The sequence below is a fragment of the Ochotona princeps genome, chromosome 16, assembly GCF_030435755.1.
Source record: "Ochotona princeps isolate mOchPri1 chromosome 16, mOchPri1.hap1, whole genome shotgun sequence".
Lineage (NCBI taxonomy): Eukaryota > Metazoa > Chordata > Mammalia > Lagomorpha > Ochotonidae > Ochotona > Ochotona princeps.
The window spans coordinates 31,015,382-31,138,416 of NC_080847.1; the positions used below are offsets into that span (position 1 = coordinate 31,015,382).

The 123,035-nt window shown below is 44.2% G+C and overlaps 2 protein-coding genes, 1 long non-coding RNA gene and 1 pseudogene across 8 annotated transcripts; all 4 read left to right on the forward strand.

Moving 5' to 3' along the window:
* Nucleotides 1-5,818: 5,818 nt before the first annotated feature.
* On the forward strand, nucleotides 5,819-27,823 carry C16H16orf87 (chromosome 16 C16orf87 homolog). 3 transcript variants are annotated; one of them, XR_009246814.1, is made up of 5 exons: nucleotides 5,838-6,074; nucleotides 15,717-15,813; nucleotides 20,937-21,119; nucleotides 26,523-26,741; nucleotides 27,801-27,823. XR_009246814.1 is itself a non-coding variant. In XM_058674533.1 (4 exons), exons 1-4 carry the CDS (start codon nucleotides 6,009-6,011, stop codon nucleotides 25,398-25,400), a joined length of 399 nt encoding a protein of 132 aa, XP_058530516.1. In that variant the 5' UTR covers nucleotides 5,819-6,008; the 3' UTR covers nucleotides 25,401-25,910. The 3 variants fall into 3 exon arrangements, 2 of the variants coding, with proteins under 2 accessions (XP_058530516.1, XP_058530515.1); XM_058674533.1 differs by lacking the exons at nucleotides 26,523-26,741; nucleotides 27,801-27,823 and adding an exon at nucleotides 25,348-25,910 and having other exon boundaries at nucleotides 5,819-6,074; XM_058674532.1 differs by lacking the exon at nucleotides 27,801-27,823 and having other exon boundaries at nucleotides 26,523-27,549.
* LOC118757730 (U2 spliceosomal RNA) lies at nucleotides 23,501-23,626 on the forward strand (annotated as a pseudogene).
* A 10,637-nt stretch (nucleotides 27,824-38,460) lies between the features above and the next one.
* Nucleotides 38,461-56,796, forward strand: LOC131482188 (uncharacterized). The gene is made up of 4 exons (XR_009246795.1): nucleotides 38,461-38,609; nucleotides 51,145-51,265; nucleotides 55,299-55,400; nucleotides 56,334-56,796. It is a non-coding gene; the product is annotated as an uncharacterized LOC131482188 (long non-coding RNA).
* Nucleotides 56,797-57,105: 309 nt separating this feature from the next.
* Nucleotides 57,106-113,126, forward strand: MYLK3 (myosin light chain kinase 3). Of its 4 annotated transcripts, none has more exons than XM_058674111.1 (13): nucleotides 57,106-57,490; nucleotides 82,184-82,274; nucleotides 83,451-83,880; nucleotides 88,570-89,027; nucleotides 90,728-90,833; nucleotides 91,390-91,483; nucleotides 91,956-92,065; nucleotides 93,476-93,617; nucleotides 105,004-105,074; nucleotides 108,264-108,392; nucleotides 109,540-109,692; nucleotides 111,515-111,647; nucleotides 112,480-113,126. In XM_058674111.1, the coding sequence occupies exons 1-13, from the start codon at nucleotides 57,473-57,475 to the stop codon at nucleotides 112,537-112,539; spliced, it is 1,995 nt and encodes a 664-aa protein (XP_058530094.1). In that variant the 5' UTR covers nucleotides 57,106-57,472; the 3' UTR covers nucleotides 112,540-113,126. The 4 variants fall into 4 exon arrangements, with proteins under 4 accessions (XP_058530094.1, XP_058530093.1, XP_058530092.1 ...); XM_058674110.1 differs by lacking the exon at nucleotides 57,106-57,490 and adding an exon at nucleotides 61,937-62,080; XM_058674109.1 differs by lacking the exon at nucleotides 57,106-57,490 and adding an exon at nucleotides 72,879-73,557.
* The last annotated feature ends 9,909 nt before the right edge of the window (nucleotides 113,127-123,035 follow it).

Sequence of the window (123,035 nt, forward strand, 5' to 3'; positions counted from 1 at the left end):
AGAGCAGAGCTCCAATTTGCTTTACTCCCCAAATTCCTGTGAGTCAGGACTGAATCCGGATACACAAAGCAGCCAGGACCTCAGTCCATGACTCCTGTGTGGCGGCAGGTTCCACGTATTTGAGTTGACACTTACTGCCTTCGTGTGCATAGCAGGGGTAAAATGATAACTCTTTGGATATTGATTTACATTTTCTTAATGGCTTTAATTACTGATTTTCATGTACAAATTGTCCAATTGCAAAATAATGGAAGCAGTGTAATTGTTCATGTATAAAGAACGATTGCCTAAATAGGGGACATTCATGCAATGGAGCAATGCTGTTGTTAAAAAAAAAGAAAAATGAGGATGATGTCTGATAGCCAATATGGGAATAGTTCTGAGGATATACTGATAAGTGGAAAAAGCAAATCACAAAAATATCTAGAGTAAGATATATTTTTCTGTAAGAAAAAAGCATATTTAGGACAAAGCAGAGGTATTTCAAAACATTTGCAGGAAATGGAATTAAAAGTTAAGTTTCTTTTTGTGCAAAAATCTTAAAAATCTATTAATAGTTTGGGGTCCGGCGGCATGGCCTAGCGGCTAAGGTCCTCCTCTTGAACGTCCCGGGATCCCAGATGGGCACCGGTTCTAATCCCGGCAGCTCCACTTCCCATCCAGCTCCCTGCTTGTGGCCTGGGAAAGCAGTCGAGGATGGCCCAATGCATTGGGACCCTGCACCCGCATGGGAGACCCAGAATAGGTTCCAGGTTCCTGGCTTCGGATCAGCGCAGCACCGGCCATTGCGGCTCACTTGGGGAGTGAATCATCGGATGGAAGATCTTCCTGTCTGTCTCTCCTCCTCTCTGTATATCTGACTGTAATAAAATAAATAAATCTTTAAAAAAATCTATTAATAGTTCTTTGATTTTAACTTTGATTTGAAAGACAGAGAGAAAGGCAGAGGTTTTTACATCTGCTGGTTTACTTCCCAAATTCTGCAATACGTGAGGCCAGGCCAAAACCAGGAGCCAGGAACTCCTCCATCCGGGTCTCCCACATGGAAGGCTGTTCACTCTATCTGCTGCTTCTCAGGCTCACTAGCAGGGAGCTGGATCAGACATGGTGCAGTTGGGACATGAACCAGCAGGATGAAGCCTCAGTACCTGCTGGGTTAGCAATTCTGAAACTGTAGGTGTCCGAAAATTGTACAAATATGAAAAATAGGTTTTTCAATAATAAGAACTGGGTTTCTAGCAAATAGGGAAGGGAGTGTTAATAAACTTTTAGAATGTATTGGAATCTGAGATAATCAATATGTTAGGGAACTTTAAGAAAGTTCATGGAGTAGTAGTTAAATACTGGGTTAGGAAGCTCATGTGCTCTATAGAAGTGCCAGGTGAAGGTCCTGGTTTTGCTGTCACTTTGAGCTTTCCTGTTAATGCATACCTTGGGAGGTAACAAGGGATGCCCCATGTAGTTGGTTCATGTGGGAAACCTGGATTGGATTTCTGGCTCTGTACTTTGGCCTGGATCAGACATGGGATCTCAGTGCCTCCAAGGCAAGTCTTTAGCCACTGAGCCATCACGCCAGATCCTCATTACATTCCTGTTACAAAAATGCTTACAGAAAGTGGAATTAAAAGGTAATATATATTTTTCAAACTTTTAAAAGTATCTTTGAATTTGTGATTTAATACGCATGCATGTATTTCCTAGTTCTGTCCACTGAGAGGGACCAGAAGTGATAACACTTCAATATTAATGAAGAACCTTGGGCCTGGTGCCATGGCTCGGGGCCTAAATCCGTGCCTTGCATGCACTGGATCCCATATGGGTGCTGGTTCATGTACTGGATGCTCCACTGCCATCCAGCTCCTTGCTTGTGGGAAAGCAGTGGATGACGACCCAAAACCTTGAGGTCCTGTACCCGCATGGGAGACCTGGAAGAACCTCCTGGCTCCTGGATCGTGAACCAGTGGATAGAAGATCTTTCTCTCTGTCTCTCCTCTCTGTAAATCTACCTTGCCTATACAAATAAAAAAAAAAACTTTAAAAAATAAACGTGCCATCCAAGTTTTTTTTTAATCTAATTTCAATGAACTTATTTCATCTTACTTGAAAAGGTATGGAGACAACACTCTTCCATCTTCTGTTTCACTCCCAAAAGCCTGTAACAGCCAGGACTGGACCAGAATGAAGTCCAGAAGTCCTAAACTCAGTCTGGGTCTTTCATGTGGATGGCACGAGCACAAGTACTCGCTGCCCTCAGACTGCATATTAGGAGGCAGATGTAATTGAAAGTGGAGTCAGGATTAGACCCTAGACTAGTAAAAAATTTTGACCAGTGTAGACATTTGATACAATTATTATCAGCTCACAAATTTCCCTTCTAACTCTTTATATAATTTATTTGAAAGGCAGAGCTTCAGAGAGAGATACATAGCTTCCATTTACTGGCTCCCCAAATGGCCCCAACATCCAGGGCAGGCTGAACTCAAGAGACAGGAACTCCATCTGGGTTTCTCACATGGGTAGCAGGGTTCAAGTATGTGAGCCGTTATATACTGCCTTCCCAGACACATTTGAAAGAAATGGCATTGGGACGCCAGCATTGCAAGCAGCAGTTTAACATGCTATATTACAATACTGGCCTGTACTCTGCCAGTTTAAGTTATTTTTGTCTTTATTCCCGTAAACTAAGCATGCTGATTTTTTTTAAACTGTAAGATAGTTTCGGTTTTTAAATAACTATATACATGGAATTAATCTTGTTTTACTAAAGTATTCCCCTGAGAGTTCTCCATTGTTTTGTAGATATTAATAATTCCTTCCTTTTCAGAAGTGGTTAGTAATACCACAACTTCTGTTTTTTTCCCCCTCAGATTTAGCCTAGTATAAATAAAACTATTGGGACTGTCACAGCCACGCAGTAGGTTAAGCCTGCTGGCATGCGATTTCAGCACGGATTTGAATCCTGGCTGTGCCACTTCTAATCCAGCTCCCTGCTAATGTGCCTGAGAGCAAAGGAATATGGCTAAGTCCTTGGGCCCCTGCATCCTTGTGGGAGACTCAGAAGAAGCTCCACCTTGGACCAGACTAGCCCCAGCAGCCTTGTGGCCATTTGGAGAGTGAGCCAATGGATGGAAGATCTTTCCCTCTCTCTCCTCTTTCTGTAAATCTACTTTTCAAAGGAAAAAAAAATAAGTGAAGGTATCCTTTTAAAAACCTATTAGGACTATTTTACTGTTTTGAAAAGTTATTATAAAGGTGAGGGGATTACAGACCCATATGGGGCACAGATTGGGATGGAGAGGGCCAGGGGAGGGTGAAGGTGAATGAAATGTTTCTGCCTTCCCTCCTGTGTCCACAGAGGGGTGGTGTGTGTTGGGGGGGTATGCAACTCCTTGCTGTTAGACTACATGGATGCCACAGGATGCAGGTGGCCAGGGGAAGCAGGATGCGATGCTGCCTCCAGGCCTCTGATGGGCATAGAATGTCCTGGGGGTGAGACTGACAGAGAGGGGAGCATGACTTCCAGCTTGTGGCCCTAAGTTAGCTGCCTACTTGTCCTCATTCTGACCTGTGATTCCTCATCACTGCTTGGAGACTTTCCATTCAGTGGCCATGGCTGTGTCTGCCACACCATCTTGATTGCTCTGAGAAGTTGTTGGATTCATTGTACACGAGACGGCAAATTCCACCTGGCCTCACACAGGCTCTTTGTGGTTCTCCTGTTGGTGGCCATGTCTACCTCAGAATGGCCACAGACTTGGGTGCTTGCTGTAGCACTTGGCCTTGAGTGTTTTGTAACTTGCTTTCCTTTCCAGTTTGAAGAGGTACTTGAGGTTTTCTGTTGGTATGGAGGAGCGGCCTGTCTTTGTCTTTCATGTACATCTGTGTATGTTCTTCATCCTTGGCTGGAAGTCGGCGACAGAAGTGACCCAATCCTGCAACATGTGCTCTGAGTTCAGACCCTGCATCTATGCGATGTTCTGTGGGAGAGGGGATCCTGTGGGTCTAAGAAACTCATGATATTTAGAAAGCCCACTCCTGGCCAGGCCATCTACACAGCTCCCCAACCCCAGCTCTAGTACGTATTGGTGGGTGCATTGGCCTGGTCAGGAAGGCCTTCCAGAATCCCTACCAGGTCAGCCCCTGGCTCTCTTGTGCACTGGTGGGTGTGGTGGTCTGACATGGCCTGCCCCAGCTTAGGAATATTATTGTATAGGTCTTTTTTTTTTTTATTGGAAAGGCAGATATAAATAGAGGAGGCGAGACAGACAGGAAGATCTTCCATCCGATGGTTCACTCCCCAAGTGAGCCCCAACGGCTGGAACTGAGCCAGTCTGAAGCCAGGAGCCAGGAGCTCTCTCCGGGTCTCCCACGCGGGTGCAGGGTCCCAAAACTTTGCACCATCCTTGACTGCTTTCCCAGGCCACAGGCAGGGAGCTGGATGGGAAGTGGGACTGCCGGGATTAGAACCAGTGCCCATATGGGATCCTGGTGCTTGTAAGGTGAGGACTTTAACTGCTACTATCGTGCTGGGCCCTATCATACAAGTCTTCGAAAAAAAATTTTATTTATTTATTTTTATTGTAAATTGAGATTTTACACACACACACACACACACAGAGAGAAGGATAAAAGATCATCCTTCTGCTGGTTCACTCCCCAAATAGCTGCAATGGCTGGAGTTGAGCTGATCTGAAGCCTGGAGCCAGGAATCACTTCCAGGTCTCTCAAGTGGGTACAGGGTCCCAAGATTTTGGGTCATCTTCTGCTACTTTCCCAGGCCACAAGCAGGGAGCTGGATGGGAAGCGGAGCAGGCAGAACAACAAGTGCCCATGAACCGGTGCCCATCTGGGATTCTAGCAGTTGTAAGGTGAGAATTGAGCCACTAGGCCACTGTGCCAGGCCTGCCTCTTAGTATTCTTTCCTTGTGTAACTCCCTTCCTTTCTGGATGGGCTGGACTTAGCAACATACTCCTGATGGAATACAGCAGAAGTGAGGAGATCTGGTTATAAAAGACTGGCTGCTGGGTGTATTTCAGATCTCTCACCTTTGAGTATCTCAGATCAACAATTGTGAGTGCCGGAGTGGCTGGGCCAGAGTTGAAACCAGATGCCGTAACTCCATCCCACATGGATGGCAGGAATCCAAGTCCCTGAGGAGTCATCTGCTGCCCAACGGTGCACAGCAGCAGGAAGCCGGATCCGAAGCAGAGGCAGGAGTTTATAATGAGAAACTTATTTACCCATATTACCCATATCATCAACAACCCCACTCTGCTGTATTCAAATGTGTCAGGCTGCCCCCACTACTACAGATTTGCAGCAGAACTGGCTATTTTGAGTTTATATCCCTCAGTGGCGAGTCCACGGCTTGGCATAGAGGAGACTCATTAAACATCTATTATATTCTGTGACTAGCCTTGGTAACATTTGTCGAAGCTTATTAAAGGCAAACAAGCACCTATGTTCAAACCCTTTACCCACGTCCTCCCCCTTCGACTCTGGCGTTCTCAGAGGCCAGGGAAGGGAGGTGCCCAGCACTAAGGCTCATCCCTACCAGTGTGTCAAGCTGCATTCTCAGTACTGTCCAGTCCCGCTCAAGCCACGCCCCCCCACATCCCGCCAGACCGAGAGAAGGCGTGGCCATCGCCTCGCCGGGCAGTCCAGGCCGTCTCGTCTCCAGAGGATCCGGGGAGCCCCAGGACGGGCGGGCAGTGGGGGTGCCAGCCGCCGCGGGGAGCGCGCATCGTGAGCGTGAGGAGCTCCAGGCCCGCAGCCCGCCGCCGGCCACCGCCGCGCCCCGCCCCTCGGCACGCAGGCCTTGCGCGAGTGCGCGCACGCGTGCGCGATCCCGCCGGAGCCCGAGTCCGGCCGGCGGTGACGGGGAAGGAGACGGGGCGGGCAGAGGCCGGGCCGCTGAGGGACGAGGGGAGGAGCCCGAGCCGCCGCCACCGCCACCGCCGCCGCCGCCGCCGCCGCCACCTCCGCTGCCGTCCAGGGGGAGAGGAGCATGTCTGCAACTCGAGCCAAGAAAGTGAAGATGGCCACCAAATCATGCCCCGAGTGCGACCAACAGGTGGGCACCGAGGCCGGGCGCGCGAGCCGGCGGAGCGAGTCGCGCGGGCGGGCGGGCGGGCAGGGCGGCCGTTGCTTGGCGGCCGTTGGCTGAGGAGAAGCGGTCTCGGCGGGGTCCCGGCGGCCGAGCGGGTGGGCAGGCCCTGGGGAGGGAGCCCGAGAGCAGCCGGGGCGGGGGCTGAGCCGAGGGTGCGGGAAGCCCTCGGGGCCCCTCAGCCCGCTCGGTGCCCACGGGCGGCCGTGAGTGACGGGTGAGTCCCTGGGTTTTGTGGCTGGGGCCGCCGGAGGGGGCGTGGGTTTGTGATGAGTGCGCGCCGGGACCCTCTGGGAGTCTCCTCTCCGCCTGCGGGTGACAGCGGTGGGAACCGGGGGGTTGGGGGGACGGCGGCCCAAGAAGCCCCTTGCACCCAGCCAAAGTGCCCAGTGTGCCCGGCTCGGTGTGTCCAGGCCCCTGGCTCCGCAGCCCCCTTCCTGCCACCCGAGGTTGCTTTGTTCCCGTTTCAGTTGTGCACTGCGGCTCCCCAAAACTCCCCACCGCGACTGGGCGGACGCTTGAACGTGACGAAAAAAAACAAAAACGGGGGGCCCCAATGGAATGATTTTTAAGTTTCGACCAATATTGAGATCCCCTCCCCCAAATGAATTATATTTTTGGTGTTGTGTAACCGTGCAGGCTTCTCTTAACATTCCTTTTGGTGGAACATTGCTGAATAATATCCCAGTTAAATCCCTTCGTTTTGGGGCGCTCTTTACTCCCCCACCCCTCGCGGTATCCACTGTTGCAGATTTGATGTGTCAGCCTTTTAGGTGTTTAAAAAATATTATACGATAATGTATGTATGAATATATGTGGGATCCTGGCTTTTAAGTGACTTCTTTTTACACTGAATGTGTGGTATAGTTGTAATTTGAAAAACCTTATTTGAGTATTTCCTACGTTTAAGCATGCCTCGTTCTTTAGAATAATAGACATTCTTCTAAGCCTTATGGTTTGATGAGTTAAAAGTGTCTCAATTAAAACCATTCGTAAGGCCTGCATCTCATGCCAACATGCAGATCTGGGAGTGTTTTTCCTTTTCCACTGAGTGAATTTTTTCAAAATGACTTGCTCTTTCTTTTTTTCCTCCTTCCCTCCCTCTTCTTTCTCTCTCTTTTCCTCTCCCTCCTCCCCCTCCCCCTCATCTATTCTCTATTTCTTTGAAATCTAGAGTAATTTGAAATGGCTGGAGACTCATTAATACGCTGATTTTAAGGTGCTCCTTAAGGAGCAGTCTTGCAGATCAAGTCTTGTGACAAGGCATGTTAACATGTTTTATTCAATATCAATTATGTGCAGTGGTAAAATGATCAGAGAAAGGTTTATCAGAACAGCTTATTGAACTCTGATAGTATTCAGTACAAAAACAACCATGTTTCCCAAAATAATTGCTTTCGTCTTCCATGAAACCACATTGGTTAAACTCTGTTGGACATTTTTGCATCAAAAAAAATGCTACTTTCATTTCCATTTTCTACGAACTTTTTGAAACATCCTCTTCCACATCTCTTTGCAGACAAAGGTTATTTGAGTGTTTAAACATATCCATTTATTCTATATTGTACAGAAGTGTTAGGTTTACATGGAATGCAATACGCATTCCACTTTCTGTAGAGCACACGCCAAATCCTGTCCTTGTCTTACTGGGCATGAAGTAACCTTTAGGGGAAAATAGCCTGTTTTTAATATCCTGGTTAAAGATGATAAACTGTAGGAGTCCCTAAGACTGTTGAACAAAACACGCTTGGTTATTTGGAGAGGTCACGTTGGTTTTTGTTATACACAGACATTTACATACATTTTTGGATTCTTTTGTATGAAATTAGCTGTATCTTGATGTGCTCTGGTACCATACCAAAATATCATAGATTGAGTGGCGTGAACAACAAACGTTTTCTTCCTTTCAGGAGCTTGAAGATGAGGGTGCCAGCCTGCTTGTGCCCTGGGCTTGAAGATGGCCATCCCTGTCTCCGTGTAGTGGAGAGGGCAGCCAAATTAGAAAAGTCAAACCATGAAGTCAGGAATCCCATCGTGATGGCCCCGTGCCATGACCTTATTTAAACCTAAGTATCTTGTAAAGGCCCCATCTCCATTGCCATCACAGTAGGCCTCAGTATGTAAATTTGGGGGATGCAGTGTAGTGCATATCACACTAGTAGATAATTTGCTTTGTCCCTTATTCTAAATATTTAAGAGAATGTACAATTAAAACTTGGTAATTCTTCAGAGACAATTTTCTTTAGTAAAAATAAATATTGAAAATAATAGGTTACTTTTACCTTTCTTTTTTTTTTTTAAAGATTTATTTTTGTTGCAAAGTCAGTTATACAGAGAAGAGGAGAGACAGAGAGGAAGATGTTCTGTCCGATGATTCACTCCCCAAGTGACCCCTACAGCCGGAGCTGGGACAATCTGAAGCCAGGAGCCAGGAACTTCTCCAGGTCTCCCCCACAGGTGCAGGGTCCCAAGGCTTTGGGCCTTCCTCGACTGCTTTCCCAGGCCACAAGCAGGGAGCTGGATAGGAAGTAGGGCTGCCGGGATTAGAACTGGCGCCCATATGGAATCCCGGCGCGTTCGGGGCGAGGACTTTAGCTGCTAGGCTACTGCGTCTGGCCCTTAGCTTTCTAATTATATAAAGGTACAAGCTTCTTAAAGTTATATGCCAAAAAAAAAATTATAACCTAGAAAACCATTTTCTAAACAATGTATTAGAATGTGGCAATGGTTTGAGGTTTCTTGACAAACAGCAAATGGATTTAGGTAGCGTTTGTGAATATAAATGTAAAATGTAAAGTTTGAGATTTTCTTAGCTGACTGGATTTACCTGTCCTGTGTTTCTATGTTATGTGTGCAGTTTAGCCAGGTCTGGAAATAGCAGCAGATAACAAGCTTGACATAACAAGGGGACATGTGGGAAGATGACTGATTTGTAGCATTGTTTTGCATGCCTCTGTTGAAAATATCCTTCTTGGAGTAGCGCTGTGGTGCAGTGCGTTAAGCCACTGCCCGGAATGCTACCTAGCCAAGCATGCGGTGTGAGCTCTGTGTCTAATCCTAGCTCCTCCACTTCTGTCGGCTTTCCTGCTGCTGGGCCTGTAAGGCATTGGGAAATGGCCCGTTTGGGGCTGTTGCGTCCACATGGGAGGCATTGATGAAGTTTTAGTCTCCTGGCTTTTGCTGGACCCACTTGTGGTCATTTGGGGAGTAAACCAGTAAATAGAAGATACCCATGTCTCTTTCCCTCTGTTAATTTCCTTTCAAGTAAAACAAATCTTAAATATTGTACAGCATCTAAATCACAGTGTTTTTCATTTTCAAGGGATTTCACATCTATTGGCCTATCAAAATTTTGTGTATAATAGCTTTCAGGATTGTTGCCAGTTTCTTTAATGTATGTATTTGCTTTCCTTTTTTATTATTTTTTTTAAGATTTATTTTTATTGGAAAGTCAGATATATGGAGAGGAGGAGAGTCAGAGAGGAAGATCTCCCATCTACTAGTTCACTCCCCAAGTGGCCACAACGGCCAGAGCTGAGCCAATCTGAAGCCAGGAGTCCGAAGAGTCTTCTAGGTCTCCCATGCGGGTGCAGGGTCGTGAGATTTTGGGCCGTCCTCAACTGCTTTCCCAGGCCACCAGCAGGGAGCTGGATGGGAAGCCAGACCACGAGGACAGGAACTGGTGCCCATTTGAGATCCCAGCACGTGCAAGGTGAGGACTTTAGCCACTAGGCTACTACACCGGGCACTCCTGTTGTATTTTTAAAAAATATGGCAGATTTTCATTTGTAAGAATTTTTATGTTACATGGCAAACATGTATGCTACAGGCAACTGATCCTCTTAGTAGTAAGGGATATTTAGTAATCCTATCTTGTGCCTTGTATCTTTTTTTTTTAAAGATTTATTTTATTTTTATTACAAAGTCAGATATACTGAGAGGAGGAGAGATAGAGAGGAAGTGGAGCTGCTGGGATTAGAACCAGCGGCCATATGGGATCAAGGCGAGGCTTAGCCACTAGGCCATGCTGCCAAGCCCCGTGCCTTCTATCTTTAGGGAATATATTCCAAGACCACTAGTAGATACCTGTCTTTGATAGCAATGATCACTATATATACTACTTGTGTGTGTGTGTGTGTGTGTGTGTGTATTTGAAAGGCAGAGTTGAACACTGAGAGAGAGAGAGAGAGGGAGAGAGAGAGAGAGAGATGTTCCAGTGGTTGGGTCACTGCAACAATACAACTGAGCCATCTGCTGCTTCCCAGGGATGCAGATTAGCAGGAAGCTGGATTGGAAGCAGAGTAGCCAGGATTCCAGTCAGGCACCTGGTATAGATGCTAGAGTGCATTCCTCCCAGATAGTGAACATGATTGCTGTAACTATGCCTGCCTGCTCCCTAGTATTATTGTTGTTGTTGTTGTTGTTTTACTTCAGTTTTTTGGAAAGTAGAGCTCGAGAGAAAAGGATCTCCCTCTGCTGGTTCACTCCCCAAATGTTCCCTGGAGCTCTGGGTGGCTGAGCCACTTTTGCTGCATCCTAGGATGTGAATTAGTAGGAAACTGGAATCAGCAACGGAACTGGAACTCACACTCTGGGACTGCCATGGGATGCAGGGATCCACCAAGTGTCCACTCCCATGTTATATTTTTTCCTATTCATACACATGGTGTTGCTAAAGTTTGATTTTAAAATTAGGTGTAGTAAATCCCTGAGTCCATGAAACTGTATAATGAAAACTGAAAAAAACTTAAAAAGATATTAACAATAAAAATACATAAAAATAAAAAATAGATATTAACAGTAATGAAACAGACCAATATAGTAAAGTTTCATGAAGATAGTCTCTTTCAGAATATTTTACTTACCCTTGTTGACGGTGGGTAAACTAAAACCTTGGAAGGTGAAACCACAGATAAGGAGTAGCTATTGTAAATGAGTTCTCTGTAATGTGATCATTTTGGAGTTTTTAAAAAATCCTGGGCTGAGCTTTCAATGAAGCAGTTGAAATGTTCTTATTGCACGTCCTAGTGCCTGGCTCAGGTTCCGGCCTCCGGATTCCTGCTTCGTGCACATCCTGGACGGTGACAGTGGTGGCCCAGGTCATTGGGTTCCTGCTACCCAGGCAAGGGTCCTGGGTTGAGTTCTTGTCCTTTGGCTTCAGTCCCTCGTCTTCAGTCCCTCGACCACTGCAGGCGTGTTGGAAGTAGATCAGTGAATGGGGGCTTTATCTGTCTCTTGCTTGGTATCTCTCCCTGTTTCTTATTTGTAAAGATACAAATAATGGGCTGCATTTTAGCATTGCCAGTTAGGCTGTTGCCTGGCAACAACAGCATCCCGTTTGGGTGCCCTGGCTGCTCCACTGCTGATCAGGTTTCCTGCCAAGGCACCTGGAAATCCACAGAAGATGGCCTAAATCCTTGGGCTGCTGCACCTATGTGGGAGTCCCAGCTGGAGTGCCTGGCTTCTGGCTTTGGTCTGGTCCAACCATGGCTGTTGTGGCCATTTGCAAAGTGAACCAGAGAATGGAAAATCTCTCTTCTCTTTGTAACTCTGCCTGTCAAATAAATAAATCTTTAAAAATAAAAGATACAGATAAAAGCCAGTGAAACATGTATGACCAGGTTTGGAATGTTTTTGTGGCAGCTTTTTCATTTGTACCATCTTCTGCTGCTTCCCTTGGCACATTAAGTAGTGAGCTGGATCAGAAATAGAGCAGTGACTCTGTGGCTAAATCCTCCCCTTGCATGTTCCAGGCTCGCAAACGGGCTCTGGTTCTTGTCCCAGCTGCTCCGCTTCCCATCCGGCTTCCTGATTGTGGCCTGGGCGTGCAGTCGAGAACAGCCCGTGTAGGAGACCTGAAAAAAGCTTCTGGCTCCTGACTTTGGATCAGTTCAGCTCTGCCTGTCGCAACCACTTGGGGAGTAAACCAATGGACGAAAGATATTTCTATCCTTCTCTCTTTCAGTCTGCCTTTCTAATAAAAATAGTCTTAAAAAGAAAGAAGAAAAGAAATAGAGCAATCAGGACTAACGCCCATATGCCATGCTGGCACAGCAAGTGGTGCATTTACCCACTGTGCCACAGTGCTGACTCCACAGCTTTTGTCCCTTACTTGTGAAACAACCACCACCCAACTACACTTAACAAAAACAATTTATCTATTTACTTATTTGAAAGAATTACAGAGAGGAACAGACATCTCCATGCACTAGTTCACTCCCCAAATGGCTTTAACAGCCAGGGCTGGACTAGCCTGAACCAAGAGCCAGAAACTTCTGGTTCTCCCACGTGTCAGGGGCCCAGACACTTGAGTCATCTTCCAGTACTTTCCCAGGCACGTTAGGACTTGAAGCATATTCGACCTGCAACTACAGTTTTCCAGGAATGAATTGATATAGATAAACCATTAGTAAACTCAGTATTTTTTCCCATTTTAAAATCCTGAAAGTGAAGGGTCAGCATTTCCATTACTGTTATCTTTGATATTATCAGTTGAAATTTAAAGGAAGTTTAGGGTATTTGTTAAAAATGTGAAGTTTCTTGTTTAAAATGTGTACTATGAAATAGGTAGTATACAAAATTAGCCTGCAGTGCTAATGACCAATTCTAATCTAGCCTATTTTCTAAGCTAAGGAGCTGGAGCTAAGGTTTACTTTGTTGGCTGGGGGCGGGAGCAGGGATGGTGGGGGATGGGACTTTCCATTTTAAATTACCTCAGGCATGTCATAAAACACTGCCATTAAAGGATGGAAATCAAACTATGAATTAGTGTTTGTGACTCCCAAAGCCAAATGTGCATTTCTCACATAACTGCCCTATTCTGTGTTGATAGGGATTTCTTGTGTAAAAGAGATCTGAATTCAATTTTATTGATCTCTAGTAGCTGGGAAAAAATGCTTGCTGATTAGCAAAGAACTAGTGAATGAGAGAACATACTTCTGTGGTTTTTTTTTTTGGGGGGGGTAGCATTAATTTTAAAACAATTTACTGTGGATGTCGTTAATGAGCTGTGTAAAGGAAATGAGTCAGTACCTTTGAACTTGAGACATATGAAGATGTGAAATTTCAAAAAATGACATATCTATTTTTGGCTGTTTTTTTCCGCTGCTAGAAAAAATGTACATTTTTCGTCATGTGTTAAAAGGATTTCACTCATCAGTCTTAATAGAGGATGTTGTTACACATACCTGGAGTTTGATTATTGTTTTAAGATTCACTGTTAACGTTCTTTAAGTATAATTTAGTCATTCTTTGTTCAGTATCTTAGGCAAGGAAAAAATCATGCCAAAATTTCAGTTTAACTTAATTAAATAAATATATTATAGATTATGAAACATTCTGTACGTACGTGGATGGAAAGATTTTATAACAGCACTTTTAACACATCGGAAAAGCTAGCAGATAGAATTCATCTTACAAAGGGAAATATAATTTTCTGATTATTAGTATTCTGAAAATGCATTTTGTTGATTAATTCCTGATTTTTGGTGAATGTGTCTTGATTCAAAGAATTATTATTCATCTTATTAGTGAAACAGTTGTTAGAAAAATATACACGATGTTTTCCAGTGATTTTTTTCTTTCAATAGCGTTTGACTAAGAAATATGTATAGGGTTAAGTACAGAAGGAAACCATAAATGCTTTGTAGATTTGGAAACAAGTATGAAGGACGTTTGTCCACAGGCCTCCCTGGAGTTGAGTTTAGCGTCCTTATATAAGCACTGCATTTTCTCTTGTTTATACTTTTGCCGCTCGAAGTGGTTGCTGTAAACTGTTGTTTTTTGTTGGTGGTCATTGGCATTTTTCCTTCTCATCCGAGAACCTTACGCTATTTTTAGTTCTTCCCGCTCTGTTTGCAGCAGATCTTCTGGCCTGAGCCTTGTTTTTCCTAATTTGGAAGCATATGGCAGATCTATGCTTTCTTCATTTCTGCTCTCACTAGAGCCATTGGGCGCTTACAGTCTTATGCTGGGATTACTTTCTGAATTCTTAGTAGCCACTCTTCCATTTCATTATCAACTGCTATGAAAATAACATTTTAGAAGATGCTACCTATAACCCTTGCTGCACTTCTGCTCTGATTCTGATGATGTTCTGGTTCTTTATTGGTTGTTAGACACCTGGAGCCCTGGCAGTGAGGAAGCTCCTGGTAGGAATTCCCAGCAATCAGGAAGTCACCAGTGATGTGAAAGCCCCTAGTCTAGTCAGTGACAGTCTGTGTGAGATGTGTGCCTCCAGATTGGGACCTGTGTTGCTGCCAAAGTCGGCTCTCCTGCTGTGTGCTCACCCACTGCTCTCTTGCTGTGTGTTTTAAAACTCGAACTCTGCTCATTCCTTTCTGTGTTCTGCTGGTGAGTGCCTTTTTCACTCGCAGGTCTGTCTTCAGTCTAGCTTCCTGTGACGTTGGTCATTCACATCTGTACATATTTATCATGCCTTTCTGTTATGACATTGATACAGTGTGGTATTTCTGGTATTGTTAAGCTCTTAGGATAAGGTGAATATGAACATTAAATGATATCCATCTCAGATAATTGAAGTAAAGAGGTATTTTTTTCCACTTTTATAGGAAGTTATTTTTTTAAAGCTGAGGTGATTTACAGGTACACAGGGCCTATGGTAGAGGTGTAGAGGATTGTGAGGGGAAGTATATAAGAGGGGGAAATGTTTCTACCTTCCATTCTGTGTTCATGAGAGACCATACCTCCATGTTACCAATCTGATGGTCTTGGGAAGGCGAGTGGTTTCATGACTCCGCCTCAGAGCCAGGTGAGAGGAAGTATGGCTTCTTTGCAACCTGTGCGCTAAGGCCATACCACATATCCTTGTGTTCTGGTCCCAGAAGTTGGAGATCCTAACATGTCTGAGGCTGTTCTGACATGAGAGGGTGTGCTGCTTGCTGACAGCAAAAGCCTTTGTGGGCCTCCCCCAACAGCGGGTGCTGTGGCCTGGCCCAGTGCGTACTGGTAATGGTGTAGTCTGATCGGGGAGGCCTGTGGTGCTGGTTGTATTGGTGCTCCGTCTGGTTTACTCCCACTGCAGTTCTTGCATGTAGGAAGATCTCTAGCTCCCCCTGCCCAGCCCAGGCCCACCCCAGCCCTTTGCATGCCGACAGGTGCAGCAACCTGGCTCAGAAAGGAATAAGAGTTTTTACAACATTTATTGGAAAGAGCAGCTGAGTCATAGATGCATACAGAAAGAGAGAGGGACGGAGAGTTTGAATGAGTTCTGTCTGATTCATGCCCCTAAATGGTCACAACAGCCAGATTTGGGCCAGACTGAAATTAGGAGCCAGGAACACTTTTGGGGTGACTCATTTGGGTGGCAAGGGCCGACATTTTTGGGCCATTTTCTCTTGCCTTCCCAAGCAAATTAGCAAAGAAGCTGGATTGGGAATGCAGTAGCTAGGACTCAAACTGGCATTTCACTATGGGATGCTGTTGTGTTTAGTTGTGGCTTCACCGACTTCCACAACGCTAGCAACTAGGAGGTAATGTCATTTAAAAAGTTGTGATTCCTACTTTAAATAGTTTCAGAGATGTTACATAAACACAGAAGTGTAATAGTAAAAAGATAGTAATATAATTTTTGTATTTTTTTTTTTACAGGTTCCTGTTGCATGTAAATCATGTCCCTGTGGTTACATATTTATCAGCAGAAAACTTTTAAATGCTAAACATTCAGAGAAATCCCCACCTTCTACAGGTAATGGTCAAAGTTTAACACATTTTAAGCTTTTTGATGTAGACATTCAAACTAACTTTTTTACCATTTACATTTTTGGTTGATGTTAAAAATTAAAATGTACTGAGTGTCTTTTGTTTTTATTAACTATTGTGAATTAGCTTATTAATTGGTTTTGTGTTTATTCCATTTAAATGTTAAGTACTTCAGAATAATGGTTAAGTTTCTAAAGAGTGGTGAATCATTGAAGGTCTTGTACAAGACTTGATGTAATTTACAAATATTTCTTAACAATAGCTTCAGTAATAATTGACATGTTGCAAGATGTGTTTAAAGTATAGAGTTTGATAGAGTTTTGGTATTTGTACACACCAATCACCGCAACCAGTTTTATGGACATTTATCACTCCCTAAACTTTTCTAATTCCCTTCATGATTCCTTCTCGCTATCCTCATCCCATGAGCCACTGATCTTTCTGTCACTCTTCATATAAATAGAATCATATAGTGTATATACTTCTCTGCTTTCTTACTGGACATAGTTAATTAAGATGGCTCCTTGCTTTTGTGTGAATCAGTGAGTCCAGTCCGTTTTATTGCTTAGTGGTGTTTTTTGAGTATGTATGTCCTGTTTGTTTATCCATTTTACCTGTTGATCAACATTTTTATAAAAGATCTATTTATTTGAAAGTGAGAGTTACAAAGAGAGAGTGAGAGGCTGGGCAGAGACCTTTCATCTACTGGTTCACTCCCCAAATGACCACAATGGCCAGGGTTTAGCTGTGCCAAAAGCAGGAACTTCATTGAAGTCTCCCCTGTGGATAGCAGCGACCTAACCCCCCCGACTTGTCCTCTGTTGCTCTGCTCAGGCCGTTAGCAGGGAGCTGGATTGCAAGTGGAACAGTCAGTCATGGGATGCCTGTGTTGCAGGAGGCAACGCCAAATCCATTGATGGGCATTTGAGTTTCTTCTTTCACACTGCTAGCAAAACTTGCAAATCTTCATGTATTTTTTTGTTTGTGTGTGTGTATAAACTGATGCCAATGGAAAAAGATAACTTGGTTTAATATGAATATAATTTTAAATGTACTGGTTATTTTTTATAATTTTTTAAGAATCTTTAAAAAATGATTTTGCTTGAATTTGTTGATTTCCTATTAATGTGGACAAATTGAATCTATTTAATAGGTACATTTATTCTAAGAAAAAGTTATGGAGCATGCAGCAGTCGTGGCATGACAATGCATTGATCTAGGAACAGGCTGGCCAAGGCCTCCTGGGTCCCAGGCAGGCTGTGCTTGCTGCATGCCTCAGTGCTAGAGCAGATGCCCAAGGCTGGGGTCCTGGGTGCCCCACACCAGTGGTGTGCCACTACACCAATCTGCAAGCAGCGTGTCAGGCCACGCTTTATCAGCTTTAGGCAGATTTCACCTGTGGCACACCACTGTGCCTTGCCAGGCACTAGAGGCTGGGGTCTTGTGGGGTGGGGGCCCACTAAGGGCCTTTGGTATTGCCAAGAAACCAGGCTCATCTCACACTCACTGGTACTAAAATATCTAAAACTTTTCTCAGCCTCAGAACTTTTCTATTTGGTATTTCCGTCTGTCAAGAATATTAGTCCCCATGATCTTATCATTTCTCATTCCTCCTGTCAATTCAGGCTCACCTGTTCACAGAAGCCATTTCTAATGATAAAAAACAGTCTCTTACTCACAGGCTCAGTAAGGCAGAACTGTTTTAATTCCTGCAAGGCATCTGACATCAGGCAGGACTTTCTGTTTACCTGTCATTCCTTACTTGAGCTGCACCCTTGTAGTATGGAGGCGTTGCAGGAGACAGCTGAACCTGCTACACCATAAGGTTATCTCTGTAAGTTTTCCTTTTTTCTTTTTGTAAAGTTTATTTGAAAGATGAGGAAATCACAGACACACATTCAGGGTCAGAGTGGGCGGAGGGGGAAAGGTGGAAGAGAGAGGTTTCTGCATTCAGCTTGTGTCCTTGTGGAGAGAGAGTGTGCCCCTTCTTGTTGCCTGCGTTCTTATGAGCCTGGGGAGGAGAGTGGTTACATGATGCCACCCTCCAGTGGCAGGTGAGGGGGGAGTACATTCTGGGGAAGAGGTTATATCATTGACAGGTAAGCAGACCAATATATAGGGAGGGAGAGGAAAGGTATGGCTTCCAGTTCGTGAGTGTAAGCTTGCTACCTGCCTGTCCCTTTTCAGCTTCTCATCAGAGATTTCAGACTTCTGTTCTTGAGTTGCTGAAAGATACAGATTCATCTCATCTTCTGTAGCTACTTCCTACTGATCAGGGGCTTAGACCCTGCACGTCCCAGGTTCAGAAATCTCTCCTTGTCTCGTCCAGTGGATCCATCTCAAAAGCCATAGAAAGTGAGGCTGGTGCAAGTGGCTGTGCCCCTTGCATCATCATCCTCACCACTCCCAGAAATCGCCAGCCTTTTTCTATCCTTTGAAGCAGCATCCAAGGGCCTTTCCTGGTTCTCAGGATTTGGCCAGCCTATCATTTGTGTGTGCCTGGACCTGCTCTCCCCCCTACACAGGAGTCAACATAGGAGGTGGCACAACATGTACCATGATTTCTGATGCCAAGACACACACCCTGGTCTTTGCTGGTAGCTGAATTGGAAATGGAGGAGCCTGGACTCGAACCAGGGACTCTGATTTGGGATTTGTGTGTCCCAACAGGAGATTTCACTGCTGTGCTACATGCTCGCTATTCTGATTTCTTAATCTGAACCAATAGCTTCCAGTTACTGAAATTGGTAATTTTTGGATCATTAATAAGTACCTTTTCCTCGTTTCCAACACTAAATTTACTTTTCTTTTTCAGTTATCCCCTTTCCCATGATTCTTCTCATTTCAGTGAGATTTGGGGTATTAAACTAACACATGTGCTCAGTCTGTTTTTATTCATTTGCCAACCGTACCTAATTGTTCTGATTTCTGAAATGATACAGCCATGATTTTTATAGAACTTATAATTCCCATAGTGGAAACATATTTGGCCTATAAGTAAATACCAAATCTAGTAGTACTAGATTACAGGAAGTAATTTGGATTAAGAGTGACCCATAGGGCCCGGCGGCGCGGCCTAGCAGTTAAAGTCCTCGCCTTGAACGTCCCGGGATCCCATATGGGCACCGGTTCTAATCCCGGCAGCTCCACTTCCCATCCAGCTCCCTGCTTGTGGCCTGGGAAGGCAGTTGAGGACGGCCCAATGCATTGGGACCCTGCACCCGCATGGGAGACCTGGAAGAGGTTCCTGGTTCCTGGTTCCTGGCTTCGGATCGGCGCGCACCGGCCCGTTGCGGCTCACTTGGGGAGTGAAACATTGGACGGAAGATCTTCCTCTCTGTCTCTCCTCCTCTCTGTATATCTGACTTTGTAATAAAATAAATAAATCTTAAAAAAAAAGTGACCTATAAACTGATAGCTAAAGGAAAAAGACCATCAAAGGAAGAACCTTGGGAGAAGAACCGTTGGCAGAAGGATAGCAGATGGAGGGACTTATTTTATTAAGGAGCATCGTGTCTGGAATAGAGAGAACAAGGTAGAGAGCCATGTGGGAAAAAAAAAGCGTTGGAGTGAGGAGCAAACGTCAGATCTTAATGGGGATTTGTACTCTTTGCTAAGAAATTTTACTGTGGCCAGCTGCTCTCTGCAGATGCCAGCATCCCGTGTTGCAGTGCTGGTTTGACTGCTGGCAGGGGCTCTGTGCCCCTGGCACGTGTGTGGGAGACCAGGATGAAAAACTCGGCTCGTGGCTTGGACTGTTCTCAGCCCTGAATGGAGAGTGAACCAGCGGAAGGAAAATCAGTCTTTCTTGTTCCCTCTGTCTCTGTCACTCTGCTTTTCAAATAAACTAGTAGAAAACCAATGAGGAAAAAGCAAATGAAAGGCCTTCTGAAGAGAAACTACACAGTTTGCCTTAAATTGTCCAATGTTTATTTGAAAGGCTGAGAAAGAGACTGAGAGATGCTTCTGTTTACTGATTCACTCCCCCTAACTACCCCAAATAGCCGCGGCTGGACTAGGCTGAAGCCAGGAGCCAGAGGCTCAGTCCTGCTGCCTGTTAACCACAGCCCGGGTGGCAGCAGTGGATGACTTAAGTGTGGAGTCCCTGCCACGCACGCTGGAGATCTAGGCTGAGTCAGAATCCCTGTCAAAGACTACAAATGGATTAAATCACAATATTGGTTAAGTTCTTGTATTACTATTCCATTTATAGAATGACATGCTGTTATGTCACAGATTAGCTCATCTGGAGCTGGAGCGAAAACTCACTTCCCTAAGTGTTTTATTATTTTTAGTGGAAGTTGTTTAATATTATTGTAACCTTAATATATATGGCTAACGGGCCCGGCGGTGTGGCCGAGCAGCTAAAGTCCTCGCCCCAAACGCGCCGGGATCCCATATGGGTGCCGGTTCTAATCCCGGCAGCTCCACTTCCCATCCAGCTCCCTGCTTGTGGCCTGGGAAAGCAGTTGAGGATGGCCCAATGCATTGGGACCCTGCACCCTCATGGGAGACCCGGAAGAGGTTCCAGGTTCCCAGCTTCGGATCGGCGCGCATCGGCCGTTGCGGCTCACTTTGGGAGTGAATCATAGAATGGATGGAAGATCTTCCTCTCTGTCTCTCCTCCTCTGTGTATATCTGGCTGTAATAAAATGAATAAATCTTTAAAAATATATATATATATGGCTAAGCTCATTTTGCTTCTGAGTATTTGAAGTATTTCAGTTTGTAATACAGATAGGAAAAAAAGAATGAACAAAAATTTTTTTCCTAATTCTACATGATTTTTGGTTGGAAACAGAGAGGAGGAAAAAGGCAGAAAGATGTTTGTGGATTATTGGGATTTACAAGGCCTAAATTTAAAACTCCCAAATAAAGAAACTTATTTTTTCCTCTAAGATTCCTCCTGCCTGACATGGTATGTAGATCTGAATTCTATTGAAATTCTTCTTTTGCAGTATGGGCGTGGGGGACATTTGTGTTTATGGTCCTAGTTTTGTAAAGTATGTCAGGCACTACAGTGATGTTTAGAAAGTGACAAGAAGTGTATGAGTGGACAAACAGTTCTTGCTTAGCCCTAAAATATATCACTTTTGTTCATCCACACAGAAAACAAGCATGAGGCCAAGAGGAGGCGAACAGAGAGAGTTAGGAGAGAGAAGATAAATTCTACAGTAAATAAAGATTTAGAAAACAGAAAGAGGTCTCGAAGTAACAGCCATTCAGATCATATCAGACGAGGAAGAGGAAGACCAAAAAGTGCATCTGCCAAAAAACATGAGGAAGAAAGAGGTATGAATAAATCCAAGTATGAATAAATTCAAGCAGCTTTTTCCCCCAAGGATTAAATTGACCTGAAATCATAATTAGGTAGTATGGAGTCATTGAGCTCCACACAATTCATATTTCAGTTTGGAAGTGTGTCCTCTGTGGTAGATGCTTATTAAAAAAAAAAAAAAAACCACCAGGAATGTAATTCTTGTTTGAAACCTAAAAGCTTAAATTAGGTAAATTAATAAGTTATATGTGACATCCTCAATTGGAAAGCCTCCTAAAATGATTGTATTTTTTTTTAAAGATATGTCTGAATCCTATTATGACATTTTAAACTTACACAGGAGTTTTAGAAATATGTTATTTAAAATGTTTTTCTTACAACTTTTTATTTTGTTTTGTGTTTTGAGAGGCACAGAAAGGCAGAGGCTTCCCATTGACTGGCTCACTCCTGGGATAACCGAAGTAGCCCATGGGGGAGCATGGCACTGAATCCAGGTCTTCCATGTCTGCAACAGGGACCCGAGTACTCGAGCCATCACCTCCTTCCATCCAGGGTGCACAAAAGCAGCAGCCTGGAATTGGGAGAGGAGCTGGGACTCCACGCGGGCACTCTGCTGAGGGCTGTCACAGTTCCCTGTAGTGTCCTGACTGCTAGGCTATTGCCTGTCCCAGGAGGAATTTTTAAGTTGATCAAAGGGAGATTTGTGTGCTCCCTGTTTTGAGACATTTTTTACATAGCTAAGTGAAGTTTATTGAGCTGAATTGTATTTGTTTCTACTTAAAAGCTCTTCTGATTGTTAGCGTGTCTTACCAATAACTTTGTTTTAGACATTAACTAAAACTCAGCTCTTTTTCATTTATGCATCTTAAAAACTTACTGTGGAAATTTCATATATGTAACAGTAGTAATGAACTTCTCTATGCCTATGAATGTCTTTTTAATATTTTAACCTCACTTCTCTGTGCCCATATCATTTAAATATTTAACTTTCAAGACAAAATGATTTTATCTTTTATGAAATGCTTTTATATTTTGTTACATTGTAAGTTATGCTTTATTTTCTGAGGTATTTAGTTTTAGTATTCATGTGCCTTCTGTGTAAATGTAAATGTCTGCTGTTTTAGACACTGAGAATTTTTACCTATTTACCAATTCTCTGTGTTTTTATGTGCTTTTAAATGAGTGAAGTTACTACTGTTAGGCAAAATAACACTGGTTTACCTTTACTTGGCTTTTATCAAACTTGAAAGTATCTTATATTGTGTTCATAAAGGAATAAGGTTTATATTTGACTGTATTTCTCTGAAGGCTACTATACTTAGGTGCTGTTTAAATCCTTGGGTGATGTTACTTTTGTTTCCCCTGTTTATTATACTTTTTTTTTTTTAGAGATTTTGAGGTTTTTGAGTTATTTGCTGAATTTGAATATTTTGCTTTAACAATTGGATGAGCAGAAAATCAATATTAAAGACTATTTTAGAAGCATAGCTGTTTTTTTTTTTAAGTTAATAGAAGAAGAGAAATACTGCTTGGCCTGAAATCAGAACATTCTATTCAGTTGAAGTTGAGGTAATATAACCAGAAGAATAGAGAAGGAATACTTCTAGTGGTAAGAGATGGGAAAACAGATAATGATAGTTTTTCAGTTTTAGGGGAAAGAAGTTTATATGCTTGTGCTGGAATATTATCTATACAGTCTTGAACAACTTCACTGGAAAAAATAAGTGTTTGTTTGACTCTAAGTATTTTTCTGGTGTGTTTAGTTTACTATAGAAGGATTTTTAGAAATTGTTTCTACAGTAAGATGTACTTTTGATTTGCTTTTGATAGAGATATTAGGAAGTTGCTCAATGCCAATTTTGTAGTATAAACTAGATTTTTTAAACGTACACCAGGTTTTCAGCAGACTTTTCCTGTGAAGAGCCACATGTTAGATATTTTAGCTTTGTGGTTGTGAGATCTGTCACAGCTACTCAGCTCTGTCGCTGTAGCTGGATAGTAGCCAGAAGTATTGTATACTGAAACGGCATGATTGTGTTCCGTTTCAGCTCTATAAAAACTGGTGATGGGCTGTCATTTGCTAATTCTTAATATGGTAGGCCATTCTTCTCCAAATACAGTATGGATAGAAATATTAAACCTTTGAAATATGTATATTCAATTTGTATATACTTCCTAGTCTTAAGTAGTTACTAGTTTAATTTTGAGTGATTATCTGCTGTTAGGACACTTGAATAAGTTTTAGCTTCTTTAACACAAGAATTAAGGAAAACCTAACAGTGTGTGTACAAAATAATCATTTTAAGCCTTTTAATAATTGTTTTGTGTTTTGGAAAAGATCTGGAAGTATGGAAATCTCCCTTTTTCCAAATTTATTTTTTGAATTGCGTAAGAGATCGCTTCTCGGCCTTTTGGCTAAGATCAAGTGTAGTATCATGGTATCTGTTCTTATTAGTTGAATTGGATAAGAGGAAAATTATCTTTGATTTAAAGAACATCAGGAATTGGCAGAGAAACCTACTAGATCAGGAAGACTAGATAAAAATTTAACATGATAAATACTGAGTTCTTCAGTTAGACTTTATATCTTTCAGGCAAGAAGAATCTGGAAATATCTTCTCTGGGGAATCTGAAGAGCCCAAGAGAAAAGAACTGACATAAAATAGTGATTTTAGAGAAATGGCTTAGTCAGGTCATGCTGATCTGGTGACTGTAGTCATGCTCCACATATGTGTACATGCCTCTAAACAGCTTTTTTCGTCATCCTAAATATGCGCATGCACCAAGAATTACTAATAAATCCAGAAGAAAGCACTTAATGTGAAAAGCTGAAACCAACTCAACAGGAGAGGAAAGACAGAAACTTGAAAAAACAAAATTTTTGCTGAGAGAATGAAATGATGAAAAGTATCAATATCTTTAGCAAAAGAAGATACTATAGTCATGAAAAAAGAATAAAATGATACTTAAAAGAAAATTGTAGAGAACAAAAAGGACCTGAAAAATGAACTTTAATGAACTGGGCATTTAACCTAGTAGTTGAGAGACCTGTTTCCTATTTCTAAGTATTTGGGTTCCATTCTGGAGTAGCCTGCTGATGAGGACGCCGGGAGGCAGCAGTGTGGCCTTAGTGGTAGAATTCCTGCCGCCCTTTGGGGGACCTACATTGTGTTCCCTGGCCATTGCAGGCATGTCGGGGATGAAGTAGCAGATGGGAACTCTGTCAGGTATAGACAACTTAAAGATAAAATTGAAAAAAGGTTCCAACAAGTATAATAGTAGGAAATGAGATGAAAAAAAAAAAAAAAGAAAGAACAGAAAATATCAGAAATTTAGAAAACCAGTGTAAGGTCTAACATCTGTAAATATTTGAGATTTGCAAAAAAGAGCCTGAAAGATGGAGAAGGAAATGAAATAATCTAACAAATTTTCCCAAACCTAACGAATATAGTTTCCATAGTAAAAGGCTACACGAAATTCCTAGCTCTATGGATGGTTAAAAATAGAAATACCAAAGCATATAAAGGAAATTATTTGGTTTTTAGTTGAAAAATAATTCAAAGAAATTCAAGAAATAATTCAAACTAATACTGAAACATCCAGTGAATACTGCTCATCAAGGAACATACTACTGGTAACCAACATCAGTGCTTTTCAAAAATACTGGATGAAAGAGATACCATTTGGATTAAGTTGAATAGAGAAAATGAAGTTGTAGTAATAGAACAGGTAGTTAACTGGTGAGGGAATAGAGGGTTAACTGGAAAAGGATGAATTTCTGGAGTGATGAAAATTTTCGTGATGGTGTGGGTTACATGGGAATATATATACATATGTCAAAACTTATCCAATTCAAATTTCTGTGCATTTCACTGTACATAATTTTTTTTATTAAATAAAGCAAACATTTATTAAATTGTGATAAAAACATTCCATCAAATTACAAAACCTGAGTAAGAAAAACAAACGGCACATGCTTAACTGTAGTTGACATTCAAATAAAATTTGCATAATTTTAGCAATGTACATAATTTTAGCAATGATTTGGAAAATAAGTATTAAAAAGATATTAGTTTTTCTCAACAGTGGCGCCAATAGTCATAAGGCAATTTAATGCCTTTATGATTTTAAGGGAAACCTACATATTTTTACTCAGCCAAATTATGAATTAATGAGAGACTAAACATTTTTTGTGACATTCAGGGTATCAGAAAATTTGCTTTTCACACTCCCTTTTGCCAGGAAGCTTTTGCATGTTACATGGCACCAAAATGAAGCAGTATCCTGGACTCTAGGACCAGAGGATCCAGCTTGAGAGAGAGATTGTCCAGGGATGCTGAAGAAGCCTCCTAAGATGATAACTGGGCAGTAGGCTTAGCAAACAGCCGTTCCAGATTGGAGCAAGTCAGAAGACTTGGAGAAATTTCTTCAAGAAGATGAAATTTATAAAATACCTAGTATGCATAAACATCCCAAAGGAAGACTTACAGAATTGGAACAGTTTGAATTAGAAATGAAAACCAAGCAAATAAAGAAAATCACTTCAGGGGGAATAATGTGCAGGACAAGTGAGGTCACTCATGTAATAGTCATAAACATGGAAAATTGATGTTGCTGAAATTGTGGTTTAAACTTTCAGAGGATGAAAGAATGAGCAGTATCTGTTTTGGAGCAAGAGCTGTCAAACAGTAAAATCCTAATTTTCCATGATGGGAAGTGAGTAAGTCATGCCTAAAGCCAAAAGTGACATTCTATAGAACTGATTTGGAGATAGATTTGTTTTTGTGAAAACAAAAGGAACAACTAAAAAAAAAAAGCGTTTGTAGAGTGGGAACCAGAGGGAAGGAGCAGAATCATAGTAGAGGCTAAAGAAAGAGTACCTACCAGCATGTTAATTGTGATTTTAGCTGGTTCACAGACATATACTAGGTGCTTCTATGTTCCTTTTTCCTGATTTTTCAAGTTTTTTTTAGACTGAATTTGGGTTATATTTATAATGTGGAGGAAGAAAAAGTAAAAATGAATGTCAGTCATATTCGTGTAGTAAAGTTTAGGTAGTGTTGATACAGTCATAAAATTATCACTGTTGTTCAGAAGCGAGCATCTCTTAGGTTGAAAAACTCATTTTGATTAAGACTGAGAAGTCGCATACTAGGGAAGAGAAATGCTTAAAATTCTTTTGGGAATTACATAGCTACTAGACTTTATAGGGTTGTATATAAACTCCATTTAATTTTCATCTCACTGCCTCTTGTGTACTTTTAAAAACATTCTTAACAGCATAGTACTCTGTAATTAAATATTTTTACAATGTACGTGTAATATTTTCATTCAAGGAAACACTTGAAAGCTCAGTTTTTGAAAAGAAATACTACATCTAATGCTTTATGTTAAACTTTCCATTTTTCTTTTAACAGAGAAACAGGAAAAAGAAATTGACATCTATGCTAACCTCTCTGATGAGAAGGCTTTCGTGTTTTCAGTCGCCTTGGCAGAAATAAATAGGAAAATTATCAATCAAAGACTTATTCTCTGATACTTGTCTGCGAAATCTGTTGAAAGTTTCTTCAGGATTACATCAGCAAATTCTCAAACACTTACGGACTCTCAGGAGCATTCTGACTGCATCTATAAGGGTTACTGATTCTTTTTTCCCTCTGTCATTTACACTTTGGGAGCAAAGCTGTAGGCTTGGACTGTTTGGGGATTTCCTTGTTTACCAAGGAGCACTGTCAGTGTTTTGTGTTTGGAATATAGTAAGTGTAGTTTGTTTATATATGTGTGTGTGCTATATGCCATACACACAGACACACACACAAAGAAGCGTAGGGTGGTTTGTGGAAGTATGAGACCTAGGGAAGCAAATGTTGAATAGTTTTCAGGTTTGCCACCAGAGATGCAATATTTTAAATACTGTCAGAAATGGTGACTTTAAATATATATATATTTCAGATTTCCAGCACTAATGGATGCCATATATACAGTTCATTTACTTTTACATTATATCGGCAATTGATATTTTATTGAATGGGAAATTAAGAATATAAACTGTAAATTTTGTCTTAACTTGATTTTTTTCTGACTTTTATTTTTGTGACTTATGGTGAGTTATATTTGAGGTTGTGCTTTCTGGAACATTTGGAAGTTTGGGTGCTATATGAAGAAAAAACATTTAAGAATATATAATATTTCGGATATAAAAACCTGTTTTCTTGAATGTAATTTATTTATTGGTTAAAACAACTTTTGTGCTCTCAAGATGGTGCCTGTTAACCTAAACATAAAATATATTTATTATGTGCAAAATGTTTCTTAGCTAGCCACTTTTAAGCGGTAATGTTTTACCTGAAGGGATGTTCATTTATACATCCTGATAATTATTTAAATTGTTACTTAATCTCACTCTGAAAAAAAAAATAAACCTTAATATTGAAACTAAGTAGATTAAGTAGTGTGGTGTAACCTTTTTGTTCTAATGAAGTTAGTGAAATATATTTGAATTCTTAATTTTTCTGGTGTTAAATCGTAACTGTTCATAGTTGACTTATACTAAATGCTTATGTATTTGATATACCAGCTTAATGATTAACATTCAAGTTTGCTAATAACCTCCTTTATTTTAATTTTTAGTTCCCCCCATCTTTCTCCCCCCCCCCCTTTTTTTTTTTTAACATTTATTTGTTTTAAAGGCAGAGTGATAGTGAGAGGATCTTCCATGAGGAGTTCCAGCCAGGCCTCCTGCACAGGTGGCAGGGCTCACATGCTTGAAGCTCCACCTGCTGCTTCCCGCATGGACTAGCAGGGACCTAGATGAGAAGTGGTGCAGCCGCCATTTGAACCGGCCCTGTGTGAGATGCGGCATCCCAAATGGCTTAACCTTCTGTATACGCACACCACACACTGAGGTACTCCTTTCTTAATACATATGAGGACGTCTTTAAAAAGTTTATGGAGAAATGGAAGTAAAAGATAACTTTATGTTGTCCCAGTGGTTTGAACCTCGTGTGTAGTGTTTCATACGCATTTCCTCTGAACTTTCTGAACACCTGCCGTATTTGTGGGGCACAGTATGATACTTCAGTGCATGTATGTAAAGTGTAATGGTCCGATTAGAGTAGTCAACATCTCCCTCAGCCCAGTCAGCTTTTGTTTGTATTGAGAACTGTCCTGTCCAGCAGGACAGTCAACGGGGTCGCAGCCACCTAGGAGAGAATGAAGGGACAAGAGACACAAAGAATGGACAGCAAGACAGTAGGTCTGATCAAGCTGTCAGTTTATTGATTTCAACTGAGGGTTTTTATATTCTTCAGTAACTAAGGCTCAGGGAAAGAGAAGCTGGGACGCAAGCCATGGTCTCAAGACCGATTGTTCTTGAGCAGCCACCATATCAACAATAGTAACCAACATATCGACAATAGCATAGGTAATCAGTAACAAGATGTTGGTAAGTACAGCATCAATCACATTCTGAAACAGTTGCTAGGAACAATTGAAGCTAAGCGTGTGATTAGTTTCATAACTTCTTTCCCAAGCATCTAGCCAACCGGGGGTTTCCACTGTCCCATAAGTCTATATTCAAAATGGCTTCAGTGTGGCTATAGTGCACGGCTCCTGACATCTCCCCCTTTTTTCTATATATCAATGAAAGCGGCGAAAAGAGAAAGGTTTGTGAAGCAAGATAAGCGCTGCCTGTCTTAGGTTCATTCTGAGGGACCCTCAGCTCTTACCCGTCTCTGGGCAGCCCTGCCAGTCATCCAGGGCTCCCTGTCTTAGGTTGATGGGGTATCAGAAAGGTGCCCGTCATTGGCTAAACACTTATCTGGCAAAGGCTGTGCCCCATTATATTAGACAAGCCTCTTTGAAGACTGGAGCCGCATGGCATGATGTGGGGGGTTATCACTTGGAGAGTCCCGTCAGATCTTATCCGTCTCTGATCACCTATTAACACATCATGCTCAGCCAAACTTGAGCGCTAGGATTTTCCACAGCCAGTGCCATCACGGCTTGTCCAATGACAACTTGCTCCCAGGCTTGCTGTTTGTGTATGCAATACAGGAAGAGCATGGCAACTACTAGTGCAGCAACCATCGAGGTTTCTAAGGCCATAATCCTGCTCCATTCCTTGAACATGCAAGCTGCCAATTTAATGCCATTTAGAATAACTTCTCCTGACATGGGTAGAACTCGGGTCTCATTTACTTTAATTATACTGGTGGCTAACTGGTGAAATTTAGGAAGGCACTAGACCATTGTCCCTGGAGGTATTGATTGATTTTTATCACTCTGGCCAAAACATTGTGGACTTTTACTGGAGTGACACATATATGATGGTATATTGGGGAGTAGCTGACTGGTGAAATTCAAAAAGACATATTTAACAATGTACAAGTATTGTTGAAAATACAAACATTCAAGAATCTCATAACACTAACATTGTTACATGTACACAAGACAGTTTTACCAGGAACCGGGGACCCTAACTGCCCATTATCCCATCTAGCTCCTACATTTCCAAACACAGAAATGGACCCCAGCTGCTTTTAGGGAAAAGGGACGCCGTCATCTGTTCTTAACTACTTCCTGCTGAGAGGGGGGCGCCGTTGGGTAACAGCAGCTGTAGGGGATCCATCTAGTGGTTCCTGATAGAAGGCAGAAGTCATTAGGTGTTCTATGTACATTCTGGCACTTGAAAGGTTTCTCTTTCTTGAAGTCTAAATAACAAGACATAACATAGTTAACTTTCCCAGCTTAGCAGGTTGTGAGTTCGGTTAGCAATTTGAATACTTGAGCTTCAGAACTTAGATGTAAAAGAATTGTTAGCTTTCAATCTTTGTCAGAGTAAACTTTAATTTAAGACTGTGGACTAGATTTACACCTGTCTAAATTAACTCCTTGAAGTCTCAAATTTTGGAACATATTCAATAAGCTCAATGGAATACATGAAACTTCTTTTAGCTGCATAAAATTGCTAACCTAGATCAATCAGAAGGCACAGTAACAATGCAAGGATTAGCATACAGCATCAGGATATAAGACCATCACAGAACAGGTAAATGCAAGCTGACTTCTTAGAGCAAAAGAGTTAAATATTCAGACATAATAAAAAACTGAGATGATAAATCTTTATACTAAAATACAGCAAGGTGTACTATTAATTTTACTATGACTGAATATACAGTCCTGCATGGGAAGCCAGTGTACACAGTGACTCTAGTGGATTTAACAAATTAGCACTCTTATATGTGACGTCAGTTATCACCTGAGGCTCCAGACACGCAATGTTTAGGCTGTGGAAGCCTCTTGAATCAACAACAACCCCATCAGACCTGGCAACACACAAAGTGGAAGTTCTCTCCTCCATTGAGAGAAGAGCACAACCATCCTCGGTGGTTGCTTCTTTGCACTGGGGCGTGGACCACTGAGTTCCTTCACGGAGGGACACTCTTAGCAGCAGCGTCCTGGCTTTCCACACCTGATATGCTTGCTCTCTTGCTGGCTCTCCTGTCAGATCAGAATGCCTTTTGGGCTGATTCTGAGGCCACTGAGTGCTGCTTAAAATTGACAGTCTATGAGTCTGCTGTAAGAGCTGTTTCCCATGTTGGAGCATTTTAACATTCTCTGACATCTGAGTTATCATTAAACACTTGCATACATATACTCATATATTTTCCATCTAGCTTATGAGGATTTGGGCTCCCATGGCCAATCTTGAAACTGTACGCTAGCAGTAAGTCCATTTAAAATCGTGTAGAACTATTAAGCTGAACAGATCTTGTAGGTCCTAAGAAAACAGTAACAGACATGACTCTCTAAGAGCTTAATTATGCATCTATACATAATTTTTAAAAAGGATTTAGCTTGGCAATTTTCATTCATAAACATGTACATGCATATCAGATAACACACATAAAACAAAACAGCTTTTGTAACAGCTACTTGAGAATTCTGTTAAGTATGTTCAAGTTACCAATTATTTAGAATTACATTTTGCTCTTAGTAATCTGAATAAACCATACCTATAGTTTACAATTAAACTTTAGCTTTAATGGATGCAATAGGCTTGCTAGAATCCTAGAAAACAAAGTATCTATGTTTAGCTCTGATACCACCTGTAGGATTTTACACACTCTTGTACTTTTTAGACTTAGCTGTCCTGGCTCCCCACTGGCAAGGTTTCCCAATGTCTTTTCTGCAATTGCCTCTCACCCCCAATTTAATTTTTTTTTTAGATTTAATTAATTATTTGTCTCACAATTAACTTCATTAGCAGAAAGATACAACCTTTGAAACACATTCTTCTGAGTTTGAGACTGTCAGGGGCCTATTTAGAAATTCCAGAACCAGAAGAGTTAAACCTATTAAATATGCCAAGAGTTCTTAAAGTATCTGATCAAAGATTCCTCATTATAATATCCATTCATTTAGTCAGACTGATTCAAACAACACATCAAAAAAAAATTTTTTTTTATCACTTATAAATGATCACCCAAACATTTTAAAGCAAGTACATACCAGAAAATACCCTTAAACACAGTTCTTTTAAATCATGAGAATTTAACAAAGACAATATACAGAACACAAGGGATTATCTAACTGAAAGGCAAAATGTATATTTCCTTAGTCAGTCACCAAAAGGGAGATATAACCTTAAACATGGGAATTAGTGCATAAAATCATCTCTTAACTGTTTAAGAACTGTAACAAACTCAAAGGTTGGAACAAGAATAGAGCTTACTGAAGCTGGATAGACAATTGACAAAGCTACCCATTAAACAGAGACTACCTAAAGTTCAATGTTTCAATTTTTTTTTTCAATGCTTCAATTTCTTAACAGCTTTCAAAATTGGAGATATTTTTATTTTTAGGTATTTACTAGCATTGCTATGTATACACACTTCAAAAACTTTTTTTGAATACAGATATCAATTCTAACATCAGCATGTATTAGGTATTAATGTTAAAGATTTACACAATGTTATAATAGTATCTTTAAAATTATAGCCAATTATATGTAAAGCTTACAAGATTCATTCCTCAACTTTTCTTAAGACAGTTTCTTAATAAAAGGATACCAACTTTTAAATACAATGGCTTTAAGCAATTTTCAATCATTTCTCCTAATTCATGGAAACACATTTTAGCACAAATCCTCCTCAAAACTGGGAAAGAGAAGTTTTTTCAGTCTTCTTCTAGCTGATTTGGAAATTTTTCCCTTTTAAAATGAAGGCAGATAAGAATCACCACAACAGGGACAAAGTCAAATCCCAAATTCTTCAAAGGGCAGACTCCAAGCACATCCCTTCCTTGTTTTATGGCTGATAGGCCTGGAGCTTCCCCTAAGCTTCTGTTTTACTGAAGTCAAGAGAGCTGAAAAAACTTAAATTTAGCTGTTGTCTTGAGAGACTACCTTGGAATTTACTGAAGTTAGTTAACAGGTTTGGTTATCAATAAAATGAAAATTACTTAAAAGAAGATGTTAAAACACTGTTTTTCACAAAGAATCAGACTTCAACTCCATTGTTTTAAAGGCAAACATTCAGAAAATATACACATTATGACCCATTTTACTATACATCTTTAAAGAATCCATTGTTCTCCTGCAAGGCAAAATTTCACATTTCCTTATAAGTAAGAACACAAGTAATTTACAATCTGGATCAATTTCATGAGTAGGAAACATTTTGACCAATGAACATAAATGCTCTTCTATTTTAACAGCATATATGATGCAATAAATTTAGCATAATTTTGTAATATTGTGAGATTATAATCCAAATTATTTTAAATGACAAGTACATTATTTAAATTTTGTCTCAATCTTTGAGAGTTCCAGGGATCCTACTGGAACCCCCAAAGTCATGAGATTTGGTTTAAAACTCTGAAGAATTTAGAGGTCTAAATGAGTTAAACAAAAGTACCTTTAGCATTTAACTGAACATGTTGAATACTGTATGTTAGACTTAATCAATGCCAGGACAACACTATAAGCTGAAGACCAAATAGCAAGAAAATTACACACGAATTTTTTTTCAGTGGAGGTGGGGAGTCCGGTCTGGCCAGGTCCTGTTAAATTTGTTAGACCTCTCTAAAATTATTTACCAGGAGAGAGAAAAAGGGTTAGTCATGGTCCGTCCCATCTCGTCTGTCAGTCACACACGCACCCAATTCAGAACAAGAACAACAACTTAACAATTCAAGACAAAGACACAACTGGAGAAAGAATATTAAAACAAAATTTAGTTTTGTCCGGACAAAAATAATAGAACACCAAGAATATTGACAAAACAAACATAAGCACAAACACCAAACATGTCAAAACAGAGACATATAACTCTCAAACCTGTTGCAACTTCCAGACTCTTCTTCAAAATACTTTAACCTGGAGATATTTTATAAAACAAGCACACATAGGTTCATCTCATGCTTTAAGTTAATTTAACAGTGGATTTGGATCACTCTTTATCAGATTACTTTTGTTACATCAAGTTACAGAACATATTTTTCTTTTCTTTTTCTTTTTCTTTTCTTTTCCTTTTCTTTCTTTCTTCTTTCTTTTTTTTTTTTTTTTTTTTAATAAACCTTAAATGGCTTATCTTACCCTGCCTCTCTCAGCTAAGGGGTTGGGTAAAGAAGTGGGAGATGCATGCCTGAAAAGGACTCAATAAGGGCAAAGGTAAAAGGTGTCTGAGTGCCATAATCTTTCACTGCTTGCTTAATATTTTTTAGAACTTTAAACTGCAGTGGTTGATGTTCGTGGCGTGGTGTCCACCACCTCGTGCAGGGATGTGAATAACAGGGCAGCATATTACACTCTTCTTGGGGAGATCTGAAGCCTCACTCTTACGGGGTTCTATTACAGGCTCCTCTTCTAGTAATGAGGCAGGGGCTGAAGGAGCTGCTGCTTCTGAAGCATAAGGTAGAGGTGGGTGAGAGGCGTCGTGAATGACTATTAATCTGAGAGCATATAGTTTCTGGGGCAGATTGCTCAGGGGCTTGGCACTGGACTCTGCCTCAATATCTATAATGACAGAAGATGGTCGAGAACCTGGGGAAGGTGAGGGGATAGGTGTGGACAGCCGAGAGTGACTCTTTTTAAGAGATTGTTCTCCCTCAAAAGCCAGATCCTGTAAATCTGGATGCTGAGACTTAATCTTTAAAATATCATAAATCAAAATCCAATAATTAAAAGCCGTAACAGGAATTTTCTCAGGTCCAAAAACTTCATAATAATCTTTAAAACAATCACCTACTCTACACCAAGTTTTCTCATCAATAGAACCGTCCTGGGGATGCCAGGAACAAATCAGACCAACAAAATCCAAAAAGGTTTTGAGGTCTTTCTTTTTCACCCTAATTCCTCGTGTCTTGAATGAATCTATAAGACCTTGCAAGAATAGGTCATGTTATGAGAATGCTTGTCCCATCTTACCTTGGCTCCGTAAGATTTGCGCCGTGAATATTTCCCACGAGCTCGACTTCCGGCGGGTCAACCGTGAAACTGCTCAACCGGTGTTCCTTTCGACACCACGAGAGGCCTCTCCATGAATGATGGCACGGCGTTCTCTCTGTCGGTGGTCTGCACACATCCACGTTGGGCGCCAATTTGTCCTGTCCAGCAGGACAGTCAACGGGGTCGCAGCCACCTAGGAGAGAATGAAGGGACAAGAGACACAAAGAATGGACAGCAAGACAGTAGGTCTGATCAAGCTGTCAGTTTATTGATTTCAACTGAGGGTTTTTATATTCTTCAGTAACTAAGGCTCAGGGAAAGAGAAGCTGGGACGCAAGCCATGGTCTCAAGACCGATTGTTCTTGAGCAGCCACCATATCAACAATAGTAACCAACATATCGACAATAGCATAGGTAATCAGTAACAAGATGTTGGTAAGTACAGCATCAATCACATTCTGAAACAGTTGCTAGGAACAATTGAAGCTAAGCGTGTGATTAGTTTCATAACTTCTTTCCCAAGCATCTAGCCAACCGGGGGTTTCCACTGTCCCATAAGTCTATATTCAAAATGGCTTCAGTGTGGCTATAGTGCACGGCTCCTGACAGAGAACATTCAAAGTCTTCACTAACTGTTTTGAAATGCTCAGTTACCTGTCGGCTTCAACCTGTATATCACTTTCCTAAAGAAAAAAAAATGTTTTTTCCTCCTTCATTTAAGTATGGCATAGCCAGCAGAGGGAGCCTAAGAGTACTCCAGAAAGGACAAAGAATTCTCTGAAGAATGTATTTTCTCTTAACCCTCATATGTACCTGCAGGTACTACTGCAATTATCTTGTAATAATCTTTTGAAGAAAACTTTTGATTTTGAACCAGAAACTTTTAAATTGATTAATTCCTAAAAATTGCTTGTAAATATGCATATGCCAATGGAAAGCCAAAAACGGCTTGTGAAGTAGACTTATACAAGAGTCTATCCATTAGGGCCCGGTGCAATAGCCTAGTGGCTAAAGTCCTTGCCATGCAACTGCCAGGATCCCATATGGGCGCCGGTTTGTGTCCTGGCTGCTCCACTTTCCATTCACCTCCCTGCTTGTGGCCTGGGAGAGCAAGAGAGGACGGCCCAAAGTCTTTGGACCCTGCATCCATGTGGGAGACCTAGAAGAAACTCCTGACTCCTGACTTTAGATAGGCTCAGCTCTGGCCATTTTGGCCACTTGGGGATTGAACCAGCAGATGGAAGATCTTTCTCTCTTTCTCTCCTTTTCTCTGTAAATCTGACATTTCTTCTTTTTTTTTTAAAGATTTATTTATTTTTATTACAAAGTCAGATATACAGAGAGGAGGAGAGACAGAGAGGAAGATCTTCCGTCCGATGCTTCACTCCCCAAGTGAGCGCAACGGCCGGTGCTGCGCCGATCCGAAGCTGGGAACCTGGAAGACCATTAGAGGAAAGTTATGTTAAAATACGCATTGGATACTGTGAAAAGGGACATGACTAGGCTGACACTTGCCGTGTAGAAAAGTCATTATTTTACTTTAGATGCTCATAATGTTAAATTGTTGCTTTATTGAACAATTTCTCGGGCCAGTGTTGTGGGCATGCTAAGCCTTACCAGCATCCCATGTGGTGCTGACTCCAAACCCAGGTGCCCTACTGCCAGTCCAGCTCCCTGCCGAAGTGCCTAGGAAAGGAGTGGAAGCACCCATGGGAGAGACCTTGAGAAGATCTGCCTTTGGTCTGGTTATCGTAGCCCTGGAGGGAGTGAACCAGTGCACAGAATTCTGTCTTTCAAATGAATTAAAAAAAAAACCTTACAAGAAATTATTCAGTAATGGCAAGTTAGATTTCTCCTGTTTATAAAAAAAATAATTCATCTACATGGTTGCTGCAAATATTGGATTCTCTGACAGGTGTATTTGTAAACTGTCACGCTATAAAGCTAAAAAATTAATTAGTGTAAGCACATGGTAATAGACTCATAAAATATTTCTTTGTTGATAGTGTTGAAGAAACCTCATTTGCTGGCACATATCCTATGAGTGTAATTTTAGTTATTCAATTACTTAATCTAAAATTTGTTTTCCTCTCTGTAGTAATGTGATCATAAGAAGTTTTCTGAAACTCAAATGATTAGATTTGCCCTCCTGAAAATGTTCTGTACTCTTAAATGCTATCAAGATTTTAAAAAGTAATTTGGAAATCGTTAGGCTAAATGATACAGATTTGTCTGTTTACCCTCACACTGCTGCTCAATAGTATTACAGAATGTTTCTAAGAACACTTTGATGCTTGAGAGTTGATTTTATTCATTTGTTAAATTTTTAAAAATTACCTTCCTGAAATGATTTATTTTGAAAGAGTTAGAAGGAGGGACTAACAGAGAGGGGTGTTCCATCCACTGGTTACTCTGCAGATGACCATAGCCATCAGGTCCGTGCCAGGCTGCAGCCAGGAGCCAGGAGCTTCACCTGGGTCTCTGACGCAGATGGCAGACGCCTGAGTACCTGAGCTGTCTTCCACTGCTTTCCCAGGCCATTAGCATGGAGCTGGATGGCAGGTGGAGCAGCCAGGGCTCAAACTGGCGCCTATATGGGAAGACAGCATTGCAGACGGCCGCATCATTTTCTATACTACAGTTCTGGCTCCCTTATTTGTTAGTTTTAAACAGAACATTTCTTAACATTTTATGAGCATAGACACTCATATTTGAGTGTTAATGAAAAGGAAATGCCACAAAAGTTACTTCTTTTGTAGTATTTGGTGAAAATCATCGATTTGAGAAAGTTTATGTTATAAAATTTTTTAAAAATTAGCCTGAGAAATGGGAGAGCTTTCTGTCTCAAAATTAATTTTAAAGAATTTAGCCGAAATGGAGTTTAAATTTCAGAAGTACTTAAAGTAACAGTTATTGTGGCATAACTCTCATTGCTTCGTAAAAGTGTTTTTCTTGAGATAAAAAATTCCAGTAATTGCACGTAATTCTTTAATTCTGACTGAAAAATAATTTGGCAGTATACTTATTTAATGAAAACTGTTTTAATTTATTATTTTTTAAAATAATGATTGCATGGTTGATCAGGGTGGGAGGGGTCAAGATTTAGGGAAGAGTGGGTGAATTCATTGCTCCCAAATTTGCCGTTCCTTCTTGCTGTTCCTGGGGGAAGGGGAGAGACAAACGGGAATACCACTCACGACTTTCCACACTTCCCAGTACCCAGGGAAGAGGAACCGCCACCTCATATCAACCCAGGGTCTCAATGTGTACATATTCTGAGGGTTCTGTCCAAGTGGGTAGTTCTGAATTGGCAGTATATTTAATTTTGGTGTAACTTTATAGTGTGTGTGTGTATTTAAATTTGGAGAAATTAAATTTTTACATTTTTAAAATATTTTCATACATGAAAGAGCAACAGAGCAACTCAGCCTACTTTTCACTCCTACAAATTCTGTTGTGTTGTAATTTTGCTTTTAATTCAGAATATTCTCCAATTTTCTTTGGTGCTACTTTTTAAAATATTTGTGGACCCAGCGTAATGATTCAGTGGCTAAATCCTTGTCTTGTATGTGCCGGGATCCCATATGGGTGCCAGTTCATATTCCAGCTGCTCCACTTCCCATCCAGCTCCCTGCTTGTGGGCTGGGAACGCAGTCGAGGATGGCCCAGAGCCTTGAGACCCTGCATCTGTGTTGGAGACCCGGAAGAGGCTTCGAGCTCCTGGCTTCAGACCAGCTCAGCTTAAGCCATTGTGGCCATTTAGGAGTGAACTAGCGGAAAGAGACCTTTTTCTCTGCCTCTTCTCTGTAAATCTGCCTTTCCAATAAAAGTATAAAAATCTTTTTTAAAAATCGTTTCTTTCCATTGGTTCACTCCCCAAATGGAAACAGCTGGGGTTGGGCCATGCCAAAGCCAGGAGCCTGGAATTCTATCCACATCTCCTAAATGGATGGCAGGAGCCCAGACTTTGGAGCCATTTGCTGCTGCTTTCCAGGCATATTAGTGGAGAGCTGGGTCAGAAGCAAAGCAACTAGGAATTGAACCACAGTCTGATGTAAGAATTGCAACTCCTATGCCATAATGCCAGCTTCCCAGTACTGCTATAATTTCCAAATATTTCCATGTTTTTCTAATTATCTTTCTATTGCTGAGTTTTTGGGAAAATCTCATTATGTTCAGAGAACATACGTATGATTTCAGTCCTGTAAAAATTATTAGAGTTTGTTAGGGTCGAAGCTAGGTAGTCCACCTTGCTGATTGTTCAGTGTATACTGCTGTTTTAGAGCTGATCTGATGGGTACTTCTGTTCATTTTCTTTTATTTGAGGATGTGTTTTACCTTAATTCATGAAAGAGATCTTTGTTAATAAAGTTCTGTGTTGACAGCTCTGTGTTTCAGGACATATAAAAATCCCCCTCTCTTCTAGCTTCCCTGATTTCTGATAAGACATAATACAGTCATTCAAATAATTTTTCCCTATATGAAGCATTTTTCTCTGTTTTTCCTTCAGTTTTAAAAAAATTGATTATGATATGCCTGGAGTTTGTTGAACTTCTCAAGTTTGTCATGACTGGAGTTTGTTGAAATTCTCAAGTTCATGTCTTTCTCTGCAAATGTTAAAAGTTTTTAACTGCTCAAGTATTAAAAAAAAACTTGTAATACATTTATGATTTACCACAGTACAGTTTTGTAGGTATAGGGGTTCCCCCCCTTCCTCCCTCTCTGTTCACCCCACTCCCAGCCCCACTGTTATTTCCTGAATGATTACAGTAGTATAGTCCCATAGTAACCGTTGCAGGATTAGCTTTCAGCTATTTAAACGTATCATGACTTGGTAGTTATTGGTAGAAGTAGAAAATCTAGTATCATGGTGTACGGATATATTTACATTTCAAAATAGGAGTCCCACTTTTATTTGGGGGAAGAGATGCATGCTGTAATGTAACTTTACTTCCCAGTGTACTTGTCTCCATTGTAGCATTCATCTGTGAGAGTGTGTATATGCACTTGATTACTTACATGTGTTTATTTTGTAAGTTGCCTAAAGGCTGTTTATGGCAGAGACAACATATGATCCTTGTGTCTTGGTGACTGGCTTATTTTTTCTGCTCTGCTTTCCTGTCCATCTGAGAATTTAGTGCTGCACATGTAAGACTTAATGTCCTGTTTCACAGATCCCATATGATTTATTAATTTATTTTACTTTAATTACTTGAACCCATGTGGATTATTTCTTAGAGTAAACAGAATATTTTCGAATATGTGTCTGCACTGTGGAATGGCTAAGATCAAGATAAAGAGCATACAAAAGTGTTACAGATATACTTCATCAACTTTGGTAGATGGAACACTTGAAATCTGCTTTCTTAAGTTTTACAACTATGCAAAACATTATTTTTTGAAGATTTATTTATTTATTGGAAAACCAGAGTTAGAGGAAGAGACAGGTCTTGCACCTGCTGGTTCAGTCTCCAGATGGCTGCAGCATCCGGGGTTGGGTCAGGCTGAAGCCCAGGTCTGGAGCTGTTCTGAATCTGTCGTGGGTCAGGAACCCAGTCATTCGGGCCGTCTTGTACTGCTGTTCCAGGTACATTAGCAGAGAGCTGGATAGAAAGCGGGGCAGCCATATCTCGAGCCAGCGCCCACAAGGGATGCAGGTGTCAACAGGTGGCAGCTTCATGTGCTATGCTGCAATACCAGCCCTGAAAGTATAGTATTATTAATTATAGACAACCTAGTGTACAATTCATCTTTTAGATTTACTCCTGTATGTTTAAATCTTACATCCAGTATTTTGACCCCTACCTTCACAAACCTTATCTCCCAGTCCCTGATAACTGCCGTTCTACTCTGTACTTCTGTGAGCTCACACAAGTGAAATTTATAATCTGTTGTCTTTCTGTGCCTGAATTCTTTCTCTTTTTCTTCATCCATCCATCTATTGATAAGCACTTATGTTGATTCCTGTCTTAGCTGTTGTGTTTAAGCAAGTTGATACATCTTTGGCGTGCTGATTTAATTGCTTTTATGTGTATGTACCCAGTATAGGATTGCTGGATTATATGCTTTTCATTTCTCCACATCCATACACTATTTTTTTTTAATCCTAACAGGTGTTAGATGACATCTCCTTGTAATCTCCATTATTCTGATGATTGCTTGATATTGAGCACTTTTTCATATACCTTTCATATATATGCTAGCCATTTATATGTCTTGAGAAATGATTGTTGAGGGACTTAACCTGTTTTTGAAGTTGTTTTCTTACTATTAAATTTAGATATTAAACCTCTTATGACTTCCAGAACAGTTTCTGCTGTTCCCTGGATTGCCTTTTCATTTTGTTGGTTGTGGGTTTTTTTTGTTTGTTGTGTGTGTGTGTGTGTGTGTGTGTGTGTGTGTGTGTGTTTGCTTTACACATGCTTTTTAATTTAGTGTTCTACTAGCTTATTCTTTTGCCTGTGCTTTCGATGTGTGTAATGTCCAAAAGTTCCCCCAAGGCCAGTGTTTCATGGTTTGTGATTCTGTGATAAGGATTTTAATCCATGTGGAGTGATTTTGTTATGTGGTTTAACATAAATGTTCAAGTTAATTCTTTTTTGTGTAGATACACAATTTTTTTTGCATTGTAGCTTTTTTTTTTTCAAAAATTGCTGAACTTTATTTGCATTTGTGTATTTCTGGACTCTTTTTCTGTCCCATTGACTCATGTGGCTGTCTTTGTGCTAGCAACTGTTTTGTTTGCTACACTGCTCTGAAACATAATTTAAAATCAGGAAGTGTGATGCCTCTGGCTTTGTTTCCTTTAAGATTGTTATGGCTGGGCCCAGCGGCGTGGCCTAGCGGCTAAAGTCCTCGCCTTGAAAGCCCCGGGATCCCATATGGGCGCCGGTTCTAATCCCGGCAGCTCCACTTCCCATCCAGCTCCCTGCTTGTGGCCTGGGAAAGCAGTTGAGGACGGCCCAATGCATTGGGACCCTGCACCCTCATGGGAGACCCGGAAGAGGTTCCAGGTTCCTGGCTTCAGATCGGCACAGCACCAGCCCGTTGCGGCTCACTTGGGGAGTGAATCATCGGACGGAAGATCTTCCTCTCTGTCTCTCCTCCTCTGTGTATATCTGGCTGTAATAAAATGAATAAATCTTAAAAAAAAAAAAGATTGTTATGGCTATTCAGAATTTTCTGTGGTTCTGTGGGATTTAGAACTTTTTTATTTTAATGAAAAAATATTATTGGAATTTTTATGTCACTTTTATAGTATGGATTTTTAAGTGTTGTTAGATGAATAGTAACTCAAATATACAGATGTGGAGTATCCTAAATGTGTCTTCTTCAGTTTCTTCAGTGTTTTACAGTTTTTAAGGTACAGATCTACTCCCTTGATTTAATTTATTCCTGAGAATTTTACTCTTTGGATTCTGTTGGAAATGTGGATTTTTTTTTCCCCTTAATTTTTCAGATAGAGTGTTACTGGTATAAAGAAATGCAGTTCATTTTTGTATCCTGACACTATTGAATTGTTTAACTGTTTCTGCTGAAGTTCTTTTTTACAGAGAATTCTGACTTCTGCAAGCAGTAATAAATTTACTTTATAACGTGAATGCATTTTTTTCTTCTCTGATCATTCTTTCCAGTACTTGGTGTGACTGAACATGGTGAGATCCAGCATCATTGACTTCAAAAAGTCAAAGGAAATGTTTTCCATTTTCTACCAGTAATTATTAACACTGCCCATATTCATAAATCTATTCTTGAAGGCTTGTCTTACTCTTTTTAAATTTATTTATTTTGAATATTTATTTTTATTTGAAAGGAAGGATTTCAGAGAGAGAGGGAAAAGCAAAGATCTTCCATCAACTGGTTCATTCCCCAAATGGCCACACCAGCCAAAATTGGGCTGATCCGAAACCAGGAGCTCCCTGGTCTCTCATGTGGGTCCAAGGTCATTCTCTACTATTTTCCCAGTCCATTAGCAGGGGCTGGATGGGAACTGGATCAGCCAGGAGTCACACCCATGCCCGTATGTGATACTGATGCCACAGACAGAGGCTTAGGGTGCTATTCCACAGAACCAGACCCTGACCTACTCTTTGATTTGTAATGTATTTTCCTGTTTCTTTGATTTTTGTGTATGTTTCTATACATTAAATATAAGATAACCAGCCGGGTCATTCTAATCCTAGATGTTTCTCAAATCTTTGCATTTGTCCAAACTACTGTCTTTATTCTTAGTGACTCTTAGGGGGTTAGAATGTGGCAAGTCCTGTTAGTGACAAAAGACGAACTAGGTAGCCAGTTACTTGAGATTCCCTGGGAAAAGTGAAAGTGCTAGATGGGTGTTCTCTCCTCAAGGAAAAGCTGAGAGCTAAAGTTGCTCTCCCATTTGTGCTGTCAGATGCTTGACACTAATTCAGCAGATGCATTATGGACTTTAAGGGCTTGCTACTGGAAATAAGACCTTTTAAAAATCACCTCGATGGGGAAAGGGGTTGAAGTGCCTACATCCTGTATCTGAATACTTGTATTTAATTCTTGACTCTGACGTCTAACTCCAGCTTGCTGCTACTGCAGACCCTGGGAACTAGCCATGATGGCTGGATTTCTGCCACCCATGTGGTAAATTGGATTGTGTTCCTGTCCCCAGATCATGCCCTGGCAAGCCCTAAGTGTTGTGGGCATTTGGGGACTAAGAGCTGGAGCTTGTTATTCCGCCGTCATGCTGGAGATTTTCTGGTGATGTCTCTATTGGGCAGTGCTGGACTCAGGATGACATAGTACGTGTTCCCTCCTCTTCTGTTTTCGTTAAGAGCTGGAGAAGGAAGGATTTCTATGATTGATGGAATTCATCATTGAAGCCATTTAGTCCTGAGCTTTTTCTTGTGGGATATTTTTGATGATTGATTCAGTTTCTTGTTATGTTGGCAGACAACTCATGGAATTTCTAAATGTGGGTTAAAATACTTGTCTATTTTTAATTGTAAAAATCTACAAAATATGAAGCTTACCATTTTAATCATTTTAAGTGTACAGTTCAGGGACACTATGTGCATTCACAATGTTGTGATTTTCGAAATGTTTTTAGCATTCTTACTAAAACTCTGTACCCATTGTTCAGTAACCGTTTTGTTCCTCTGAATCCCTGGTCACCCCATCCTTTTCTGGTCTCTATGAATTTGCCTATTATAGGTACATGATGTAATGAAATAATATAGTACTTGCTTTTGCCCTTTTGTGTCTGGCTGGCTTGTAAGTATTTTACTTAGAAAATTTTCAGGGTTTATTGATGTTGTAGTATGTGTCAGAATTTCATTTCTTTTTCTAATTGAATGATACAGGTATTCACATTTTATTTTTGTTTACATCTATTGAACAGTTGGGTTGTTTCCATCTTTGGGCAAGTGTGAGTACTACTGCTATGGACATAGGGGTGCGAGTATCTGGCTTAGTTCTTTGGGGTATGTTCCTAAGAACTGCTGGATCTTAGGGTAATTATTTAACTTTTTGAGAAGCAGCTGAACTTTTACTTAGTGGCCACATTATTCTGCATTCCCTCCAGAAAAGTCCAACGGTTCTAATTTTTCTACATTCTCATCAACATTTATTTTCTGTTTTTTTTTTAAATACTGGCCACCCAAAGTGGGTATAAAGTGGTATCTCACTGTACTTTTGACTTGCATTTCCCTAGTGACTAGTAATATACTAAGCATATTTATGTGTAATAATGGCCAGCTATGTATCTTTTCTTGGACAAAATGTTTTTTTTCAGGTCCTTTGAATGAGTTGTTTATTTTTTGGATCGATTTGGGGCATTGCGTTTTAATGGTGAAATATATTCTTCAAAGGTTTGAGATTGTAGATAATAGTTTTAACGGTTTATATGACATGTGTCAAGAAAATGCTCCACAGAAATTTACTTTGTGTTTCCATGAAAATGGCCTGTATGTGACAGTTCTTTCTTATAGAGAAAGCAGGTGGTGATTCTGAAGTGCTTTTCCGTGTGTCTGCACTATTCCAGAGTGTACTCCTTGGGCTTTCCATTATGGTAAACTTCCAGAAAAAAAAAAAAAATACTGACTAGACTCTTGGGATTTGAGGGTGAGGCTCCCCAAGACTCCAGTAATAGACATGTTACACTTCAGTTTTCTTTTGCTTGAAAAAATTTATGTTTATGATGAAATACAGAAGAGGAACAAAACTCCTCACCCCTTTATGCTTAGTTGCTAATTATACCTTCAAGTTAGAACTTCCTCTTTTTTTTTTTTTTTTTGAGAAACTCATTTAAATCTCACACATCATCATTAAGACGATCTACTTTACCTCCGGCAGGAAGTTTGGATACAAATTTGCCATCTGCTATTTTTGGGTTAAAACCACATGTATTTAGTGGAATGTAAATACAAAAGTTCTTCAAAACTTTAAAGGAAAAATGTGTATTATGCAAAAGTTGTGCATGGGGCCCTGCACAGTAGCCTACAGGCTAGTCTTCGCCTTGCCTGTGCCAGGATCCCATATGTGTGCTGGTTCGTATCCTGGCTATTCCACTTCCCATCCAGCTCCCTGCTTGTGGCCTGGGAAAGCAGTTGAAGACGGCCCAAAGCCTTGGGACCCTGCACCCACGTGGGAGACCTGGAAGAAGCTCCAGGCTCCTGGCTTCAGATGGGCTCAGCTCTGGCCGTTGCAGTCACTTGGGGAGTGAACCAGCAGATGGAAGATCTTTCTCTCACCTCTCTGTAAATATGACTTTTCAATAAAAATAAATCTTTAAGAAAAAAAATCTCTGTCCCTGCCCCCACTCTGTTCCTCTGCTTTCCAGATAAATCTATCTTTAAAACAAACAAGAAAGCTGTGCATGGTTTCAAAATCTTTTTTCATGGTGAGGAGGCATTGTGCAGTGTTTCCATATTGGAGTGTCTCGCTCCACTTCTTTCTTTTTTTTTCCATTTTCTTTTTTTTTTTTTAAATATTTTTGACAATCTTTACATAGTTAATTAGGGTAAAAAGGTTCAAGGGCTACAGGAAAGTGGGTAAGACTATTATTTCCACATTGTTTCCTTCATGTATCTGAGGTAAAGGGGGATTTTAAGGGAGAAGCCCCACCCAGTCTCCCACCCACCCCAAGTCCCGGATGTGGGGCATGCTCCAAGGGTCTTGAGCAAGTGGTTGTGATAGTTCAACAGTTATGAATTGCTGCTGATCTCGCCATTCTAAGCACGATGAGGTCGCTGCAGAATCCACTGATTGACATAGTCCATCTTAGAGTCCATTTACCCAGTTTTTCACTGCCAACAAATGGCTGAGGTGGTTGATTGACTTGTTCTGTCTTCTGTCTTTTCATGATTAGGGTTCTGAGTCCGGCAGTTCGATTGGGGAGATCCCCAAAGAAACTTTGTGTGAGGTGTTCCCAGATCAGATTCTTGTGTGTTCTAGCAAGCACTGGGTCCAGCACAATCGATCGCCCCAATCAGCTGGTGGTTGCAATTGCTGGGTCAGTTCTGTTTCCATTGCTGTCTTCCACGTGAACCAATGGGTGTTGCAGTCCTTCCTGGTTCTGCTCAGCACATACTTGGCCTTCACATAAACCAATGGGAGCTGCAGCCTGGTCGGAGCAACCCACAATAACCCCCACCAGGCCCGCCCCCTACCCTGGTTTGCCAGTATGTGCAGCAGACTAGTCCAGTCTGTTCCACATCCCATTCAGCTCTCATACATGTCAATGGACATTGAAGCCTAGTTCAACCCAACAACTGGCTCCACTTCTGATCCAGCTCTCTGCTAATACAACTCCTGGAAGATAGCAGGTGATGGCTGAGATATTTGGATCCCACATGAAAAACCCAGATTGATTTCTGGCCTCCTTTCTTCACCCTGGTCTAGGCCTGACTGTTGGAGGCGTTTGGAGAGTGAACAAGTAGACGGAAGAGCTGTGTCTCTGTTGCCTTCCCACCCCTCCTCTTTGCTTCCCTCTTCTTCCCTTTGTTGAAAAGTTAACAGCTGGGCCTGGTAAAGTAGCCTAGTGACTAAAGTCCTTGTCTTACAAGTGCTGGGATCCCATAAGGGCACTGCTTCGTATCCCAGTGGCCCCACTTTCCATCCGACTCCCTGCTTGTGGCCTTGGAGAGCAGTTGAGAACAGCCCAAAGCCTTGGAACCCTGCACCTGCTTGGGAGATCCAGAAGAAGCTCCTGGCTCCTGGCTTCAGATAGGCTCAGGTCTGGTCATTGGGGCCACTTGGGGAGTGAATTAGTGCATGGAAGATCTTCTCTGTCTCTCCTTCTCTCTTTATCTGACTTTCCAGTAAAAATGAATAACTCTTAAAAAGAATTAGTTACAGAGCTTCCATCTCTGGTTCACTCCCAGATGGCTGCAGTGGTTGGGGGTGGGCTAGACTGAAACCAGGAGCTAGGAGGTTCCCCCAGGAGTGACAGCAGTCCAAGTACCTAGGCCATCTTGTACAGGCCGTTAGTGGGGGCTATTAGGTAGTGGAGCAGTGGAGATAAGAACTGGCACCCATAGGGGAAATTGGTATCACACGTGGCTTCTTTACCTGCTTTGCTCTGTCACTCTGCCTTTCAAATAAATACATAAGTAAAACTAACAGGTTTTTTGCTCCAAAATATCTTAATTCGGTTTTGCAAAAACTTTTAAAAAATTATTATTATTTGAAAGGCAGAGAGAGAGGCAGAGACAGAAAAGATATCTCCCACTGGTTCACGCCCCAAATGACTCCAGTTGCTGGGGCTGGGCTGGGCCAGGCGCTTCATCAGTCTTCCACATGGGTGGCAGGGGAACCAACCAGAGACCTGGGCTAGCCTCTGCTGCTTTCCTTAGTACTTTAAGGAACAAGATTGGAAGTGGATCAGCTGGAACATGAGCTGGTGCTCATATAGGATGCTGATACAATAGGTGGCAACTTAACCCGCTGCACCACAATGCTAGCCCCCTCTGAACTTTTTGGAGTACCTCATAAGTGCAACTTCTGCCCTTCATCAAGAAGCACAGGTTAACAGGGAGTCATCTAAGCACTTTTGCATTCAGTTTGTTTTTTTTATGGTAGTATTTGAAGAAAGGGCAGCAGAATTAATAGAAAAGAGCCACCATTTGTAATAGAGTGACTATGTCCCAAGCACTGTGCCAGATGTTTTCCGTGATGGGAATTGAAGTTCACTTAACAAAGCTACTGAGGATCATATGCTTCGTGATAAAATGAGGGTAAACCTACATCAGTGTGACCCCAGTGTTGAAACAGGAGTTGGATAGAGGAGAAACAAAAATATATTTCAAGTGATGTGATGTTATTGTTGCTGATTAGGAAAGCCATGTGGATGTTGAGAAAGTAGAGGATTTGGCGTGGGCACAGTGGTTCAGTGGGCTTATCCTCCACCTGCTAGTGCCAACATCCTCTGATCTAATAAATGTAAGCACTCAGGGCAGGCATTTTTTAAAAGCAATTAATTTACTGCTGGGATTGAGGGATTGGGTTCAAATCTTGGCTCAGCATTCAGTTCCAGCTTCTTGTTAACTGCACCCTGGGAGGCAGTAGTTACGGACTTACATCCCCACCACCACTTAGGAAACCTGAATGGAGTTCTAGGCTTCTGGCTTTGACCTTGCCCAGTGGTGGTTACTTCAAGCATTTGGGCAGTGAGCCGGTAAGTGGAAGGTGTTTCTCTGTCTCTCCTCTCTAAATCTGCCTAGATCATAGAGGTTCTGTCCATATGTGCTGCAGGATTTCTTTTCAGATTCTAATTTTGGATTCAAGCATTGTGTTTGTGTCTTGACCAGCTTTTACCTTGATTATTGTGTTCTTGTTGGCCTCATCACCTCCTCCTGTAGCAAGAGTTCTACCTCCCAAGTCTTTTTTTTTTTAAGTCTTTTTAAAAAAAGATTTATTTATTTTTATTACAAAGTCAGATATACAGAGAGGAGGAGGAGTGACAGAGAGGAAGATCTTCCGTCCGATGATTCACTCCCCAAGTGACTGCAACAGCCGGTGCTGTGCTGATCCGAAACCGGGAACCAGGAACCTCCTCCAGGTCTCCCACATGGGCGCAGGGTCCCAAAGCCTTTGGGCCGTCCTCGACTGCTTTCCCAGGCCACAAGCAGGGAGCTGGATGGGAAGTGGAGCTGCTGAGATTAGAACCAGTACCCATATGGGATCCCGGGGCGTTCAAGGCGAGGACTTTAGCCACTAGACCACGGTGCCGGGCCCCTACCTCCAAGTCTTGACACTCTCCCTTGAGCCTGTGCAGTTCACATTCCTGCTTATTCATTTGAAATTGAAAGTCTAGTTGACCTACATCTGTCGTGACCTACTTCTTACTGTGTCCCACTCTGTCTTTACATATTATAGGAGTCCACAGCCCCTTTAGGCTGGAGCCTACAGGCTGTCTCTAGAGTCTCTGTCTTCCCAGATTAATTTTCAGTTCCTAGGAAGGAAAATTCAGTGGTTTCCATTTGTGGAGATTTACCTTGGGTCAATCAGTCACAGTCAGTTTGCTGTGAGCCAGTGGTTGTACTGGAAATACGGGTGCTGGGAGTCCATCAATGCAGACTCTGTTAGGATCATTCCTGCAAAATGCAGAATGCTTGGCCAGGCACTCGAGAGGCTTGCTATGCTCTGTACACCTAGGCATTGGGAAAGTCACAGTGTGCCTAGAAACATGGTAGCGAACACAGGCAACTTCTCCATGAGGTGAGGAGCTGTACCTAGCTGTTAGCATTTGTTGCAATGACTTCCATCATCCCTACAGTACTCATGAAGAGACTTGTCCTGGTTCTGTTGCTGTTGGGCCACATCAAGAACATGGCATGCGTTCGTCAGTTTTGGGCCACCTTCCTTCAACTCCCTTTTCCCTCAGTCTTGATGGGCTAGTTAATGCAGGAACTGATCTCCAGTGACAGCCAAGTGGGTTCCCAACTGGGAAGGAGTGATGTAGGAAGGTGAACGGCCGGAGGGAATTCATCCCTCTCCTGCCACCTGGGACCCAATTCAGTGTGCTCAGGACTTTGGGATTTGTGTCTTTGTGTCTTTTCTGCCATGCACATTCTCTTTAACCTAGTGTCCTGGGTGATTTCTCTTTCATAATTCTTTGAGCATTTTATTTCAGCTATTGTATTTTTTAATCCAGTTGCTTCCTCTTGTTCTGTAATTGTTTTTCCAAGCTGATCAAGACTAGCTTGATTTTCTGGTGTTCTTTGTTTCTACCAGTTTGATGTTCTCTTTGGTTTATCATACCTTCTTTCAGGCTGCTGGTTCTGCTAATAGCTTGTTGGTCATATTTAAGAGAGAAGGTTTATGTAACTGGATGGCTTCTCCCCAGAAAGAAATTTTTAGTGATTGATTTTTTTTTATTGGAAAGGCAGATCAGATTTACGGACAGAAGGAGAGCTAGAGCTCCCATCTGCTGGTTCACTCCCCAAGTAGCTGTAGTGGCTGGAGCAGAGCCAATTGAGTCAGGAGCCAGAAGCTTTTAGGTCTCTTATGCGGATGCAGGGTCCTAAAGCTTTGGGCCATGCTCTGCTGGTTTCTCAGGTCATAAGCAGGGAGCTGAATGGGAAATGGAGCATCATGAACCAGCGCCCATACAGGATCCTGGCGCTTGCAGCATCAAGTTAATGGTCTAAAGTATCAGGGTTCTTTACATTGTTATATTGTTCCACTTCTTTCTAGGGGCTTGTTTACTTTTGCTTGATGGTAACAGACAGCTGCCTGTGCTTGTTGAAGCTGTGTCACAAGGACTGTGAATGGGTACAGCTGATCCGCCCATGCGCTGACTGGAAGGCCTGTGCAGCCTGTGGTTGATCTGTTAACGCTGGCCACTGGCACATGTGTGCTTACCCGTCCCCGCCAAGCACCAGCTTAGCTTGCCTTATCCTCAAGGTATGGCTTGACTACTTTTTCTACTTCTCTTTCTCTAATACAAAGAGTCAAGGCAGAACGAACCTGTCTGGCTCATTAATAAAAATGTTTAAAACCACACACATTTAGCGTTTGTTGTCCCACACATTGTATTTGTAGCAAAAGAACGACAACTTTTTGTTGCTTAAAAATATACACATGATTAACTATGAAAAGATTGTCAAAAATATAATAAAAAAAGTATAAAAATATTTTATTAAACTATGAAGATATCCCATGAAAAAAATAATAAAAAGTGAAAAAAATGAAACCTAAAAAAAATACACATGATATACAACCTGTGCTCTGTAAAAATGCAATATAATAATGTAAATATGTACTATGAAGAAGCATTGGTTTTTGCCTTATTTTAGCTTCCCCAATTCGATTCTGCTTTGTCCCCAGGGAGTAAGTGCTGTTAAAACTCAGGTGCATGTCCTTCCCACCTGTTGCTGATGGATTATATAATTGCATAATGCTCCGTCTGTCTGGTTATCAGTCTGTATTTTGAATTCAACTGGCATCAAACTTTTATGTTGTTTTATGCTTTTTTTAAAAAAACTTCGTCATGTCCTTAGAAAACTTCCAAGTTAGCAGATAGAGTTGTCATTTTCTCCTCTATGGATAACATTTATTTAGCTTGTGGTTTTTCTAAACAGGAAAATTTTATTACTTGTTTCATCAACCCTTAGCTTGCTTCCCACCCACACCGAGTAATCCTTGTCCTGTCTGTAAGCAAACCGAGTGGATTAAATGGAACAACTAGATTGTATGAACTACAGCAAATTGAACAGCTGATATACGTAGTACATGGTACTATTTAGAAGTGCAGTTCAATTATAAACCAAATAAGTACTAAAACCTGTTTTTTAAAAATTGCTTTATTTTGACAATCTTTATATAGTTGATTAGGGAACAAAGGGCCAAGGGCTACAGGAAAGTGGGTAAGACCATTGTTTCCACATTTTTTTGTGTGTGTATCTGGGGTTAATGGGGTGATAAAGGGAGAAGCCCTACCCAGTCTCCCACCCATTCCAGGTCCCCGATGTGGGGCATGCTCTGAGGGTCCTACTCAAGTGATTTTGATAATTCAACAATTCCGAATTGCTGCCAGTGTCACCATTCCAAGCATAATGAAATTGCTGCAGAATCCAGTGGTTGACACAGTCCACCGAAGAGTCTCCATTTGCCCAGATTTTTACCATCAATACATGGCTGGGGTAGTTGATTGATTTGTTCTGTCCTCCACCCTCTGTTGTGGTACCAGGTGTCCTCTGCAGGTTCTGATGGACTGCCATATCCTCCATGTGCACCTGGGTATGCTGTCCACTGCTCCATCTGAGCCTCTGAGGAGGCTCAGCTTTGACACTTGCACTCCATGCTCAGACCATGGAACCTGCGCTTCTTTTCATGGTTGGAGTTCTGAGATTAGCACTTCGATTGGAGAGATCCCCAAAGAAACTACGTCTGAGGCGATCCTAGACCAGATTCTTGTGTGTACTTGCCAGTACAGGGTCTAACACAGTCCACTGCCCCAAAAAGCTGGTGGTTACAATTGCTGGATCAGTTCTGTTTCCAGCCCTGTCTTCCGTGCGAACCAGTGGGTGTTGCAGTCCAGCCTGATCCTATCCACCACACACTTGGCTCTCACATAAACCAGAGGGAGCTATAGCCTACTCGGAGCAATCCACAATAACCCCTACCAGGTCTGCCCTGGTTCCTGTGCTTGCCCGTATGTGCAGCAGACTAGTCCAGTCTGTCCCACATCCTATTCAGTTCTCATACATGTCTATGGGCATTGAAGCCTAGTTCAACCCAACCAGCTCTACTATCCAGCCCACACACATGCTGTTAGTTGCCTTTCTGTCTAGCCACCCCTGCCCCAGTCCTGGCTTTTGTGCTCTAGTGGGAGTGGTAATCCAAGAGGGAGGTGCCCACTGTTTCCCTCCTGGTGCCACTCCTGTATCATACACTTTCCATGGGTTCTGCAGTCTAACTTAACAGAATTAGCTCCCAGTGCCAGCATCTGCCAGCTGATGTTGTGACAAAGCCCAACCAACTCTCACCCATTCTGATTTATGTTTGCAGCAGTAGGGACAGTCAACCAAGCCTGCCTCTTCCCTGATTTGGCTCACATGAGGCCCACAGATGTTGTAGCCCTGCCCGGTCTGGTCTGCCCCCATCCCAACTCATGCTCTCCAGTGGGAGTGCTAGCAGCCGGGTCCTCCACATTCCCCCTATCAGCTTTACCCCCTCCATCCCTGGTTCCTACATGTGCTGGTTGGGTGCTGGCAGCCCAGTCTGGCATGGCCCCCTCACCTTGGCATTTGCCAGTGGGTGCTGTAGTCTGGCCTGGCCCAGCCCACTCCACCCCCAATTCCAGCTGAAACTGGTGAGGGCTACAGTCTAGCCCAGTCCACCAAGCATCCAATCCCAGCTGTAATGTGTACTGGTATGTGTTGCGACCGAACCAGGCCTGACCCATACTGTTCTGGTGCTTGGAGTTGCCAGCGGGTTATGTGAACTGGTTCAGCCTGGTCTGCCTCCGACCTGTGCCAAATGTATGCTGGTGGGAATCTTTCCCTGGCCTGGTCTGGGCTGCTCCTTATCATGGTTCTTACACTCACCTGCAGGAACTGTGTCCTTCCAGAGGAGTTGCCCAGGCTCCTCCATCAGAACCTCTCCCAATGCCAGCCCTACTTAATCCACCTCCTGTCCTAGCAGGAACAGTGGCCTTTCCTGATTGGCCTTCAGTCCATGCCAGTTCTTACTGTTGGATGTTTCAGCCCAGCCAAGGCTTGTCCATACCCAGACACAGCTCACACATGGCTCAGTAGTGGCAGAGACCCAGCCTAATCTGTGCTACATCTACGCTGGTCCTCTAGAGCACCAGATGGTGCTGGAGTCTACCCTGGCTTGGTGCGTCCAGTCCCAGTCCACACTTGTGCCAAGGGAGATTGCAGCCATATCCAGATGAGAACGCAGCCCCCACCCCAGCCCCCGCACTCACCAGTGGGAACCCCAACCCAGTTAGGGTGTTTTCTTAGTTCCCCAACTGGGCCTGTTCCCAGCCATAGATCGCGCACATGCCAGTGGTTGCTCTGACCCAGCTTGGCAAAGCCCCTCACCTGTCTCAGCCTTTGCCTTCGATGCTGTGGCCTAGCATCCCTGGCTCATGCAGACCAGTAGGTGTCAGGGCCTAGCTCAGCATGACCTGTGCTTCATCCTGATTTCTGTTCTTGCTTGTGAGCTAAGGTTTTCTCTGCCCTGCCTGGTCCACCCTCTTCCATAACCAATGCACACATTAGCCAGTCATTGGAGCTACTATGCCCAATTTGCCCAACCTCCAGGCCTGGACCATGTAATCATCAGTGAGAGTTGTAACCCACTAGCGGAGTTTCCCAAGTTCCCCCATGACCCATTCCCAGACCCAGTCCTCATACATGCCAGTGGGTGTTAGGCCAGTACCAGGCAGTCTGACCTTCCATTTTGGCCTTGTATGAGCTGGTGAACGTTGCAGTCCGCCCACCCATACCCTGTTTTAGCATGCACATACGGGTGCTGCTGTCTTGACCAGCCCAGACTGTTGTCAGTTCCTTTACCCATAAGTGATGGCAGCCTCCATGGTCACACCTAGCTCAGCCCATCACCACCCCAACTCTTGAGCTAACCAGTGGGGCTAGTATTGCTACAGGGTTTGACCCATACATCCCCCATAGAATCTACCCCCGGAAAAAAGTTCTCTCGTGTGCTGGTTAGTGTCATGGCCCTACCTAATGTGACCCATCCCCTGATCCATCATTCTGTCAGGTACTAGGATCTGGCCCTGCTAGACAAACCCTACAGCCTTAGTTTTCACAAGGACTGGTGTGTGGCAGTCAGCATTGTTCAGTGATATCAAGTTCTACACAGGACTCATAAGTAGGCTGGTATATCAGTCTGACCCATACAGATCGTCTGGATTCTCCTCCAAACCACCAGGTATCAGTACTCTTGCTTACCTTCAAGGACAAGTTACTCTGTCATTGGGAATCATTCAAGATTGACTCGCAACCCACAAGCACGATGGGCTCAATATGAACGTACCTAGGCAGCAATTCCATACTCCCAAGACTCCAGAGCTCGCCGACGGGCAGCCAAGAGGCAGAACCTGGTGCCAAATGGCGCACTGGCCGCCCAGACCCAGCTCACCAGGGCCCCAAGCATGAAGTCTGACCCGGCCCTGGACTACTGGAAGTTCTCTTACCCAGACCCGAAGGTCGCACCCTCCTGGTCCCACCCACTGCACGATGTTGGCAGTGGGTGGAGCCCAAGCCTGCCCTATTCCCAAGCATTCCCTCTTGGTATTCACTAGGAAGGGTAAAACCTCTAGGGCCCAGGCAAGTCCTGGCACAGCTCACCGCGTGTTTGCAATGGCTGGAGCCAGGGCCCCAAGGATGGAGTCCAACCTGGCCCGGGACCTCCCAGCCTAAAACCTCTTAATTAAATTTCAGGTTATCCTGTCCCAGTTCATGCTGGAAAATGATCAAATCATTTGTTTGCTCGGAGTTAAGGGTACAAGCCAGCTTATCCTCCCTCCAGGTCTTACAATTTCCTGTTTCTCGTAGTTCATTCTCCTCGCTCTAAGGGGTGGAGAATGTCTGACAAATGGGCTTCAATAAGGCCTGTGAAATCATGTGATCTGACCCTTCTACGGCAACCACTGGCAGACTCGAAACTCAGTAAATCTACAGCAGGCTAATTTTAAAGTTGATAATTTTGTATGGCCCATGAATGATATTATAAATATCCAGATGGCCCTTGGCAGAAAAATGGTTCCGACCCCTGCAAATTCTTGCATTATCAGTTGCTGTTGTAGGTATTGAAGCCAGGATCAGTTTGACCTTGGATGACTACAAACAGAAACACCCATCTTAGGGAATCGGATGCATACCTGCCCTTGGAAATGGTAAATATCTCTACTTGTGGAAAGTGGAAACCTTTCCATGTCCACTTCAGGCACATCTTTAAGTGGTGCCACATCAGAAGGTTTCTGCACTTTCTGCCATGCTTCGATCAGCTGAATTTCACAGGTCATGTGATAAAGTGACTCCTCTGTTGTTATCTTTCTTGATCTTGGAAATCACCAATCTTCCTTTGTGAGGCCAAGCCAGACTCCTGATTATACCTTGTGAGGACCGCTGTCATTCACTACACATTTTATTATGAGTGAATACTGTTGCCTGAGTTCCACATGGATCATGTCACTGAGTCCTCATAACAGTCCCATGCAGTAGGCCTTGTTGGGCAAACCAAGACTCAGGGAGGTTAAAGTCACACAGTATGGAAGTGGCAGTGGTAGGCTTCAAACCCAGTTTTCTGGGTGTCAAAGCCTGGGCTTTTAACCTCTGTGTTACACAGTAACCAGTGACCCCTTGGGAGCACAAAGAACAGTTTATAGGCATTGCCTACTAGCAGGTGACTGTAGTAAGGTAGATTATGGCTCTCCAAAAATCCTCAAACCCTAACCCCTGAGACCCATGGCACTTACACAAAGAATCTTGCTGATGCGATTAGGTTAAGACCCAGGAGGCGAGGGATGTGATCCTAGATAATCCAGGTAGGTTCAGTGTGATGGACATGCACCTTTATAAAAGGCAGGCAAAGGAGATTATACAGAGCAGGTCGGGGGGTGGTGGTGAGGAGGAAGAAAAAGCAGTGTGGTCATGGAAGCACCTAGAAAAGCCAGCAGCTGCCAGGAACCAGAAAGTGGAAGGGGTACATTGTTCTTAAAGGCTGGCATGGCAGTTTTGCCTGGCAATGCTGGTGTTGGACCTCAGACCTTGAGCAGCGTGAGAGGATAACCGTTGATTTAAGCCACAAAACTTTGTCTTTGTTACAGCAGCTACAGGAAACCAAGGCAGTGATTTGGGGACCTGTCTCAGCCTTAGTTTTCAATGGTTTTAAATATTGACAAAGCACCTGATATGAGGTAAGTGTTAAACAGAGATAAGTACTGTGATTACTCATTGACTCTGATACGTGGACATGTATGGGATGCCTTGGGGTATGTGGGAGGACAACTCCACCTACCCAGCCTCTAGTTCGTGTGATGCACGCGACCATTCAGGAAGAGCAACAGGACAGAAATTGAAGATCAATTTAAAATGACAACACATGGCATTAACCACAGAGAAGCAACAACAGCTCCACCTCCAATTTCTGACTGACTACAGCCACCAGGGAAACCCTCTTCGTGTCATAACTCCTGTTACAGAGTGAATGTCCTGGGGACTTCTATATTTTTCTGAGCCTGACTCTGAGTGGCCACTGCAGGACACATTAATAAACAAAAGTAAACATTGTGACTGGCAGTGGTAGGTGTAAATTGAGTGGCCTATCAGGAATACACTTAATGAGCAGTACATTTTGCTCTTGTGCTTAGAGATGAACAGGGGGTGGGGAGAGCTGTGTTGATCTAAAGTCTGGGTCCCAGTTGTCCCAGGATCTTTTTTTCCCTGGGGCTGTACTGGAAGAGGGCCAGAGAAAGTGATTTTGAGCTGTTCCCATTTTTGCATCCAGCTCCAGCAGATGTCACGACCTTCATTGTGAGTTGTTCTGGGCAAGTGATGGAGGAGTTAGCAGCAAGACTCTTGGCGGGGCCTGACCCGCTTAGGTTTCCAAGGAGCCAAGCTGTCCCCACTCATGGACAGCTGATGCGCTTGTGGCTAAATGTGGTATAGTCAGGGCCTTGGGCCAGATTCGGAGCAGGAAATAGAATGCCACCTCCATCTCCAAGGAAACAATGGCCTGCGTACATGATTTATAGTGGAGCCAGTGAAAAAGCTTAAAGGGCGGTCCACAGAGGAAGGGAGACCAGAGGGCAGCTTGCACAGATCTTGTCTTGCATTATAACTGTTGACAAGCCACTTAGTTGTCCCCAGGTTGAAGTTTATCTGTGTGAAAGATGGAGGTAACAATATTTACGCATCTCACTGGAGACTTCTGAAAACAATCTTCCTGACAGTCCACTTGGGATCCATGGATGGAAGGTGGTATGTAAGTGCAGGTGACAAGCTGTGTGTTCTCATTAGGGGCATGTGGACTCTGCAACACAAAGTGTGCTCAAAGCCAAAGAACATAAAAGCCAACAGCTCTCGGTTTTAGGTGCATGGATTTAGCTTTGTTTGGGGTATGTTCAGGAAATTGCATGTGTAACACACACTTCAGAATTGTTTTTCAAACCTACCACTGTGAGTCATACAGGTGCTTAAATCATTTGAGAACACTGTAGCTAATGTCTGTTCACAGATGTTTGTCAATTTTGCTTTTTAAAACCCCAGATTCGACTGTGTGGTTTATGAGTTGTACAAGGAGTCTAGAACATTGTTTTCTGATTGGACCAGGAGTTTATTTAAAACACAACAAAGTACAAGGAGTTGCTTTCTGCCTGTGGGATCGGCTGTTTCCGAGAAATCCCTCTGAGCCTGTTAGAAATGTTTTCTGTTGTAAGGCATAGCAGTGGACTTCAGACCTCCTTGCAAAGTTATTCAATGTTGTTTTCTGTCAGCTGCAGTCTTAAAGGAGACTAACACTGTTTGTTCTTGCTTAACTAAACCTCTTTCTGGTGCTTATTTTCTAGAACAATTCCTGTGATCTAGGTGAATGGTGGTGACAGATATAGAGAAAGTAATTTTTTTTTGAATTACACAAATCATAGATTTCTTATTTTTAAAGTTAGAAAAGAGATGTAGGGGAGAAAAGATGATCTTCAGTTCTCTTATACAGAATGACCAATTCTGCCATTTCTGAATGCAGGGTCTTTGTATTGTCCGTGGAAAATGCACATCACGACAAAAACTAGGCAATGTCTCAAATTATTTGCACCAACACAAACTGATTTTCTAATCACACTTTCCATGAATACCCTCCTATACGTGAAACAGAAGTGTGACTCTCATGTATGCTCCTTGCTGTTTTGTGGTGTGTTCAGGGAGAAATCTCCACTTACTAGATCTGGGAAAGCCATCAGATCCTCAGGGCCCTGCCCACGATGGAGAGGGGGCCTGCTTCTGTTGCCAGCCCTTGTGTGGGGTGGTGCAATGGGAGTTTTAGAGTTGAGGCAGAACCTACAGAAGAATTTTCAAAGACTTGGCTGTCTTGGATGCTACTCCACCCCTTAGTGCTCCTGGCTTTTGGCAACAGCACGCAATGCAGATCAGCTGCACTTGCTGATTTGAGCTCCTGGGGTGACTGGTCCATCCAACCCCTTTTTGATCCATGCTAACAGAACATATTCAGGGACAGCAACATGCACTTGGTACAGTACTGAAGTTTAATACAGCCGTGTAGCTTTGTGGATTACCACCCAAGATACAGAATATCTGCATCCCAAAAGTGGCTTTGTCCCATTTGTTACAGGAACTGGAAGTCTATTGGCCTCATGAGAATGAAGAATTACAACACAGACAATAAAGCTGGAGGTGGGCAAAGCAAGTCAAAGATTTTATTGAGTCACAGACTCCTTTTTACCAGGAGGGATCCTTCTAGGGAGGGGCCCACCAAGATCTGGGTATTGGGAACTTAACATTAAATCGGCAGATTGTTCTGTATCTCCTGTAGTGGTCATGGTTCCTGATCAGTTACCATCACCTTGCCAGTCACTTGAGAGATGTGACAGCTGGGAGCATGCTGCTTTGTGGTGTGTTCTGTAGGATGCTACAGCCTAGTTTCCCTTATGCTTACCTTATGGTTATAGAACCCACTGTATTCTCCATCAGCCTTCTCTTTCTACGGGAGCAGTGTCTTTAATCAACTGATGGCAAGTTCCACCATCAATAAGGATCCCACATGGGCCTTTCCTAGCAGCCTGTTAACCCTTCTAACTCCTCGCCCCTTGGGAGTCAATCCCCTTCCCTCAGGTAGTTACTGCCACTCCTTTCCAAGCCCTCATTTTGTCATCTTACTCCTCACCTCAGACTATTCCACAGGATACTTGTCCTGTCTGGCTCCTTCAGGTCTGAATGTCGCTGCTGTATTTTCCTGATCCCTCCTCTCCGGAGTCCTCCCTTCTGAGTTCACTAGGTCTCCAATGACTCCCCATGACCTGATGCAGTTACCCTGAGGCTCTCATAGGGCTTTATTCATTCTGCATCCTCACCAGGACTGCCCTTCATTGGCCTCCTCAAGTCTCGTGTGTCTTTCAAGCCTCAACCCACGTCCCCTTTTCTCCAAGATGTACCCCTCACCAATTTCTTCGCCTTCCTCTTTATACAGACTTCACCATGTGACCTAAGTTTCTGCAGTGACTTGGGGCCACAGGAGCCCAGCCCAGCCACCACGGTACTCTTACTTGCTCACAGACCTCCTTATATCTTCACCCCTTCTCACATCCTGGGGCTACCTGGCAGCCTGTCACTTCTCAAACCCCAGACTTGGCTCAGTGTCTGTTGCTCTCCTTTTTCCTTGTTGGAGCTCTGCTACCCAGAGCAGCTGAGTCCTCTCTTGGAGACCATCAAGTCCCTCCTCGGCTACCCATTCTTTAGCTCTAACACCTAACTATATTAGGACCAGCCCTCAGGGTAGGGATAGGGAGAGGGATCAGATGAGTAGATGAAGATAAAATTGTTTCCCTTTGGGGGCTGAGACACCTGTTATAGGGTCAGGTTCTGTCCCATTGCGCCATGTCCTTTGTACCCAGCTTTCATCTCCCTGTGGGAGCCTCACGCCCATCCATAGTTTTGGAATTTCCCAAGGCAGAAGCAGAGCCCTGAGCTCCCAGTCCAGGAGCGTGAACAAGATGCCATACTCAGCACTGGGTCTGTCCACGGACTGAGAAAAAGCAAGCGCAGAGTAAAGCCTGAAATCTCTCTTCTCTCTGTCAGCAGGGCAGCTGGGCTGAGGCTGGAGGCGACAGCTTCCAGAAACCCTCCTGTCCGTCACGAGCACAGGTCCTTGGCCCAGGTGTACAGTGAGACAGTGAACTCAGGGAAAGCCTGTTTTCAGGAGCGCCAGGGGGATAGGGCTGGATACCTCTCAGATAAGCAGCATGGCCAGAGTGCCTGGTGACAGAAACACGTTTCCTGAAAGATCAGGTGAGAGGCCATGTGTGGATACGAACCTGGCTGACCTGGTTCTAATTTACAAATGTAACTGGGCTTTCTGGACTGCCAGTTGGCAAGGACAACACCCCAGAAGAGTCAAGTTCTGGTCAGAAAACAAGTTTTGGTAGACCCTTTGCAATTTTCAGCAATATTCTGGAATCAGGCTGTCTACATTTTAAGTTTTTACATTGACTTTGGAGGGTGCCTTTATCTCTCTTTCTACCTGTAAGCTGGTATAGACAGGGAATGATTTGACCAGGCACGTGGAGAAGGCAGACATGAACTGAAAGACTTCAAGCAGGGAGCAGGAATGCTGAATGAGGAAGACCTAGAGCTTGGAGCAAACCCCGAGTCACCTGAGAGAAGGCAGGGGACTCCCTGGGGGCCCAGCAAGGTTTCCATGCAATGTCATTTGCTCTGTGCAGCTTCAGAGGCCAACAGGATTTTGGTCTTATTCCCAAGCACGATTCCTGGATGCACCCTGGCAGGACTGTGGCAGTTGTATTACTCTTCTGGGGGCCAGGATGAAACAGGTTGTAGATACTTTTCTATGAATGCACAGCAGCCAATAGTGGCGGCTAGGCCTCCCTGCCTGACACTGGCCATGAGGGGGACCATAGGCCAGTGTCACCTCCTACACACGTGCACACTTAACCCACAGAGCAGGTCAGGAGTTCACGGTCACCTTGGTTGTACCAGTTCTACCATGTGTGGAACCAAGAAGTAGCTGATTCGTGCTCTGTAAAAAGGGAAGTCTACGTTATAGCATTGTGTGGATTTGAAATACAGGGATAGAAGCTGAAGTGGTATGAGCTGGTGTCCAAAGCCCATGCCCCCTTCCCTGATGTTGTCAGCTATCTTAAGTAAACCAGGTGGGGTGTGTGTGTGTGTGCATACTTGGTCTCTCCCACAGAGCTCTGGGAGGACTCAGCACCTTGAGTTCTCCCTGAGTAGTTTCATTTGGAGAGGCAATAGGTAGATCTTGTAGTCTGGAGGTGCCTAGCCTCGGAAGCGATGCAGGACCACCAACCCCTTCCGCTGCTGCAAGGCTTGACCTGGAGGCAAGGAGTCGCTCCTGGACCCGTGCAGCAGCATTTGGGGTCTTGAACTCCCAATCCACTGTACTCCACTCTTAGCACTCCGGCCCTCGCCCCTCCCTCTGTGGAACACAGTGCTGCTAGCACAAGTGGACACTCGACTAAGTGATGCAGGAAGTGGGCCCCAGGGAGGCAGATAGAACCCAGCAAAGCAGATAACCAAGGGAGCCTCTGGCTGCCTGTTGGGGCCTGGGACAGTGTCGAGATAAGAGGAAATGCCAGACTTATCGCCCCAGCCTGAGTTCTCCCAGAGAAACCATCTCAGCGGCTGGCCCACTTCATTCCCAGTGCTCCAGGCAGTTGGGCGGCATCCATCTCTCGGTCGGATAAACACGGAGTTGGCACAGCCCCGTTGAAGCAGGATGGGGACTCTGTGCCCTGCTCCCGCACTGCACCGTTCCGGCGCCAGAGGCCAGCAGTGGGCGTCGGGTTACCCACAAACCCTCTCGGTGAGAGCAGCCCCAGGGCCAGATGCTTTGACAGCCTGAGGAAGAGTTGGGGGCGGGGGAGGGACGAGTCTTGGGACCAAGGGAGCCCAGACACAATAGTTTCCCAGAGTGAGGTCCACTTGCACCAGGACTCACAAGGGCAGAAAGTTTTGGTTGATAGGTGCAGTGTGGGGATGGTGGGATGCGGTGCGCGGCAGCTGACCCTGAAACCGTGCGCATTAGGCTCTGCGCGGTGCTTTCTCAAGTGGCTTTCCCAGTCCTCTGTGAAGTACGCTGAGGTTGAAGGAGCGTGTGTTTGCACCGCCCAGGATCAGACCAGTGACAGGTGTGTGCAGGCGGGCATGGCCGGGCCACGTGCCTGGGAGAGAAGGGGCTGATGGAGGGTCCTGGAATTGGCCCCTCTTTTACCTGACGTGGCAGAGCCTACCACCGCTGCCTTGCTGGGCTGACCGTGTAGGCAAGAGGGGACAAGGTGAGGTGAGGCACTGTGCTGTCTGAGGGATTTTCTGATGCAAATGCTCAGGTCTGTGGCTTTGCTAAGAGCCTCCCTTACAGGCAGCTGAGGCTGTGCGCTGGGAGGTGACTAGAATAGCAGGGACATAGCTGGCCCGGGTGACTCTTGGCATTAAGGAAAATGGGACGCTGCTGTTTTCAACACCCGGCTCTTCTGTGGAAAGTTCTCTTGGTCTTTGATTTTGTTAGAGGGATGTTCAGCTGCCACATGTGTTGTTACAAATACACAGATCAACAAAGAGTGCTCTGTGTTCTTTGGACTTCCGCATCACCTGCTCCCGGCCCGGGGTCCCAGAGCCAAATGCATTGACGTCTTAGACATAGACATTTGCCTCTCTGTTTCCTCCTCATCAGGTTCGTGCAGTTCCTATGGCTTCCTATTAGGATAAAGGAAAACTTAGCTCTCCTACTGTTTTTCCTCCCTGGCCTCTAAACAATAGATTTAATACTGTTTTTACCTGATAAAGTGCTTATTCTTTTTGACATCAACTCATTATTTCTCTTTTTAAAATATTTATTAGAGTGGCACAGAGGGAGAGACAGATGTAAGAAAAGGATATTTCATCTCTTTGTTCATTCCCAGACTGGACCAGAATGAAGCCAGGAACTCCATCCTGGTTTCACACAGGTGACAGGGAACCAAGCACTTGAGCCAAGCTGGCATTCTGATACGGGATGTGGGCCACCCAAGCGGCAGCTCAACTGGCTGGGCCACCATGCCTGCTCCAATCTTTCTTGTGAGAACTCAGATTATCTTCTTTCTTTTTAATTTCTCTAGTACTTAATTCAGAATTCCTCACCCCACCACTCATGAGGTATGCGATTAATGGTCTATGTCCATGTTAGCAGGCCTACCCATTGCCTGCAATGGACTCTGAGAACATCTGAATTTGCATTGTGAATCTACATCAGTGAATATTAACACGAGTTCATTTTAGAGACAAATACTTGGGGTGGCACTTAAAATCCTACATAGGATGCCCAAGTCCCTTATGGAGTACCCAGTGTGAGTTCCAGCGCTGCTTTTGATTCTAGCTTTCTGCCATTGCACACCATAGGAAACAATGGTAATGCTTCAAGTAGTTGAGTTCCCACAGCTCATGTGTGATTCCTAGCTCCTGGTTTCATCCTAGTCTCATCTCGGCAGTCCTAGGATTTTGGAGCTGTGAACCAGCATGTGGGAGCTCTCGCCACAGTTCTTCTAAAGAGAGAGAGAGAGATGTTTGTTGTTCTCCTAAAATGTGGTGTGCAAAGAAGGACCACACTCTTTTGCAGAACAGTTTTAGGAGGGGTGTGCAGAGAAATCTTCAATACCTTAGTGAGGAGTAACTAATCTTTGTGTCCCACCTAGTAAGGCATGCATGAGTCCAAGCTGATCGTTTCCTGTCTGGTTCCAAGCTTTCCTTGTTGTTATCTGTCTGTCTATTCCAATTTGTGTGTGTGCGTGCATGCGTGTGTGGGGTGGGGGGCTCCGGAGTGACCCTGATGGTCATTGCAAGAGAGGGTGGGGATCCAAAGTGGGAACTAAGTGAGGGCTAGAGAAAGCTCCTCTCCCTAGTTCTGAAGGAAGCTTACTGTTCCGATGACCTTGGATCCTGCAAGGAAGGGTTTGGGCTTCTTCCATGCCGTGTAGTAGATCCAAACGGGGGTGGATGACCTCAGAATTCTTGGCCTCCGAAGGCACTCCAGTTCTCCATGGTCTCCTTGGCAGTTGGGATGTAGTCCTTGGTGCCCTTACTGATAGTCCTTGGTGAGGATCCGGGAGTCCCCAGGGTTGGGATACTAGCCTCTTCCTGTCCACCTGCTCCACTCTGGGGTACCCCCTACTTTGTGCATATGACCTCCTGTTAAGAGGTTGTCAGGATCGCTCTTGATTCCCCCTGTATGTCTTTGTAGTTTTACTATTGTCTAATGCTGATTAGAGTCTGTTGTCCATAAGTTACCTGTTATGTTCCTGATAGGTCTTCCTCACACATTCTAAGGAGATGGAAGATTTCTCTGCTCTCCCTCCCCATTTCCGAGTAGCATAGGGTCTTAAAAGTATGTTAGGCTTTACAATTCTTTGATGTAGATCATACACACCCCTCCTAAAACTGTTCTGCACTGCAACTGTTGACATATGCCTTGTTAGAGTTATCAGCCAGTTTAGACTATCCCAAAATCTGCCAAGTTCAGCAAAATTAAGCTTCAACACTAAAAACTGCTGAATGCTAAAATGAAAATAGTCACAAGACAGCTGAATAGTAATCTATAGCCATTTTAAGGTGTATAGCAGCCGGTTCTGTGTATAAATTAAAATTGAAATGTCAATGAAGTAGTCACAGGATGTGGTTAAGAACTTGCATTTTTTTTAACATATTGGTTACTCAATATCATGTCAATTAATTCCATAATGTTGTAAATTGATGTTGATGTTATGTTGTGGCTTTTAATTGATTGGGATGATTTTCTGCCAGCTCTACCTTCAGAACAGAGATGGTCTCCCCAAGAAACCGTTGAATTTATCTGGACAATAAGATACTGGGCTCTATGCTTGCAATGAAAGAATCTTGACTGAATTTGAACTGTAATACTGCAACAAGGTGGAGGAATCCACCAGGGGGGAGGGCATGGGGAGGGGTGGGGGGAATCCAAGTACCTATGAAACTGTGTCACATAATGCAATGTAATCAATAAAAAATAATCTAAAAAAAAAAAAAAAAGAAGAAGAAGAAGGCCCACACTCTCCTCTCTCTGCTCCAGTTGCTGCTCTGTGTTCTGTGCAGTCTGCCCGGAACTGGCCAGGTGTATTCGCCAAGCTATAGCTGCATCTCCAAAGTTTACTCTATCCTCCTGTTTGAATGTTGGGCCTACGTTGAAACATTTGTTTCCTGGAGCTCTTTGTCTCCTTTTGATTTGTTCATCTCTCATTTTACTAGAATATGTCCTCTAAGAAGCTTCCTTAGAAAGAATGCTTAGCTTTCTGGCATGAGCTAGAACTGGCAGCAGACCAGGCCAGGTCAGGCTACAGCACCTGCCCGCAAATGCCAAAGTGAGGCGGGCCATACCAGACTGGACCACAGCACCTAACCATCCACATAAGACCCAGGGCAGGGAGTGAGAACCTGATAAGGGAACTGCAGGGGCTCCCCTATTAGGCTACTGCTCCCACTGGTGAACATGAGAACTGGAATCAGGGGCAGACTAGACCAGGCAGAACTGTAACACCTGTTGGCCAGCATGTGAACTGGGTTAGGGAGAGAGCCAGGATGGACTAACTGACTGTCCTCACTGCTGCATGCATGAGCCATAGCAAGTGCAGGCTGGTTGGCTTTGCTTCAGCATCAGCTGGCAAGTGCTAGGACTGGAGGTAAATCCTGCCAAGCTAGACTGCAGAACCACCTGGAGAATGCAAGTTCCAGGACTCGGAACAGGCCCAGTAGGGAAACTGTGGGCACCTCTCTGATGGGTTGCAACTCCCACCGATGAGCATGAGAACCAGGGTTGGGGGTGGACTGGGCTAGGCAGGTGGTGGCACCCTGTATGCCCATTGACATTTAGGAGAGCTAAATGGGATGTGGGACAGACTGGACCAGCCTGCTGTACATATTGACAAGCACAGGAGCCATGACTGGGGGTGGGCCTAGAGCCAGTTATCAGGGATGACTCCAACTAGGCTGCAGCTCCTACTAGTACATGAGGGCTGAGTGTGTGGTGGGCAGGGTTGGACTAGGCAACAGCATCTACTGTTTACATAAGAGATGGGACTGCTAGAGACAGAACTGACCCAACAATTACAACTACCGGTGTATGTGCAGGCTGATATGGATGGCAGACAGAGCTGGATCATTTCACATGGGGATTCTTTGGGCATACCTCTGGACTCAGAACTCTAACCATGGGGAGAACTGCAGAAGCTGTTGTCTGACTGTGGAATGCATGTGTTAGAACTGTGGCTTAGATGAGCAGCTGATGGCATACCCAGATGCACATGGAGGATGTGGCAGTCCATTGGAGCCTGCAGAGAACATCTGGTACCATAGCAGAAGAAGGAGACAGAAGAAATTGGTCAACTACTCCAGCCAAGTGTTGAAAGCAAATATCTGGACAAATGGAGACTAAGGTGACCTATGTCAGCCAATGGACCTTGGAAGGATTTCCTCATCCTTGGATCAGCAAGATCGACAGCATTTCAGAACTATTGAAACCACTTGAGCAGAACCCTCGGAGCATGCTCCACTTTGGGTACTCTGGAATGACGTCGGTGGTGGTTCCCATCCCTGTGTACTGAGCCGTTTGGGAGGTTGAGTTGTTTCTTCTCCCCTTATCTCCCTGCTTTGGAGTAGGTTATATGGTGCATCAGGTTAAATCACTGCTTATGACATCAGCTCCCAGGTTTGAGTCATATCACCTCTGCTTCTCTATCCAACTTCCTGCTAATGATCCTGGGAAAGCAGTGGAAAATGAGCACAGTACTTTGGCCCTGGTACCATACCAGAGATTCAGATCACATTCTAGGCTGCTGGCATCCACCTGACCCAGATCTGGCTATGTGATCCCTTGAGAAGTGGACTAGTACATGGGAGACCTCTCTGTCTCTCCCTTTCTGCCACTTTGCCTTTCAAATAAATAAATCTTTTCAAAAATAAATAAAAATTTAAAACGTTGCATAAAATATTTTGCATGTTTACAATGATATTCTTTTAAAAGATTTTTTTTTTATTTGAAAGGCTGATTTACAAAGAGAAGGGGAGGCAGAGAGAAAGATCTTCCATCTGCTGGTTCACTCCCCAAGCAGCACAACAGCTGAAGCTGAGCTGATTGAGCCAGGAGCCAGGAGCCTCCTCCAGATCAGGTGCAGGGTCCCAGGTTTTGGGCCATCCTCAACTACTTTCTCAGGCCACAGACAGAGACCTGGATGGGAAGTGGGGAGCCAGGATACAAACCGGTGCCCATATGGCATCCTGGTGGTTGCAAGGTGAGGCTCTAGCCACTAGGCTACCTCACTGGGCCTGATAATATTCTTCATTCTGTCCTCCGACAGTTGTGCAATGTCTTCAGAATTCTAAGGGAAAATGCTTTCCAATCTAGACTTTTACACCCAATGAGCCTTCTAACATCCAATTGTTTCTAGGATGTGAAATTTCAATTGTATTACATGTGATCTTTACTGTTTAATTTCAAGAGAATCTTTCTAACCTTTTTGTCCTGATGCGCTAAGTTTGTATAATGATTGTGATATTTTTTATAAATTCCTTTATTTCTTTCATTTTGTCTTCTTGAAACTTCATTAGATAGGTCAGCTAGATCCATTATCTAATATTTTTTCTTTCCTACCTTATGTTTATGTCTCCTAAATTTACATATATATCTTCCTGTGTATGTCTCCTACATTTACATACATGTTTTCCTGTTGAATTTATTTTTTCTTCTTTTATTTTATTTTTAATTTTATGATACAATTTCATTGGCTCTGGGATTTCCCTTACCCTTTCTCTAACTTCCCTCCCCTCACTGATTTCCCCCATATTATTATAATAATGTAGTCCTTCATAAGCCATCATAAGTCCATCATTCTGCTATTTAAGTGTATCCTGACATTGTGGGTACAGACAATGGCAGACATTCCAGCATCCTATTGTCAAGATATATTCAAAAGCTTCATTGGGAATCCATCTGTGATTTGGAAGTAGAGATGCATACTGCATTGTATCTTAACATTTGCACATGATAGTCTCTATTACACAGATACTGTATGTTCCCTTAAATGAAAAGCCATAAAACAAAATCAACAACAGGAATAAAGTTTAAAAAATGTACATCATGAAGTTAACTAACATGCTACTGAATTAAAAATTGTATTAAACTTTGTTTATTTCAAAGAGTGGCTAGAGAATTTGAGAGAGTCGGAGAGATGGAGCTTCTCTTCACTGGTTCACCCTCCAAGTGAGATGCAGCTCGAGCTGTGTTGGTGGGTCAGAGAACTGGGAACTAGGGATTCAATCCAGACATCCCACATGGGTGGCAGGGACCCAAGCAGTTGAGCCATCACCTGCTGATTCCAGAATGTGAATCAATAGGAAGCTCAAGTCAGGAGAAGAAATGGAGCTGGGACTCAAACCCAGGCACTCCGATACGCCATGTGGGCATCTCGAGTGGCTTGTTAATCACTAGACCAAAACCCAACCTTCCTTATCTTATTAAAGATGTATTTTATTTTTATTTGAAAAGCAGAGATGCAGAGAAAAGGAGAGACAGCGAGTACATGAGAGAGAGTTTTCCATCTGTTGGTTCACTTCTCAAATGGACTTAATGTAAAGCTGAATAGATCCAAAGCTAGGAACCAGGAGCTTCCTTTGGGTCTCCCACATGGGTGCAAAGGCCCAAGGCCTGGAACCATCCTCCACTGCTTTTCCAGGCCAGAAGCAGGGAGCTGGAACAGTAATGGAGCTGCTGGGACTCAAACTGAGGCCCATATGGGATGTGGGCATCAAAAGTGATGGCTTACAGGTTCAGCAAAATTAAGCTTCAACGCTATAAAAAACTAAATACTACAATGAAAATAGACATGAGACAGCTGAATAGTAATCTACAGCCATTTTAAGGTGTATAGAACCAGTTGTATATAAACTAAAATTGAAATGTCAATGAAGAAGTCACAGGATGTGGTTCAGAACTTGCATTTTTTTTTTAAAGATTTATTTTATTTTTATTACAAAGTCAGATATACTGAGAGGAGGAGAGATAGAGAGGAAGTGGAGCTGCCGGGATTAGAACCAGCGGCCATATGGGATCAAGGCGAGGACCTTAGCCACTAGGCCACACTGCCGAGCCCAGAACTTGCATTTTTTTTTAACATATTGGTTACTCAATAATATGTCAACTAATTCCATAATGTTATAAATTGTTGCTGAGGTTATGGTTGGGGCTTTTAATTGATCGGGATGATACTCTGCCGGCTCTACCTTCAGACCAGAGATGGTCTCCCCAAGAAGCCGTTGAACTTACCTGAACAATAAGATACTGGACTCTAAGCTTGGTATATGCTTGCAATGGAAGAATCTCAGCTGAACTTGAACTGTGGCAATGCAGCAAGGTGGAGGAATCCACCATAGGGGGAGGGTTTGGAGAGGGGTGGGGGGATTCCCAGTACCTATAAAACTGTGTCACATAAGGCAATGTAATTTTAAAAAAAATTATTAGAAAAAAAGAAAAGTGATGGCTTAGCCTACTACACCATGGTACAAGCCCCTATTTCTTTTAATTATTTGCTTACCTGAAAGATGGAATGCCAAAGGAACAGGAAGAGGAAAAGAGAGCTATTGATTTCATTTGCTGGTTCACTCTCCAAATCACTCAAGACCTGTGACTGAGCCAGGCCAAAGCCAGAAACTAGGAACTGCAGTTGAGTGTCCCACTTGGGTGCAAGAACCCAAGTGCTTTTGGCCATTATGGTCTATCTCCCATGAGTGTTAGCAGGAAGCTGGATCAGAAGCAGAGCATAGTTAGCCCCGGAACTGCACTCTGATCGGGAATGTGGGCATCTTAAGCAGTGGTTTACATCACTGTGGCTCATTACTCACACCCCTGTGTCCCTCCTTTTAAATCAGAATAGCGTCTCACGCTTTTCTAAAAATGATAACATTAAAAAAAGATTTATTTCACTTGAAAGGCAGAGTTTCAGAGAGAATGAGAGAGAGAGAGAATGAGAGAGGGGCCTTCCGTTGCTGGTTCACCCCAAATTGCAGCAACAGCTGGAGCTGGACTGGTCTGCAGCCAGGAGCCACAAGCTTCCTTTTGTGTCTCCCACATGGGTACAGGGGCCCAAACACTTGGGCTATACACAGATACTTTCCCAGACACATTAGCAGGGGGCTGGATCAGAAGTGGAGCAGCTAGAACTTGAACTGGCATCCATATGGGATACCGGCACAGATTTTAAGCACTATACCATAATGCCAGCTTCAAATGACAGCCTTTGGGAGTCTCTTCTGTAACATTTTCCTTGTCTCCTCCAGAATTATGTCTCTCTCTGTTGTTTTCACCTTGATGACACTTTTTGAACACCCAGACATTCTGTTTCTACTCTGCATGTATTTTACAAAGTACTAAAAATGGTAACTGTATGAGGTTTGTCAGTTGCTTGGTTTTGTTGAGACTGTCAGGGTAGCACCCCCAAACGACTTCTAGAACTGCTGGTCCATGGAAATATCATTTTGTGGACCACTGTGTTTCCCCAGAAGCAGCCTCTGCTCCCTGGTGGCCAGAGCCATCTGTGCAGAGATGTGGGAGAGGAGGAGAGACACTCTTTGGGTCTTGTCCTTCTGCGCCTGTTTATTCTCCTGGGGGTCTCACAGGCTTCTCTGAGTCCCAGAGGAAAGCAACAGCCTTTCCTCTTGTTTGCCTTTGCCTGTATGCCCAGTTAGGCTGAGATTTCTCTGCCTTGCCTTTCCAACGGCCTCCCCTGCACAACTTTCTTCAGAACCCACCGTTAGCTCTCGCTCAGCAGTAGCTCCTCTTCCATGCTCAGTAGGTAAGGGCTTGTGTGATCAAGTCTCTAAGGGGGAAGGACATAAATATGGAGGCCAGTGTTTCAGCTAAAGTGAGAAGAATCTTGATGTATTTTAAGTGTAGCTGTTGCCATTCCTGTCACCCATTGAACCCTGGGACTGTTCCATCCAAGTTTTGGGATGCAGTATAAAGAGGTCAGCCTGGCTGCTCTTGCTTCCAATCCAGCTCTCTGCAAGTGCTTCATAACTCCCATAAGCAACAAGTTTGCAAGGCAGTTCATGGTCTGGAAACATGACCAATGTACTGCCTCAGAGCCACCTTGAAGTCCCCAAGTGCAGTTATTCTGTGAGAGCGGTCAGGAGGAAGTTTGTGTTCAAGTTTGCTCCCAGATTAAGCACATTGCACTGATGCTGTAAATAGCAAACCCATCTCAAGGTGCTTAGAGATGTCACATTTCTAGGTCCATGGTTATAAATACTTTGATTCAGAATCAAAGGCAGGACCCCAGAACTGGGCATCCATGATGCCAGACTGGTTGTGACTGACTGACCTGCCTTCGGAGACCCTGTGCCTGGTTGACCTTAGACATCAAGATAAAAACAAGCCCTGAATAAGAATGTTTTCAGTCACACTGTCCCATGGAATTTTAGGGATTCTGTGCTACTCTCTGGTACCCCGCTCCAGTGACAGCCTGAGCATCTCTGCTTGTGTTTGCTTCATTAATTGATGAGTGTGAGAATAGTTGCCTTCAAGTCAAGAATTTCTGAGGTTAAAATGTTTGGAAAGCACACCAAATCTGGGCTCTGGCTCTCTTGGGCCCTACTGAGTCTGATTCAATGTAGACATCAGGTGCTGGGTACCTGTGTGGTCATTATCAGGGTGGCAAGGGGTCTCTGGGCAATGTCTCCCAGGGTGTTCTGCAAGAAACATTGCATGTGGGTGATTGCTTGGCTGGTACCTAGGCTTGTAGTACTTACTTAGACTGGTGACTAAGGGCTTGGTCTCACCCATGAGTATTTTGTTTTGGGCATCAGCCCAGCAGGGGCACCAACAGTTGTTTATAATTTACAGAAGCATCAACATTTTCATCAGGGCCCAAGTCAGAACTCTGTTGAATGGTCTCTCCATTTTGGTTTCAATCTTGTTTTTTATTGTGAATCAAATGTGTATGGTGGGCCTTGCGCAGTAGACTAGCAGCTAAAGTCCTTACCTTGAACGCGCTGGGATCTCATATGGGCACTGGTTCTAATCCCTGCGGCCCCACTTCCCATCCAGCTCCCTCCTTGTGGGCTTGTCAAAGACGGCCCAAAGCCTTGGGACCCTGCAGCTGCTTCAGGAAGTTCCTGATTCCTGGCTTCGGATTGGCTCAACACTGGCCGTTGTGGTCACTTGGGGAGTGAATCATTGCACAGAAGATCTTCCTCCTCTCTGTATATCTGACTTTGCAATAAAAATGAATAAATCTTTCAAAAAACTTTAAAAAAATGTGTATGGGGCATCTGCTCAGGGCTTTGGAGCTCTAAAGGCATTATTATTGCCCTGGGGTCTCTAAGTACCCCTGGTAAAGTTCAGTTAACAAGTTCTCATTGCCGTCTCTCTTTGGCAGCACATATACAAGTTCTTGTTACCTAAATGACCCTTGTCCCAGCTCCATGAGCTACTGCCTGCCCTGGGCAGATTCTTAAAATATTTGCCCATCAGCAGCCTCTCAGAGAGGAATGTCAAATGCTGCCATGATGTCAAAGGGGCCCCAAGTGGGGAGGGACTGCACCAAACTTGGGCTGTCACTCATGGCTGTGGCAGAGTGGGAGATAAGCGAAGGCACAGGGAGGACCCAGTCCCATGGGCTCCCCAAACAAGCCCTGAGGTCCGTGAAGGTTGGTGTTGTGGGGACAAGCTATCACCTGCCCAGGACAATGAACTTCTAGGCACCACTGCCTTTGTGAAAGCCAGAGGCTTCATTTCCTCCTGTTTACCCTGGTCCAGCCTGCATCAGGATGTCAGGAACCTCCCAGGAGGGCCCGGGGCCCCGGGGAATGCCAGTGTTGGGCAAGACCTGTTTAACCACCATGGACAAAAAGCTTAGCATGCTGAATGAGAAGGTGGACAAACTCTTGCATTTCCAAGAAGACGTCACAGAGAAGCTGCAGTGTGTGTGCCAAGGCATGGGCTACCTGGAGCAAGGCCTGCACCGGCTGGAGGCCTCCCAGGTGCTGGCCCCAGTGGGGGCTGACAGTGCCCCTCCAGCGGACTCTCAGGTTGGGTGGCCTGAGGTCCTGGAGCTAGTGAGGGCCGTGCGGCAGGAGGCCACCCAGCACGGTGCCAAGCTCGAAACCCTCTTCAGGATGGTCATGGCTGTGGACAGGGCCATCGCTTTGGTGGAAGCCACGTTCCAGAACTCTAAGGTGGTGGATTTCATCACACAAGGGAGGGTGCCGTGGAGAAGAAGCAGTCTGGCTGATGGCTCTGAGGAGGTTGGTTCCTGCTTCCCTGCCCTGACTGGAAGGGAGGCCAAGGTGGAGTGCCTGCCAAGCAGAGGGACTTAGAGCAGGAGAGGCGTAGTCGCCTGCTATATCTCCTGTGTGACCTGTTGATGCGGTGAGATGGGAACTTACAGATGTGGGGTGTGTGTGTGTGTTCCAGACTGCCCATCCTCCCAGGGAAAGGGAGAGGTGGTGCCCTGGAACTGAAGCAGTCTGGAACTGCTCCAGGAATTCTAGGTGTGGTTAGGGAAGGGGTTGTTGGGGTTCCTTGACATCCTGGGATTTCTCTTCTCCTGGGAGCTGCTGTGGGATCCTTGCTATCTAGGATGGCAGTTGGGGAGTTTGCCTGGGTGGAGCTATTACTTAGAAACTTAGCCCCTTTCTTGTCCCCAACTTTGTGCTTTTCCCCAGAGTAGGTGGTCTGTGCAACTCTCCCTAGGGAGATGTTTTGACTGTGAGACACAGGGGCCAAAGGCAGGAGCCAAACCTGGAGGTGGAGGCTGGCATTTCAGGGAGCGGCTGTTCCCTCAGGTTGCATAATCAAATCAGCTGGCTAATGGAAGCTTGGGCTCTGGGGGTTGGATGGGGATGGGTGTGGAGTGGCCGGGGGATAGAAGGAACATCCTGTTTGGGAACAGCCAAGGACCAGCCACTTAGCAACACTCAGACGACCTGGAGCCACTGTTTCAGAGCCTGGCAGTTACACGCCAGCTTGGCCAGGGGATGAGTTGAACTCTAAAGGAGTCTGGGCTTGACTCTGTCAGTCAGTGGCTGACAGCGCCCCTTCCTACCCATCTTCTAGACTATGCACTGCTCTCCCCTACCCCTCTCTGCCCTGGGACCCCATCACAGCCTCTGCTATCCGCTCGGCACCTTGGCCTGCAGCCAAGATGTGACCCCTTGCACTCTTGTCTCTGGAAAACAACCTCAGCTTTAAAAAAGGCCATCAGTATGATCAGCCAAACCAATCCAACCAATTCAGTCTGATTAACAGCTTTAAGAGAAGACTGTAATATGCACTTGTTTTTTTTTTTTGTTTTTTTTTTTTAAATCACCTAATATAAAGGGCAGGCAGCTCTCTTCTATGCCACCCTGGGCTCCGGAACACTCTCCCTGCCCAAGCAGTCAGAGGCACCTGTTTGCTCTGACTCCTTTCGGGTGAAGATGGAGCATCTATAAGCACAGGGGATTGCACTCCACCCTGTTGGTTCTGTTCTGCTTCCATTCCTGCCCTCATGTTGCTCTCACCTCGATGTTTCTAAGTTTGTTTTTAAATGTGTACCCTCTTTGTCCCTGTTGCTTAAAATTGCGGAGTACTCCATCTTAGGGCAGGAGATATATTTGAATTTGTTAACAAGTCTGCATCCCTGTTTACGATGTCTCTCATTGCTTTCAACTACCCTAAATAGCGATGCAGTGAATATCCACTGATACCCAAAGGAACTTCAGAAACTTCGTGGGAAAACAGAACTAAAAAATATTTACTTCGGTGCAAAAAAGTGTCAAATCCAAGCATAGTTTTTTTAAAGCACATACTCTCCACGAACTAAACCCTTATTTGTCTTTGAGAATATGTGAGGTTTTTCTTTTTAAAAGTTTATCCATGTATTTGAAAGCTAGAGTTGGTTGGGGGCGGCAGGGGGAGGAAGATAGAGATCTTCCATCCACTGGTTCATTCCCTAGTTGGCTGCAATGGCTGGAGATGGGCCAGGCTGAAGCCAGGAGCCAGGAGCTTCATCCAGGTCCTCCTGAAGGGCCAAGCCCTTGGGCTGTCTTTGCTTTTCTCAGGCCATTAATCCAAGGGAACTGAATTACAAGTAGAGCAGCTGAAACTCCAGCAGTTGCCCATGTGGGATGCTGGTGTCACAGGCAGTGGCATTGCCTCCTACACCACAATGCCAGCCTCAGGACCATCGCTTCCGGTGCTTTCCCAGGTGCATTTGCAGGGAGCTGCATCAGAAGTGGAGCAGCTGGTACCCGAACCGGTGCTCATGGGATGCCAGCATTGCAGGTGGCAGTTGAAACTACTATGCCACAACACTGACCCCAAGTGAGTTCATCTGTACAGCACACTTCTAGCCATGAACACACGAAGTCAAGGGATAAGTCTATGCAGATAAAGCGAAACCGGTCTCAATGAAGTTATTTTGGCTTAGTGTCCTGCCAGTCCTGAATGGGATTCTTGATGCCTCCATTAACAAGTCATGCTACTCAATGTTTTTTTTTTAAAGATTTATTGTATTTTTGTTACAAAGTCAGATATACAGAGGAGAGGAGGAGAGACAGAAAGGAAGATCTTCCATCCGATGATTCACTCCCCAAGTGAGTGCAACGGCCAGTGCTGCGCTGATCCGAAGCCAGGAACCTGAAACCTCCTTCCAAGTCTCCCACGCGGGTGCAGGGTCCCAAAGCCCTGGGCTATCCCCGACTGCTTTCCCAGGCCACAAGCAGGGAGGTGGATGGGAAGTGGAGCTGCCGGAATTAGAACCGGCGCCCATATGGGATCCCAGGGCGTTCAAGGCGAGGACTTGAGCCACTAGACCACGCTGCCGGGCCCTACTACTCAGTGTTTTGATTCTTCTGTCTGGCGAATGAAAATTTTTAGTATGAAAATGTTGACCATTTATAAAATAAACTATAATTGTTAAAATGTATTTATTAATTATAAATTATAAATTATAAATAGTGGTGAATACAGTTGTCCCTTGGTTCTGCAGACATTCAAAAATCTGACATTCAAGTCCCTTACATGTCTGCACATCTTCTTGGGTACCTTAAGTCATCCCTAGATTATTTATAATTCCTAATACAAGGAAAATGCTATACAGGGAGCTGTTACACTATTACCAAAAAAGAAAGCCTGTGCATGTTCAGTCCAGATGCAATTTTCTTCTTAATGTTTTCCACGTGCAGTTGGCTGAGTCCTTGGATACCGAACCCCTGAATCAGGAGGGACAAGTGTGTAAGGGACCCACGAGCCTGCTTCCCAGCTTCACCCATCAACTCAAGGCCAAAATCATCTCATCTCCTCCCTCCTCCCAGCCTGAGGCATTGGCTCATTTCTTTCAAAAATGTTCAGTATTCATAGCTAAAACATAAAGAGGACTTTTTTTTTTTTTAAATATAATCATGAAACCAGTATAGCTAAGCAGGGAATAGTACAATCTTTGTATCCCTAAATCAGTGTTCAAATTTTCTGGATTATCTCATACTTTTTCCACTGTTTACAATTTGTTTATTTGAGTCAGAGTCAAATGAGGCAATTGGTTCCATGTCTCGTAAAGCTAACTTGTCTTTGGAATTTTTACAATATTTGTTTAACTTTATCATGAAAAATTTTAAACACAATAGAAAATAGAATGATGCATCTTGTGATTTTAATTCCTGTTTCTTTTTACTAGAAGATCAAATACTGCTCAAAGGATTAAACCTCCTGCATGATCTGTCTGCTCATAGCTGGTTCTTCTTTTGTTTATTTTGCTTTGTTTTCATGTTGATGAGTGAGGACTGCTCATATGGTAATGAAATAAGCTGTCACATGTTTCGGGTATTTATTTAAGGCATTTCTGGATGGGCAGGTCAGGTCATGATCTATGGCTTTTCTGAGTTCTTGTAATAACGCTTGTCGGTGCTGCTCCACTGGCCCTTGCTGGATCTGTCTGACCCTTGGCCCTTGTGGTTAATACGCCTATCAGTGTCTGCATCAATGTGTCTGCACCTGTTGGCCAGGGCAAGTCCCACAGGAGGTGCTCAGAGAAGGGATGCAGCCATGACTCTTTAACACACTGGCAGTGCTGAATGGCTTGTGTCTCCGGAGAGGCTAAAGGGCATAGCAGTGCCCCTAGAGGATTGCATGAAATCCTAGCACTGACTGTTTCAGCTGCAGATTGTGTCAGACTTTCAGGGGGGTCCAGTTGGGGTTTTCTCAAGTGCTCCGTAGCACCTCCTTTGGTGGTACCTGTGAATTAGAGCACTCGGAGGAGCCAGGTGTTCTGCCGGGAAAGGTACATTCCGGCTTAGCTGAGGTGTGAATCACATTCGAGCTGTTGGGATGTGTCAGTCTTCTCGAATGGATCTTGGGGTCTTTGCTACTTTTCTGTGTACTTTGACAAGGCAGGTCCCTGAAGATTGAACCCTGAAGCTATAACCTGGCTATGCAGGACTGGACGGGAGGTGAGAGAGAGTGGCGGCAGGGGATGATGCGTGTGTGCCTGCGTGCCTCCCTATTTAAAAATAAATAAATAAATGGGAAGCAAGAACAGCTTGAGCTCAGCAAGGTCTGCCAAAGGACAGCCTGTCCAAGTCCCTTTCTACCGGTGGGGTGAAACAGGAGGAGGGCTGTGATAATGCCTCCAGTTCCCCAGCTATGAGGTGGCAGGACGGAGCTGCAGGCAGGATAAGGGACAGCCAGCTGCTGAGCAAGGATTCAAGCCACACTGACGACACTCGTGAACCCATCAGAGCAGCTGGCATTTTTTTATTAAGTGCCTGCCACAGCCAGGCGTTGGGGTATGTCTTCTTGTGTGCTATACTACCATTAAGATGGCAAAGTTTGGGGCCTGGTGCGATGGCTCAGTGGTTAAATCCTCACCTTGCAAGTGCCGGGATCCCATATGGGCACTGGTTTCTGTCACAGATGCTCCACTTCCCATACATCTCCCTGTTTGTGGCCTGGGAAAGCAGTAGAGGATACTCCAAAGTCTAGGGACCCTGTACCCTCTTGGGAGACCCAGAAGAAGTTCCTGGCTCCTGCCGTTGGGTGGGCTCAGCTCCAGCCATTCTGGCCGTTTGGGGAGTGAGCCAGCAGATGGAAGCTCTTTCTTTCTGTCTCTCCTTCCCTCCATAAATCTAATCTTCCTTACAAATAAAAATAAATAAATCTTTTTTTATTAATTACATTGCATTATGTGACACAGTCCCATATGCACTGGGATTCCCCCCACCCCTCCCCAAAACCTCCCCCTGTGGTGTATTCCTCCACCTTGCTGCGTTACCACAGTTCAAAATCAGTTGAGATTCTTTCATTGCAAGCATATACCAAGCACAGAGTCCAGCATCTCATTGCCCAGACAAATTCAATGGCTTGTTGGGAAGATCATCTGGTCTGAAGGTAGAGCCAGCAGAGCACCATCCCTATCAATTAAAAGCCCTGACATAACATCAGCAACAATTTACAACGTCATGGAATTAGTTGACATAGTATTGAGCAACCAACATGTTAAAAAAAAAATGCAAGTTCTTTACCACATACTCTGACTCCTTTGCTGACACTTCAACTTTGGTTTATACATGACCGGGTTCTACACACCTTAAAATGGCCATAGGCTACCACTCAGCTGTTTCATGTCTATTTTCATTACAGTATTACATTTTACATATACTGCTTTTCATATTGACATCATGTCATCTTAAATTAAGGCAAACATGTGGTATCTAACCTTTTGCGATTGGCTCATTTCCCTTAGCATAATGGTTTCCAGTTGAGCCCATTTGGCCACAAAAAGCTGCATTTCATTTTTTTTTAATAGCTGAGTAGTATTCCATGGAGTAGATGAGCCATAGCTTTCTTATCCAGTCTTTTGTTGGTGGCCATTCCGGTGGCTTCCATGTTTTTGCAATTACTGATTGTGCTGCTGTGAACATAGGGGTGCATGTTGGTTTCTCATGTAACAGGTGTTTTGGGTATATTCCTAGGAGTGCTATTGCTGGATCATATAGTATGCTGATTTTGAGTTGTTTGAGTGTTCTCCATACTGTTTTCCAAAGAGGCTGCACAAGTCTGCAGCCCCACCAGCAGTAGAGTAGGGTTCCCTTTTCCCCACAACCTTGCCAGCAAGTGTTGTTGGTGTTGTATTGTATGTGGGCCAATCTTATTGGTGTTAGGTGGTATCTCATTGTTGTTTTAATTTGGATTTCCTTTATTGCCAGGGAACTTGAGCACTTTTTAATGTTTGTTTGCCATTTGGGTTTGTTCCTTTGTGAAATGTCTGCCCATTTCCCATGCGCATTTCTTGAGTGGTTTGTTCATTTTCGTATTTTGGTTGTTTTGGAGTTGTTCGTATATTCTGGAGATTAGCCCTCTATCACCTATGTAGTGCGCGAAGATCTTCTCCCATTCTGTGGGTTGCTTTTTCACTTTGTTGATTGTTTCCCTTGCTGTACAGAAGCTTTTTAGTTTGATGAAGTCCCATTTGTTTATTTTGGTCTTGATTGCTAGTGCTTTTGGAGTCCTTTTTAGGAAGTCAGGACCTACACCTAAATCTTGCAGGGTGTTTCCAACATTTTCTTCCAGAAGTTTGAAGGTTTCTGGATGTAGGTTTAGATCTTTTATCCATTTAGATCTGATCTTAGTGTATGGTGAGAGATGCGGGTCTATCTTTGTGTTTCTACAGGCTATCAACCAGTTGTCCCAACAGCATTTATTGAACAGACCTTCCCATTTGCCTGGGTTGTCGTTTGTCTTTTTGTCAAAGATTATTTGGCTGTATCTGTGTGGGTTCCCTTCTGGTGTTTCTATTCTGCTCCATTGATCTTCTTCTCTATTTTTTTGCCAGTACCAGGCTGTTTTGATAACCACTGCCCTATAGTATGTCCAGAGTTCCGGGACTGCGATTCCCCCTGTCAATTTCCTATTCTTTAGGATGGTTCTAGCTATCCGTGGTTTTTTGTGTTTCCAGATGAACCTTTGTATCATTGTTTCCAGATCTGTGAAGAATGTTTTGGGCGATTTGATTGGGATTGCGTTGAATGTATATATTGCTTTTGGCAGTATAGACAAAAATAAATAAATCTTTAAAACAAAACAAAAAAAAAGAAGATGGCAGCGTTTGATACCCTGGAATCCCAAAGGAGTGAGCAGGTAATGGGCTTGAGCTAAGTGGGCACAGAGGAGGAGAAGCAGTGAGGTCAGCCCTCTATCGTGGGGTCAGGGAATGTTCTGGAGAGGTGAAGCCCCGGATGGAGAGAAGGGCCTCTGACCCTTGGGCTCTAGTTTCCCTCCACCCCCAACTGCCTCGCCACTTGCTTCTCTTTTTCAATATTCTAAAAGAAGCTGGGAATCTAAATATTTTTTGTAAATTTTATTAATGCATGATTTTATTCATGCATAATTTTCTTTTACTGATGCATAATTTATATACAATTAACTGTATACATATACAAACCAAGCATATTTTAAGTGGGCAGTACAATAAAAATAGAGAACAATTGTGTCACCATATAGGGATCCTGGATCACAATGTAAAAATCCCCTATACTTTATTTGTTGAAAGCCAATTTTAAAAGGCTGTGCAAACTGAATAAAATGTTCCCTAAGTTGTCTTTATCCTCTTGACTCCAAACTAAGGGCTCTGTGGCCAAGGCAGGAGGGACAGAGGCCCTTAATGGGTAAGTGCCTCATGCCTGGCGGTCAGCCCAAGCTCTGACCACAGTGACACGCCAGAGGCTGTCTGACTCAAAGCCCCCAGAAGCATCTGCGGACCCAGCAAGAAGTCAGGCCATGTAGAAATAGTTGCTTGAAGGCTCACAGCTGGGCGGTGCTGGACATGCCAGGCGTGCTGTTTCAAGAGTAGAAGCATGTGCAAGCTGGCACCGTGCAGGAGCAAACCCATTCTGGGGTAAAGAAAAGCTGCTGAGCTCCTCTGGGCCAGGCCCCAAGCACCAGTGTGTGCATTGGGCTGGTTTGACCCCCATCCCAGATGAGACAAGATTGTTACAATTGTTGAGCACCTGCTGTGTTCTGGGCATCCCACAGATAAACTCCCCCAGTCCTCCCACCAACTGCAAGGCACATAATAAATTATTGCCACACTTTACAGATGGGGTAAAGGTGATGCAGAGATGTTAAGGGCCAGCAAGGCTGGCTCGAGAGCTCACAATTTTGACCGCTGTGAGACCCACTCATGCAGCCCTGGGCAGACATTACTAACTGATTGTGGCACTTGCCCCATTTATGGCTGAATCTCACTTCAGAACCCTGCCTGAAGCAACACTCCAGTAATCATGACCAACTGATCTGCATTCACATTTTGCATTAAGTTTGGTTTAACTCCTTTGAGTTCAGTTGGTTTAGAATCCCCAGTCAGGAGCTGGCTCTGTCTCGCCCCTGTTAAATTTTACCACCTTGGCCATCATTGTGCAGCTGGTTAAACTGCCTCTTGGGATGCTGCCATCCCATATCGAAGCACTGGTTCAAGTCCTGGATGCTGTTTCCAATCCAGCTCCCTGCTCATGCACCTGGGAAAGCAGCAGAAGGTGGGCCGAGTGCTTAGGCTGCAAGAGGAGTTCCTGGCTCCTAACTTTGGCATGGCCCAACCCTGGCTAGTGACCACTTTTGGAAGCAAATCAGTGGTTAAATCAGTCTCTCTCTCTTTCTCCCCCCTCCCCGCCTCCCTTCCTTTCTCTGTCTCTGCCATTGTTCTTTTCAAATAAATACATAAATAAATCTTTAGAAATAAGTTTGTGACCTTGGGAAGGCTTTTGTGTCCTTATCTCTACGATGATAGTGGCAGGATCCATTTTTTAATATTTACCACTAGACCACGCCAGCTCCTAAGCACAGCTTAACGACAGGGTCCTGAAGATGGTGTTAATGACAGTTTCATGGTTGTTATTTTAGAGCAAAGAACGAGCAGAAGAGAAAGGAGCAAAATCCAGGCATGTGCTGAGCACCAGAGGTGTGCAGGCTGACCTCAGGGGGCCCTGGGAAGGTGAGTGAGGCCCCGTTGAACATCTCTGATTTGCACACAACAAAACACCAGCCGTACCATGTACAGTGTAATCCCTGGAAAACTATGGAAGCTGCTTTCTCTTCTTTACACTTTTTTTTGTTTGTTTATTTGCCTTTTATATATCCCTCCAGAGATGTGCAGTTGGGTGCTATGTTTTGAAGTTGTTCTTTCTCTGTGGGCTATGTCACCACTTGAGGTGCAGGCTCATTTATTTTATTTTGCTTTATAATTTTATAGATTGCTGTCTTATGGTTAATTTTTTTTTGTACTTTTGGTTAATGTTACATGGATTCCAAAGTCAAAGTTTAGAAATCAGATGTATAGTACGTGAAGTTTCGCTTCTGTCCTTGTCCTCAGCCCCAATTCCCCCCTCCCATCCCCCGTATGTGACCATGTAGGATGTTTTGGTCTCTCCCTCCGCCCCTTTTTGATGTCTGATCTATTGAGATCACATGAGGAGTATTTACAAGCTTGAGTTCCTACACTTTCTCCCTTCTTGAATAAGCATCACACTGGGCTAGTTTGTATCAGGTTATGACCTGAAACAGGTTCATCTTACCTGGAAAAGAGTTGAACTTAGCTGTCAGTGTTGGAGACTTCAGCACCTGCACTGAACAGCTGTGGTGTGGCCCTCTTGGCTGTAACACATGGTGGGTGGCAATGGTGGGAGCACATGGGAAATACCTAGGGACAAGAGACAGACTGTGTGGGGCCAGGCTTGGGATTTTGTAACAACCCTCTGGTGAGAATTTCCAAGAGGTTTCAAAGAAATGCCTTAATCCCGCTAATTCCCAGTACCAGTACACTGGGACCACGCTTCCAACACATGGACCCTTAAGAAACAAGCCACGTCTAAACCAGAGTAGAACCATGCACAGTTCACCTTAATGTCGCTCCATAGCTGCGTATCGAGATACTAATTTCTCCCTTTCACGATTCCCAGTGACTGTGCAACAGTCCACTACTTAGATGTGCCTTGATCTAACCTCCATACTCCCTCAGGGTGGGGCCGGGGCTGGGAGGTCCTATGGGGATTCCCCAATCTTTGGGTCTTGTGAACATGGTACGCTGAATGGCCTTCTGCATACGCTTTGTAGGGTCTTTGTGGTAAACTCCAAATTGGAATACCTTTTTATCCTGCTTATTTTCCTGCAGAGAGCCAGAAAGCTGACCTGCCAGAGGGGACGGTGGAGAGGCTGACCCCCATCAATGCTTCAGGGACAGGAGCTGACTTCCTTACCCGGGCAGGGGCCTCACTAGGGCAGGGAGATGGAGCTCCTGGCCCAGGGCAGGAGTCCCTGGATCACCTGCAGCTGCCCACAGCCTTGGAAGCCCAAGCTCCTGAGACAACCAGTGAGGACCCCAGAACTGAGCTGGAATTGGCTGTGGCACCCAACAGGATCAGTGAAGGCCTCACCAGCCAGGAAGCTGGTCCAAGTGCTGGGCAAAGTGCATCATCCAGCAAACCTGAGCCACAACCCACAGAGGACGGCAGGAAGCTGACTGCCAGCCCACAACCCCCAGGCCCTCCAGGATTGCCAGCCATGGCCAAGGCAACTCACAGTGGTGGAGAAACATCTCCAAGGTAAGGCTTCTTTTCCATACTGGGTAAGGTCAGGAGCTAGCTTCTACCAATATACTGGAGCCTGACCAATGAGCCAGCTGTTGGTGTGGAGTGTACAGTGCTAGCTGGCCTCAACAGAAGAGAGGAGGTCTGGACCCTGCCATGGGGAGCACATATAGCCCTCTGCTGTCCAATGGGATTGCTTGAGGGATTATCCGAACTTGATGACTAGTAGTTCTGATTCAGTTGCTCTGGGGTGAATCTGAGGTGTGTGTGTCATATCTGCCTCTGGAGATGTGACAGGTGTTAGGTGGTGATGCCCGGCATTGGCTGAGCAGTTCACAGGCCTCATCTCATCGTGGGTGAGCACGATGTTCATGTTCATTCTACTGATGACAAGGTGCAGGCTCAAAATGCCTGCAGCCACCACACAGCAGGGGACCCAGAGCTGGGATCCAGGCTGTTACTGGATCCGGAATCTATCCCTTTACTACTGCACCAGCCTTCGTGCTTTGATTAAACCTTCAATGACACAGCTGGGAGAGAAAGATGCAACACTCAGAGGTGGGAGGTGGGTGCCAGCCAATCGATCCAGGGATTTGGGGGAAGATGATGTTGCAAGAGGTGGAGGTGGAGCTGCTCCCGCTGCCCTGACCCTCAGGTGCAGCTTCAGAACGGTGCTCAGCAGACACAGAGCAGGAGAATGAAGAGCCTGCTGGCCCTAAGCCCTGGAGGAGAGGGGACAGCACATCCCTGGGGACATTGAGGTCACTTGGTGACCTGCTGAAGGGCACTGTGCTTCAGGGCTTCCCTTGGAGGGGCCTGTATCTGCCCTGGACTGCCCTGACCTATAACCAAGACCCCATGGCCTGGCTCAGGGGGGGGATCTGATGTCTGTGTTTGCTGTGGTGATTGGCAGAAAAGCCTAGATCTCCTGTCAGCCTTTGTTCTGGAAGGAAACAGGAGCCCCTGGAGATGTGACAGGCTGGGGAGAGGAATTCCTGGCAGGCACCACTGGGGTGAGGCCAAGGCTCTAAATGTGGAATCTGGAGCTGGGGATGAACTTTCTGTGAACCTGCTAGGGGTCCCAGGAAGATGCTGAGTGGGAAGGCAGGATCTCCATCTCAACTTCAGGCTGGAGCTGATGCTCAGGCCCTTGGGGCCTGCAGTGGGGGCTGAGCAAGATCACTGCCTGTTCCCCCTCACCTCAAGCATGGGTATTTAAAGTCCAGCATCTCCTAGCTGCTCTGCTTGGCACTTTCCCTGGGTAGAGGACCCTGAGGCCGTTCTCTGGACTTGGTGACACAGGTGCAGTAAATGATAAGATGCCTGCTGTGGGCATGCAGTGTGTAGGAGAGCTTGGATGTTGAGCATGGCATGAAACTGCATGGCACTGGATTTGGCACTATCAGGGGGCATCCTGTGCCCTCCTGAAAATGAAGACCAAAGGTGCAGACAGTGACCACTGGCCTAAGCTGACTGCCTAGCTATTCCTTCAGTGACTGGCTTGCCACAGTCTCCTGTGTCCCTGGTTTGGCGATGCGACCGCAGCTAGGTTTGGGTTGATTTGGCTGGGTGCAACATATCCTATTCTGCATCGTCATCCCTGATCCATCTTTGACCCTGAGGGGCACAGTGTGGAAAGGTTGTCTGCCTCCTGCCAGTGCCACATGCCCTGCGTGTGGCTGTGGATGGTTTGCAAGGTCTTTCGGACATATCAGGGGCACACACTGCCTTCCAAATTCCAATCACTCAGAGGCGGCCCTGGGGCTTCAGAGGCTGGAGAAAAGCCTCTAGTTCTCTTCTTTATATTCCGATGAAAAGCACATAACATACATGCTCCCACCTTAGCCACTATGTGGCTCAGCGGCAAGTGTGTTCACAGTGCTGCAAGCTTTAGAGCTCTAGAACTTTCATATCTGGCAGACCCTGCACCCAGTAAACAACTCCCAATTCTCCCCAGCTCCCAGCCCTGTAATCTTGCTACTACTAGTGAGTGGAATGGGGTCATACAGGAATTTATCCTTTTATGTTTACTTAATGTGATGTTACAAGGTCCAGCTGTGCAGCAGCAGGTGTCAGAATTTCCTTTTACGGATAAAGATCTGTTGTATATATGTGCCGTATTTTGTTGATCCATCCGTCAATCCGTGGACGTTTGGGCAGCTTCATGTCCTGGCTTCTGAGACTAACGCCACTAAGAACAGGAGTGTACAAGTATCTTTGGAGACCTTGCTTTTGATTTTTCTGTATTTCACCCAGAAGTGCAATTGCTAGAATATATGATAATTCTATTTGCAATTTTCTTTTTTACTGTTAATTTTTTGAAGACTCTGTGGTTCTCCATGGTAACGGCACTATTTTAAGCCCTACTTTTTTTTTAAAAGCAAAATTAATTTTATTTTATTTAATTACATTGTATTATGTGACAGTTTAATAGGTAATGGGATACCTCCACCCCTCCCCACACCCTCCCCCCCATGTTGGGTTACTCCACCTTGCTACATAACCACAGCTCAAGCTCAGTTGAGATTCCCTCACTGCAAGCATATACCAAACATAGAGTCCAGCATCCTGCTGTCCGACCTAGTTCAATGGCTTCTTAGGGAGACCCTTCCCATATACCATCAGCAAAAATTTACATCATTATGGAATTAATTGACATAGTAATGAGTAACCAATATGTTAAAAATACATGCGAGTTCTTAACCACATTCTGTGACCACCTCATTGACACTTCAATTTTAGTTTATACACAACTTATAACATAACATACATAGCATTACATGTTTTACATAACATCATATCATCTTAAATTAAGGCAAACATGTGGTATCTAACCTTTTGGGATTGGCTCATTTCCCTTAGCATTATGGTTTCCAGTTTGGGCCATTTGGCCACAAAGAACTGCATTTTGTTTTTTTTAATAGCTGAGTAGTATTCCATGGAGTAGATGAACCATAGCTTTCTTATCCAATCCTCTGCTGATGGGCATTTTGGTTGCTTCCATGTTTTTGCGATTGCTGATTGTGCTGCTATGAACATTGGGATACATGTTGGTTTCTCATAAAACAGGTGATTTGGATATATTCCTAGGAGTGCTATTGCTGGATCATACGGTATGTTGATTTTAAGTTGTTTTTTTTTTTTTTTCAAAAGATGTATTTATCTATTTGAAAGTCAGAGTTACAGAGAAAGAGGGAGAAAGAGGGGGAGAGCTTCCATCTGTTGGTTTGACTTCCTAAAAGACCACAACAGCTAGGGGTGGGCCAAGCCAAGGGCAAGAACCAGGAGCTGCAACTGTGTCTTCTATCTGGGTGGAAGGGATGCAAGTACTCAAGTCACCTTCTGTTGCTTCCTGGATCAAGAAAAGAGCAGCTGGGACTTGAATTCTTATCATTTGGAATGCCAGTGTTGCAACTGGGATTAACTTCCTGTATCACAACACCTGCTGGAAGGCCTCGCTTTTTGCACCCTATATGTATGCTTCCCCTCTCATTTGACTCTGAGTGCTCCTGAAAGGTGTAACCACTCCTGCTTGACAGAGGATGGAACTGCAGCTGGACTTGTGTAAAACTGTCTGGCAACCCACAGGCAGAGCGAAGACGAGACCACCTGACTTCCTCCTCAAGACTAGTCCACATCAGATACTGTCCCTTCCGGCTCCTTGCTAAGCCACATAGAGCCCGTGATGAGGAAACACTGTGGTCCCACTGAGGGCGAGCAGAATTGAGGTGGCTCAGGGTCCAGGCCTCTCCCTCAGGGTGTCAGGGCTCAGAGGGCCTTCCTGGCACCCACTCACTATTGCAGATTGATGTAATGAAGATAAATGAAGTGGGCCTGGGCGTGCTGGGTTTGAAGGGAAGCAGGGAGTGCTCTGCAGCCACGAAGGCCATGGCTCTGTTTACACCAGAGAAACAAAGTCCAGTCTTGGGAGCCATGGCCTGGGTGTTATTTTTTTTTTTTAATTGGTTCATTTATTTGACAGAGAGATTCCATCAAGTGTTTCACTCGTGAAATGGCTGCAATGACCAAGGCTGAGCCAGGCTCAAGTCAGGATTCAAGAGCCAGGAACTCCATGAGGTCTCCCATGTGGGTGATGATGGTCCCAGTACATGGGCTTTCCCAGTGGCGCAAGAAAGATTTGGGACTAGCACCTACACTCCTAAACAGGATGCAGACATTGCAGAGGAAAGCTTAGCCTGCTCCAGTGGTGTCTAACTGCCTGATTTTAATTAGCTGCATCTGATTGCTGGCTTCTAACGTGATGTTTGATGTGGGTTTTCCCCTTAAATTGGCTGGGAGGGTAGACTGAGGCCTAGAAGAAGGGGAGAGGGACCCGATCTTCCACCTGCAGGCCACAGTCCTCCTGGGACGGAAGTCGGTTTTCAAGAACCTCATGGGACATCTTGCTATCTTTGTTGGGTTCTCAAGCTAGTGGGTACCATCTTTTGTGGAAGCCAGTCCCATGCCATAGTGTCCTGTCTGGGTAGATGTGCTCAGAGATGCCAGAGGCAGGGTTGAGAACCTGCTGATTTCAGCCACAAGTGTGAGCCTACTGGTATAACTGCATGACTTCTCCATTTCACAGACAAGAGGTCAAGAGGCCACTGGCAGTGAGTGATAGCTATAGGCTTTGAGTGCCTATCTGTTCTGACTCCAGGGTCTTTGTGTTTAACTAACCTCAGGCCATATTTCTGTCTGCCCCAGGATCTCCATCCACGTGCAGGAGATGGATACTCCAGGGGAGCTGCTTGTGACACGAGGGGGCAGCCTGAGACCCACAGTCCCTGCAGAGGCTGCAGTAGCTGCCTCTGCAGGTGAGCAAGACCCACTTGGTCCCGGATACTGCCCTGAAAATCCTGGGACTCAGTCAGGAGATGAGCCCCCTGGAGGGACCAGAGAATTTCCCGCACTGCAGGAGAAGAGCAGCGATAAAGTTACAAAGGCAGGAGAGCAAAGGCCTGGAGATGAGGCAGTTGTGACATCACACTTGGCCAGCAGCAATGAAGCAGATGATGCTGCCAGGATCCTGGTCCTGCAGCAAGACAAAGGCCTGGAAGCAGGACATCCTGAGCCCAGGAAGGACTGCGCAGCCGGGGGCTCTGGGAGAGCTGAAGCAGGAGGGAAGACGCCTCCTGATGCCAAGGCTGGCGGCATGATTCTGGGTAAGTGAGGCTGTTCTCTGGTCCCCCAGGGGCTCTAAGTTTAGTGGATTTGCAGCCCTGCTCCTGGTAGAGGCATGCTCAGCCTCTAGGGATGAATAATGCAGGTGTGAAGTACAAATAGCCTCCAAGTCCATCCCATGGCTGGAGACCCATGTGCAGAGATGCGGAACTGCCAATGGCTGGAGGTGGGGCAGGCAGATAGAGTTCCCCATGCAGATAGAGTTCCCCAATCCACCAACCTGCCTTATAGTTCTGCCATTGTTATTGCTTTGGGTGGAGACCAGCAAGGCATGTGGCGGGTGTTTGGCACAGTGGTTAAGTTGCTGTGATTAAGATAGTTGGTCCTGGGCCCAGCATGATGGCTCAATGGCTAAATCCTCACCTTGTACCCACCAGGAATCCATATGGGCTCTGGTTCATGTCCTAGATGCTCCACCTCCCTTCCAGCTCCTTGCTTATAGTCCAAGAAAGCAGTGTAGGATGGTCCAAAGCCTTAGGATCTTTCACCCACATGGGAGACCTAGAAGAAGCTTCAGATCAGCTCAGCTCTAGCTATTGCAGCCATTTGGAAAGTGAATCAGCAGATGAAATATCTTCCTTTGTCTCTCCTTCTCACTGCAAATCTGATCTGCCTTTCCAATAAAAAAATAAATTTTTTATAAGAAAAAGGTAGCTGGTCCCAACCACACTAGAGGACTAGAAAGCCTGTGATAGAGCTCCTATCAAGTGTCTAATTCAAGTTCTGGCTCTGTTTCTGATGCCACCTTCCTGCCAGTGTGTGCCCTTGGTAGATAACAGGTGGTAGCTCAAGTATATGGTCCCTGTAACCCATGTGGGAGAGCCAGACTGAATTCTGAGCTCTTGGCTTTGACTTGTCCCAAATCTGGCTGTTGGTATTTGAGTTGACCTTCAAGAGCATGCATCGAGAGGGAGCTAGAACAAAGATAGAGACAGGACTGCATCCCAGGCATTCCCATAGGGGATGCAGGTGTTCCAGGCAGGGGCCTAACCTGTTGTGCCACAACAGCTGCCTTCACTGGGATGATTCTGTTAGAGTGTTGGCATAATGTTAGTATGTTAGAATGTTAGAATGTTAGTATTAGGCGATATTAGGCCCTTTGTGGCAAGGAGCCGCTACTTCGCCAGGTCAGGAGGCACCTGAATTGTGGGAAAACTCCACTTTAGCGATAAATCTGTCCTTTGTTCCTCTGTAACCTTATCTATCAACTAACCCGGGTGCAGGAAGGCAGGGGCGCAGTTCCCCAGTCCCAGGGACTGGAGGAGCCGTAAAGATAAGGGTGCCAGGATGGGATGAGCCATGGGACCAGAGTAGACTGCTTGCACTTGGGAGCCATAAAAGTCTAAAGTTGTTAATTTTAAGTTGATGTTGATGTGTGTTATAGCCAAAAGTGCCTATATAATCTCTAGTCCTATGTTAGGGGTAGTCCGACCTCCACTTGGCTGGCCTGCGTGCTCCAAGTATGGTCTGACCCGAGAAAGCTGGCACAATAAACTCTTTTTGCTTTTTGCATTACCAGCGAGACTCTGTCGTTTTCTGGGGGTTGACTAGCTTGCACCCTAACATCCGGGGGACTCTAGCCCAGTTCATATACTAGGGCTGAACAAAGGGCTATGGGCTTGCCACTTGGTTTGCCAGGTGGTTCTCCTGGCTCACAGCCTCTGTGTGGTCTCCCCAACAGATGACAGCCCCGCCCCGCCTGCACCTTTTGAACACCGAGTGGTGAGCGTCAAGGAGACCTCAATCTCTACAGGTTACACAGTACGCCAGAATGAAGTCTTGGGAGGGTAGGTGGCTGTCTGCCCGTCAAGAGTGGAAGCAGGTGCAGTGGGGGCAGAGCCCACTTTGAGCTAGAGGCCGAACCCACTGCTGGGTGATTCCAGGAATTGGCCAATCAAGCCTGGAGTAGGAGATGGATAGCCTGCGCACTGTAAGAAAGACAGCATAGCCCCAGAGGGCAAGGAGGGCCCCTGCAGCCTGGGCAAGGGGAGGTACAGGGCGTGGATACAGGAAAGGTGACTTGGGTGTCATGAGAAAGATAGCTTCTAGAGTGTAGGACAGTTTCTGTGGGACAGAATGGCCCATGGGTGTGGAGTAAGGTGGCTTTCCCTTAGGGTACAGAAGAGACCCAGGAAATAGGATGAAGGGATTGTTTCTAGGTGTCATGAGAGCCTCTGTTGTATGGGTGACAGCAAGTGTATGCTTTGGGGTGTAGGGTGGTTTTCAGGGTGGGTGTGGAGAAGCAAATAAGGAGCAGGAAGCCTAAGGAACCAGTTGCCAGATGGATGTGCAGGTGAACCCCCCTGGCCCTTCAACCTCTGATTCACCCCTGTATCTCTACAGGGGCCGGTTTGGCCAGGTCCACAGGTGCACAGAGAAGTCCACGGGGCTTCTGTTGGCAGCCAAGATCATCAAAGTGAAGAGCGCCAAGGACCGGGTGAGGCATCTGTCTTGGGCCAGCCAGGTGCCTCTGGCCAAGCTCAGGACTCATTCACTTCCTTTAGATCGTCATCCTCACCCAGCCCAGTGCCCCAGACCCCTGTGCACAATGAGCAGTGCCCACAGCCCTTCCTGCCTCTTTCCCATGACTCTGTTCCTTCCATCAGCACTCACCCCCCTCACCCCTTAGACTTCTGGTGGGCACTGAGGCATGGCACTGCCAAGCTACCTGTGAGACCCTACATCACAAAGTCATCTCCTTCTTGGGCCTCAGAGTTGCGATCTATGAAATAGATCAATAAAACTTTTCTCTGGATAAAGGTCTCATCTGTTCTAACACCTAGTTTAGTTGATGGATCAAGGAGATTTGGTGTGAAAGCATGAGTGTGTGCGTGTGTGTGTGTGTGTGTGTCTTGGGAGGCACAGCTGGTCCACATGTGTGGACACTTCTCTCCCCCGGGTTCTACCAGGAGGATGTGAAGAATGAGGTCAACATCATGAACCAGCTCAGCCATGTGAACCTGATCCAGCTCTACGATGCCTTCGAGGGCAAGCACAGCTGCACGCTCGTCCTGGAGTAGTGAGTGTCTAGGGCTGGGGTAGCACCTGCTCCTTGGGCCCAGAGGTGGGGCTGGAGCCAAGCCACCCCTTGCATTCCTCTTGCTGAGACTTCCAGTGCCTCGGCGCCCCCTCTTCCCTGGCTTGCCTGCTTGACCTTCTCTATGGACTCATCTTCTCATAAGCCAGTGGGGTGCAGCAGCTCTGCCTACACTGCTTGGGGTAATTTTGAGTTTCAGCTGTTAACAGTTTGAGTTCTTTCTTACTTTAGCACACGTGTGCTGAAATCAGAACCACACACAGATGAGCACGACCTCTGCACGAAGGTCCCAAGAAATTCATGAAGGATTCCATTATTTTGAAGAAGAAACAATTGGAAAGGAGAAAATGTCATGTAAAATCTAGAATCAGATTCCTCTGGAAAGTGCAGATCGAATAGTGCAGTTGCACATCTGCCTGGAAACTGTGCTGGAGCTCACACTGGCTGTGCCCGGTGGGCAGGGCTGCCTGTCTCCCACCTGCCAGCCGGCCCTGGCACTGAGGCGAAAGGCTCAAAGTCCACTGATGTATGTGTTTGTGTTGCAGTTTTTCTGCTGCAAGGACCGAGGAAAGTAAAAATATTTGTCACATCACATCTTTATAAGAAAATGGAAAAGCAAGGTTGACTAATGACTGTTTTCAGAAATTGTTTACCTCATTTATGATCTGATTTGCATAGTTGATTTGCTTGCCATGAGGGTACTGGTGGCTCCCTGTAGGCAGATGTGTTTGTAAGTCTGGTGTGGAGTATTCAAAGTTAGCCTTGGTTAGCAACATTGAAGACCATCCTGTCTTCTCCTTGGTCCATTACTTCTCTTTGTTTAGGAATCTCTCTCTCCTTTCCTCTCTCTCTCTCTGTCACACACACACACACACACACACACACACACACACACACAGTGGGAGAGAAGGAGAGAGGAAAGGAGAGAGAGAGAGAGAGAGAGAGAGAGAGAATGAATGTTCCATCCATTTCTCCTGGGCCACGCCTGAAGTCAGGAGCCAGGAACTCCATTCAGATATCCCATGTCTGTGACTGGGGCCCGATCAATTGGGCCATCTTCTACTGCCTTCTCAGGTGCATTAGTAGGGAGTTGGATGAGAAGCGGAGTAGTGCTCCAAAATGGGATGCCAATGTAGCAGGCAACAGCTTAAACTGCAGTGCCACAACACTGACCCCTCTTGTTTCCGTTTTGCGACCTATACTCTGAGTTTTTGCTGTGAATGGGCCACAGGAAAGATCCCATACAATACCAGATGGCAGTGGCTCTGTGATCTACAGGATATAATCTTAGACTTGTCTGGGTCAGCTTCTTTCAACTGTTAGCAATAGCCATTGGACAGTACTCTGAGAACCTTGCTCAGTAGACGCCCACCTCTCCTTCTGTGCTGGCAGTGTGGATGGGGGTGAACTCTTCGACCGGATCACGGATGAGAAGTACCATCTGACTGAACTGGATGTGGTGTTGTTCACCAAGCAGATCTGTGAAGGCGTGCACTACCTCCACCAGCACTACATCCTGCACCTGGACCTCAAGGTAGGCTCTGCCCAGGCTTGTGACAGCTGGGCCTCCCAGTTCCCGAGTCTTTGTTGTGTTCTTGTCATCAGAGCTGTCAACAGACAGTCCTGGCTGCCACTGCTTGGTTTTCTGCTATGTACGAGTTCTGGAGCCTTGGGCAGGGCCCCTGGTGCTGATTCTGTGAGCCTCAGTTCTCCCACCTGCAATTTGGGGATAATTGAACCTCTTTGTCTAATTTGAACTTCAGATGTTACAGTGACCTTTTTTTTTTTCCTTCAAAAGTATTCTTAAGAGTAATTTTTTTAAAGTAGAAGATGCAACATGCTTATGGGTAATAGGTATATAGAGCCAACATACTGGTGTAAGAATAGATGGTGAGGGTTCTGCCCAGTGATGTCTTCATGCTGAGAGGTGTTCTATATGCAATGAGCATGACATACAAATCCTCCAAGGATAGGAGCACACAGGATCCATATGGCTTTGAAGCTTGCTTCTCCAGCTAACAACACACTGTGGACATCTTTTCTCATTCTAAGGGCTATGTGATATTCCATTGATTATCCTCTTACTCTCCTTTGACTCCCAGGAGTCCTGGGCACAGCTCCTGGCTGGTGGCAAGCATGTGATTCCTAGTGACTATTTCTGTGGTTTTTCCATTCCATTGTGCCAACAGGTATTTCTCTACCAGCCGTTTGAGGACAGGGAAGAATTTCAGTGGTTCCCTGCAAAAGATGGGAACTGAGTTGGCCGCCACTTGTGGGGTGCTCCTTGCTCCTTGCGCTTTGAACCTTCTTTCTTGATTACCATCAGACTGTGACATTGGGATACTTAGAAACATGGTGTAGATGGTGGGCCTCAGATTTTTACTGCTCGCTACAGCAAATTCAAGACCAGCTTCTCTTTTTTTTTATTTTTAATTAATATTTAGCATTATGTGACAGTTTCATAGGCTTTGGGAACCCCCCTCCCCCTCCCCTCCCCCCTGGTGGATTCCTCCACATTGATGCAGTATTACAATTCAAATTCAATCAAGATTCTTTCCTTGCAAACATATACCAAGCATAGAGTCCAGCTACTTATTGTCCAGATGGGTTGAACAGTTTCTTGGGGAGACCATTTCTGGTCCGAAGTCAGAGCTGGTATAATATCATCACAGTCAATTAAGAGTCCCAATATAACATCAACAGCAATTTGCAATATTATGGAATTGACATGGTTTTGAGTAACCAGTATGTTAAAAAAAAAAAAAACAAAAATCAAAGAACAAAATAACAAAAAACAAGTCCTAACCACAACCTATGATTAGCTCATTGACATCTCAATTTTAGTTTATATACAGGACCGGACCGGCTGCTATATACCTTGAAAAGGCTATAGGGTACCATTCAGCTGTCTCATGTCTATTTCATTTTAGTATTTAGCCATTTGTTGTGTTGAAGTATAATTTTGTTGATCTTGGCAGATTTTGGGATAATCTAGACTGGCTTGTAACTCTAACAAGATATTTGTCGACATTTAACGTGCAGAACATTTTTTTTGGGGGGGGGGTGCAGGAAAATCCTCAACACCATGGTGAGGAGTGACTAATCTTTGTGTCCCACCCAGCAAGGCATGAGCCAATCCATGCCAGCTCTTTCCTGTCAGATTTCAAGCTCTACTTTCTGTTGTTTGTCTATTTATTTTAGGTTTTTTGTTGGTTTTTTTTTTTTTTTTTTTTTTTAGTTTGTATGATTGTTTGCTGTGAGGGGTTTTCGAAGCGATCCCGATGGTCACTGCGAGGGAGGGCGGGGGTCCAGAGGTGGAGCCAGGCTCGGACCAGAGAAAGCTCTCCTCCCTGATCCCGAAGGACATTAATTGTTCTTCTGTAAGACCAGCTTCTCTTGTGGAATGGACAGTTAGGGAAAGCTCAGGAATCCACTTTATGATTCTGGGTTAAGGACCAACTTTTGAGAAATTCCTGTGACTACACAGTAAGCAGCTCAGGTAGAGAGCTGAGGCCCATTTCAGAGCCAAGATCAGACCTTATGTTGGTTCTGCCCTTGTCTGGTTGTGAGTCCTGGTTAAGTACCTTCACAGTACCTATCTGCTAAGAAAGTTGTGAGGGTTGGCTAAGTCACATTTGGGTCACCTTTTTCCCCTAGTGGAATCCCTATGATGGAATCCTGTCTCTGGAAGCTTCTGATCCAGCTTCTTGCTAAGGAGGCAGCAAAATGGCCCAAAAAGAGTCTCCTGGCTTTGGCCTGGCCCAGCTCTGGCTATTACAGGGATATGAGGAGTGAACCAGAGGGTAGAAGCATTCTTCCTGTCTGTCACTCTGCCTTTAAAGTAAATGGAAATAAGTAAATAGACTTTAAACTATGAAGAAAGGGCTTCAGCGTTGGACTGTCTGATAGAGTAGCCATCAGCCCTATGTGGCTGTAGAGCACTTGAAATGTGGTTTGTTAGACTGAGGAAATGAACTTTAAATTTTATTTGTTTTAATTAATTTAAAATTGACACTTGCTTTGGTTATTTGAAAAGTTTGGTATGTTTGGAACAACTGAGATATGTTAGTTTATTTTCCAACTATAGATTTCATGGAATTTAAATACAGATCACATATTTCTGATGAAAACTTAGTATGTGAATTGAGATACACTTCACATAGAAGACACAAACTGCATTTCAAAGATTTAACACAAAAAATGATGGAAAAAATCTCATTGATTTTTAAAATATTGATAACCATTGGAATGATAAAATTTCATATATATTGAGTTAAAATAAAATATATTAGTGAGGCAGCCAGGTTTCAAACAAGCAGTTTATGGGATGTCAGCATCACAGGCAATAGCTTAACCCACTGTGCCACAATACCGGCCTCGCTAATATTAAGCTTATTATTGGTGGAAGACTTAGAGCTTTCGCTGTAAGATCAGCAGCAAGACAGTTGATGTCTGTTTTGGCCATTTCCATGAAACATTTTATCAGGAGCTCTGACCAAGACAATTAGGCAGGCAAAGATATAGAAGACATCCATTTGGAAAAGAAGAAGTAAAAGAACTCCAGGTACAGATGACAGGGTCTTATACAGAGAAAATCCTCAGGAGAGGAAATGTTAGAATTAATAAGTTCGGCAAAGTTGTAGAACACCTGTAAAACAAGTCTGTTATATTTATTTTTTTTAAAGATTGATTTTATTTTTATTACAAAGTCAGATATACAGAGAGGAGAAGAGACAGAGAGGAAGATCTTCCATCCACTGACTCACTGCCCAAGCAGCTGCAATGACCGAAGTTGCACCAATCCAAAGCCAGGAGCCAGGAGCTTCTTCCAGGTCTTCTATGCGGGTACAGGGTCCCAAGGCTTCGAGTCGTTCTCGACAGCTTTTCCAGGCTACAGGCAGGGAGCTGGATGGGAAGTGGGGCCTATATGGGAACTTGGCGTGTGTAAGGCAAGGACGTTAGCTACTAAGCTACCGTGCCAGGCCCATTTGTTATATTTCTATATACTAGCAGTTTGCAATTCATAAATCAAAATAAGAAAACAATTCCACTTGCAATACTATCAAAAGAATAAAATACTGGCGCTGGAGTGATGGCATAGCAAGTTAATCCTCTTTCTGTGACATTGGCATCCCACATAGGCACTGATTTGTTCAGCTTCTCCATTTCCAACCCAGCTCCCTAATAATGGCCAGTGGAGGATGGCTCAAGGCCTTGGGGCCCTGCACCCATGTGAAAGGCCAAAAAGAATCCCTGGGCTCCCAGCCTCATACCAGCCCAACTCTGGCCATTGAGGCCAATGAACCAGCAGACGGAATATCTCTCTCTGCCTTTCCCTCCCTCTGTAACTTTTTCAAGTTAAAGTAAGATAGATCTTTTTAAAAGAGAATAAAATACTTAGGAATAAATTTAGCAAAGTAAATCCAAGCAAACTCTGACAACTACAAAGCAATTTTGAAAAAAAGAAAAATGACTCAATGCATAAGAATTCCAGTTGTTATGGGTTGGAAGAGGTAATACCACCAAAGTTACGACATTTCCCCAACTGATCTACAAATTCAACATAACTTTTATCAAAATCCTGATTGGATTATTTCAGATATTAATGAACTGATTTTTTAATAATAATTTATTATTTTTAAAAATAATGATTACATGGTTGATCAGGGCGGGAAGGATCGAGGTTTAGGGAAAATTGGGTGAATTCGTTGCTTCCAAATTTGCTATTTCTTCTTGTTGTTTCTGGGGGAAGGGGAGAAACAAAGGGGGAAACCACTCATGACTTTCCACACTTCCCAGTACCCAGGGATGAGGAACCTCCTCCTCATATCAACCCAGGGTCTCAATGTACATACTCCAAGGGTTCTGTCCACGTGGTTTGGACAGTTCTGAAATGCTGCTGTGTCACCAATCCAAGGATGATGTCACCCTTCCAATGTCCATTGACTTCATTCACCGAAATGTTTTGGTGTCATCGTTTGTTTGGGGTAGTTGTCCAGTTAGTTCTATGCTTCTGCTACAGCACCAAATGCGCTGCCTTATTCTCCTTTTACATTTTGTGTCCACTGCTCCAGAAACCCTTACATTTGTGACTGATCGATTCTGATATTGCTATGATAGCTATTCTATGGAGAAAAAGGTATTTTTTAAAACTAAATGTTGTGGGGACATTGTGCTAGATATCTGAAGAATAAAGCCAGACACCTCACACCACATATAAAGATGAATTCAGGATGGATCGCTGACCTAAATATAAAAACTAAAACTCTAAAATTCTTAAAACACAGAGGAATAAACCTTTGTAATCTTAGATTTGGCAATGGATTCCCAGATGTAGCACCCAAAACATAAGAAAGTAAAAATAGGTAAATTATACTTCATCAAAATTAAAACCCTGTGCTTCAAAGAACATCATCAAGAAAGTAAAATGACAGGTCACACGATTGGAGAAAAGATTTTCAAATCATCTCTATGATGCATGATCTGTTTTTAGGATGTAGAGAACACTTGCAACTCAATCACAGGCAACTTAAAAAACAGTGAAAGGATTTTAGGACACATTTATCAATGAAGATACACAATGCCAGTAAGCACATGTAAAGATTCCGAACATCATTAGGAAAACGTAACTCAAAATACCATTTCAAATTCACCAGACCGGCTAAATGAGAAATAAAAATGCATAGAATAAAAAGCGTTGGCTATCCACTTTTTTTTGAGAAGCAAACTGATTGCATATTTATATTTATCCACTTCCCCTAAAGACACACACACACACACACACACACCAAGTACTAACTGATTCTTCTAGGTAATATGTTCAAAGCTGAGAGGATTCAAACATAAAATCAAGTCCTCAGACCCCCTTAACGGAGTGCTGCTACATATAAGCTAAGCGATACCAGTCATACTTCCTAGTAACCTCTTTCCAACTCCAACGCGTGACTACAAAGAACATTTTCTTTATTCTATTTCAGAAAACTTTTTGAAAGTTATTTTATTTGCAATTCCAACTTAAAAAAAAAAAAAACCACTCAAGTTAACTGGACAATAAACTAAGAAGCAATTTGTTTTACAAAAAGAGGGAAAGGCCGAAATGCTGCTTTCTATAGAGAACACACAGTTCAGTTCAGTTCCCTGCAGAGCAAAGACAATAAGAACTTTGGATCATACTAGAAGTCAGTCAGTCTACATCTGAATGTCTACACAGAGCATATAGGCAGTGAGGACAATATTCTGCTGAAACTAGTGGTTTGCTGCAGCCTTTGTCTACGCTGCCCAAAATGAATGCTCATAAACAGAACAGTGCGACCAGCATTTAGAACAGCGCTTGAAGTGGCACTGTGTCCCGCACAGCATCTCACTTCCCTTTACCCCCACTGGTTTGTCTGCTCTTCCTCTTCTTCAGTACAGTCTGCTTGTTTGGAAGGTCTTGTGAATCTCCCCAGGAATTTCCCCCTTAATCAGAAAGGCAGACCAAGAAGAGTTTTGCTGTCTATAGTTGGCAACCAGAAAACCTAAGTGTTTTTCTTGGTCAACTTTGAGGAATTCTTGGTCCTAAACGGGGATAACATGTGCTCCTTTTTCTTTGCCTTCAGGAGGGCCGTCCCTGTTGTGGATGCACCACTGAATGACCTTTCTAATACCTCTGCAGGAACATTTATAGAGGAACTGGGTCATCATCTTCATCAGTCATTCCCGAATCTTCCATTATGGTCCTGATAGTCACAGATTGCTTGGCAATTTCCATCTCAACTTTCAAATATCTTTCCATTAAAACTCTGCAAATTAATTGAAGACATGGTGTTTGGGCTAGCAGGGACAGAGGCTGGAGGCTGACCAGGGGAGAGAAAGGTGGAGGACAAGGCCATTACACACTATCACATCGAATGTCAAAAACAGTTTGGAAGCCAGTGTTATTATGCGGTAGGATAAACTGCTGCAGAAGTTGTTGGTATCCCATGTCAGAGTTGAGTCCTTGGTCTGCTCTGGATTGATCTTAGTGCTAGTGTGTCTGAGAAGGTCCTGGCAGATGACCCACGTTCTGGGGCCCTTGTCCCCACGTGTGAGACCAAGATGGAGCTTCTCAGTCCTGGCTTCAGCCTGGCCCAGACCTGCCTGGCTGCGGCCTTGGATGGAAAATTTTTCTCTTTCTGTCTTTCTGTGTCTCGCCTTCTTTCTCACAATCAATTTAAAAATAAAATGATGTATATGTAGAAGACAAACAGGAATTTCCTAAAACAGTAAATATAGAATTCTCATATGACCCAGTATTTTCTGGTCTGAGTATATATTTAAAACAATGAAACAAATGGACACAAAACCTTGTCTACAGATGCTCTTTGCAGTTTTATACACAGTAGCCAAAAGTGGAAATTACCTGGATGTTAATGAACTAGTGAATAGGTGAAAAAAATGGCATCGAATATTGTTTAGGAGTGAAAATGGGTATTTATTACAACATGGATGAACCTTGAAAAAATTATATTAAAGAAGCCAGCCAAAAATACATATACATATTGTATGATCACACTTATATAAAGTAACTAGAATAGGCAGATACATAGAAGAAGAAAATATAATCACAATTCTCGGAGCTCCGGGTTGCTGGAGGAATAAAGAATGACTGATGATGGATGTGGTTGTTCTTTTTTTTTTTTTTTAATACTTTCATCTATCTATTTATCTACCGTTTTTTGTTCTTGTTTTTTCACATTTTTTTATTATTATTATCATTTTATGATACAGTTCCATAGGCTTATCCCCTCCCCAATTCCCTACCCCCCAGTTCTTCTATATCATGACTAAAATATAGTTCTGCATACACAGTCAAATGTCCACCATTGCAGGCATGGACAATGGCAGAGAGTCCAGCATCCTATTGTCAAGATATAGTGAACAGTTTCATTGTAAGTCCATCTTTGTCTGGAAGCAGAAATGCATACCACACTACATCCTCACATCTGGATGTTAGTCTCCATTTCACAGCTACTGTACATCCCCTCAAATGAAAAGTCATAATACAAAATCAACAATAGAAAGAAAAGAGGAAATTTACAATGCCATGAAGTTAAATGACATGTTACTAGATATGACAGTCTCCATTACACAGCTACTATACATCCCCTTAAATGAAAAGCCACAAAGCAAAATTAACATCAGGGAGAAAAAAGAAATTAACAACACCATGAAGTTAAATAACATGCTACTAAATGACTAACGTGTAGCTGAAGAAATGAAAGTCAAGAACCTTCTTGAAGAAAATGATGCTACTGTATGATCTACGAGTCATTGAATGATTTAATCAGAAGTGTTTTGAAGAGGTGAAACTAACAGAAAACAACAAAACCCATGCGATATAGTTTCCACTGATTTTTGTTGAAGTGTGTCTCTTCTAGACAATAAATAGATGGGTTTTGTTTTTTTAATCCAGTCTATTAATCTATGACGTTTGATTGAGCTTAAGCCATTTATTTTCAGGGTTAATATGTAAGGATGGTACTTTGTCCCATCATTTTAGGAATGGGTTGTTCATTGGTTTAGTCTTCTGTTGTCATTGTACTGGGATGTTCTTCCCACTTGCTTTTGGTTTTGTTGGGTGCTATTCCTCTTCTCTGTCAACAGAACATCTTGAAGTATCATTTGCAGGGCAGGCTTGAGAGAGGCAAATTCTTTTAACTTTTCTTTACTGTGGAAGAATTTTATTTCATTTTCAAAGACAAAAGAAAGCTTTGCTGGACATGTTATCCTAGGCCGACAATTTTTTCCTTTTAGAATCTGGAATATGTCACTCCATTCTCTTCTTGCCTGTAGAGTTTCCTGTGAGAGATCTCCTGTGAGTTTAATTGGCATTCCTCTATATGTCAATTGATTTTGTCACGTGCACCTTTAAGGATCTTTTCCTTATATTCAATTGAATAGAGCTTGATGATCATGTGTCTTGGTGAAGATTGCTTTTGATCAAGCCTGTTGGGAGTTCTGTGCCCCTCCTGGATGTTATTTCCCAATTCTTTCTCCAGATTAGGGAAATTTTCCTTTATTATTTCATTAAATGCATTTGCAAACTCAGCTTCTCTTTCTGCACCTTCTCTTTCTGCACCCATAACTCTTACATTAGGCCTCTTCATAGTGTCTTTCAATTCTTGAATACTTGTTTTGGCCTGATCCAGGTCTGCTTGCAGCTTTTTGTTTGCTTCCCCCTGATTACAGGAATATCTTCCAATTCTGAGATTCTTTCTTCTGCTTGCTTCATTCTATTTTGGAGACTCTCCATTGTACTTTTAATTTGCTCTACTGTGTTCTTGATTTCTGATATATCAGCCTTGATTTGCTTTATTGCTTCCTTAAATTCTTTGAACTCTTGTATGTGCTTCTCATTGTTGATCAGAAGCTTTAAAATGAGTTTTAAGAATTCTGTGTGCCCCATTTTCTAAATGTCTTCCTCAGTGAACTCTGAGGTTGGCATAGGGTTTTGCTCCTTTGCAGGGGAGTTTTCAGTAATATTCATTGTGCCTTTGTCTCTTCTTTTGCTCTTGGCCATTGTACTTCTGGTTAGCAGAGTCTTTCTCCTTGGGGCAGGTTTCTAAGCTGTGTCACCCACAGGGCTATAATGCAATTTTACTTGTTGCAGTTGGTACACAACTTTTTGCTTGCAGCCACTTGTGCCACAACCTCCAGCGACTTCCAGGTCTGGGTTCTAATGTTAGATTTCCACCGGGATCTCCACATCCACAGCTCCTGGCTCACCACTCTCCACCTCCTGTAATACTGTGCTGAGGCTACACCGTTGTCTCTGCAACCTTTCTCCGACTTCCGGTTGGAGCAGGTCCCAGGATTAGAGACACCAGGTGTCCTATATAGTTAGGTTGTTGGTGGCTCTGATCTTATTGGAACCTGTTGGACGTTAGGTCTGGGTGCCACATGGACCTATTTTGACCCATACGATGCCACAGTTGGTATTATTTTCCTGTGGGGCCAGTGCAATGCACTAAGCTCAGTGAGTTCTCATGAGTTCAGCACATGTGCAGTTCACTGTTGTCCCCTGCAGTCCCAAAGCTATTGCCACAGTGTACAAAATGGCACCTGATGTGCCACTTCTAGAGTTCTTGATCTGCTGGCTGTCAGGTCTGAGAGCTACCTGGGTCTGTCTTGGGTGGAACCTGTAGGATGTCACGTTGATGCAGTTCACTGAGCCAGAAATGAGTTCCCTTCCAGCTCAGCATATGCTCAGTCCTTTTGCTTGCCTTTGCCTCCTTAAACAAAATGGTGCCCAATACAGCTCTAAGGGGCTGACTGGGCTGTAAAATTCACCCTGTTCTCTCACTGCCCATTTGGGATCTGCTGTTCTTTCTGTGCTCCTGGTCAAATCAAACGGACCAGCAGGACGGACAGTTCTTTGTCTGGGTTCACCTCCCAAGCTCCCAGTGAAAGTCGCTTCCCACCTGGTTGCTGCTGGAGTTCAGATGGCTGCTGGTGGAGTTCAGATGGCTGTTAGCTGAATGCCGCTGGAATATCACCCACTGCAACACCACACCATTGTGTCTGCTGCTTTCCTGTGTCTGTCAGTCTCCAGGTACCCCTCTGCTGTTGTTCTGTCCTCTCCTATTTCCTGTAATGTGTCCTCTCTGCTTCATCCTGATTAAATATTTTTCCGTGTGTTTAAACATGTCCTTACCCTTCTGCCATCTTGATTCTCCTTGATGTGGTTGTTTGTTTGTGTGTGTGTGTGTGTGTGAAGAAATGAAAATCTTCTGAAAGGATAAAGTTAGTATACAAATCTAAGAAAAGACTAAAAATTCGCTGAATTACATCATTTGAAATGATAAATTTTAAAAAAATCATTTTTATTTATTTGAAAGAGTTAGAGAGAGAGGAAGAAAGAGATCTTCCATTTCTCTAGCCTACCCCATAGATGATGGCAACAGCCAAGATGGGCCAGCCCAAAGCCGGGAGACAGGAGCTCCATTCAGGTCTCCCAGGTGGGTGGTTGGAGTTCCTGAAGCAGGACTATCCTCTGCTGCTTCCCCTCAGGCCACAAGCACGGAGCCAGTCCAAGCCCTGCAGAGCTGAGGTACTGCAGCATACTGGGCTAGTCTTTGATGCACACATGTGGGGCAGGATATAGATCTACAAGAACCATGCTGACTGGCTATTACACCAACATGTTCTGGTTTGATTCCAATACAGTTGAAGCCGTCTGTCTTGTGTCCATGGGAACAGAGAGAGAGAACCCCTCCTGTTTGCCAGGCTGCTTATAAGCCTGGAAGGGAAACTGGTTACCTGAAATACCTAAAGGAGATATGTCAAGGCCACCATTGCACACTCCATGGCTCTCAGCTATCACAGCAAAAATCCAGGTGGACATTTAGCAGCCCTCTCCTGATCAGGCCAGTGATGCTCACCTCTGAGATGCTGATGTCATTGGTCAGGGTTGGGGCCTCGGCACTGGGACTTCTACAAAGTTTCCCTGATAATTCCCATGTGCATCCAGGACTGGGAACACTCGCCTCAGCTAACAGTTGTTGGGCAAATCAGCATCACAGTGGCGTTCTGTTTGGGTGTCCTGCTTAATAAATGTGTGTTTGACTTTTTATGGAGCCATAAACACTGACAAGCATGGATTTTCAGATAAAAAGCTGAATTTATGGCAGCTTATTGTGCTTGTGCTCCTACATGGTGACTGGTGGCTGGAGCCGCGTGGGGGCTGCCCTTTGGTGCAAGCCAGGAGTCCTCTGACTCCCCAGTTCACTCCATTCCTTCATGTCGCACCAGTCCTGCCTTCCCTCTGGTCCCTGCAGGGCTTCCCTGAGTCATCGATCTCCAGAGGCTTGGAAACTGTGGGCTGTAAGACAGATAAGTGTAGGAGCTATGGATCTTCATAGTTGTTCATTGGACTAAGCACAATTCTCTTTATTTCCCAGCCAGAGAACATTCTGTGTGTCAATCAGACAGGACATCAAATTAAGATCATTGACTTTGGTCTGGCCAGAAGGTAAGAGAAGTTTATTTTGACACTTGGAAAAGATTCGATGGGACTCCTTGTAACTATCCTGAGTCTGGTTAGCCGCTGACACTGCCAGTCCTTCAGTTCTGAGAGAGTACAGGAAAGCTCTTGCACTTAGAGGCTACTAGCCTTGACCCTGAAGATAGGCCTTGCTGCAGGGGACGTCTTCATGATGAGGGCTCCACTGCTGTCTAGAATGCTGTGGGTTATCAGAGCTCCAGACCACCTGCCAGAGAAAAGAGGAAAGTGGCGGTTTAAGGGGATTGTTTGATGCAGGGCTGCAATTCCATTGATTCCCCAGGCCTCCTGGAACCAGGCTCTGTTGGCCTGTGCAGTGCATCCAGAATCACCAGCCCTGCCCTGAGGGGAGATGACTGGGTTAAATATGAAAGCACCTTAATAATAGTGTTGGGTATTTTTGTGGATCAGTGGCTCTGGAGCCACTGGGACTGGGCTGAATTTGGCTAAAATGGCGACACAGTAGAGAGGCAGTTGTAAGAGCTGAATGGGTTAATACATGAACAGTGCAAGACTATGCTCTGAGGGTGGTTTGGTTCTCAAGTTTTACTTCCCAAAATGTATATAATATATCTTCAGTTCCCTTAAAATGCCTGGTGAGATGGGTGTGGTTTTACTGTCCATCCTGCCCAATCACGGAAGGTGAGTACAGTGCCTATGTAGAGCTCTTACCCACAACAGTGTGGGTTCTTAGCAGTGGTTAGTAACAGGGTCTTGACTTTGTTAGGGCTGCTTCATGGCTTCCAAGCATTCACAACTCATACACATGGCAAGGTTGTATGCCCAGCTTCCCGGCTTCCTTGAGAATTCTGTTTCCTCCAAGAATGACCTTTTTGTGGGAATCACATATTTTTTGGGTAGGTCTTCACAACATTGTGGCTGAATTTGCAGCTCCTCTTGCTGAAGGTTTTTGCTGTTGTTGTTTGTTTGTTTGTTTTCTGTTACTTCGTGAATTTACCTCAACTAAATTATGAGATTTGGGCCTGGCACCTTGGCTCAGTGGCTAAATCCTCACCTTGCACACAACAGGATCCCATATGGGTGCTGGTTCATGTCCCAGCTGCTCCACTTTCCATCTATCTCTCTGCTTGTGGCCTGGGAAAGCAGTAGAGGACAGCCCTGCACCCACATGGGAGACCCAGAAGAAGTTCCAAGCTCCTGGTTTCAGATCAGCTCAGCTCCAGCCACAGTGGATGGAAGATCTTTCTGTCTCTCCTTCATTCTGCAAATCTGCCTTTCCAATAAAAAGGCACATCTTTAAAAAATTATGAGTTTATGGGTTCCCTCACTGTATCCATAAGCAGAGAGGGAAAGCCTCATTCCCACAGAGGCAGAGCGATTCTCCTTGCTCAGTGTCTCACACCTGCTTCCCAGGCAGGGTCTGGAACCATAGTGGAATTTCATGACCAGAACTTGTCTAATTCTTTTATCTTGATTCTAATAACAAATATACAGGTCATCACCAATGGATGGATGGCAAAGCTGAATGCATACAGTGCAACTGAATAGTGTTCAGCTTTAAAAAGAAGGAAACCCTGTCATAGGCAACAACATGGACGATATTGTGTTAAGGAGAAGTCAGGCAGAGAACACTGGGCCTGGCACCGTGGCCTAGAGCCTAAAGTCCTCGCCTTGCATGTGCTAGGATCCCATATGGGAACTGGTTCTAATCCCAGCAGCTCCACTTCCCATCCCGCTCCCTGCTTGTGGCCTGGGAAAGCCGTCGAGGACGGCCCAAAGCCTTGGGACCCTGCATCTGTGTGAGAGATCTGGAGGGGTTCCTGGCTCCTGGTTTCAGACTGGCGCAGCACTGGCTATTGTGGTCACTTGGGGAGTGAATCATCAGATAAATGATCTTCCTCTCTGTCTCTCCTCCTCTCTGTATATCTGACTTTGCAATAAGAAAAAAAATCTTTAAAAAAAATAACACTGTATGATCTCACTTACACACAGAACCTAAAAAAGATGAACTCTAAGGGACAGAAAGTTGATGGCGTTGGCAGGACCCAGGCCAGTGTGGCACTGGGGAGGCCCTGGCTAAAGGACAGAAGAATGTTTTCAGTTAGACAAGAGAAATGAGTTCAAGAGATACATTGTACAGTGGAGTTACTACATTTAACAGCAATGTAGTATACTTGAAGTTTGCTCAGAGAATAAATTTTAAATGTTCTTACCACAAAGTAATAAACATATGATGCCATCAAAACAATGTGTTAAACATCATAATTACATGTTTTTTTTAATTCAAAAGAAATAAATGAGTTAATTAGTTTAGGAGGAAAAATTTACCATCTTCATTTTTATGTGTTCAGGATTTTCACATTGTTGAGCAACCAATCTTCAGAACTTTTTCTTTGGTGAAGATGTGATTCTGTAGCTATTAATTAATAACTTCTCATTTTGTGTCTGTTCCCCAGACCCAGGCAAGCTCCTTTTTCTTTTTGACTCTGTATATGTGACTTCTTGGGGGGCTTGTAGCAGCATGATTATGCGGCATTTTTTGTGCCTGGCTTAACTCATTAATCTCATAATGTCTCCTTCTTTTTGGAGGCTGAATAACATTCCATTTCATGGCTATACTGTATTTTGTTTATTACCCCATCTGTCAGTGAACACTTGAGTAACTTGGTCCTTTTAGCTATTGTGTATCATGCTACGGACAAGGCTGTACAAACATCTTTTGGCGAATCTGCTTTCAATTCTGTTGAGAATAACACACTCCAAGCTGGAAATGCTCAATCGTACAGTAGCTCTAGATTTGATTTTTTTTATAAAACCACCATACTGTTTAAAGTAAGTAACCACAATAGTTGCCCTATTTTACTTTCCCACAGAAGGTGCACAAGATTTCTGATTTCTCCACATCGCAGTCATTACTTGCTATTTTCTTTTTAATTTATTTTTTTTTGTTGTTGTTTAATATCCATCCCTGTGGGGATGCTGAGTAAGGTATCTTGATCTGTTCTTTTCAGATCGGAAAATCCTGGAGAATGAGGGCACTTTCTGATTCTGAGGTATTTGGGACCTATCATGTGACCTGCATGATGTGGGCAGGAGGTCCAGGCAGCCTAAGTGACAGGAAGAGCCGGGGAATGTCTCTTCCCACCAGGAATTAGTCCCAGGCTCACTACCCTGCACCTTTGTAACTCTCTTCCCTAGGTACAAGCCGCGGGAAAAGTTGAAGGTGAACTTTGGCACACCTGAGTTCCTGGCCCCAGAAGTTGTCAACTATGAGTTTGTTTCCTTCCCTACAGACATGTGGAGTGTGGGCGTCATCACTTACATGCTGTGAGTGTGGAGGGTCCTGGGGGCCTCTGTTTTACCTTGTTCCAAGGAAACACCAGTAGGCACACAGGGTAGTGGGATGGGAAAGGAAAAGCAGCCAGCTATAGGCATATTAGTAAGCCAAGTACCATATTTACAGTTGATCCTAATCCCTCAAATTTTCAATTGTGAGTCAATGTAGAAGTGAGACCTGCATATGTTACCCCTCAGAACAAAGGTCCGCGTGTCTCATTTCTTAGCATCAGTAGATCAAGACCTTGGCTCAGCTTCTTCATCATCGGCTCTCAGACATCAGTCATAACTGAAATAGCTGAAGGTGTTCGTGACTCAGCAGTAAGACCCAGTTGTGGGCAATTGGTGCCATTTCTGCTGGAGAACTCTGGGATCCATCATGAGATGTCTACTCAGGGTTATTCCATTTGTGGAGGAATGACTTGGGGTATTGAGAACCAGTTCTCATTCATTTCTTCCTGTTTCTGGGTTGGTAGACAAGTGAAGTTCAGGTGGGGCTGGGGTGCACTGCAGAGGTGATGGGGAGGCTGGGTGGGCTGGATGTTGCTTGCCTTACTGTCTACCCTTGCTGCTTCCCACCCTGCATGCTGTTTCCTTCTTGCTCAAGGCCCAACAGAGTCACACTTTGCCTCTAGGCTTACCATTATTGTATAACTGCTATTATGTGCACACGCGAGCTTGTGCGCATGCACACGTGTTAGACCAGTTGGTAACGTTTAGAGCCCAAAAAGCCAGATGCTGAGCTTGTCTTGCCTCTAGGTCCTCACTGTAGCAGGCTAATCAAGCCAGTTTTCATGTAGTATCTAAATGAACTTGGCTTTCTCGGACACATGAAAAGCAATTTTTAAATCAAATCAAGATGTACTTGATAACCAGATACTGAGCTGGGCCCTCATTTCGGTCATGAGCCTGAACAGAGGTTTGCTCTGAATATGCTTCCTGCCTTTCGAGTTTCACTCCTTCCGCTTCTTTCATTGCGGAGCACACTGGACTGTATTCCGTGCAGGAGGAGGCTGGTTTTCTTTCCAAGCATCCTGGATTTGATCGGTTTGGGCCTTAGAAGCTTCCTCTCCCTTCTCTTGATGCCTGCTGGCAAACACGGCTTCTGGATGGTGATGGTCCTTTCTCTCTTCTGCAGACTCAGTGGCTTGTCCCCGTTTCTAGGGGAAACGGATGCAGAAACCATGAACTTCATCGTGAACTGTAGCTGGGATTTCGACGCTGACACCTTTGAAGGACTGTCGGAGGAGGCCAAGGACTTTGTTTCCCGGCTGCTGGTCAAAGAGAAGAGGTCTCTTGACAGCTTGTCACTCATGCTCTGTTCTGATGGTGACCCTGGGCTGGGTGTGGAGCAGGACTGCTGAGGTCAAAGGGCCTTTCCTCCTAGAGGCAAATTTTGCTCTGGAGTTCTTCTTTTGGAAACAAATAAACAATAAACAAATGGACAAAGAAATCAGTTTCAAGAAACTACTGGGATTGTAAAATCTTGGTAGAATTTTAAAAGGAACACATTTACAAATGAATCCTCTTTCCAAGTTGTCATTTATAATAGGCTAATATTGAAGAGCAGTTTAGACACAAAGACATTATTCTCCATAACAAAGGTCTAAACACCTCATCTCTTATGAGGAAGGCTGTATAATCTATAATCTTCAATTGTTATGTTTAGGATCAGCACCATGGTACAATAGGCTAAGCCTCTGCCTGCAGTGCTGGTATTCCATATGGGCGACAGTTGGTGTCCCAGCTACTCCTTTCCAATCCAGTTCCCTGCTTATGGCCTGGGAAAAGAGCAGAGGATGGCTCAGGTCCTTGGGGCCCTGCACTCACATGGAGGCTTGGAAGAAGCTCTTGGTTCCAGGATTCGATCAGCTCAATTCTGGATATTTAGGCCATTTGGGGAGTAAACTAGTGGATGGAATATCTTTCTCTGTCTCTCCTCTCTGTAATTATGCCTTTCAAGTATAAAGAAAATACTGTATAAATAAAATAAAAAATAAAATAGAAACAGTTGCATCCAATTCATAGTAGAGCCATTGAGATTTTTGATACTCAGGCAATAAAGTAAGAATGGAAAATAGACCAAAGGAATTTACTAACCCAGGATTAAGACTCCAGAATCTGAGCTCCAACACCACCCACAGATCCCTGACATTCACGGCTTTGTTATCATTCTGATTTGTGAGAAGTTAGGTATGCTAGTTGACATTGCAGTCAAGAAAAATAAATGAGTTTCTTTCAAGTCTACTTTTTAGTTTTTTTTAATTTGTTAAAGACTTATTTATTTGAAAGGCATAGTGGCAAAGAGAGAGTGTTCCATCTGTTGGCTCACCACCCAATGGCTACAAGGCCAGGGCTAGGCCAGTCCAAAGTCAGGAGCCTGGAATTCCTTCTTGATCTCCTGTATGAATTCCAGGGGTCCACGTAGTTGGGCTGTCATCTGTTGGTTTCCTAGGTACATTAATGGGGAACTGATTGGAAATGGAGAGCTAGGACTGAACCAGTGCTCATAAGAGACAATGGCAACATAGGAAGCAGCTTAAGCCTTACAAACATTCTGTTTGTTTTTATTTATTTGAAAGGCAGAGAGACGGACAGAGAAAGCTGCCATTTTCTAGGCCACTCCCCAGATGCCTACAACAGCCAGGGCTGAGCCATGCTGAAGCCAGAGCTCCCAGCTCTGTTTCCCATGTGGGTGGCAGGAACCCAAGCACTTGAGCCATCACACCCACTGTCCCTCCACTGCAGGAAGCTGGGACTGAGAACAGAGCGGGGACTCCAACCCAGACATTGCCCCCAAATGGTGTCCTAACTGTGGCACCAAACATACACCTCTGTTGTGCTGAGCGGTTCCAGGCCTGCCTTCCCAAGGCCAGCGTCCTCGCGGGAGACATTCCTTCCGGAGGTCAGGGACACTTTGCTGATGATGTTCTGGCAGTTTTAAGGAGGGGAACCTTTCATACAAGGAGTTCCCTTTCTGGGGCACAGCATGAGTCGGCTTCAATGATTCATACTTTCCACTGACTCAGGTTTCTTAGCCAACTGAACAGATTTGGGGACAACTAGAAAAGGCAACCCCCGCTAAAAGTCTCCACTGCTGTTTGACTTCACAGCTGCAGAATGAGTGCCACACAGTGCCTGAAACACGAGTGGCTCAATCACCTGCCCGCCAAAGCTTCTAAATCCAAAGTCCGCCTCAAGTCCCAGGTGCTGCTGCAGAAGTACACAGCCCAGAGGAAATGGAAGGTAACCAGCTTCGCTTTGTGCGGAGGCGACAGTCACCTTAAACTGCTTTTGAAAGAATTGTGACGGAGTGTTTACTCACATTTGGGGAGGGGGGAACAAATCTCTCTCAAGTCAAAAAACTGGCTTGATTGAAAGATGCCACAAAACCAAAAATGACTGGCTTAAAATGACATTTAGTTCAGAGCCCCTTGCAGGCGTCGTTTCACGCGGTAGGGTGAAGCTGAGCGTGTTCCCAAGGGCTGTGGCAGTGAAGTTCTTGCAGTTGCCAGTCCCACCACACGTTCCGGAAGTGAGGGACAGAAAGCCTTACTAAGCTCTACAATGAAACCTATCTAAAAAGCAGTTGCCATCTGGGGAAATGGCTTTCCAACATTTTCATAATGGCTCAGACCCTCACTAAAAACTAAAATGAAATGTTCTATCTGGGGAGGCAGTTCATACAGCTGCGTATACACGTGTCATCCAACAGTCTGCGACACACTCTGGCATTTTCTTTGTGGCATTAGTTTCGTTAAATAAGGTACTGTTCACAGCCCACACATTTGGGTTCAAGATCAGCTGGTGGGTTGTGAATCCCAGTTTGAGAAATATCCTTGTAGGGCGCTGTGCTTTTCATGGAAAGGAGGGCATGATTGCATCATCTCACTCCGTATTCACTTCCCCTGCAAGTCATGTGACTGCTCCACCGGAACTCTAGAAATCACTTTTCCTCTTGAAATGATCATTGTTTAAGTGAAACCAAGTGGCTAGACCCTCTTAAATTCCTTCATTGTTCCTTCCTACAGCAAATGGTCTAAAAATATACCTTTTTGTTTTTCTCTTGCATCTCAAGAAACATTTCTACGTGGTGACTGCTGCCAACAGGTTAAGGAAATTTCCAACTTGTCCCTAATCTTCAACTCAGCTGCTCCAACAGGCCGGGAAACCATTGAGGCAGGTGGTAAAGTGAAGAGATAACTCAAATTTTTGAATAATGAGGCCTAAATAGTGATTCCACTTCTCTTTGTAAAGCAAATTGTATCTATGGCCTTTCTTGCAGATAGAAATGGTTGTAACAAATTTGTGCTGAGGATTTTGGTTTTGCCTCGTGAGATCCCTGCGTTTGAAGTGCTGTGTTTACTTTGCAAATACACCTGTTTTTGGTGACAAGTGTAGGCATGCTTCAGATAGATAGGAAAACCTACTCTGCATAGATCAAACTTCAATTCTAAATTTAACTGTGATTGAAGAACTCAGTAGAATTTTCTGCAGGAGCATGTTATTCAGATTTCTCTCTTCCAATACAAAGAAGTCCTAAGGTTTCGGTTAGCTCGGTGCAAACTGACATTCACTGTGGTGCCCTGCTGGATTATCAAGTGCCATGGATTTGGGACGATGATCCTCTAACTTGTTTAACTTAGGTCCCCTTTTGGAAAGCAACATCACTGTGTAGTTTTAATACTGTTTGAAATTTCAAAATATATCAACTGTGAAATCTGAGCAATGATCATTTTAAGTGTTTTTTTTTGAACTCTGTACTCGCCTGCGACTGTTCTGAACCCCCACTTTCCTGAGTAGGAGCTTCTGATCTTGCAAGTCTGGAAATGGATATGCAGTGTATGACAGAGAGGTAAGAATGTTGTGCTGTGCAGCCTTCAGAGAGAAACTCAGAAGTCATAAATCATGAGAAAATAAAAGAAGATTGCTCTCCTACTTTATTAGGATATACCACTCGGAAAGTAATTTTGAAAATGAACACTTTAGATACACATTTTGTACGTAATGGTATATTTAAATGCCAACGACATTACAGAGTAATCAGGTCACCCATGCAGTGAAGTAACAGTTTTCAACACAGCAATTAACTAATAATTTTACAAACTTCCTTTACATATGTACATTTACATATTTTACTCACTTATAAAATGATCAAATTATTCAAAAGCAAAGCATTTTTTAAAATCCCTTAGTTACAGGCTGGCATTGTGACACAGTGGCGAGGCCACTGCCTGTGATGGCAACACCCATGTGAATGTGGTTTGACTCCTGGTTGCTCCACTTTCATCCCGCTCCCTGTTAGTGCTCCTGAGAGGGCAGCAGAAAATTGGGCCCCTGTCACCCATGTGGGAGACCAGGATGGAGCTCTGGGCTCCTGGCTTTCTAGGGAAGCTAGTAGTACCAGGAAGTCTACTTATGCATGCTAATGAATATCATCAGAGGTGACTGCTAGAAACCACCCTTTAGTGAGATAGTAATACTGATGCAGTAAACTGTTTTGTATTTTAAGTGTCATCTATATTTATGAGAAAGGTGTTTTTGAGGGCAGCCTCAGAGCAAACTAGAAGAGACAATTTGTCACCCGATGTAGTACAGTAGTTCATACTGTATTTGGGACATAAGGTTTTAGGGAATGCCACAGATTTGCTCCCAGGAAAATGTCCTTGTGGCTAATTACCTTGGTCTGAAACAGTTGCCTGACAGAAAATTAAGCCCTGTATATAATTTAACCCAAAATGCCAAAAATATTTTACTAAACATCTGTATAAATGATTGAGACATTTTATATATTTTCATGCAAAATCTTGCATGTATTTTAGACTTAAAACACATCTCCGTTTAGATGGTAGGTTTCATCTGACATATTTAATGTTTTTCTTTAATATATCACATTTACTAGGGAAGGATAGGCATTGTGATGCAGCAGGTTAAGCTGCCACTTGCAACATCCATTACCCCTGTCGGAGTTCCCACCTCCTCGCTGTGCCCTCGCCCATTCCCAGGTGGTGTGGGCAAAAATTACATTAGAAATAGTAATTTTCTCTTGTAATTGTTAAGTGTGTAAGAGTTTGATGGGGACAGCGGCTTCTATATGGATAGGGCAGATCTAGAGAGGATCCTGTCGCTATTGAATTTTACTTTATTTCCCTTCACTTTCTATATTTTACCTGGAGGAACATTTCCTCTCCGAAGTCTGGTGGGCTGCTTTTTTTTTTTTTTTAAGACTTTTATTGTTATTGGAAAGCCGGATATACACAGAGGAGGAGAGACAGAGAAGAAGATCTTCCATCCGATGTTTCACTCCCCAAGTGAGCCGCAACGGGCCGGTGCACGCCAATCCGAAGCCGGGAACCAGGAACCTCTTTCGGGTCTCCCACGTGGGTGCAGGGTCCCAAAGCCTTGGGCCGTCCTCTCCTGCTTTCCCAGGCCACAAGCAGGGAGCTGGATGGGAAGTGGAGCTGCCGGGATTAGAACCGGCACCCATATGAGATCCCGGTGCATTCAAGGCGAGGACTTTAGCTGCTAGGCCACGGTGCTGGGCCCTGGTGGGCTGTTTTTTTGAGATTTATTTATTTATTTGAAAGAATTATGGTAGGAGAGAGAAGGGAATGTTCATCTGCTGACATGACATGTGTGCTAGAGGGCTGTGAGGTCTGGGTCGTGCTGAAGGCGGAAGTCAGGGACCTCATGTGGGTCCCCACCAGGACTGCAGGAGCCCAAGCACTTGGGCCATCCTCTGCTGCTTTTGCATGCACATTGGCAAGGAGCTGAATGGGACTCAAACCTGCTACCAATACGATGCTGGCACCACAGGTTGCAGTTTTACCTGCTGTACGACAACAGTGCCCTCAAATTCTGAAGAATGTATTTATATACATCCTAATGAAAAAGAAATGTGGATTTTAGTCTCCTTGATTTGCCACTCGAGGGAGCTTTTTACACAGCTTGAATTTGGGGGATATTTTTAGTTCTTTACTTTGCTCAGAAGGTTTTAGATTAAAACAGCTGGTATCGACTCTTTCCAGTGGGACACTTCCATTTCAGTGAAGAAACATGCCTTGGGAAACTGTAGGGAAGAGACACTTCAAAAGATAGCCAAAGCCCACTTTTTGATTTAGCAGATTAGTGAAAGTTGGGAAGCATGTGGGGGAAAATGGCCTTCTCCCAGGTTTGATGGGCATGGACCAAATAAAATTCATGCCCAGCAATTTCAATTCTGGAAAAGTACTTGCACAAGTATATGCAGATTTATGCAAAGTAGCGTGATTTTTTTCATTATAAAAATTACAGAACATATATATAGTATCATCCCATTTGTGAAGACACATACGCTTACCATGTTATATTAAAAAATTCTAGGATCTGCAAGAAAACAGCTGGGAGAGAGAAAACGCTTTTTCATTTCATAACTTTCTGAACCATTTGAACATTTTGTTTCTTTTTTAAATAGGCATGTAAATTCGCAACTTAGTGTCTACTGTGGACTTGTTTTGATCCTGGTGTGAGCACACCATGAAAGACATGTCAGAGACTTTGTCAATTTTCTGTTAATAACACAGCACCACAGACTGAGTGAATCATAAAGAGGTTTGCGTTGGCTGTTGGTTCTAGTCCGAGGTTGGCGGGCTGCAGCCGGTGGTGTCTCTCTGGAGTCCCGAGGCAGCATGGCTACATTTCACGCGCTCATGTGCGATCCCCTGATGTCTGTTCCAGCACTGAGTCGCGGGACTGTACCTTGACAACATTAAACCTCCCATAGGTTACACCTCTAAACATGTTTAACTTTCCATTCTTTCTCTACTTTTTGTAGATTTTCTTTTCCAGAGTTAGAAGGAGACACACACACACACACACACACACACACACACACGCGCGCGCGCGCGCGCGCGCGCAGTGCAGTGGGGGGATGGGAAAGAGAGAGAGCCTGCTGTAGTTCTCCAAATGGCCACAAGAGCCAGGACTGGACCAGGAGCCAGGAATTCCATCAGGATCTGTTTTGTGGGTGCATGGGCCCAGGCACTTGGGCCGTCTTCAGTTGCTTCCGAGGTGCATCGTCAGTTAATTGTAAGTGCAGCGAACAGGACTTAAATCTGTCCCCTTATGGGACGTTGGCACGGCAGGTGGCGGTCTCATGCATCGTACCACCCTCTTTTAAAAAAGCAACTCAAACAGATCTGTTTTAATAAATCCCTCTGGATACACGTTTGCTACTGAAAATTGAAACAGCACACTAGAATTTATGGAGTTCAAACATTTGAGAATTAGAAAATTGAATCATTTGCCCTAAATATTATGCTGTAGCTAGAATAACCAATGTTTTCCTTACATTCATTTACATTCTTTGCATTGCTTTGTACCTCAGTTCATGGGGCAGGATTTCATCTCACTGACTTGTTTTCTACGGTGTACGGCAATTTTAAACATTGCTGCTGCCTCACTGAGTTAAATCAAAAAGAACTAAAATATACCAGAAGTCATCCAGGTACATTGAAACTGCAGATTCTAAATAAATTGTGGCTATCGAGGTAAGAGAGAAAGACATCACAGACTCATGTGACTCTAAGCATGGAACACTACATACAATTACCTGTAAGACCAGTACGATAAGGTTTATGCCTAAACTAACTCTGTGTTGTAACTGCCATACCATTCTCAGAAGGACCCCACTACAGGCAGTAACTGTGGCTGTACTTGAATGGCACGTTTGTTGATTCACACTGACCTCAATCTTAACACCGGTGTCTTTTCATTCTGAGAATGTTCATTAAGAGCAATCTCCCTTCTGCGTCATTACTCTTCTGCCCTCTGGCATCTGAACCATCTCCTCACATGTCAGCCTGGTAGGAGGATCTGGCACAGGGCAAGGGTTAGATAAGGTTCTGTGTTAACAGCCCTGGGCAGCTGGAAGAGAGGCTGCCTTATCCTGGGAATTTCCTTTCCAGGAAATCCCATCCAAATGCCTGTGGGGCCAAGATTGGGTATGACTTGTGTGGCAAGTCCACTGTTCTCTGATTATGGCTGGGGGTGTCTGGAGCTGAGGGAAAGGCTGTGCTGGACCCCTCATTCTAGATCTCCTGACGAGAACTGAAGAGCCTCAAGATCCTGGAAACCCCACCCCCAACACAAAGAATCGAAATAACTCCAACCTGTTCAACAGGCGACGAACGGTATTCCAATCATTCTGGAGACATTTGGGGGATTTTAATGATCAATTTCACATTTGATGAGAGAATGAATTACTAATAATTTTATGAGGTGTGACATGGCAGTTTCATGAAATGATGTACCTTGTTAAATTGTTAGGCCTTTGTTGTTATGGTTTTGTTTACAAGCATACTTGGAAGGATTCATGGAAAGGGGATTAAGAGAAAGTCTGTTGTGTTGCAATACATTTTTGAAATCCATCCAAGAGCACTGCCTTCAAAAAGCTCATGTAAAATACATATTGTGAAAAAAAAACTATGCATGTAATTCAAAACTTTTTTTTACACCAAAAATCAAATTTTTCATTGTTTTTCCCATAAACTTTTCAAGTACCAGTGTATCTGATAACTTTCATAAAACAAGTTTCTAAGTCAGTTAACTAATTCATGAGGAGCTATTAAAAAACTGTTTCCAAGGGACCAGCGAGATGGCTTAATTGGCTAATCCTGCCTGCAAGTGCCAGCATCCCTGTGGGTACTGGATCATGCCCCAGCTGCTCCACTTCAGTTTCAGCTCCCTGCTTATGGCTCGGGAAAGCGGTGGAGGATGGCCCAAGTCCTTGGGACCTTGCACCCACATGGGAGACTCAGAAGAGGCTCCTGACTTCAGATTGGTTCAGCTCTGGCCATTGCATCCATTTGAGGAGTGAGCCAGTAGATGGAAGATGTCTCTTTCTCCTTTCTGTAAATCTGCCTTTCCACTACAAATAAACAAAATTGGGTGAGCTATCATTCCAATTCTGGGTAAACACCCATTCCCCAAATTGAAGGCGGTGACCCAAGAGAAATTTGCACATCCATGTTCATAGCAGCAATACTCAAATTGAGGAATCAGCTGCTGGATGGGGAAGCAGAATGTGGGGCTACGTGTATAACCAAGTGTTAGTCATGAAAAGAAAGTACAGCAGGGGAGAACCTTAAAGACAGTAAGTAAGCCAGTTTCAAGCAAACACTTTATAATCCCATTACATGGAATAGCTAGCAAGAAAAGAGATGAAGAAAAGATGAAAAAAATGCTGTTTGCCAGTGTTGAGGAGAGAGGAATGAGGAATTTTTTTAATGGGTAGTTAGCCTTGGAAGATGGAAGCATTTTAGAGATTGGCTGCAAAGCAATACAACTACACATAATGAGCTGCACACTTGAAAATCTTAAGGGGGAAGAGCTTTGGCATAGAGCTCTGTATTGGAGTTCAAGTCTTGGTTCTATTTACGGTTTGGCTTCCTGTTATGTGTTCTTGGCAGGCAGCAGATGCTATTGTAGGTACTTAGGTCTCCTCTACCCATATGGGAGATGCAGATTGAGTTCTGGGCTCCTGGCTTCAACAGGCCTCAGCCCGTTATTATAGACATTTGGGGATTAAGCCAGCAGGTGGAAGCTGTCTCCCTTTCAAAAAATTAAAGCAAAAACAAACAAACAAACACTAAAAGGATAAACTTTATATGCATTTTATTAAAATTAGAACAAAAAGTGGAGGGCTTACGATGGCACTTGGGACATGCGTACCTCACATAAGTGCCCGGCTTTGAGGCCCGGCTCTGCTCCTTGTTGATGCAGGAGCACCCTGGGAGGCAGCAGGGGATGGTTCAAGTAGTTGGGTCCCTGCCCTCTACGTGACTCCCGGATTTCTTGGTACGTAGTTACAGCCCAGTCCAGCTCTGACTGAAGCTGGGAGCCAGGAGCTTCTTCCAGGTTTTCCACATGCGTGCAGAGTCCCAAGGGCTTGGGGCAGCCTCTGCTGCTTTCCCAGGCCATAAGCAGGGAACTGGAGCTGCTGGGACATGAACCGGTGCCTTTACAGATGGGATGCTGGCACTGCAGGTGGAGGATTAGTCTGGAACACCACCACACCAGCCCCACGTTAGCTGTTTCTAGAATAGAAGGGCAGAAGAGAATCACTGTCAGCTACTCTAGGGCCAAGCAGCAGGTATTGTATTATGTCTTAGTTGTAGTAGATAGAAGGCTGCCACTAATATTACTGATGTTTTCAGATAGATGAAAAAATCTGGGTACATTCATCTTACCATGGAAATATTAGATTGTATCTTTATATATATATATCTTTTTATTGGAAAGGCAGATTTACAGAGGAGAGGTCACAGTAGCTAGAGCTGGGCCTATCTGATGTGAGGAGCTTCCTCCGGGCCTCCCACATGGGTGCAGGGTCTCAAGGCTTTGAGTCATATTCTACTGCTTTCTCAGGCTACAAGCAGGGAGCTGGATGGGAAGTGGAGCAGCACTGGGACATGAACTGGTGTTCCTTATGGGATGTCAGCACTTGAAGGTGGAGGGTTAACCAATCGAATTATTGTGCCAGACCCTCATGTTTTTTTAAGATTTATTTATTTTGATGATTTTTACATAGTTAACTAGGGTGATAGGGTCAAGGGCTACAGGAAGGTAGGTGAGACCGTTATTTCCACATTCTCTTTTTTTCTTCCTGTATCTGGGGGAAGAGGGGAGATAAGGGGAAAAGCCACACCCAGCCCCCCACATGCCTCTGTACCCTGGGATGGAAGACAGTCACCCAACACCACCACATGGTCCCCGACGTGGGGCATGCTATGGGGGTCCTGCTTAGGAGGTTTTGATGGTGCAACAGTTCTGAATTACTGTTGATCTCACCTCTCTAAGCACGATGGAATCTCTGCAGACTCCACTGGCTGACCTAGTTCATCTTAGACTCCCCGTTTGCCTGGATGATCACTGCCAACACTTGGCTGGGGTAACTGATCAATTTGTTCTGTCCTCTGTTACAATACCAGTTGTCCTCTGCGGACTCCAATGTACTGCCATATTCTCCATGTACATCTGGTTATGCTGTCCACTGCTCTGTCTGAGCCACTAAGGAGGCTCAACTTTGACACAAGCACTCCATGGTCAGACCATGGAACCTGCAATTTCCTCCATGGTTGGAGTTCTAAGTCCAGTGGTTCAGCTGAAGGGATCCCCAAAGAAACTTCATCTGAGGTGATCCCAGACCAGATTCTTGTGTGTGTTTATCAATACAGGGTCTGGCACATTTTGTCCCCCTAATCAGCTTTTGCACGTGCTTGTGACTGCAATTGCTAAGTCAGTTCTGTCTGCAGCCCTGTCTTTATACACAAACCAAGAGTTGTTGCAGCCCAGCCTGATCCTGTCCACCACAAACTTGGCCCTCAGATAAACCAGTGGGAGCTGTAGCTTACAGTGACCTGCAATAACCCCTACCATGCCCACCCCCTGTCCTGGTTCCCGTGCTTACAAGCACGTACAGTAGACTGGTCCAGCAGCTCCACATCCCATTCAGCTCTCATACATGTCAATGAACATTGAAGCCTAGTTCAACCCAACTTACCCCCACTATCCACCTGCCGACAGGTGTCACGCTCAGGTGTCAACACACACACTTTGGTTTATGCTTGCATCAGTAGGAACAATCAACCCAGACTGGCTCTCCCTTAAACAGCTCACATGAGGCCAATAGGTGTTGTAGCCCTGTCCAGCCTATTCTGCCCCCATCCCAACTCTTACACTCTCCAGTTGGAGTAGGGGTCCAGCAGGGGAGCCCCATTGCAACACCCCCTATCGGGTTTGCCCACTCCCTGCCCCGAGTCTCATGTGTGTTAGCTGGGCGCTGAAGCCCAGTCTAGCATGGCCTGCCTCACCCCAGCATTTGCCAGGGATACTGTAGCCTGGCCAGGCTTGGTGTTGCCCCCAGTTCCAGCTCACGCTGGTGGGGGCTATAGCATAGCCCAGCCCATCCCAGCCCAGCCAACCCCCAGTCCTGGCCCTAATGTAAACTGGCTGGTATTTTGACTCAATTCAGCCCAACCCACACACCATTCTGGTGCTCAGATTTGCTAGCAGGTGATATGAACTGGCTTAGCCTGGCTCACCCCCAAAATGCACCAAATGTATGATGGTTGGTATTGTTATCTGGTCTTGTCCGGGCTATTCCCTGTCTTGGTTCTTGCACTCACCCACAGGGACTGTCACAGTAGAGGAGTTGCCAAGCCCCCTCATCATAACCTCTCCTGATGCCAGATCTTGTACATACTGGTGGGTCAATAGACCAGCCTTATTTAGTCTACCTCCTGTCCTAGCTGGAACAGTTTCCTGACTGGCCCTTACACTTTCCAGTTCTTACTGTTGGGCACTACAGCTCAGTCAAGCTGGTCCACACCCAGACACAGCTCACACATGGCCCAGCCTGTCTTATACCAACCCTGGGTCTCATGAGCTCTTGTGGGCACTGGGAGTCTTGCCCAGTCTAGCACATCCCAGACCCGTTACAAACCCATGTCTAGGTGAGGCAGCCATGTCCATACCATATTGCAGCCCTCTGACCTTCATGCTCACCAGTGGGAACCACAACCAACACAGGGCATTCCCCTAGCTCCCCAACCAGGCCTGTTCTCAGCCATAGATCTTGCTCATGCCAATGGATGCTCTGACCCAGCTTGGCGTAGCCCCCCACCTGTCTTGGCCTTTGCCTTTGGATGCTACAGCCTGGCCTGACCCAGCCAGCTCCGAATCTCAATTCTCATTGGCAGGTGCTGCAACCTGGCCCTGCTCAGTCTGCTCCCATCCCCGACTCCAGTCTAGTTTCTGCACTTGCCAGTGGGCTAAGGTCTGCTTAGCCCTGCCTGGTCTGCCCCTTCCAAAATGAGCCCACACACTTGCTGACAGATAGAGCTACATTGCCCAGTCTGCTTGACACCCAGGCCTGGACCATGTGTTTGCCAGTGGGAGCTATTACCCAATGGGGATCCCACATTTGGCTCACTCCTAGATCCAGATCTGACACATGCCTGCAGGTGCCAGGCCACTACCCAGCATAACCTGCCCTCCTACGTCCCAGTCTTTGTATGAGCTGGTAATTGATGCAACCTGGCCTGCCCTACACCATTTTAGGGTGTGCATGTGGGTGCTGCAACCTAGACCTGCCCAGCCTGTTCCCTGCCCCAGTACCCGTGAGTGTTGGCAGATTCCATGGGCAGGCCTAGCTCAGCCCACCAGTAGGACTTGTACTTCACAGGGTTAGGCCCACATATCCCTTACAGGATCTGCCCCTGGACTTGGTTCTCTGGCGTGCTGGTTAGTGTCATGGCCCAGGACAATGTGACCCATTTCTTGTCCCAACATTCACAGTCAGGTACTAGGATCTTGCCCTGCCAGACAGGCCCTCAGCCCTAGTTTTCGTGTGGCTTGGCTTGTGGTAGTCAGCAATGTTCCATGCTAACAAGCCCAGCTCAGAAGTCCCATGTGGGGTGGAGCATCAGTCTGACCCATAAAGGTCTTCCAGTCTCTCCCCTTCAAACCACCAGGTCTCAGCCCTCTCACTTACCTGCACATATAGCAAACTTATCATCGGGGGGTCATTCTGGTGTCATTCCGCACCTACATTTACAGTGGCTTTTTCCAGGGATGTCTCTCAGCAGGAAATCC

What these genes read in the sequence shown, in the direction of transcription:
- C16H16orf87 (XM_058674532.1), top strand. Translation starts at nt 6,009, where the DNA reads ATGTCTGCAACTCGAGCCAAGAAAGTGAAGATGGCCACCAAATCATGC. An exon ending in GCCCCGAGTGCGACCAACAG is followed by an intron (nt 6,075 to 15,716) that starts GTGGGCACCGAG and finishes TTTTTTTTACAG; the next exon opens with GTTCCTGTTGCATGTAAATC. An exon ending in AAAACATGAGGAAGAAAGAG is followed by an intron (nt 21,120 to 26,522) that starts GTATGAATAAAT and finishes TTCTTTTAACAG; the next exon opens with AGAAACAGGAAAAAGAAATT.
- MYLK3 (XM_058674109.1), top strand. Translation starts at nt 73,081, where the DNA reads ATGTCAGGAACCTCCCAGGAGGGCCCGGGGCCCCGGGGAATGCCAGTG. An exon ending in TGCACGCTCGTCCTGGAGTA is followed by an intron (nt 92,066 to 93,475) that starts GTGAGTGTCTAG and finishes CTGTGCTGGCAG; the next exon opens with TGTGGATGGGGGTGAACTCT. An exon ending in GACTTTGGTCTGGCCAGAAG is followed by an intron (nt 105,075 to 108,263) that starts GTAAGAGAAGTT and finishes TCTCTTCCCTAG; the next exon opens with GTACAAGCCGCGGGAAAAGT.